Source organism: Punica granatum, chromosome 7 (assembly GCF_007655135.1).
Source record: "Punica granatum isolate Tunisia-2019 chromosome 7, ASM765513v2, whole genome shotgun sequence".
NCBI lineage: Eukaryota > Viridiplantae > Streptophyta > Magnoliopsida > Myrtales > Lythraceae > Punica > Punica granatum.
In genome coordinates this window covers 9,002,361-9,146,539 of record NC_045133.1, presented here as the reverse complement: position 1 = coordinate 9,146,539, position 144,179 = coordinate 9,002,361, and the positions used below count along the sequence as shown (strand labels likewise).

The 144,179-nt window shown below is 36.0% G+C and overlaps 10 protein-coding genes and 2 long non-coding RNA genes across 15 annotated transcripts; 7 read left to right on the top strand and 5 right to left on the bottom strand.

Annotated features, from left to right (window-relative positions):
• Positions 1 to 17,102: 17,102 nt before the first annotated feature.
• Positions 17,103 to 20,381, top strand: LOC116212855 (gibberellin 2-beta-dioxygenase-like). The gene is made up of 3 exons (XM_031547576.1): positions 17,103 to 17,673; positions 18,379 to 18,757; positions 19,481 to 20,381. The coding sequence occupies exons 1-3, from the start codon at positions 17,264 to 17,266 to the stop codon at positions 19,730 to 19,732; spliced, it is 1,041 nt and encodes a 346-aa protein (XP_031403436.1). The 5' UTR covers positions 17,103 to 17,263; the 3' UTR covers positions 19,733 to 20,381.
• Positions 20,382 to 37,088: 16,707 nt separating this feature from the next.
• Positions 37,089 to 40,825, top strand: LOC116215324 (la-related protein 6A). Its single transcript, XM_031550985.1, has 11 exons — positions 37,089 to 37,417; positions 37,665 to 37,746; positions 38,520 to 38,614; positions 38,699 to 38,770; positions 38,878 to 38,957; positions 39,073 to 39,151; positions 39,481 to 39,528; positions 39,643 to 39,708; positions 39,778 to 39,918; positions 40,171 to 40,273; positions 40,376 to 40,825. Exons 1-11 carry the CDS (start codon positions 37,184 to 37,186, stop codon positions 40,501 to 40,503), a joined length of 1,128 nt encoding a protein of 375 aa, XP_031406845.1. The 5' UTR covers positions 37,089 to 37,183; the 3' UTR covers positions 40,504 to 40,825.
• Positions 40,826 to 41,840: 1,015 nt separating this feature from the next.
• LOC116214865 (phospho-N-acetylmuramoyl-pentapeptide-transferase homolog) lies at positions 41,841 to 46,382 on the top strand. Of its 2 annotated transcripts, XM_031550345.1 has the most exons (9): positions 41,841 to 42,152; positions 42,541 to 42,603; positions 42,914 to 43,131; positions 43,258 to 43,708; positions 43,785 to 43,849; positions 44,400 to 44,593; positions 45,084 to 45,292; positions 45,613 to 45,836; positions 46,243 to 46,382. In XM_031550345.1, the coding sequence occupies exons 1-8, from the start codon at positions 42,027 to 42,029 to the stop codon at positions 45,793 to 45,795; spliced, it is 1,509 nt and encodes a 502-aa protein (XP_031406205.1). In that variant the 5' UTR covers positions 41,841 to 42,026; the 3' UTR covers positions 45,796 to 45,836; positions 46,243 to 46,382. The 2 variants fall into 2 exon arrangements, with proteins under 2 accessions (XP_031406205.1, XP_031406204.1); XM_031550344.1 differs by lacking the exon at positions 46,243 to 46,382 and having other exon boundaries at positions 41,842 to 42,152; positions 45,613 to 46,112.
• Positions 46,383 to 61,095: 14,713 nt separating this feature from the next.
• On the top strand, positions 61,096 to 64,167 carry LOC116213088 (cytochrome P450 710A11-like). The gene is made up of 2 exons (XM_031547899.1): positions 61,096 to 62,335; positions 62,964 to 64,167. Exons 1-2 carry the CDS (start codon positions 61,343 to 61,345, stop codon positions 63,519 to 63,521), a joined length of 1,551 nt encoding a protein of 516 aa, XP_031403759.1. The 5' UTR covers positions 61,096 to 61,342; the 3' UTR covers positions 63,522 to 64,167.
• Positions 64,168 to 86,001: 21,834 nt separating this feature from the next.
• LOC116213959 (uncharacterized protein At4g18257-like) lies at positions 86,002 to 89,017 on the top strand. Its single transcript, XM_031549127.1, has 3 exons — positions 86,002 to 86,330; positions 87,131 to 87,448; positions 88,576 to 89,017. The coding sequence occupies exons 1-3, from the start codon at positions 86,053 to 86,055 to the stop codon at positions 88,736 to 88,738; spliced, it is 759 nt and encodes a 252-aa protein (XP_031404987.1). The 5' UTR covers positions 86,002 to 86,052; the 3' UTR covers positions 88,739 to 89,017.
• Positions 89,018 to 89,212: 195 nt separating this feature from the next.
• Positions 89,213 to 92,929, bottom strand: LOC116213958 (3-oxoacyl-[acyl-carrier-protein] synthase I, chloroplastic). The gene is given in 8 exon segments (XM_031549126.1): positions 89,213 to 89,577; positions 89,754 to 89,820; positions 89,912 to 90,013; positions 90,096 to 90,209; positions 90,637 to 90,810; positions 91,204 to 91,635; positions 92,382 to 92,803; positions 92,806 to 92,929. Coding segments are annotated over 8 exon segments (1,416 nt in total). The 5' UTR covers positions 92,843 to 92,929; the 3' UTR covers positions 89,213 to 89,509.
• A 4,802-nt stretch (positions 92,930 to 97,731) lies between these two features.
• LOC116213256 lies at positions 97,732 to 98,870 on the top strand. The gene is made up of 2 exons (XR_004158031.1): positions 97,732 to 98,173; positions 98,247 to 98,870. It is a non-coding gene; the product is annotated as an uncharacterized LOC116213256 (long non-coding RNA).
• A 2,314-nt stretch (positions 98,871 to 101,184) lies between these two features.
• On the bottom strand, positions 101,185 to 103,929 carry LOC116215554 (uncharacterized protein ycf23-like). The gene is made up of 9 exons (XM_031551301.1): positions 103,603 to 103,929; positions 103,439 to 103,504; positions 103,241 to 103,315; positions 103,074 to 103,136; positions 102,903 to 102,962; positions 102,687 to 102,776; positions 102,320 to 102,427; positions 101,930 to 102,052; positions 101,185 to 101,550 (listed from the first exon to the last, which is right to left on the bottom strand). Exons 1-9 carry the CDS (start codon positions 103,822 to 103,824, stop codon positions 101,407 to 101,409), a joined length of 951 nt encoding a protein of 316 aa, XP_031407161.1. The 5' UTR covers positions 103,825 to 103,929; the 3' UTR covers positions 101,185 to 101,406.
• A 3,697-nt stretch (positions 103,930 to 107,626) lies between these two features.
• LOC116215555 lies at positions 107,627 to 108,329 on the bottom strand. Its single transcript, XM_031551302.1, has one exon. It carries the CDS (start codon positions 108,216 to 108,218, stop codon positions 107,994 to 107,996), a length of 225 nt encoding a protein of 74 aa, XP_031407162.1. The 5' UTR covers positions 108,219 to 108,329; the 3' UTR covers positions 107,627 to 107,993.
• A 9,662-nt stretch (positions 108,330 to 117,991) lies between these two features.
• On the bottom strand, positions 117,992 to 118,531 carry LOC116214377 (agamous-like MADS-box protein AGL29). The gene has a single exon (XM_031549793.1). The coding sequence runs from the start codon at positions 118,529 to 118,531 to the stop codon at positions 117,992 to 117,994; it is 540 nt and encodes a 179-aa protein (XP_031405653.1).
• A 4,258-nt stretch (positions 118,532 to 122,789) lies between these two features.
• LOC116213311 lies at positions 122,790 to 127,552 on the top strand. Of its 3 annotated transcripts, XR_004158040.1 has the most exons (6): positions 122,790 to 123,054; positions 125,446 to 125,550; positions 126,287 to 126,366; positions 126,666 to 126,700; positions 126,796 to 126,935; positions 127,292 to 127,552. It is a non-coding gene; the product is annotated as an uncharacterized LOC116213311 (long non-coding RNA). The 3 variants fall into 3 exon arrangements; XR_004158038.1 differs by lacking the exon at positions 126,796 to 126,935; XR_004158039.1 differs by lacking the exons at positions 126,666 to 126,700; positions 126,796 to 126,935.
• Positions 127,553 to 136,506: 8,954 nt separating this feature from the next.
• LOC116212986 (protein ECERIFERUM 26-like) lies at positions 136,507 to 138,639 on the bottom strand. The gene is made up of 2 exons (XM_031547766.1): positions 138,130 to 138,639; positions 136,507 to 137,658 (listed from the first exon to the last, which is right to left on the bottom strand). Exons 1-2 carry the CDS (start codon positions 138,553 to 138,555, stop codon positions 136,753 to 136,755), a joined length of 1,332 nt encoding a protein of 443 aa, XP_031403626.1. The 5' UTR covers positions 138,556 to 138,639; the 3' UTR covers positions 136,507 to 136,752.
• Positions 138,640 to 144,179: the final 5,540 nt, after the last annotated feature.

Genomic DNA, 144,179 nt, shown 5'->3' with positions numbered 1-144,179 from the left:
ATAAAATGGTGATTCGTGCTAGATCTTGACAACTTTTAAAATATTGTTAGGAAGTGAAAATAAGGTAAAAATTGTACTATATGCGGCTATTTTTCCAAAAAAATAACATGAAGCTATATAAAAATTTAATTTGTTTTCTATATACCATCCAGTATCCAAGTTTGGTCAGTTCACTGAAAGTTAAAAATCTCCCATTCGTAAATTTTATTCATTTTCGCAAAAAGTCAAATCTGAGGCAGTAATTAAGAGGAATAGGCACCGAACCATTAAAACCAATAAATGCTAGTAATGATATTTGGCTTCTCAAAATTAAATTAGTTTGCAAAATATATACGGAATAAAAAAAAGAATATGATTCAACTTTTTTTTATAGGTAAAATATGATCAGTATCCTACCGAAAAAAAATATGATTCAAATAAAGAAAGATCGAAAGACCTTAATCAAAGAAATAAAAGGTTTAAAAAATTGAAAATTAAAAAGGAAAAATTAAAATCGCATGAAAAGTAAAAAGTGAAACAGACATGCCAAAGTGGTCTTGGTAAATCTATTAATGAATAAATTATATAAATATAGAGATATAAATATAAGTACAAATATAGAATAGTTACAGCTACAAATAATAATATATATTCGATGTTTGTTCTTTCTAAATAAGATTTAAGGCTCGAGTCTTGTGAAAAAAAAAATTAATCAGTAGAAATTTATCCCTAAGTGGGCAATCTGACTTGAACTAATTTAATAGATCCTATTGGATTTCTGAATATCAGAATATACAAAAAAAATACATATATATTTACACCTCACTTCCTGAAATATGTGCCACATTAATAAGATCATTTTTTTGGGCACCCAAGAAGTGCAGGTAGTTTCACCGGTATTTCTATACCTTTTTCATTTCGCAGAATCCATGTAGTCTACAATACAACGGGCTGAAAAGTAATGCTATGCTCTATCTAGGTAAATTATTTGAATTATTTCAAGTAAATTATTTGACATCAAATAAATAATTTACATATATTTTATTTGAAGTTATTTAAAGTTATTCTTTTGAAAAAATTGGGCATGTATCATTCATTTGTTGGTTCACTGGTAGAGGTATATCAATATACCTCATTTTAAACAATTATATTCGCAATTCACCAACAAAAAAAAAATACTATGCAATTTAAGTGAAACAAAATTCATCAACCATATGAAGTCGCTTTTCCATATTGAATATGGTCTCTTGCAAATTCAATGAATCTTTGACAACATGACGTGATTCCTTACATTAGCAAATCTAATGGATTGAACTCTCCACTTCTCCATATGTTACTTTTACTATGAACCACGTAAAGTAAAATGGTTTTGCAATGTCATACCATACATAATATAATATATATTTGCATTATGTTCAACTTTCTATCAACACTTCTCCATCCATTTGGGTCACGGTGGACCAATAAAAATTTTTCTTAATAGGAAAGACACCAGTCACTTTAACCCCCTTTTCTTGAGATAATTGTGCGAAAATATTAGGGTCTCGTGGCGAATTGAAAATATATCCCAACATTGGAACTCTTGCGAGAAAAGGCCCAGGTATGTTATAATCTTCCCGAACACCCCCCCGGCCCCCCTCCCTTCCGAGTTGCACAGAAGGATCGTGTTATATTAGTAACAATGTGAAAGTTACGAGTATTTCATAAAACGTTTATATATATTGCACCGGTATATGCAATAAAGATATGGAGTTATGTTATGTGGCTATTGATCAACGACCATTAATCATATTGCCAAGATAATCTCATATTAAGAAATCATTGAAAACACGTCTCTATTTTTACAACGATTAATCCGTTGAGAATTCTTTTTCCGAAACGTTCAGAGTACTTCACACAATTATACATTTTTCCCCTTATCATAAGCTGGTTGAAATATTATTTAATTCCTCTTAGATATAAGTCAAACCCGCGATCAATTATTCCTATTACGTTAGTCGCACCTTTCACCGGCAAATCTTTGAGAAAATGCAATTCTAGAAAGTGGAAATGGGCACTTTCAGCAGAATTTGCTGACTTTTTTGGCTGGCCCATATCTAATCAAAGGGATATTAAGTTGCCATCGGGAAGCAGTTGTGATTCTCTATCAGTTAAAATTCAACAATCCAAGGAATCATCTCAAAGGAAGGAAATTTTTTTTTTTCTTCTAATGAAAGGAAGATTTATCTATCTATCTATTTCGGATTCAAATTCATATATGGGAACTGGATTAGATAAAAATATAATTTCTTTTTTCCTTGGAAGATAAAAATAGAATTTCACTGAATCAGAAATGATATGACTGTATATCATATTAGCACAATAATTTTTTTATTTTAAGGTGTGTTTGACTTAATAAAATAAGTCATTTTTCATTTATTATTACTCTCTTCCTCTCACAAAAGTTTTTTTTTATCTTTATTGTCCATCCCCACCTCCTATACATTTCATCCTTTAACTAATTAAATACTTAATTTATCAACACCACCTTAGTTTCACCGGAGACAGATGAATCTAGTGGAGGATAAGAGAAGATGGAAGTAAAGAGATATCAGAAATCTCATTACAGTATTGAGAATCAAAATTGACAATTCTATAAGGAGTTTTTATTTAAAATGGTCCATGGTTTGTCCGTTTTATCAAATCTATCATATGCTTTTTTTTTATCAAATCTATCACATGGTTTACTTTTTGCATCAAATCTATCCCGGCGTTATCTTTTCCGTCGACATCTAACGACCGTGCTGACGTGGCACGTGGAGAGATAGTGGGCCACACTTGTCACGTAGGCGCCACGTCAGCACGGCCGTTAAAAGATAACGCCAAGATAGATTTGATACAAAAAGTAAACCATGAGATAGATTTAACAAAAAAAAGCATATGATAGATTTGACAAAACGAGCAAACCACGAGCCATTTTAGATAAATACCCCATTCTATAATGGTGCGCTAAAAAATGTACCACGATAATACATTCAATTTCTTAATCACATATAGGTATGTGGAATATTAAAAATATACTTAACTCACAGATATTTCAGTCGGATTCCATATTCATTGGATCGCATCCAATGTTGATTAAATTTTGGGGTTGGATAACATGCTCTTAGGAGAAGTCATCACATATCTTGAAAGCTGAACCAATTTAATGGGCTTGTCCTACCAATTGAACTGGCCAGCAAAAATATTATATATATATATATATATATGTATATGTATATATAAAGAAAACAGTCTGCTTGGGGGCAGCTCATTCTGGCGATAATACGGCTTGCGTCGGAACCAAAACTGTTCGGATCTTCCAAACTCTCTTCGCCTGAGGTGGTGGTGGCCAGCTCCAGAGGCCCCCACCCAAGCACCTCCACACACAGCCGCACACATCTTCTTACTACGAAGGAGACTCTTTTTTTGAAAAAAAAATTAAAATTTTATTTTCAAGTTCGTAATTTATGAAACCTTAAATAGATAAATTGTGTTATTATGAACCGGTTTGTTGGTTTGGTAATGAGTGTCATGGCACAATATTATTGGGACACGTATCATGATGAATTCGGGAATAACTTTATAATATATTGGGCTGAACATGCAAAAGCAAAATATAGGCTTATAAAAAATCCAAAAGTTAAATATTATGGACGGAAAAAACTAAATAATGAGAAATTTAATGGCCAAATAAACGTGAAAATTCTAAAACTAAGTAAAAAGTTAAACTAAAGTTCTAAATGTATGAATTTGGCCCAACTAATCCTAAACGTTTAGTCCGTTAAATATTTTAGGTCCGAAACAGTTAATTCGAAACTACTGACCACCTTTCTCCCGGCGATGTCTCCTGAGGCTTTGTGGTGGGTGAGGGAGGGAGCCCCCATAGACACCTGGCGACCTTGTCGGGGGGAAGGTGGTTGGCGGGGGAGCCCCTAACGGTGGGACTCCCACTCTCCCTTTAAAAAAAATTGTCTTTTTTACCAGATTTTTTAATGATTTTAATTAACAAAAATATTATTGACAAATCAAGTGGCACCACATGAACCGATTTAACAGCGTTAACGGTTTCGGGCCGAAAATGTCTCACAGTCTAAACATTTAGAACTAGTTGAGCTAAACTCATACATGTAGAACTTCACTTTAACTTTTTGCATAGTTTTAGAACTTCTGCGTTTATTTAGCCGAAATTTAATGACTGAGAATTGTGCTCTACCATGATGCACTTTTAGCGAAATGTTGTAGAGTGGAAATTTTAACATCTTTTTTCAACATGAGAATGTTTGGACATTTCCTTTATACGCCCACATAGATTAAACCAGGTCTATGAGTGAAGCTCTCTAGAGGGCCACGAGGGACTTTGCATTTTATTTTTTATTTTAAACCATATATATTATATATATTATAATTTAAATTTTAAAGTCTTAAGAGAATTATACAGAAAATCTTGAAATAGCTGAAAGAGTATTACTTATAATCCACCAAAAATTTTCTCAAGCTTTTTTTAACAAGGAATTGCACATTCGTCGGAGGCAGTGGCAATGTATGAGCTGGTGCATGTTTTTAGGGTGAATCGAATTCGAGTCCTTTTCCAAGAAAAAAATTGCACTGAGGCGGCCAACCCTATTGAACCCTTTTCATCTGCTCGTGAGTTACAGTCATTAGCTTTTTCGACTTTTCTAAATATCTTCGTCCAAACAATCTTTGAAACATATATTGGACTGGAAGTAAAAATAGTGGTGCAGGTCAAAGATGAACATATATTTACATGAGTATTGTTCACGTTTACGGTTTCCTTTTATAATTTATGAATATATTCATATGAGTATTGTAATATTTATGGTTGACTGATCGCTTGTTAATATTTATGATATCCTTTTATAATTTATGAATATATTTATGTGAATATTACTAATAATATTCACAGATGGATTATTCTCCACAAATTGAAAATAAGTAACTGTGACAATCGAGTTTCTAATTGAATTTAAAGCCATACTATATATATTAGTAGATGGGGTCCCTGTAGATAATACGAACTCGTATTATCGTTCTGTATGTTCTTATATAAACATATGTGGACATGTAAAATTGTAAATATAATATTCTCAAATTGCATGAGAATGATAGTTATATCCTTTATTAAGAGAATAATTAATTATAAAATAATCATCTTAAATGCAATTCACCAGTAACTTCAAACTAAGGATATGAAATTTCCTTTCGTATATGAATGCATAAATTTCTGACACAACTTCGGATCTGCTTTTTAATTTATTTATAGAGAATATCTATTAACGATGAGCTCATTTAATGAATATTATATGCTTTTAAAAAGACGCTTTTTTTCCTTTGAATATTAGTCTTGATTACAATGTTTTATTTACTGTTTATTTATTGTGGACTTTGCCGGGTTCCCATTGTGTGAACAATGAAAGGATATGATGTCACGTCAAAAAAATCTTTCGTGGTCCTCCCTCGTGATATGATGATGAAATACGAATTGTATTCCTGCAAACAATTGAATGTCCTTATTATCATATAGGTAACAGAACATGAATTTGTATAATGAATAATTTAATTGATTATTTCTCATCATGTTACTATAATAAAGAATCATTTAAGATTTTCTCATCAGTCAGACAAATAGAAGGCCATCATTTTCGACTGGAATGAGATTCCTCAACATAATGAATGTTAGCGAACTAATTAATTCTCAAATCAAACAATGTTGGATAAGTGAAGATCTTTGTCACAAGAAATCTAGGATACATCGCTTTCGTTTCTGACCATTTTGTCTACATTAAATATGACATTTCATGCTACCCTTCTTTCGATGTCCCCATTCTTGGAAAGGTCAGCCACCCTCTAATGCCCAACTAATAAATAATTTAAATGAAAATCGGCCTTGAAAATTTTGATTAATTGGCACTAACCGAGATATATTTGTCTCTTTCTTGCCTAACAAAGAGATTTCTCGATCACTTTTCTATGTTACAACTAATAATTTACAGCTTTTATGCAAATCCAGAAGGTTGAAGATATGGTCTAATTTAAGATGTTCTTTTTTTAGTTTTTTTTCTTTTGGTTCGTGAAATCTGATTCATTGAAGGCTTTACCCACTTGTAACAAAGAAAAAGGAGAAGCTTCCTACATAATATCACGTTTAAATATAGAGGTTTTACACAAGTTGACAAGTAATACCCAATAAATTGTAATTTCAATATTGTTTTTGCCAAAATTTCAATGAGCGCTTCTAGCATGGGACAATAAATAATGTCTTACGGTGGGACACTAATCCTATTTATTAGATATTTTAACATGAAATCTTGGTCACTAATAATTTATATATTTTACCCCTCAAATTATAGTCCTTCAACTAATCATTTAGCGGTTTTTGCCCAAAATAATTTGTACTCGTCCCTCACTCATCCAACATGTGGCCTAATCACAGGCAACATGTGTCCCCACGAGAGACAAAATGTAATCGGGTAATGGGCCAGACCCGACCCTAATTAATTGGACCAATACCGAACTAATAGTCTGGTTTTTTGCCTCCGATTTGGTCTTATTTATTCAACCGATTTGTTTGGTTTTTCATTGGTTCATTCTATCATTTTTTAACCAATTTCTACGATTTTTCATTGGTTCATTCTATCATTTTCAATTCCGATCAGCACGTTCGATCATCATCTGGAAATTGATATGGAGGTTTCGGCCATTTCGATCATCAAATTGTTTCCATAAACACGGTTTTCACATTTCTTTGTATCTAGTTGAAAATTTTGTTCAACAAAATTGAAGCTCCCTCATCGATTTCGCGATGCTTTCAATATGAAAAGAGTCTTGTGCTGGACGTCCCGCCATTGTGATCGGAAACTAGTGTGGATTACGATGGCCAATTCCTATTAACACGTTTTGTTTCACTTCGTTAAACCGCGCCGTGGCTCAAGGCTTCCCGTAGTATCCTCGAAGAGTTCTTCAAAGGTCGGCCATGTTAATCTTTCTCATTTTTTCCCGAACTCCAATCATTTTTTCTTTTGGACAACGGTAATTTTCTTTTGTTATTCCCTAATATTGAGGGATATTTTGCAACTTTTGTCCGATAAGTTGATATTTTCCAAGGATATTTCATTCATTAATTGAGTTAATTTTTATTTCTAAAACTGTTTTATATCATTGGTTCAAGCTAATTGTCTTGTCTGCTATAGCTTATTTGTGCTATAAGCCTATAAATGGTCTTAGGAATATAAATTTCTTTAGGAGGAAAAATAAAAGTATCAGTGAAGAGGAACCGATAAAAAAAATAATTAGTTCATATATTTATATATTGGCCTAAGCCAATTTTATAATTCAATTAAGCTAATCTAATTAAAGGGGTAACAGCGAGTAATTGTTAAAAACTTCAAGCGATAATGATTTCGGTCGATTGAATGAGTTGTCAAGCCCGACCTTCATATTCTATTCTTATTTATAGTCTCGGTTGTTGATGAATGCAGCAATAATGACAACCATTTGATTTAGACAAATATTTGGAATATAGCTAACTTTTATTTTGTTTATTTATATTGGTACAAGTTAATTATACTGTCTGTCAGAGCTCATTTGTGCTACAAATAGTTTTGGGGATATAAATTTCTTTAGGAGAAAAAATAAAAGTATCAGTGAATAGGATCATGATGAAAAACTAATAAGTTTGTATATTTATATATTGGCATAGACCAATTTTACAATCTAGTTAAGCAAATCAACTAAAGGAATAACATCGAGTAATTGTTAAAAACTTCGAGCAATATTGATTTTGGTTGATTGAATGACTTGCCATACAAACAAATATTTGGAACAAAACTAACTTTTATTTTGTTTCTTTATATTGGCTCAAGCTAGTTATCATGTCTGTGAGAGCTCCTTTGTGCTATAAATAATCTTTAAAATATAAATTTCTTTAGGAATGAAAGCAAAAGTATTAGTGAAGAGGACCCTAATGAAAAACTAATAAGTTTCTATATTTATATATTGGCCTTGGCCAATTTTGTAATCCGCTTAAGCAAATCTAACTAAAATGATAACAATGAGTTATTGTACGGTTAGAGGAATCGTGTTTTTCATATTTTTTTACCTATTTTCCTAAATTTAATTTACTTTTTTAATTCCATAATTTTTGGGATAGTGATCCCCATATAACCTAACATTCCATTTTTAGGAAGTTAAATTAGGGAAGTTATATTTTTTTCGGATTTTTTTTCGGATAACTGAAAAGAAAAGGCATCCATTCGTTCACTGGAAGTCGCCATCGACGACGGCATTCATCGTCTTTAAAATATGTGGAACCTTATTGCAATAATCTCCTTTCCTTTCCACAATCTCATTGTCGTTTCATAAATTTGCGTTCCGCCATGGTGTTTTCGTGCAACTCCGATCTTCGTCCAACTGCACAACAAGACAATCACCAACGGTCAACTTTAGCACGTAGGAGCATGGCCGGACATAAATCGTTCATGAAACTTAATGATAAGTTTACTAAATTCATTCGTTTGGTTCTCTTGATTATGTATTATTTCATTTGGTTATAATTCTTCAAATGAAAACTTAAGTTCGCCTTTCTATTCTCCAGTGATGATGGATGCCATGGCCGACAATGTTGTTTTAGAAGAATAACTAAATGCTTAAATCGAGTCTACAAATCAAACCGATATACCCAAGCTGATTTAATTATGAACGGCTTTGTGTTAAACCAATTTTCTTGAAAGACCGTTTGGTTCGAAAAAGTCGGGTCAGGTTTATCGTGGTTCGGATATGAATAGTTAAAGGGTCAGGTATTAATTGTGACACGTGTCGACGTCTACATGTGATATATCATTAATCCAACATATTTGATTGTATTGGAATGTGATAAGATGATATTGTAACAAGATTAAAAAACTAAGTGTTAAAATGTAAGTTTTAATACTTAAATGGTAAAAAAAGTACATGTCCCACCATGGGATACTGTGGTGGGACATTATTTAGTGTCGCATGCCAGAATTTTCCAATTTCAATTAGGTAAGACTAACTTTTTTAGAATAGTTGATATTGACTATTCAAGGTCATTGATCGTGTGGTAAGATCAAAGCTGAATTTGAATCTATGTGCTTGCCGATACCTCCTATCACATTGGTCCAGTACATTGAGCATTATCAGTATTTAGGCCTAAATGCAATACAGTGTGTTAAATGATAAATGAGAATTGTCGCTTTGATATAATAAGCCTAAATCTATTATTTGGACAGGTACGGGACCAATCAAGGCATGCGCAAGTTTATCATCTTATATTACTCATAATAAAATAAAAAAAGTTCATCTTCTTAGATCATATCTCACTGCTCTTGTAGAAATTCACGGACATATATCCGACTGAACATCGAGGAAAAGTGGAGTGTATTTAGCATATACGATTTTTATATCGCTAAGTGTGTATAATTATTAATTAGAAGATCACCATAAAAGCTAACCGCTTAATTTTTATTTTGTTCTCCACAAACATTTACCATTTTTCATCTAAATGTCGGATTTGGCGTCTTTCAAATAATAAAGAATAATTATCCGCCGAAAAAAAGAATAATTTAATTCGTCTCTCTCAGGCCTATAATCAGAAAGATAGATACTAAAAATGAACATATTCGAATGCTGCACGAAGTCATATGCGTAAAACTTCCATCTGATATATATTTACAAAACCGAAAACGGGATAATGTAATGCAATGCAAATGTCTATATATATATATATATATATATATGAGAAAATATAAGAAATTCTTTCGTAATCCCACTTTATCATACTGTATGAAAAAGTATCAATAAATATGTAAAAGCCACATAAATGGTGGGTCCACTAGCATATGGATAATGATATGTAAACTATATGATCACGGGCCGACCATATATATAAAAATTAAATTTCATTCGAAAACTATATAATTAATTATATAACATCATTAATAATCTTATTGATTGGTTTAAAGATACCATATCAATGATAATCAAATTACTTAATATCGTTAATGTATATTGATAATTTTTATTTATATAAAACACAACTGATATAATAAAAAATTATAAATAATTAATTCAGTTTTTTTGCGAAAATTAAGTCATTTTACTTTAAGAAATTAAGGTTAATATAAGAAGTGAAGGAATAATCTTTTAATATTGCACATCACCAAACTATATATATTTATTGAACTTTTGAAGTAGCTACGAAATAAAAGAAAAAAAATTTCAAGTTTAATGTTTAATAAAAAGAAATCATAATAAATATCATGTTAAGTACATTAGTAATTTAATATTCTTATTGTATTGCACATATAATAAGTTATAAAATAAGGAAAAAAAAAGAGCAATAAATTAATTAGTATAAAAAAGCCTTAGCAAAAAGCATGATTAAAATCATGATAATCAAGAGCAAAAAAAGTGAAAGCTTTTTAAGAAAAATGAGAGAAAACCAAACTAACAAAAAAAATCATCTAATACTTATAATTCAAATTCTTTGTAAACAATTATCTCGAAAGTAATAAATAATTATTGCTAATATTTTTTTGTGTGCAAATCACATATTTTAATTTCTTCTCAATTTTCATTTGGGATAAGTACTAAAAAAGATAAAAACATTTAAAATTGAAAGTCAATGAACTACGTCGTGAATTTTTTTAAGACTTCTTAACGAACAATCTATGGGAAAAATTTTAGAGGGATAAGGAAGTTGAAATAATTTTCATGTGTCTATTTGAGGACTGAAAGTTATATACAGTAGAAATAAATACAGCTTTTTGAATAGTCGCATCCTTTTAGCAATCACATCCTTTCACTAGAAAATCATATTTTACCAAATATTAAATAGTATTTGATGATTAAATTTATATATACTAATTTAACCGTTAAATTTTCTTCTTACTAAATTATAACTCTCTTTATTTTTTGATCGAACCTTTAATTTTTAGTTTTTACTAAAGAAGATATAATTTTCAAATAAAAATAAAAAATTAAGTGATGTAAGAATTTTATTTAGAAGGGCCTCTTCAAATATTGTTTGAAAAGTTATTTCGCTTTTATTGTTTCAATGAGTGGGGCATTTAAGAAAAGGTACAATGATTTCAAGAGTTAATTTGGTTTTATTAATTATAAAACGCGACAAATTTGTAATATCATTAATTAACTAAAGGAAAAATGGGAAGAAAAGTTGAAAAAATACCTCATACTTTATTTTTACTATTGAAAGTGTGAAAGTGTGCATAAGACAAAGACTGTGTGAAATCGATAAGCGACAGACATAGATGCAGTGAAGTTTTGAAATCATAGATCGATATGAAAAATAGGACAAACGTATTTGCGATACAATTGATTGGGTTGAGATGGATACAAGGGAAAAAGTGTCAAAAATTAATGATAAAGAGAGAATCTAAATATAAGTATTATGAAAGCATGCTATCGAAAGTAACGAACTTGAAAGGATGCAAAGAAAAGTCATGAGAAGACTATGGTATCTTCAGAATAATAAAAATTGCAGAAGCACCTCATATATTTTTCATATATATATATATATATATATATATATATAAAATCATGGTTATGACAGAAAGTGGACTCAACAACAAAGTCCTTGAGTTTAATACTCACAAGTATTTTCTTTGCATTTTCTATCATTATACTATATCTTAGATCTCCCTTATAAAAGAAATAAAAAAAACATTTATATCACTAAAGGGGTTTTATTCCTTTTTTTTTCCCGCCGGGTGTTTCTACAGTAGTTTCTAAAGAAGTGTGCTACAGTACTGCGTACGATGTGATCCATTAGATTTATAGAATTAAATTTCAATCTTCATTTTTTATTAAATGTAAAAGATTTAGTTTTGATGATTTAAAAGCTGTCATTTGTAACCCAAAAAAAGCTGTCATTCATTATCCTTGCCACCATACTTTTACATATATATATATATATATATATATATATATATATTTCCGTTCTAGGATAATAGGGGCGTCGATGCTGCGTCATACCCCATCGCCGAGGTCACTGGAGATGTCTGAGGGCTCCGGTGACCTCAGCCAGGGGTCAGTCACCGGCAGCAAGGGCACCCACTGCAGCAAATCAGAGTTTCTTTTATTTTTTTTTCCCCCTTCTTTTGCACTCTTTTCACGTTCACACCGCCGGCCAGCAACCCAAGTCATGAGCAACATATTGAATTTCAGCGCTTCCAGGCAAATTAATTCCCTTCAAATGAACCTGCATCACAACCAGGAAAAGAGACAAAATCTCCCTCATAATCATAACATCAATTCTCCAAAGCTTCCATCAAACTCAGTTGAGATATATATAAGTTACTGGTAGGAAAAAGATATATGCGAATCAGAGACAATAGGATTGAGAGTTTCAGATAAACCAACATGTTTTTGAATGATTTGATAATCTCTTAAATGGATTCAACGAGAGGGAGCATTAAGGAATGAGAGCAGGTGAATGCATCGAGCTGGCCACCACAGCTGAGGTTGACAGCCTTGTTTGATGGCTTCGGCGACCTTGGACGAGTGATGGCCTGCGGTAAGGCTCCCGCCCTTGATCGCAAAAAAAATATATGGAAAAGAAAAATCTCTAATATGGGTAAGTGGAATCACCAAGCCTCACAACTAGCTAGCTAGTGCCCGCCAGCCGAGGTCATCGGAGTCCTCGAACATCATCGAGTATCTTGGCTGTGGCAGTGGGCGGCGCTGAGGCCCCTATTTTCCTTCAATTGAAAATATGATTATATTTTAACAGAATGGGGACAAATGAAAAATAAAGACTTTAAATGTTCAAAGCTAATTTTTCTTATATTTAATAAGGACTAACAATCCAAATTTAACTATATAAATCTAATTGCAAGTCGCATTGCATGTACTACTTATTCAATAATAAATAAATAAAGCACATTATATCTAAGAAAATTAATTTTTTAGATTAGATGGTTGTAATATCTTAAAATTTCACACTATTACAGTATGCATTACAATCAAAAAAAATTACACTACAGTAGTACATACTACAATTTTGAGAGTGATACTAAAGAATCAATTTCTTTTTTAAAAAAAGACTATTTAAATATTTCTTGGAAAACAGAAATCTCAAGGTTTATTTGATATACGTATCTCTAAAGAGTGATACAGCTTCTTGTGTTGCAATCAATCTCTTTCTCTTTTTTGATGGGGGAAAAACATATGTTGTTATCAATCATTGTCACTTCTTTTCCTTCTTCTTGATATCTCCCCTAGAAATGCAAAGTCATGATCATCATGATATGGACGGAGGACTTCTCCATCATTCTGTGGGCGAACGGTGGCAATGGCAGCTCATTTACATAAGTTGTGAGACCAAAAAACATAATCATTTTTCATTTTTCGTGATACAAGTTATAATAATTTGATGGGTAGGATGATTATGTATATATCCCAAAAAAGGAAATTTACAATGTTTCAAAAGTTGAATTTGATGTCACATAGAGCTTTAAGCTGTAAAATTGACACATGGAGTTTCGTGTAGTGGTAAGTCAACTCAGCACCAAAAGAGCTCGGATTCGATCCTCACTGGTTGAACTTTCCGTGTCTCTTGATTTCACTTTTCTTATTCTTTTATCAAATTTATGAATATCTCTTATTTGGAGAAAAAAACATTGATAATGATATTCTTAAAATATATATATTACCTACTGCATAAAAGTTGCGTAGATCTATTTCAATTCTTTTTCATTAAATTCTCTCTTTTGATACTTGTTCCACATTTTAGGAATCAATTGATCACTTTACATGTAATTTTAAGTTGTCAGCATTTTTTTTTATGAATGCATGGTTTATATATTATATTACGTACCTCTCTCTCACGTTTGGGCTAGAATGATATTGAAGGTTTTGCTTTGAATTAATTAAATAAGAGGCATACATACTAGTAGAGTTTTAATCTATAAAACCTTTTAATGGCCACCGCCGTGTGAGGTTAAATTTAGCAAGTGAAAACGCAATTTATTATTGAATACACTTAGCATGACGAAAGCCGTAATGCCACATTGGAAATTATAGAGGAATCTGGGTATATCGGAAGGGCGAAGATTAGATTGTTCCAATTATAAGATTTAGCACCTTTGAATTTAACATAGATTCCATCAATTTGTGCACTTAGTTGCAAATAACAACTCATACTGACTCAAATCATCCGCGCAAGCCATTTAAAGCTCGAACTATGGTTTCGTCTTAGCATGTCCAAGAGTGAAGAGAGTTAATATATCCATCTCATAATCAATCGCTGATGGCGGGCTTTAATTTTAATCAACATGTTTAACATGACAAGAGTGCGCTAAGATTCAAGATTATCAGGGTGTATGAGACAAATGAATTCCACGATTTCTTTGGTCTAATATGATAATTTCACCAGTTATAATATAGATAGACTATAAACTACTTCAAACTTGATAAAATTAGTATTTTAGAATAGACAGTTACATAATTTCACATTTTCACATGGTATAGGAGTAGGAGTAGGTTTGAAAACACCGTCCTCGTATATAGCTCCCACTTAATTAACTTCACGCTATTGAACACGTGAGGAATGTTAATTGATAGATAAACAAGCCATTACTTATCTATGGATAAATTACACCATACAATATGTTTTTTTTTAACTCTTTTCACGAGATAACATAATTTACTTCAATTTTTTCAAATAACACGAAAATTTTGAATTAATCTACCATATAACGCAACATCAACTTTCTGAAAAAGGGAAAAAAAAATAGTGACAGAAGGCCGCCATTGGCACCCAAGTGTGCAAGAGGCGACTAACTGCGAATGCCACGTCTATAAAGAGTTACGCAAGATAGCATGTGTTTTAAGCCTTTTTTTGCATGTCGTAGCACAATTTTCGAAAAATTGACATCATTTAACATAATTTTACGCCTTCCACATGCAAGGATGTAAAAAAAAAAATAGTGCCATGTTCGCTTTTGACATATTTTCTACAGAAAATTGATAGTATGCTATATGATTAAAAAAGTTCAAAATTTCTGTGCTATTTGGTGAAATATGAAGCAAAATATGTTGTTTGGTGAAAAAAAAAACTTATAATATGATATAATTTATCCTCATCTAATTATGTAGTTTTTAAGTTAGATATACTTATTAAAAGGAAAGCTTTTAAGTTGGACATGGACTACACTACTACTCAATCTGCAGAGAGAGGGAATTTACGAAACAAAAAGGAAATAGAATTTCGTTTTCTCTTGACTTGCAATGGTCATAGATGAACAAGAGGAAAACATCAAATAATGCACGCAAAGGTGGCATCATATATGGAGCATTCCTACCTCTACTTTTTTCGACGTGAAGTCATTGATGTTTAATTATATTATATATATATGTGTATGTATATATACAGGTGTATGTATTACCTAATTATAGAGACAATGTGAGCCTCTTGATGAAGACAGAGTATAACTGGTTACTTCACTGAAATGGTCCATAATTTCAATGGATGAGTAATGGGGTCGTCTCTCTCTTAAATGGTCACTATGGAGGACCTCAAGAATATGGCATGAGACCCCACAGCACCAAACACACAACACGCATGAAACAAAAATGAAATTATGCCATCAAAGCATATAATGTGGTCTCGTTTCTGAAATGTTCTTTCCTCTCTTTTCTTTGTCCTCTTTATTCTGTTTAAACTATAAAAAGAGAAAAGAGAGAGAAAAAAAAAGCAAATAGCATTTGAAAAGATATAAATAATAGTTAAAGAATAATTAGATGGGAGTCAATCTTGCCATAACGGCAAAGGTTGCACCTCCTTGTGCATTGAATTGCCAATTTCGTAGAAAGCAAAATGAGTGGGACAGGACCAACATGGTTTTAATTTATTCAGATCATTCGGTGTTTGTCATTTATAAGTAAATTTTCAAATTCTAATATATTATGAATGGAGAAAAAAGGTTTATAATTGGGAGAATTTTACCACTTAATGAACCATCCAGCTCAAACTTGGATTGATCGGGGCTTTTTTATCTTTCAGATATCATGTGACGCATAATAGAAAAATGAGAGGAAGAGAGAGGAATCAAAGAGAAACAATGTTACGAAATGCAATTCCACCTAAAGAAAGAATTATTCAAATTACAAAAATTTTATGGTGAGGGGCACAATAATTATAAAAAATAAAAATAACTAAATGTAAACCCAGTCACGGTGATAAAGGGTTACCATAGAAAATCTGTATTTGTTTAAAAGCATAATTTATAACATTGGTCAAAATTATAATTTTTTTTTTAAAAAAAACCATAAAGTTGAGGGCTGGAGTGGGACCAGAATAGATTCATAAGAAGCTGTATGTAAATTGCCGACGTCGAGCAATTTCCTCAGATTGCATTCGTGAAAGAAGTTCTTACAATGTATAAATAATTCAATAAATTATCCCAAAAGAGAAAAGTCTGCAAGTTGCGTAAAACCGTCCTAAGAATCGAGCTTAAATGATAAATACAAAATAAATGCAAGAAAATATGGCAACATACCATTAATATACGACTAGTACTGCGTACATATGTGTTCCACGTAAATATCGATGCTGTTACTATTGACGAAAAAAAGAATTAAGTGGTTGTCACGCATCAAAGGTGGCATAAGCTACTTACATTGAACTGTCCCATGAAAATAAAAATTATAATATTTACGGGGTCCACAGGATATTGTGTTAGATTATGATTGAAATTGCATGTTGAAACTGACGAATCACATATAAAATTTTGTTGCTGATTGACCATTTCTTGGGTAACATTATGCCAATATTATTCACTGCGTGCGGTGACGAGAATATTTAATTAGGACTTTAATTAAATAAATATCCTCGTAAACTTAATGTGTTTGAAAATTAGTAAGAAAAAAGAAGAAGAGGAAATGGAATTGAAAATTCTATTATTTAGTACAAGAAATAAATCCATTTAGTTTTGATTAATTTTCGAATTATTTAATATTTCTGTGATTGATTATAATAAATTTTAAAAAATAATTATTGACGGAAATTTGTAAAGAACAATGTTTTCCCTCTATAAATAGGGAAGTAACGTCCTCATCCTCCCTCCCTCCTCCCCTCCTTCCCTTCTCATGCATTAGCTTCTTGTGTCAATCGATCATATTCCTCTCTTACTGGGAACCAATCTAGGAAACCCGTCAGCACCGCCGCTACCGCCTCCTCTTCCACGGTGCCTGCCACCTTCGAACCATGGTGGTCCTATCTCAGGCAGTACTCGACCACTTCACCCCGATCAAAACCTACAAGTCCACCACTAATGTGTTCACTGGGGTCCCAACCATCAACCTGTCCAACCCCGATGCAGGTGCCCACCTCGTGAGAGCCTGCGGGGAATTTGGGTTCTTCAAGGTGGTCAATCACGCGGTCCCCCTCGAACTGATAAACAGGTTGCTGGCCCAGTCACTAAAGTTTTTCCACCAGCCACAATCCGAGAAGAACCAAGCCGGACCTCCTGACCCGTTCGGGTATGGGAGCAAGAGGATCGGACCGAATGGGGATGTCGGGTGGGTTGAGTACTTAATTCTCTCCGCCAGTCCCGACACCAATGCTATCTCTCAGAGGTTGCTCTCCTTCTTACAAGAAAACCAGCCGTTGTTCCGGTAAAATAACTCCGAATCCTTTCACAAGATAAATATAAATAAATACATAAATAAAATCACAATCCTTATATACTTCCTATAGAGCCGAGTATCCTTGCATATTTCTATCACAAAATTCAGTAATTAAAAACAACGGCTTGCGAGGTCTCAGTGAGCAGACTTTATTGAAATTCATTATAAGTATAGCAAGGCCAAATTGTCGTCAAAACCTGGATTAAGTTTAATCAATAGGTCGAGTACACATCGTAATCTCACCAAAAAATCATTCTTGCTGTTCCAAAAGCAATTGGACCAATTGAAAATAATGAGTTATTTTAAAATTTGTTAAATATGATTGAAATACACCTAATATAATTACGAAATAACTGCACAGCTGCTTTTTGATTTTGAGCTGTACCGACTTCCCAGGCCACTTTTATGAAAATTGTTCCGACTTTAGCAACTATTCCACCTATAATTTCCCACTTTTTGGACCTATTTTTATCCGAATATACATACGCATATGTCGTTATCAGTCTGAAAATTTTCTTTTTATCTTTTATTAAGATTTATTTATAAATATTTAAATTAAAAAATGGACTCTTACAGCTTTATGTCTTCCTCTGGAAGTGAATATGCATTACGTCCAATGTCGGCTCTAAAAAATAATTTTCAAAATTTATTTTCATTTTCTAAAATAATAAATACGCTTAATTAAAACTGCAGAGCCGCGGTGGATGATTACGTGAGAGAAGTGAAGACGCTGGCCGTCGAAGTCGTTGAACTGATAGAGAAAGGCTTGGGCTTAACAATGACAGATCAGGAAGGTCGTAACAACGAGGGTCCGACGAGCAGGCTGCTGAGGAACGAGAAGAGCGACTCGTGCTTCAGAGTGAACCACTACCCTCCATGCCCGGACCACTGGGAGGTGGCAGCGAGTGGACGGAATTTGATAGGGTTCGGAGAGCACACTGACCCTCAAATCATCTCCGTGCTCCAATCCAACAATACCTCCGGCCTTGAGATCTGCCTCAAGAATGGGTCATGGGTCACGATCCCCCCTGATCAATCGTCCTTCTTCATCATTGTCGGCGACTCGCTCCAGGTACACACATATAAATCACATATAAGTTTCCGATTATGTGTAACAATATAAATGTTTATAACTTGAGCTCTTCTTAGGAACCGTTTATTGGAAGTTATAATTACATAGACTTCGATATCTATATTTGAGCATATGCCTGTTTTCCGGGGATGCCGGACAAAGTCTTCTTGCACGATTGGTGTATGTGAAATGGCCACATATTCCACCATTGCAAGGAACCCGCTGGGGGGACCCGGTCAAGGTGCATATAATATTATAAATTTCGAAATTGATTGTAACCGTTCGTGGGGAAAAGAAAAAACAAAAGGAATTGGATTATCTTGTATTCGCATTGAGAGGATGCTCTTTTCATATTATTGTATTCGGCATCTAATTATTATTATTATTATTATTATTATTATATCTCACATCAATGGATGTTCAAACCTAATAACTTCAAAGGATGTGAATAGATCATAACTAGATACTATCTAATTAAGGTTGTACTTAATTTCCTAGGATTCTGCAACGAAGCTTCTTTAGAGGCTCTGCTTTAGGTGGACCTTTTGATTAAATTAGACTCCTCTTTGATTTACGATGATGACTTTTTTTTTCTAATATATATATATTCCCTTTATGTTTTCCTTTATGATTAGATACACTCATTACCTAATTTTTGTACTTTTAATTGAAGAAAGACTGATTCCACATATGTTGGCTCGGTATATATTATATATTCTTCAGGTGTTGACAAATGGGAGATTCAAAAGCGTGAAGCACAGGGTGTTAGCCGATCACACGAAATCGAGGGTCTCGATGATCTTCTTCGGGGGGCCACCTCTTGACGAGAGCATCACACCAATACCGTCCTTGATGGAGGAAGGAGAAGAGAGCCATTACAAAGAATTCACATGGTTTGAATATAAGAAGTCTGCATACAAGTCAAGGTTGGCTGATTATAGGCTTGGGTTGTTTGAGAAAACACCAGCCCAATGATTTTGTGGTCAAAAAGAAGGGGGGAAAGAAAAATCTATAAATCCTAGAGAGTTTTGTCAAAAAGTTGAAGCTAGATCTTCGATTGCGTCATCGTAGGTGGAAAACAAATAATAAAAAAAAAGATGGAAAACATATAGGTTTGCTGCATTGTTTCTGTTTTTTTTAATCGATTAGACCCCCGAGTATCTTGAACTTACTGGTTGTGCCTAATATTTATTTGGAAGTAGACTTAGCTATAGCCACAAAGTGCTTCTAGTAGGTGTCCGAGCCTTACACTGTTGTTAAAATTCTATCTACCTTAACAGTGTAATTCGCCAATTGTAGTGCTAGGCGCTTTTATTTTCTTTTTTTTTTTTATCCTTTTGTGATTCGGGCTTCTCTTTTCTTTTGTCGTGATTAATCTATTCTCCCGCCTCGTGTATATAGCCTACCTTTTTTGCCGTCCGAGTTTCACCATTGGGTCATCACTTTCCTGATAGACTAGAAGAAATCATGATGCTCGTGTTATTTTTTTCGGTTATAAAAAAGGTCTTTAAATCTAATACAACAAAATAAAATTTTAATTTTAATAGTTAATTAATAAAGGGGTATGGGCACAGTCCTATGATGTGTATACCGAAATGTAAAATCTTTTAATTACCAGGTAAAAGCGTGCGTTATTGTGTTATACCCTCTTTACTTAAAACTTTACCTATTGCACCTGGACAATGTGAAATTACCAAATGGGGCTTCGACATTCCAAGACTTGTAATCTGATACATTGGTAGATAAAATTATTCCATATTGAGAAACAAAGGTAAATGAGGAAGAGAGATGATTGAATGAATGGATGATTGTCTATTGTATTGATTGATATGAACGTCCTTATATGGACTGATGTGCATCAGCATAAAAGAAATATCCCATAAATCTAGCTAACCAACTAGGAAAGATAAGATACTATCCTAAGAAGTAGATAATATACATAAATACATAATGTACATAATATTCTAGACCGTAACCAAAAAAAAATGACCATAATGCGTGTGTTCAAATACTCGAAAAAAAAAATCAGTTAGACCAATTCCTCTTGAAACTTCTCACGAGAGAGGGAATAGCGAAACTCCTACTGCACCAAAAGGTCACTGGCAATGATTTAAGCAATGACACCACATCATTAAAGCTGCAATGAAACTGCGTCTCTTTTCTTTTCGTTTTCTTGGTCTAACATGCTAAGTGCATGGGCATAAAACTATAATATTTCAGTGACCAATCCCCATATCTACAATCACATAGTTGGACTTAGCTCACTCGTATTCACTTTTATCTCATACCAAGAAAATCTTTTTTTTTTTAATAATATCGTACCGAGAAAATTTGTTATGGCTTTTTCCCTCATTTGATGCCTTATTCTCTCGAGCACTTATTCCTCATTCTAAACCGGTCCGATCCTCTCTTTCCCCCAGAAATCTTTCCCTTTCACTTTTTTGGGGGCAGCACATATATGGGGCACTCCCCCCCGGGCCCTTATTGTCTCAAAAGTTTATATATTAGAATAGGGATTGAAAGCGAGATATATAATATACTCACGGGCTAAATACGAACTGAGTCATACAAGATAATCGTAGAGCGCTATAATTAAGTCGACGCTCGAGCTCGCTAAACATCGAGATGAGAAGCTGGTCATATGCCAAACATAAATTTCTTCTATGTTGTATACTGCTCATGAGCTACTATGTAAATCAAACCGATAGCTCGATCGGAGCTTGGTGCTTGAGTCAGCTGAGTTCGGGCACATCGACATCAATATGAACAGAAGGGTCATGTACCTAATTATTGAAATACTTCTCGAATGTTGTTGAACTACATGTTCTTTCAGCTTTATATTAGCAGGACAAAGAAACATGAAGATGAAAAACTGCATGTTCTTTAAACTACAAAATATATACCTCATCTCCAAGTTAGTTTAAATAGTATACTAATTAAACTTGATGAGAGCTTGATTTCGATCTCCAATCTCGAGCTTTGTTAGGTTCGAATCTCTCATTTATTACCAGCGATGGACATCGAGTTGACCAAAAAGCTGAGCTAGCTCCACTTCTCTAGAGGAAATATACGTACTAACTCAAGCTTTGGTATTGCAAGTTCAGCCGATAGAGCTAAAGCTTTGGCTAAGCTAAGTTGCCTTCTCAACTAGAAAGAAGTGTAGAGTAGTGACACGTGTCTTCACCTGTCAATCAAGAGGTTGCAAATTTTATTCTCGTGATAGGACTATTCATACTTATTTATTAGTTATTAGACATACAAGAGACTCATGAACCTCATTTGTAATAATAATAAAAAAAGTTGCCTCCTCGATCCAATTCAATGGTCCATCCTCTTATATATATACCGGTGGGTGTTTCATACATATTCTCCATGTATTCCGCACACAAATAATGAAGAAGATTTATATGGAGAAAGAGAGAGGATGGGTGAGAAGATTCTGAAAAGGAGAGGTGAAGTCTTGGAGGACCTCAGCAGTCACATCAGAAAAAGAGATTTTGCATATTGACTGTGCCATTAAAGTGCACTACCCTTTCTTTGACCCCTTGAATCTTCCCTCTCCTTTTCTTTTCCAGCCAAGCGAAAGCCACTGATTTTGGCAACTCTTTTCCTATAAGAAAATTTAACAAAATAAAAACAAATGATCATAATAACCAATTATTGACTCATCATGTAAAGGATTTCTCTGATTTGCGGAGAATTCTAGGAAAATTAAAGAGAAATTTATATGTAGATTAATAAGATAATTTATCTCATCATTTTATATCAGTTTAAATCTTTAAGTAGAATACCGATTTAATCATTTATAGATATAATGCAAATTTTACAATTTATTACGTAATGTTGGCAAATATGATAGTCAGAGTATATTAACACGAAAGTATTTGTCACATCATCTTCATTATCAACTTGAACGGCTATTGACTCTAGGCTCATTCACAAAAGCAAGAGTCTGCAATCACAGATACCGCGGGTGATATGATGTACCTGGTCACAAGTCATAAAAGCAGAAAAGTTTATGGCTGAGAAGGAGAGAAAAAGAAATTACACTTATAGGAAAAAGTAAATTTTTTTTTTCCCAATTAAGATTCATGGGTCTCGAAGGAGAGAAATAGAAGAGGAAAATTAAAGGGACGCGGTAGTCTTGCTAGTGAGAGTTGAATCCAGATACTCTTGATCTTAAGTTAAGAACGATGTCATTACAACGGACTACATTCTCAAAGAATAATTTTTTTGATGTGTATCACAGTATCCATAAGTCCAATGGATCTCCAACTAACCAAGTCGAGTTGATTTGGTTTACTAAGGGGTAAAACTCTTTTAACATGAATTTTTTTCATTCGCAAGATCCAAACCAAAGACCTTGCTTAAGGCAAATCCTAAAACCCTAAAATTTAATAAGGAAAAAAAAAGTGAAAGGAGGGAGAGATCAAAAAAATATGAGAAAAGTGGTTAATTAGATAGACGGGGGAGATCAGACGATATTAACTTGACATTAATGCATACCTAATTAATTTTCTTGGTCTTGCATGCGATTGCTTTGTTGTTGAAAAACGACATGATTTTGTAGTGTGAACTCTGATATTCGGAATTCCAACAGAAAAATTGGACCCGATTTCAAATTGTAATTGTTTTATCTATGTCAAAATGTTATAATCATAAATTACTTCTTTCCGTATGTTGATAAGTTTCCGTTCTACTTTAGGCTTTTATATCTAAACAAAGACCCAATATAAGAAATGGAGTCGATGTGCATTATATATTATTTCAATTGGTAACAATGAAAATATCCTAGACTTAAAGTTGTGGATACTCATTATGCGGAACTAACTTATAAGCCTCCTATCGCCACTTTTCTAATTGGAAACAATCATGCATATCCATTCATGTGTCAATGGCTCGGTAATTAATCATGATCGTTCTTCTTTAACAAAAATCGCGATCCTAGCAAACTAGCAGTAATGGAACTGCAAAACATCAAGAGAAGAGAACCTAGAGAGGTTGAATCGAGGTCTACAACGCTCTTGCGGCATATTTTTTTGGTGTGAACCCTGATATCCGGAATTCCAGCAGAAAAATTGGACCCGATTTCAAATTGCAATTGTTTTATCTATGTCAAAATCTTATAATCATAAATCACTTCTTCCCTTATGTTGATAAGTTTCCGTTCTACTTTAGGCTTTCATATTTAAACAAAGGCACAATATAAGAAATGGAGTCGATGTGCATTATATATTATTTCAATTGATAAAAATGAAAATATCCTAGACGTAAAGTTGTGGATACTCATTATGCGGAACTAACTTATGAGCTTCCTATCGCCACTTATCTAGTTGGAAACAATCATGCGTATCCATTCATGTGTCGATGGCTCGGTAATTAATCATGATCGTTCTTCTTTAACAAAATCCGCGATCCTTGCAAACTAGTAGTAATGGAACCGCGAAACATCAAGAGAAGAGAACCTAGAGAGGTCGAATCAAGGTCTACAGCTCTCTTGCGGCAAGATCATTACACGATTTGGTTGTATCCATGGAAGTCATTTCTGTCTAAATTGGATGGGAAGACGTGGAAATCTGAGTTACATTCCCTTGGGGGGGGGGGGGGGGGGGGGTACTCTGTACGGACGTTTGGTGTCCTCACGGAAAAGGAGACGCGAAGTACGGCAGACATAGATAGCAAGAAAAAACAAGAAAGGGGAGAATCAAACTTATCTTCAGCGGTGGGAGTGTTTTCTGTTCTTTGCAGTCTTTCTGATGAACGTTTCTTGTAGTCTTATCTTATCACACCACCCACTCATCATTTCAAAGCTTTAGAGGGGACTCCTCTATGTGCGGTGCATCATTGGTGCATGTCGTGGAATCTTTGCTCCATATTATTGAATGCAACGGAGGGCCGCTGAAGAGAGTTGGAGGCATAAAAGTCAATATTTAATTCGAGACTTTCATTTTGTTTGGAAATTTTTACTTAAAATGGCTTATGATTTGTCCGCTTTGTCAAATCTATCATATATTTTTTTTTGTCAAATCTATCCCATGGTTTACTTTTTGCATCAAATATATTCCGGCATTATCTTTTCCGTCGACATCTAACGGCCGTGCTGACGTGGCACGTGGAGAGATAGTGGGCCACACTTTCCACGTAGGCGCCACGTCAGCACGGCCGTTAGATGTCGACGGAAAAGATGACGCCGAGATAGATTTGATACAAAAAGTAAACCATGGAATAGATTTGACCAAAAAAAACATATGATAGATTTGACAAAACGAGCAAACCATGTGCCATTTTAGATAAATATCCCTTTTATTTAATCAAACTTAGAGAATAATTTAATGTTTTTTTCTTTTTTTAATGCTAAATGACTAATTAAAATTTTTCTAGTTGACTTTTTCAAGTCCTTGAAAATAACAAAATTACGTACTTGCTCCTAATCAAATATATATATATATTTATATATATTAAGTTCTTGAAAAATAACAGAAAATACATACTCGCTATGGATTAGCAATGGCTTATAAAAAATTATAAGGGTAGAACTAGAAGAATTGGCAAACGGAACTTGGAAGTTGATTTTACAAGAAAACAAGGAAAAAATTTATATATATATATATATATATATATATATATATATTGCAAGCTTGGAGCAAAATGAGAATTAAAGAGGATCACTGAGAGGAGAAAGGAGAGTTAGGAAGAAAAGCGTGGTTGGCAATGACGAAAATATATAAGGAGTTGGGATTATGGACAAAAGTGAAAAATTCGACTGTGGGCGACTGATCATAGGCGTGGTTTAGCAATCAGTGCAAACAGGGAGAATGAGATTTTAGGAATTAATATAGAAAAGTAAATATTTAGGATTTTTATTTATTATTAAATAATAGAATAGTTATATTATAATTATAAATTATAAAGATCATAAGTTTAATTTTATTGAATATGGGGTCTTAAATTGTCGGAGGCCTCAAGAAAAGGCTTGAGTAGCCCGCCCTGCAACTCAGCCTGCCTATGTTTGCATGCATGTTCTTGTTCGGTTCCATATGTGTACGGTTCGAATCATGTGCAAGGATGGACTCGGGAATCTATTCCAAGGGGGTAATATTCAAGTGGAGCAAAAATGGGAAATGCTGTCTGCGTCCAAAGAGAGTGGAATGAGATAATTTCATGGAAGTATAGATGAATTTGGTATGATACGTGAGATATTTTACAGTTTTTTTCAGACTTCAAGGACTTAGAAGTTGGCTCAAACATAGCGCTGCTCTATATTTTTGTTTAGAAGTTGAAACTTTGCATATGATTCTCATTATTGAGATTTCCTATGCCACAGGTCTTTCCCCTCCCAATCCCAGACATTCTACTGTTGCTTATGTTGAGAGTGTCCCCCCACCGAAAAATATATATCCATACATAAATTCTAAGTATATATAAGATGATCGGGGCGAACTCACCGTTCTATCATCTCGAATTTTCAAGTCAGATTGGAGATGTGTTCAACTACTTGTAGGGTAATTTTACATGGTATCGAGTGGGTTATGCACTCATTTGAGCTTGAACCACATCAGGCTTAGTGTTGATAGCATTTAAAGTGCATTTCATGTTAGTCCAACTTGAAGATGGAGTATGTTTGCCTCGTGGTCTTTTTGTTTCCCCTACGCATAAGCACAGAAGAAGAAGAAGTGGGGCTCATGAACTGTTATTGAGAACATGTATGTCGAGTTTTAGAGTCGGAAATGAGTCCAATCACTCATAACTCAGTAATAATTTTACAGCTTGCAGCCTCGCAGAGTAAACTGTATGTCATAAATACGGGTTTGAAATACTAATGATGATGTTATGCGCATCCTTGCATATGTGCATATACATATAAACATATATACATATATTTTCTGGATATATATATATATATATGTGTGTGTGTGCATATATAATTGTGCATTGTTGTTGAAAGAGGCCATTACAAAGTAATCTGAAAAGCCCATACTTGTGAATGATGTCCGAATTATTATCCATTAGTAAAAAATGCTACACGGCAGCATGAGAAATTTGTTCAATAAAAGTTGCAGGCAAGTTCTTAAACAGTCGATCAGGCACATGCTTCAGAAGAAGACACTTTGTGTCAGTAAATTGACTAGATCAATTTCGGCCCAGCCCAATGGACCCTTTATGGACTGTTAAAGCCCAGGACGAAGAGGAACAGAGAGAGCCGTTGCTTCCTTTGCCATCTGTATCTATAATAATCTATAATAATTATTATGCGAATATGGTGTCCGACGTGCTCGATCAAATGTCTCCCACGGCCATCCCCTCCTACAAAGCACCAATTAAACGAGTTTTGCCGTAAGAAGTTAGGGGTGTGCTGGTCGAGGTAGCTTTTTTTTTTTTTACGCAATACTCGAACCTTACACTGTGAGGGACATGTTCTAAGATTTTGAATCCTACTCTATTTTTAATACCAGCTATCTGGATTCTACCTTAACAGATAGGTTCTGACTGATTCCGAGTATATCCAGTGTCCGTGCACATCCCTACTAAAAAGTTCAGCTTTCGCCTCCATCCCACTGCTTGACCACTTGCTTTGTTATTGCCTTTTCTTTGGTTCTGCCTTTATTGCAATTTTTCAAGCGTTCCCCCATCGTGTACTGGTTCTGTTAATTGGCCAATTTTACTGTGGAGCTTGTTTTATATGTGCCAGATCGAATGTGACACTGCACCGATTTCTATCTTTGGACATTCTAGCCACCCTTTTGCCATGTGCCATTTCCTTGATTATTGCTGCTCCTTTGGCTCAAATAGGGCCACAAGTGACGCCCTTTTCCGTTGATGGATGTGTGCACAAATCAGAGCGTAGCCACTTTTTGGGTGTAGTAAGACTTATCTAAGCATTTGCTGTATCAATTCGTGCACTTTTTGATATGTTTTTTTGCCATGCATGTATGATTCACGTCATAGTCCCAACCATGTTTGGACTTACATTTTAAAAGGTATCATGTTATGTCTAAAATTTTATTTGGACTTTACCACAATACATTCGTGCACTCAAAAACTCGATATCAGGAGGTGATATAGACCAAAGTCTTTTCTTCCGTCTCTTCTAATGGGGTAGAACATTATCACTCTCATTATATATGGCGTTTAATGATTTGTTTTTGTCACTCACACCTAGGTGATATGCTTTCTTACGCACTAAAATATATATATATATATATATTCGTATATGTATACGTAAACTATACAATTGACTCCTTTTGTATTGCAGTGAAACGGACATTGAACCATTGAATTAGGAGATAAGGTGCATGATTATTTCAGGCACAATGGATGAATTGGCTCAATTCCATGAGTTGGATAAATTTTTAAATAAAAGTATGCTTAAATTTAGACTCGAGCTCATATGCAACCCAAAATCTTAAGCCAATGGGTTACTGAGCCTTTGTCTTTTATAAACTTTTCCCATATTTTCTTTTCAACCGATGTAAGACATTGTGTCCTCTCACATCACCACTTTTTCTCCAACATCCCGCCCTCACGTGGTATCGTGTCGTCTTACACGAGCCACGTGACCTTAATCAATCGACGAGACCACAAGACTTAATCACACTCGCCCTCACTTCGATGTCCTGACATCGAACACAACGGGTGCCTGCTCGAGGCGCACGTTACGCTTACACTCGAGCCTACGAGTCACACGGACCCGCGCATACATGCGCGTTATGCGCACCTCACGGCACGAAACCGTCCTACACACCCAGGATTATAACCATGGGCTCTGATACCAGTTGGATAAATTTTTAAATAAAAGTATGCTTAAATTTAGACTCGAGCCCATATGCAACCCAAAAGCTTAAGCCAATGGGTTACTGGGCCTTTGTCTTTTATAAACTTTTCCCATATTTTCTTTTCAACCGATGTGGGACATTGTGTCCTCTCACATCACCACTTTTTCTTCAACACCATGAGGGCTCGAGCTTATGGATCACACAAAGACATTGAACTCAGCAAGGTTTTGCTTGATGACGAGTTCACACCGAAAATTATTATGGACTTAACAAATATATCTCGAAGATAAAAATCGCGTATCCACGGCAATTGGCTGAACAAGCGCTGCAAGTCCTGTGGAGCATTGTAAGTAAAAAATTTATCTTTCCTGCATCATTATTTACTTGGAACACAATTATTACGAGCAAAATTTATCTCAATTTTCGCAGGTAGTACATGGCTTTAGAATGTCATCCATGGCAAGTTGACCGAGAAGGCACATGCGTATGCGAAGTTCTCATGATTGAAGAACATTCCGAGCATCTCTTCGATGGTGATACCATTCCTACTTTCATTGATACCATATTGCCGTCGAAGTGTGTCACAGAGGTTGCTAAATATGTACGGTTTCATTCTGAAATTCTCGTAGCATCTAACATTGTTTCCCAAAACTTCAAATGTGTACTCTCTTCCTAGTAATTGGAAATTTCTATACGGGATGTTCCCTCTAACCTGTTCTTCGGCCGTCGCAACTTGCATTATCAAAATGAAGAACCATCGTTGCCTAATTTATATCTCTTCGTCAGTAGAGCTATCTTCATATCGCGAAGAAGTGCTTTTCCTAAGCATATTGTCTTTCCACTATGCGGCTATAACAGTGGGAGGAAGTTCATGAACATGTCGTTAACGGTAAAACACAATAATTCATAAACAGACAACATAAAAAATTCAAAGCACACATAAAACATAATCAAGTCGAGATATCCAAACACACATAACAAACATAGCAGTATGAGTAATGTGATAACTAAGAGAAAGAAATGAGATTATCGAAAAAGTTTCACCAAACATAAAGCGGGATCCCTAGCTCATTTAAGAGCCAGAAAGCTGTTGTAGCCATGGCCTTCGTGCGTCTTCCGCGTAGTACATGAAAAACCTCCTCATTTTGTCATCAAGGAGAGCTAAGCTGCCTGTTGTATACCATTCAATCGGGATTGTGGATTTCAATTTATTTAACTCCACCATAGCTTCCTCGATGCTATTCCTCTTAGGCTTCTCAGGACTTGAAACAGACTTGCTTCTCTTTGACGATGGCGGGGTGATCTTAGGCTTGGGTTTAAAACTGGCCTTGAACAAGTCCATGTACTCTTGCAATTGTGAGCTTGTCGATGAACGTATTTTGCACACTTGACGTCGGGACTCGGATATAATAGGCTCTTGAACATGGACGGGGTAGTCACTCCCGTCAGCCTTCTTTAAGGTGGACATGTTATTTCTGCTTTTTCTTGGATGTTGATAGGAATTCCTCAAGCACCTTTCATTCCTCCTCTGAAGTCCTCGGTCGATTGGTCGAGGAGATGCAGAGAGCATCGGTAGGAGTTGAAGTACTGAAAAGCTCATTTAGCAAGCAATAGTGCTTGCAACCTCTGGTTCGGAATGTCTTGAAGGCTCCGTTCTTCTGCAGGATGCAAAAGGGATCATTGAACGAGACACTTCATTAAATACGAAGCAACCATACAAAGATAACGTATAAACAAAGAATATGCACATATGTATTAAAATGAAGCTGTATTATATTCAGCATTTTACCTTGAAAGAATTGTCGTATTTGTCAACTAATATTATTTCAAATTCAAGCTCAAAAGATAAGGAAAAGATTGATATGCTGTTATGCGAAGTCGTCAAACGAAGATTATACCTTGATAAACATATCCCATACATCAGGACTCGCTTGATAGTGTTGGTGTTTTCATCCCATCCGACTCTAGTATGGTTAAGCAGTTCAGTGAATTGCTTGTGTATGGTTTTCAGTCTCATCACATTTTGCTGGATCTTCTGGGAGCCCAGTTGCTTATTAGGAAATTGCTTTTCCATCTCTACATTCATCTCATCCAAATCCCTTTGCTTCCAAGATGTGGTGTGTGTCCTTTTGAACTTGCCAAGCATGATATGAATGAAAATAAACTCCATCTGATCAGTCCACTCGAGGATACTCTCACCCTTAGGAGCCATGATGGATGCACTTGTCCGAGCAGAACTTCCACATATAGCAGGCAAACAACATGAATAACACAACACAAACAAGTTGCAGCAAAACAGAAGAGCTTTTACAAGTACAAAATAAATAGATGGAAAGCTCATAAAGCAGCCTATTTGCAAGTACCCGCAACCATATCAATTTCAATTCTATCAACCATATCAATTTCATTTTTTTATGGAAAGCTCATAAAGCAGCTCACAAATGTATAATCAATATAACTAACTACTCACATCTTCAATTTCAATTCTATCAAGCTCAATTTTTTGAAGGATCGTAATCAGTATAACTAACTACTCAAATGTACAAGTGATTCCATCTATTACATTATTCACAATATTATCGCAGAGAATGACTAGTACATAAAAAAACCTTTAATAAGTGAGTCCTACTTCTCATCCTGTAAAAGTGACCGATGTTCTTTCAATTACAAAGAAACTATTGTTGCTTATCTACACAACATGAATTTCTGCTATTGAAGAAACACTGTGAAGTGCTTGTTTAACATGAGACATAGAAATAGTTGTGGGGTTGTGGTTTGTTGGGCAAAGATAACAAGACTAAGGTGGAAGACTTTTCCGGGCATACGTGTTACTGCAATCAACTGTAGGCCATCAATTCCTCATATCTTCAATCAGACGAACTCATTGCAAGGCATATGCAATAACAAGGATAAGCACCACTTCAAGTGGCAAAGATCGAACCCGCTCTTCAACTCTTAGTGACAATACCAATACAAACGGTTAAGTGAGGCACTTCACAGATACAGAGAGTGGGCAGAGAAGCCAAAGCATCAACGACATTATGCAACCAAGAAAGAGAAGCCGTGAAAATGAAATCGAGAGAGAGGGCAAAGGAAGCAATACCTCGACTAGAGATGGGTCTCGGAAGCGCAGGTCGACCCCGTCCTAAAAAAAACGATGAGCTTAGTAGAGTTATGGAGATGGGGGCCCTCGACAAAGACCTTAGTCAGGAATCTCTGAGCTCTGTAAAGCTCTGTAACTCCGCGACTCTCTTGACAAAGGCAAGCTTCCTCAAGGGTTCCGAACTTGCCTTTGCCCCCTCTTCCTCACACCTCAAGACTCCACAAATCACTGCCGAGCCTCCATTGCTTTGTCAAATGGCGTGCTTCTTGTCACAAATTGGCCGTTTCGGAGCTCAATCCACTGATTGATCTTCTTAATTTGGGAGGAAAATACGACTACTTCAACTGTGAAGAAGAACAAAAAGGAAAGATTGGAGAAATGAGAAGGTTGTTGAACGCATCTGGGTATGGAAGCAAAGTCGGCCCCTGCCCAACGGTAATAATTGGGCAAGGAGAAAACAAAAAATAATAATAATAATTCAAGGTAGCGTAGACCAGTGGCTGTCGCCCGATGCTTTTTCAAACACATGGGGCCCACAAAAAAAAACAACGGGGAGCTTGTCTTTTGCTAGTAAGAATCAAGTAGAGTTAAAAATATTTTTGTTCCCAAACAGGCCTTATATTTTGACTTCTCAACATTATAGAGCTTGGGTACCATTACTTAATAGCTTAAACTTTTGGGTTGAAAATGGATCTAAATCCGCACAAGGTTGGTTAAAATTTAAGATGATATCAAAGAACGAAAGACGAGTCTAGCTCAAGGTCAATTGTTGATGACGGATATTTAAGGGCACGTGATAACACGTAAGTAAGTGAAAATGAAAAAGACTACACATTGCATGCAAGGTGGGTATCGAGAATGAAATTAAAAATGGATCGTTCCACACCGGCCAAGCAAAATAAATTAGAATGGCTAATATTGGGCTTGTGTAACACAACTCAACAGGGTTTTTAGGTCGGAGATGATCCAAGTCCGTACAAGCCTGGTTAAAATTTAAGATCATGAAAGAAAAAAGTGCCTTTAATGGTTTTCGTCCATTTCATAATTTCAGTGCAACGAAATCATCTATTCATTAAGTTGCTCAAAGATCGAGCTGATGTATAAGTAGGGGTGTTCGAGTCCGGATACCCTGTTTTTTCACGATACCCGGACCCTATCATGCAAGGAGCAAGTTCCAAAATTTTGGAATCGGACCTAATATGTTGAGTCTTGGAACTGGAACCTACTCGAAACTTGTATCATACCACAGGTTCCGAGTACCCTATTGGAACTTGTAAATTTTTTTGTCCCGCTAAATAAAATCGAAAATATCTCATTCATAATCAGTAATAACGCAAAACAAAATTTCGGCATAGATTTAGATTAATTCACAATACATTTACAACAAAAAGTAATATGTCTCATCAATCCATCTATAAAACTAAACATCCATAATACGATTAAGTCTCACCGAGGTCGTTGAATCAAAGCTACCGACGATAAGGAATGCGAGACTTCTACCGAGAGAGACAGACAGACAAGAGGGGGAGAGGATAAAGTAAAAATGAGAAATATATCTGAATATAACTAGAAAAAATTATTATCCGGTCCTGATACCGGTTCCTATTTCGGTTATAGGTATCCTATTTGTACGAACCGGAATAGGAACCTGTTTTCATCGGTTCATTATTTTAATATCCGGGCCCTACCTTATTTTCAATACGAGCTACCTAGACCCTACCCTAACGGGTAAGTTCCAACTGATTCTGGATATACTCGGTATTCGTGTACACCTCTTTGTATAAGATGGGTCAAGGACCAACAATGTCAGGAATCAAGTTGATGAAATTCTTTTATCATATCATACCACGTGATACAGGAAAATACAAACTAAATTGTAACAAACAATTAAATGAGTGTTGATTATTTAAATTATTGTCATATATATTTTAAGTGATGCGATTTTATTATTCCTTTTCGTCATATCACTATTAGGGATCAGACTGATGTTATGTAGAAAAATATTATTAATAATTCAATTGACATAGAAATTGAAATATATCTCTGAAATTGTTAATCTTATTACTCTGGTTTAAAACTGTTTTAGATTATCTGTGCCCCTTTATCAACTATTAAAAATTATATTTCTTTATACTAAAGCCATAGGCATGGGCGGATCTAAGACTGGAGAACTAATGGCAACAAACTTCAATATGTTTTTGTATTATAGAATATTATCGAGGTAATTTAACTATTAGAATTTATATTTGTTTATACTAAATCTATAGGCAGGAGCGGATCTAAGACCGGAGAACTAATGGCTACAAACTTCAATATGTTTTTGTATTATAGAATATTGTCCAGGTAATTTATCATAATAATAGTAGTTATCGCAAATAACAAAAATTTAAATATATTAAAATATCTTACCACTACATTTTCTTCCAAGTCTGTTGCATGGACTTACTACACATACTCATGTACTCATGAGTCATGATGTAAAATGAAATCATGATAATATTAGACAAGATTTAAATAAATTAATTTTCAAAAAGAAAACTGAATCAAATGCATAAAAGGTAATTTAATTTTTATTAGTGAATAACAAAAAAAAAGCACAATTTTTTCACATTTTAACAATTCTAACACGAACTTTTTTCCTTAACCTAAAAATGCATAAACTTTTGATTTGATACAATTCTAGCGAGATGTCAAATTTTTCGGTAATTTGGACGGAATCGAGATCACGGAGGGCATTGGTGATCCCAATGTGAGGGAGGGCATCGGCGACCCTAATGGGGGGAGATGGTCGGGATCGTGACGCCACCCGTCGGAATCAGGAGAATCCCCATTTTGAGGGTTCTCCCAATTCTAGGGGGTGGGGCTTAGATTTCGGCCACCACCCCCTCGATTGGGGTTGTCGGCACCCTCCCCCGATTGAGGTCATCAACGTTCTCTGTCGCCTTGATTCTGCCTAATTTAATGGAAAATTTGATGCCGTGCTAGAATTGTTATCAAATCGAAAGTTTATGCATTTTAATGTTAAGAAAAAAAAAGTTCATGTTAGAATTGTTAAATGCGAAATGTGTTTTTTTTCCTTTTATTATTAATCATTTTTTTCGATTACGAAGGAAGCTCGAGACCCAGTATAATAAAAGAAAAATTATAAATAACTAATAAAGAGGTACGAAAAATCTCACTAGATATTGAACGTGCGATTTCTAAGTCTACAAGGGAGAGCGTGTGCCCATATATTACACTATCTTTTTATTAGAGTATACAAACTCATAGATCAATTTCATATGTTAGAATTCTAAGGGGCCGTTTGGATTCAGAGTTAAAGTTACTTTGATTTTGATTTTGATTTTGATTGTGGAAAAAGACAAATGAGATGTGATAATAAATTTGACTTGGGAAACGTGTGTTTTTGTTGTGTAGTGTGTTGAGTTAAAGTTAAAGTTGAAATTTTTGAATTGGAAAATGTGTATTTTTGTTGTGTAGTGTGTTGAATTAAAGTTAAAATTAAAGTTAAAATCAAGTAACCCTCAATCCAAACGGGGCATAAATCTTTTGTATTTTTGCTAGTGATTGTGTGTCACGTTAGTTGATTCCTCTAATTAACTATAATTGAAACAATTGACTAACCTTTTCAATTCTTGATAAAATTCCTTCGCATGATTTGCTGTCATTTAGTTTAGTGAATTATGGTAATTTTTACTGCATTAATGTAGAAATTTCCCAGTATATTTTAATTATTATTAGTTTGATTCCAACTACAAAAAATCCATTGTTTCGATTATATTATCATTTCTATTCCTTAATGGTACTTATTTAGTGCATCTATTGCTACCGGTAGGCAATTTTAATATATTTAATAATGAATGCCATATTCGAGATAGTGATCTATGGAATTGACCCTATATATTTACTATTGTCCATAATTTTTGAAGTTTTTCAAGTACTTATTAAAGTGGAAAAGATACTTGCAAATATATAGGTATTCTAATAAAAATTTTAAACGTAGATTCGCCCATGCCCATAGTTTTCTCTTCTAATCGAGAACCGTGTTTATTTTAGGGGGGAAAAAGAAAATCTAGAAATAAGAGATTCCCATTAAATTGTGGGCTTAGGCTTCTTAAATCCTAACCCGACCAATTGTCAGGGTGGCTTGAAATGACCAAACTGACCCTACCGCTTCTACCGGCCAATTTTGTGAAAACGTCGCTGGCAGACCCAGACACGGGAGAGCGGAAGAGGAGGAGAAGAAAGAAATAATAAGGGAAAATGTAGTTTTAAGTGTTTTCTATTTTTGTCATTTTCTTAATTTTTTTCCATCTTCATTTTTTACCTACATATACTTTTCTATTTCAATCATTCCGTTACAAAAATTTGTTAAATAATACTTTATTAGAGTCACATTAACTGCCTGAATTGATACTCATTCCACATCATCCTTAAACAAAAAAAATAAATAAATAAGTCAATGGAGGGGAAATTCATTGACTTCTTCCTACTCAAGAATTTAATAAAAGGGTTTCGTGTGCTCAGCAACTCTCTGAGCCCAAACACCAATAGTAGAGTGATCTTCATCATCTTTTTTTTCTTCTTCGAGTTTGGAACAAGAACAATGAACATTGGAGATGAAAGAGGATCAATTGCTCTTATCCTAATTTCAACCCCGTCAGTTCTCGATAAACCATCAATTGCTCTGCACCCCAACGATAGCAAAACCAAGAAAAACCAAAACCCTGCAGAAAGGAAGTGGTCAGGGGGCTAAATCTGAGTAGGTAAATTGGAGGGTAGTATGAGAACACCTCTTTACAACCCTATAACAACGTCGACACCTGGACAAAACCTACACCCTCACCCGACGACACCCTATTATAATAGGCGATTATTGGATCCTCTGCATTAACAACATGCTCTCATCAGCTAGCTCCACAAGCAGTGTTCCTGGGTGTTTCGTATCTTGTCTTCATTTGTCAATTCTTATTAATATTTGTTTCATTGAGATTTCATTTTGTTGATGATGAGCGCTTGCAGTTTAGTTCTTGTTAAATCAAAGGTTGTTCTTTTATTGTGAAATATTTTCTTGTGTTGTGTGAGTTCGATTGAAGTGGATTGAGAAAAAAAGTGGGAATAAACATGGCTTAGATAGAAAATAATGAATTTATGGAATGAGAGATAATATGACTCTTTTGATGGTGTTTAGGCTCTTGCATTACTCAAGAAGTGTCGGATTTTTGTTTTGTTTTCTCATAGGGGTGGTGAAGCCAATCAATTTTTCGTTTATCTACTTCTTTTTTTATTTATTTTTTGAATGTTGATGTGGAATGGTTATCAATACGTTGCTGCTGATATGGCTCCACTTAGTAGGATATATGGGTTTTCTTAACATAAGGACTGAAACAGGAAAATGTCTAAAATTAAAGAATAAAAATAACAAAAAATTATAAAAAGGACGAAAATAGAACGACCAAAACTATAGTTTCCCCAAAAATAAAGAGACGAGGCGGGAAGCTTCTCCCCCGGCGTCTCCCCTCCTCTCCTCGGTCCTCCCGTCCCGTCGACATGGAAGGCGAAGTGGTCACCGCCGCCGCCGCCTTATACCCAGGGGACGCCATGTCAGCGGCTGACACAGATCTCGGATCGCCGGAGGAAAGGTCGCCGCCGGAGCCCCGTCTCCAGTCCGACGAGGATGATCGGGACCCGGAGCAGGAGCCCAACCATGGTCAGGACGTCGATCCCGACTCTGGAACCGCTGTTCTGACCGGTGATGATCTCAAACAACGCATCATTAAGCAGGCACGATCCCTTTCTCTCTCTCTCTCTATGCTTCTCTTTTTCAATTTGGTAAGAATTCGAAAACGAGGAACACGAGCATTATACTTCTCTGCCCCGTCGCATCAGAAACGGGACAATTCAGAACTGTGTGTACCTAGTATGTCGTTCTGCTTGTCGTGGATGGATTTTGATCTGTGTTTCGAGAATTGCTAGGTTGAAGGAAAGAGATCGCTACTTCGTTTGATCAGGCATTTCTCTGCTTCTGTAGGTGGAGTATTACTTCAGCGATGAGAACTTGCCCACTGACAAGTACATGCTTAATTTAATGAAAAAGACCAAGGAAGGGTTCGGTAAGTACCAAGATTTCGAATCATAATTTAATGAAAAAGGGCAAGTATACTATTTCGTCTTTGCGCCAGCTAGGGCTGGTTTTTTTTGCCCTGCCAAAATCACGGTATTGATCAGGTTGCCTAATCTATCTCAATTCTGTAGGCGCAAAAGCTAGAGTTTTTAATAGTCTGTTACGATACCAGAGTATCCTTAATATAGACGTAGTTGGTAGGCTTAGTTAAACCGAGTTGAGGGGAAGAATATCTTACAGCCCAGAAAAAGTAAACTGAGTTGATGCCTAAACATCCAAATACTAGAGTCAATTACCCTGTCATACATTCTTTCATCAAGAAGCTCTGAGATTATGATGACTTAAACGGACCCTGCAGATATGAAGGCTTACAAAAACTGTGGGTTTGGTAGTTCCTATAGGCGTATGCTGGGGAGTTGTCTCGAGGCTCTATGCCATTTTTGTAAAACTTCAGTTACCCTCTTGCACACATGCAAGTTCATATCTCCTAGAAAATCAATATTTGTATTGGGAGGGAGTTGGGGTTAGAGGTGAGTTTAAAGGTCTTAATCTTATATAAATAGAGGGGATGAGCTGAATCTTTATGCATGTTGTCATCTTCCAATTTTGTCAAAGTATGAACTATTACTTGTATTAATATTGAAGCACCGTTTGATGTTTTTCTGGTCCAAGTTAGCTACTTTTCCCTGATATAGATACAAATATACATAATCAGATGACTATTTTGGGCTTTGGAGTGTAATACAAGTTTTCTTCTTGCAGTACCCATTGGGGTCATTGGTTCTTTCAGGAAAATGAAGAAGTTGTCACGAGACCATGCTTTCATATCGGCTGCACTCAAGGAATCCACATTTCTTGTTAGTTGATCCTGATTGTTAACAAGCTTTTAATGGACAATAGATGCTATCTTAAGTAAGAAACTAATCTTGTGGCATATACAGGTTGTTAGTCCAGACGGGAAGAAGGTGAGGCGACTAAATCCTCTTCCAGTTGTTGAGGTCCGAGATCATAAGGTACTTATTCGAGGAAACTGATCCTATCTCCATCATCATCCCTAGGAGTTATATATGTTTTATGTTTATCATTGGGCTTCTTTCTGTGTCTACTTTCTGGATTCCAGTTATTCACTGTGTTGGTCGAGAACTTACCCGAGGATCATTCAGTTGAAAACCTTAAGAAAATATTTGGTGAAGTTGGAAAGTACGTTATCCCTTTTCCTATACTTTTCTTTTTACTACACTTTGTCCTCTAGTGATGATTTCTTCATGTATTTTGTTTCTTTTTAGAATGATGCCCGTTGCTCTTGAATATTCAGGGTAAAGAAAATATCCATTCATGACGCAAATGCTACAGAAGAGACGAAAAAGGGCAACAGGGCACTTTATAGAAGTAAGGTATGGATGGATTGTTTGTGCAGATTTTTTATATGCTCTGGCTCTAGATTGTGTTGAATGGAAGTAGCTATGGAATCATATTGTCTTAATTAGTCTTGCATATATTAATTGTACATTTATATCTTGGTGGATGGTTGATGGTGTTGCAAAGCTGCAATTTTCAATCCCCTGGCGCTGCTTCTAAGCATAAACTTATTTCCTTTTACTGCTTATTGATCTTGTGGCCCTGAAAATGTTGGTATGGGAAACTATTAGGCTTGAGTTTGTGTATTCTTTCCCCTTCTGATCAGTTATCCAACTATTTGATTTGATTCGTTCTCTTTGTGTAGCTGCATGCTCTAGTGGAATATGAAGCTACCGAAGCTGCTGAGAAAGCAGTGAGTTTCTCTGTCTTGCTTTGAAGTTTTTGCTTGTGATCTCGTATTATATTGGAGATTCCTCAGTGACTGATTCGGAGGGGCTCAACATTTTCTGGCTACTTCTTTTATCAGGCAAATACTTTGAACAATGAAGAGGACTGGAGAAATGGCATGCGTGTCAAGCTTCTTAAGCGACTGGTAATTCGTACTCTAGACTTTCCTCTTGGACAGAGCTATTACATGAGATTAATATTTGATGTGTTTCAGGGGAAGTATGGGCAGAGAAAAGCTTGGTCTGGATCTGAATCTGACAAGAAAACTGTCAGCCGTTCTCCTGATCATGCTGGAGATGGGGAAAACAACTCAAAGGAGAATCATGAACATCATGAAGAAACACCTGATGAAGAGGTTAGTCAGCTTTAAGATCTTAAAGTAGACTGGGTCAAGCACATCTATTGATTTCAACGGACACCTATTGTGATCATCATAATTCAGCAGTCCACGGCTTTGATCGACTCATTCTACGAGTCTCCCCAGATGTGTCCACATTAGAAAATTCTACAAAGTAATCTTGTTTTCTTACTCTGGTAACTTTTCTTGGGTTTAAGAGGCAAGTACTATCATTAATTTATGCTTTTGTCCCCTTTTTTTCCTTGTTAGGATGGAGATCATGTTGGGAAGGATAAGAGTGGGGAAAGAGGAAAAAACCATGGAAATCATGGACGAGGAAGGAGGCACAAACATCGGGGACTCAACGGTCATGGTAACATGCACTCCTCGATTATAAATGTTTTTTCCTGGTTCCATCTTGTCGAGAGATCTTTGGTCAGTGTTTTTTTTCACTCGTATCCTCTGATATTCTTAGGCCATGGAAACATAGCTGCTCCCCAGGTGATAGAGGCCTCGAAACCACCTCCTGGCCCAAAAATGCCTGACGGGACTCGCGGTTTTGCCATGGGGCGTGGTAGGCCGCTGAGCTCTGACCGTAGCTAGCTGTTGGATCGAGCGAGCTAATCTCGATCTGTAAAAATCCAAAGCTTGAAGCTACACATGTTGATGCTTTTGTTTGCGGCATCTCAGTTTTTGTCATTTGCATGCCTTTATTTGATATTGTCTTGTGTGCTCTTGTAGAAACCATCAGTTTTGCATCGTATCAATGACTCCATAAGAGTGGATAGTCTGTCTTGTATGGCGAGTCCAATTTCGACTTTTGTCCTGTAGTTTGTTACATAAAATTCGAGACTTAGCACCCATGGAAAAAGACTAACCTAATAAGTGAAACGTGCAGGAGGAGAACCGCGTTGATGTAAATAAATCAGCCTCTTTTAGGGCTCTTTTTTCTTTTTTTTTAGAATTGCATGGTTCGAGATCCTATTGTTTCTTTCCGTTGGAAATTTGTCATGGGTCGCAGTCGGTTAAGCTCGGCCATTAAATACGACATGGCAGCAATCCAACATTTCAACTAGGGGTGTGCACGGGTACTGGGTATACTCGGAATCGGTTGGAATCTACTTATTAAGGTAGGGTCCGGGTAGCTCATATTGAAAATAGGGTAGATTCTGGGTATTAAAATTAGAACCGGTGAAAATCGGTTTTGGTTTCGATTCCTGCTTACAGGGTATCTGGAATCGGTTATTTATTTAAAAAAAAATAAAGAGTAAAGTTATCGTCTCCTCTAATGAATCAGAACAGAGGCATTTTGTTGTGTGAGATCGTATTATGGATGTTTAATTTTGTCGATGGATTGATGAGATATTTTTTTTTGGTTGTGGATTAATCTAAATTTTATTGATATTCTATTTGGCGTGATTACTGATTATGTAGTGTGATATTTTCGATTTTATTTAACGAGAGAAAAAAATTTACAGGTTCCACAAGAGTAAGCGGAACATGTGTTCAAAATCTTGGAACCTGTCCCTTACAGGATCGGGTCCGGATATTATAAAAAATATAGGATATTCGAAATCGATTACCTCTAATGACAGCATCTTAAATATTCAGAACGCAAAAATATTAACTTAGAACTATATTGGAATGTTCCTGCACCAAGTAATCCACAACATGTGGCTGAATTGAGATATTCTGCGGGCTGGCGAGTGCTCACATGAGGCGAGAATTGAAGCCTCTCGTTATGAAATAAATAATAAATAAATAAGGTAAAATGAAAAAAATAGCACCAGCAATTGGTATCGCATAAAACCAACCAGAGGAACTCGATCGGACGTTGGAATAGAAACCCAACCACCGGCTCCCTCTTTTTTTATTTATTTATTTTTTTTCCATATTTTTTTGAAAAGGAAAAAAAATCAGCGAAAATTCCGAAGCATATGAAATGTTTGTTTGGTTTGGTCTCTCTCTCTCTCTCTACAGACATTCCCTCCTGTTCCCTTCCTCCCCCGAGTTGCATTTCGGAACAAACCGGCCGTTCAATCGAATATCCCTTCTCTCTCTCTCCCACCCCTCTCTCTCTCTAGATTTTTCCCCTGGTTCCGCCATTAGAGCTGTCGCTATCAGCAATGCGATCTCATTCCTTCCACCTGAAGTCCTCTCACCTACCTCTCCTGGAGCTCCCCCGCCGCTCCTCTCGTTCGCTTTGCCCTCCGCAGCTCCGTCGTTTCCGCGGAGCCTCCTACGGTCTTCAGGTGCCGCTCGCTCGCTCTGCCTGTTTCTCTTTCCGCTTTCTCCCTGTAATCGAGCAATCGCGAGATTGAGTGTCGTTCAAACATGACCGGTTGGAGTTCTATTGGCATCCTAATGACTCGTAGCGCGTTAAGCAAGTCAATCAATCCTAATAGACATGTGAGTGGCAAAAAGATTGAGATCGTAGCTTTCGTAGATTATGTGAATTTTTAGTAGAATTTGGATTGGTTTGCTACTTTGGGGGATGAGCTGCTGTGAGTGTTCTCGCTTTGTGGTATTTAAGACCCTTTTTTGGTTTCTTTTTCATTCGAATCAGAAGTTAGAACTGTTTGATTGCGTAATATTAAAACAATGATCGTAATTGCTTCTTTCTGTTACTTACGTGAGCAGATACCCGGTTCGGTTGTTCAGAGACATCGGCGCCACTTGCAGCAGAGTCAGGCCTTTGATGATGTAAATTTTTGCTTCGAAAGTAGTAGCTTCCGATCATTTAGAAAGTTTTACTTCAGTTTTTGTACTAGCATCTTGCTTCTGAAGCCAAATCATGTAATGTTTAAATGCCTGACCATGCTTCAACTTTCATGTTTCATCAGTTGCACCTGAACCACCTCAGAAGAAGCTGAAGTATTTTTTATGTTATTCTCCTCTCTCCCCATAAAACTCAGTTTGCAAAATAGAGTTGCCAATGTTATGAATCCAGTTATTTTTAATTCGTTCTCACGTATATGAAAAAAGAAGCTTACATGTTTCAGTTGTTTCACAGGGCTCATTTGATATTCCATCACTTGATGGTTGGAGTGACAATGAGGGCACAAGCAGTTACATGATTTCATCCAGTGATGGTGAAGACAGTGATGGAGAAGTATTAATAAATCCAGTCTCTGACGTGGAACTGCCTAGGGTTAAAGTATCAACTAATGATGCTTTAACAATGACTGCTCACCGATTTGCGATGATTGGTAGACGACGTAAGAGACACAGGTGTGTAGAACTGTTCAGGACTTACTGGGATCTTTTCAGATTTGGTCTCTCATGATAGTAACTGTAACAGGGAAGAGTCATTGGGTTGATATACTAACAGGTATCTCCCTAACATCAACATTGCAGGATCAAATATGGGGCTTTCATCAATATGGGTCTGATAGTTTTCTTGACAATATGTCTTTTACTTATAGATTGGTGTGCTTGGCGGATAGTTAGGTTACCCTTGGAACCATTTTACTTGACCCGCCCTTTTTTCATATCAGCAATTATAGTTTCCTGTGTAGGATATGTATGTGTACCCTTACTTCATGGTTTACAAATTTACCAAATTATCCGGAAGGAAGGACCTTGTAGACACTCCTTGAAGAAGAGAACCCCCACAATGGGTGGATTATTTTTTGTTCCTATTGGTGTAGCTGTAGCACAATATATAGCTGGTTTCTCTTGTATTGAAGTTACTGGAGTGGCAGCAGTAACCCTGGCTTATGCGGCAATTGGATTATTTGATGATACTCTGAGCCTGTACAAGAATCACAACTATGGTTTATCTTCATGGTTAAGAATTTTGTTAGAGGTAAGCATCCTTTCCGTCCCATTTTGGTTGGTTATAATAAATCTTGTGAATGACTTCATTTTTGAATTGTGCACAGGTAGCTGTTGGGATACTTTTTTCACTGTGGCTGGATTGCGCTAGTATATCGTCACCTTATGGCATGTATATCTTCTTATATCTAATCTGATCAATATGTGAAGGCACCTCAAATGACTGAGCTTCTCCTGAGAAACATGAAGGACCATGACTATTCTTGTTGTGCTGAACTGAGATAATAATTATGGCTTTGGTATAGTATAATACGAAGCGTAGTGCCAGTTCTTGCATTATTGATGCTTAGGCCCTTATGGGATCTTCTATTTACAGACCCTTTTCTGCCTGACTTCATCTTCTATTAGACGTCTTCTTTTTCTATATATATATATATATATATATATATCAAATGGATGTCTGAAGACGCGGATCCTGTATTACTCATGAACCTGTTCCACTAGCTTGCTTTTTAAAAAAAAAAAAAAACTGCTCGCTCATATCTCAAAGATTGTAGGGAGCTGGAACTGATCTCTTAAAAGATTTGATTTTTTTGATAAACAGAAACTGCAGAAGTGCTTTGCATTTTGAAGAATATAGTGGTTCTTCATGTTTGTTGATAAATATTTACTAAGCTAAATGAGGCTTTCTAAGTGATCCAGTTTTGACTCTTGTAATGCAGGAAGGAATTGGTCCTTCTACCTTCTCCAGTAGGCATCATTTGCCTGGGAAAATTTTACATGCTGTTGACTTCATTTTGCTTTGTTTCCATGGGAAATGGGGTGAACTTGACAGATGGTCTTGATGGACTGGCTGGTGGCACTGCTGCTTTGGCTTTCATAGCAATGTCGATTGCTGTGCTTCCTATATGTGCTGGTAAGTAAAATTTTATCTCAAATTACGTGAAGATTTTCTTGGTATTTTGCAATGTCAATTATAGTTATCATCATTCTATTACTTTTCAGTGCTTTCAGTTTAATTTCCAGCACTTGAAGACAGATTGGGCTATGTTGCGTAAGAATATTCAGTCATTGACATGTGCATGCAGGGTAGAATGCTGCAATTTGTGGAACTACTTTTACTAAACCGTGTCTGCAACTGAAAACATTTGAAAGGAAGGGACTGATGCTGTGGCATTTTGTCAGTAATATCATAGAACTTTATCTCAAATGTTTAGCCTGCATTGCCAATTGTCCACAGCTTCAGTGCACAGCAGCCAAGGATCTGAACTGACTCTGGTCAAGAACTAAAGTCTGCATTGATTGTCAATTTGTTATCAGAACACGCAATAGATGATTCAGTAACTTCCCCGTTGGTTTTTCCTCACGTTTCTTACTAATGACTGTCTTTGATGCATTGTACGTAGATCTCGCTATATTTGGGGCGTCCATGGCCGGAGCATGCGTTGGTTTTCTGTTGCACAATCGATACAGAGCTTCCATATTCATGGGGGACACAGGATCTCTTGCCCTCGGCGGAGCACTTGCTGCAATGGCTTCTTGTACCGGAATGTTCTTTCCACTTTTCATCTCATCGGGTGTTTTCGTCCTAGAAGCACTTTCTGTAATCCTACAGGTGAGTTGATGTCAATTATATCTTTTGCTCCACTGTAATTGACGATTCCACTAGGCAGATGGCTGCGCTGTGCTAATAAGTTGGTATGCGTGTTGGTGTGAGTGTTACCGTTTTGCTTGGTAATTTATATATTACTAATATGTAATGATTCTTCTCTTTTTTTTTATGATTTTATTTGTTTTATTTTTTCCTAATCTCCTTTTGTTTTTATTCTCTACTTTCTTTTTCTAAAAATGAAATCCTTGGAGGTTCTACTGAGAATGATTGACTGTGTGCAGCAAAAATTTGAAATAAACGTATTTGTTTCCTTTTCCTCTTAGGTATTGTACTTCAGGGCTACGAAACGGCTATGGGGGTTGGGGCGTCGCTTCTTCCGGATGGCACCCTTTCATCACCATCTTGAACTATGTGGCCTGAAGGAACCGATCATAGTTGCTGGCGCATATGTAGTATCAGCCTTCTTGTCCCTATTTGCAGCTTACGTGGGCCTCATATCTGCATAGCTCTTCCTTCCAGCATCTTCTATCTTCTTTCCTTCAATCCGGTAATTCCGTATTCTTCCCTCTCCTGATAGAATCACTCATTGTCTAGAGTTTGAAACCTGAAGATTCTCTAGCACATAGATACTTCAGAATAATGTGAGGAACAATATTATAATTAATGGATCGGCTCTGAGCTTAATTATGAGTTTTTTGCTTCAGAAGAAGTGAAAATTGAAATAACCAATTCTTTAGTTACGTTATCAGTTGCCTTGCTACTGTAACTGCATATAAGGATGTTCCGATTAATTTTTCAATACAAAATACTAGAAAATATCCCAGATTCGTACATTAATGAAAAATCAGTAAATGTTGTTGAGATGTTCCCAGGCTTTTTTTCCCTCCAAAAGACGGACACCTAGAATATGACAATAACTATCAGTAGTTAATGCCTCTAACCTGCCTGAACAGTTTGAAGGTTGATCTCACAAGTCATCAGGGGCATAAGGAATAGGAGCCCTAATGCACACATGGACATGAGACGTTATATAAGGTAAGTTCTGTCCATAGGAGGAGGGGGTAAAAATGAAGAATTTTTTTTTTTTTTTTTTAAAAAGGACCGGCTATAGAGGGATGGGGTGGGGTTCCTCATCGGCCATTGGACGGCCTCCCACCTGGACAAGTTCACCAGAGCCCGTGTGGGTTTGGGTGGCAGGGGGTGGGGGATGGGGGATGGGGGTGCCAAGGGGAGCCTCCTCCCCAGTTTGCTCTGCTTGGTCTCCAGCAACCTCGTCTGGGTGGGGTCAGCCGATATCCAACAACGAACCGCACCAACTTTTCATGTATGCGGAGGTGGCCTATCATGAAGCGAAAGGCAACTCAACTTTTCCTCTAGTAACAACATGCTAAATTTGACTAAAAAATTCGACTTTGTATTATGGGGTACTAAGTTCAAAAAGCATGCTAAAATGTGAAAATGCCCGAAAAACTGTGGTACATAATGTAATTTTCCGTAACACTTGTTGTATAATTTTTTAAACGAAAATAGCTTCTTAAAAGTCGGCTACACACTGCAGCACGCTGATAATTCATTTGGTTCGGTGCAAATAAATCAAAGCATATGCAGAGCATCGACCACGAAATTGTCAAAGCCGACCGCATTTTTCTTTTTTTTCTTTGCCACAAAGCCGACACTAATTGAAGCGTCCACTCATGCCACATCAAGGTTATGTTCGTTTGTACTTAAAATTAACTGCTGAAAATTTAATTGCTTAAGAGAATAAGTGCTTAATTGATTAAGTCAACACAGTTTGATAAAGTTAAGTGTTGAAAACTTATAATTTTTTAGGGTTATATTTATATTCTGCTCAATATTTACCTTTTTTTACGGTTTGGCCCCATATCTTTTAATTCCATTACTGAAAAAAGAAAAGAGAAGAGAAAACAGTATTGAAGAGGGTGGAGAGGGAAGGGGGCAGTGATGGCCTCGATTCTGGCCACCACCATCCTAATCGAGGTCGCTAGCGACGTCACGGGTCGCCGGTGATCTCTCTTGAGCTGTGGTGGCTGGGATCGGGGACACCACCGGCCCCAATTGCCCCTCTCTCTTTGAGAGAATTATTTAATGATTCAACACTTTTTTGACTGAATCATTAAGTTAAGTTAAACTTTATGTTATGTTATCAACAAGCTTAATTCCATTAAGTGCTGAAAAATTAATTTCAGCACTTAATTGAAGTTATCAAACATAACCTAAGATAATGCATCTATAAGTGTGGACGGAAACAGTCATGATGACCCGGTGATTGGAAATCTGATGCTAATATTTTCTCACCTGATCAAGTTATATTTTCGAAAAGATCTACCGTGCTAGAAGAGCGTGGGAAAAAGTCACTTCTCTTAGCATTTGCATAGGTATCATTTTGATGACTACTACATTAGTCTGACGCTTATAAGCGTCGGGGAAGTTTAAATCGCAATGTCTACAATGTGCAAACACAATGTTAGGTCGCACTAACATTGTGTAAAGATAATCTCTGCCGACATTGTATTTGATATCAAGAAATTCATGGTTTAGCCAAACTTTGGCAAGGCTTATGAAAAGTTTGGTTAAACAATCGTCATGAATGATAAGTTTTGTCGTTTTTTTTTTTTTTCCTTAACCAAATAAGCAATATGTAGGGTATGATTTGCACATGGATGACACACCATTAGTCTCGTCTAGAATGTTTAATGTAGCTGCGGATATAGGACACTTCCATGGTCATAAGGTATAAATTAAATAGAGACACTAGGCCAGAACACCTCAGTTCGACAGTTGATCACGCCTTCATCCAACGTATGCTGCCTTCTTGCCGGGGAAAAGCTCGCGGAACCAATACTTCGAATATTTAAGTTACACGTAGACTATAACCTTAACTCCATCGAATCATGTCCAGGGTGTATATGTAATGCAAAGCATGTGCATCCACAACCCAAATACAAAATTAGAAGAAATCCCAATCATTCTATTTTTTTTTTCTTTTTTTTGATGAATTCCAATCATTCTATTTTTAATGGTCCATTCTATGGATAGTCTACCATTAGAAGACTATTTTTTTCGAGAACAGAGAAGATTAATTAATCCTAAAGCAGAAGACACATATGAGACAACTAAAATACAGCCGAAGGTTCCTTAGGAAAGCTACGGCTACATTATTGAATTTTAATTATTAAAGTTTTAGAATCATAGGCTGATTCAGAAATTTCGTGAAGGAGGCAAAATTATGAGGCGAGATAAAAGAAGAGTGTAATTCGTAAAGTCGAGTGGAACGGAATAAGATAACTTCATGGGAAAAAAGAAAAGAGAGGTAAGGTCGTTATGATGTATATGATTGCGCCTCATAAATTCAAACTCTCCTTGCTTATAATGCTGTCTAATTAATTAAGGACATGTCATAAGAGAAAGCAGAAGCAACTTGGAGGTGAAACTCAAGGAGCTAAATGCAAGCAAATGGCATGTTATAGTTGCACATGGACAAAATTATGTTGACAAATCCAAGTGGCGTGTTATAAGTTTATGACAATTAATGACCTGGGAAAAACAATGGCTGGATTGCAGATGTTATTGGTGGAGTTAATATTCGGTCAGTATTATTCAATCACGTGATTACGTAACACCTAATTATAATGCTTGAAAATAAGAAACTTACCCAATAAATGGGCCCACAAATTCTAATTTATAGACATCCGAATTCGTGGGATGAGTAACACTCAATTTTTTTTTTCGGATTACTTGACAATTACATTTTGTTCGTACCCATTTAGGACTTCGAGTTATACGCGAGGAAAAAAAAATTGAAAATTAAGCAAGTAATCTGATCGAAGGGCGCGGTCCATTGAATTTCAAGCTTCCGTGAGTCCTCACTCTTCCTTATCTATACAGCTATGAAGCTATACATGCAATCAATATATCTATATATAATATATAATTGCTGGAGGTTTATCACTGTACGCTACTTGTTCAAAAATTCGAAATGAAGGCCTTCTTATTCACCGACTCTTCATATGCTTAGTGTTTTCACAACTTCCACTAAAATTATTATTATTTGTATTATTATTGTTGTTATTATTATTGTTATTTTTATCATCGTCAAATCTATATATATGAATATAATTAACATTAAGCCAAATCTGAATATAATATATTAAAACATATGAATCAATCTAACAAAAAAAAAGTAGTTTTGGTTTTGGGAATTTCTTAAATAAAGAGACAATAATATTAAAATCATATAGAAAAATACTCCTTATTAGTTCGTCTACGCGACTTGTATGGCGGGCTTCTAGGTTGCTTATATGTATTATGGGGATTTATTGGACGAGATCATATCAAAACACCTCTTATTATTATAAAAGATGTTAACATTAAAAAATATAGTCAAAGATAAACAAGTGACGTTCATTTAGATGGTAATGGAAGAATTTGTCACCTTTAAAAACTCCGGAGTTTGAATTATGTCGGGAAGGCGCATGGGAAGCGTACCCCATATGCCCTTCCTGCATTATGATTTTCTAGTTCCTTTCAACGCTTTATAGCAATATTAAATTTCATTGCAAGAATTTTGTAATCGGGACAGAAATTTTCCAATGAAAGAATTTTCTCGTAAATATTATCGAAATTCTGATGAAGATTCCACGGACAATTCTTTAGAAATTACTGTCAGAAAATTTTTCAATCGAATATTCTGTCCAAAGTTTTATTGAAAAACATTTAATTTCTGATAAATAATTCTGTTGAAAAAAACAATAATTTATGGTGGAAATTTTCGTGAGTAAAATTCAAGGGAATTTTTAAAAATATATATATATATGTTATTATGTTGAAATTTCTGATTCAAATCATTCAAATCCCGTGGAAAAATTTTAAATAGGAAATTACTAAAATGGAAATAAAAATTTTAATTTTAAAGTAACAGTTTGTCATAATTAAATATTAAACTTGCAACTATGAACAAGCAAAAGAAATTTACCACGGGGGCATCCACAGCGGATAGGCGGGTCTAAGTCCCTCCTCGAGCAGGAATTATTTGGGAGTTCAGTCAGTCAGTCTATTTATCATGGGGTTAGGGTCCGGTTTTGGGTGTGTGGTCCAATTCCGAGTGAAGCGACTTGGTTTATTAAAAAAAAAAAAATACTAAGTTCAAACGAGGTACGTGTGAGGACGTCCTCCCAGCGGTCAATAAAGAGGAAGTTCCATCTCGTAGTCACTTGTTGAAGATGAGCTGCATTCAAGGTATGTGGAGAGTACGACAGGCACACATTATATCGTGCAAACAAGCATAAAGCGGAGAATTTCATACAGGAGAACCTGCAGATGATTAAGTTCCACCACTTACACATTTATGTGTTATGGTTTGGACATAAAGCTAGCTCATCTACTTGAACGTCCAAATGAAAATTAATAATATACGATTGAGAAACAAATGAGTACGTACCAACAGTGGCGTTGATGATTATTTATCCAACTCAACCCTCCTCTGTAATTGCTAAGGAATGCTGATATTAATTGCCAACCAATAGAATGACTCCTCATCTCAAACTTTCAGAAGGTTCAATAACGACATGCATTGGCCAAAAGTAATTTGGTCCTCATCGACTGTAACTGATCAACGTGTTGGGAAGAGGAATTCCTCCTGTTTCTCGGTGAGCGGACAATTTATAATGGTCTTGTATGTTTTCAGGTACAACATACAGATGCGTTTGTTTGAAAACGAGACCATTCTCCGTATCAAAGAAAGTGTGATACAGTAGCACGTGCTATCACTTATAATCAAGAGTTTTCAGATTTTATACTCGCAGCATGTCCATCCAGTTCCTTTCATTAAATATTAATAATTTATATTTCATTGTACTAAATTTATGGATCTCCCTTATATCCTAAAATAAATATATTTTTTTGTAAAATTTTCACTCAACCTACCTCCTAAAATCTCAAACTAATAAAATGGCGAAGTTAGTAGTCTTATATATCCATGATTTTCTTTTTATTCATCTGGTGTAAAATACAACTCTCAAAATCAACCCTCATGTTGTATTATCACTATTATATGATTTTGATACTTTACCTACACATGTCACGTATACTCTCAAACAATGCCTCACAGGACATACTTTTTCCCCCCCTAGTTTCTCTAGTTTTTACCATATCACGAGTGGAACTTCCTATTTAGTGCTTGCACTTATAGCCACGAGGTGGCATCGTCCTCCATGCTGGGGCAAGGGGAGACAAACTGAGCTTGAGGCTACTGGCTACTCTTCCACACACGAGTTTATTGACCACAAGTTTTACATTCGAGTTGGACTGATATGATGGGTGGTTTTCAAGGGCACATAGCAAGTTCAGGTCAAGTGTGAAAAAGACTAAATGATGTTACGTGAGGGCGGGTGTTAAATGGCAATTTATTTCACAAGTGAAAAAATTGAGAAAAATGTCTGAGTGCATATAGAAGATTTGGTTTCTACCACCTAATAGTTTTCAGCTTTTTCAGCTGAAGATAGATCTACCATTTATATACCCAGTAAAGATGGCAAAGAAACTGAAAAAAGTCTAAACGGAATCCGTCCTATATATGATAGTTCGTGTAAAAAGATTTCCAAGTCTGAAGTACAAAAATCTACGGTAGAGGGGCAAAAAAGAATAGTAGTACTCACATAAACAAGAAGATAGTCTGAGATGCTACTTTTTTTTGGGGGGGGGGATAACTACATTCCAGGCATTTACTAGATTACATAGTACTCCCTGGCATTAGATTTCGGGCGATGATATGGCCAAGGAGTGGTCGTCTGATAGGCCGAACTGGCCGATTGGGCATCAACGAAGTCGTGGCTGATATATAGAACCATTTTTCAGTCATGATTTTCAGAGGGAAATTACCTGCCCTGAAATTGGGTTCTTAAGCCCCCATTTCTCTTACTGTCTTTGTTATGCGGTGATGTTGATAGTAGTATTAGGTGTTCTGTATATGATGATGATGTACTTGACAGTGCTTGATTACAATTAAGAGGGGAATATCTAAGGTACAATCATTTGTAAAAATGGTTGTACCATACATGCAAAAATATCACTCAAAATTATAATAAAATAATTAATTTTTAATAAACTACAGGTATTTCGAGTAAATTATATGTATTTTGATAAATTAATTGGGGTAAATTACTTAACTTTTTAGGAAATTACTTATATGTAAAGTAAATTATACGAATTTCAAAGAGTTTTTATTTATATTGTTAATAAATTACGTGGATTTCAAAGGATTCTTTTTACTTAAACATTTCATAAAATATTGAGTGTGCCATACCATCAATTTTGGTGATTGCATTATAGAATTTACCCAAAAAAAAAAGAGTTGAGAGAGAGAGATATTATAACAAGAAATAGAGATTTGAGAAAATATAATTTTTGTTTTCTTCTTTTTGGTAGATACTTTTTTTTTACTTTATCTGCTTATATTTTAATCTAATTATTTTATTTTTGCCTTCTTTAATTTTATATTTGAACATATTTTTAATTTAAAGCGGTTTGATTTGGTAAATGTAGCCAACTGAATTGGAGGCCATAAGTTTACTAGCCAGACCACTTCTTGATCATATAAAACCACATTTACAATATAGCGGGTTTGAGCAATATATTCGCATTTCACGGTCAATTCTATTCAATTCAATTGCATAATTCAGTCAGGGTTTGGTTTTCTTGTCCAGCTCCAGCCTACCTAGTAGTAGTAGGAGATATAGGAAAGATAAAAAAAAAACATAACAAATTTCACTAATAAAATCAATTTCAAAGGTTAGAAATTCCAAGACGAGAACCAGTCTCCCCCCTTTAGGTAATTGAGTTTTCTTCTCTCTCTTTTTTTTTTCCCCTTTTCCCCTTTTAGGTAATTGAGTTTTCTTTTTTGCTAGATAAAATGATAGGTAGCAGTGATGGCAACTTTACCGCTCCGCTATGCAATGTTCGGATTATCGTGTTCAACTGCGAAAATATTAAGTGAACTAAGTAACCAGCCTAGCACTGTCCTCATCAGCGTAATTGAGTTTTCTTTCTTCAATAAGCAAAAGCTCAAAGCAACTGAGCAAAGCACAAACAACAGGCAGAAAACCACAAAACATTTTCACAAGAAAACACAAAATTTGCAGAACTATCTTTAAATTCTCAACTTGGACATTGCTGCAACTCGATAGCTAGATTAAAGAAAGAAACGAACATTGGCTTACGAGAGCGTACTCTTGAAGAAGCAACGAGAGTTGCAGGGCTCTCATTTGATTAGGGATGTTCATGGGTTTCATAAACAGATTTTAACCCTGTTCGCACTCTAATAATAAAAAGGTTTTGCCCATTGATTCATGGGCAAGATTTAGTAATTTTTCGTCAAAACCCTATAGGGTTTAGGAAGGGTTTGGTTTTTGGCATGGAAACCCGTCCCAAACCTGTTAAGTTTAAAATTACTAAAATACCCCGTTGATTTGTGAATTTCACAAAATACCTTTGAAGGGTTCATGCGCGCATAGTATCACCATCGTTGCTTCATATGTGACTCTATCCTCACTCCTCTCCACCTGTCTCTAATACCCTTGAATGAGTTCAGTTCTTTTAATGGAGTGAATTGTTCGAATTTATTATGGATTGTGTTGGAGAAATTTGCAATTTGTTTGGTAAAGCAGTTGATTCAATTTAATTGTAAATCTTTTAAAATTTGAAAAATGACCCACAATTTTTTTATTTTTTTCAAAAAATGCCCCATTCCTCTCTCCCCACTAAATTCTTTCTTTCTCCCCGACTTTGTCTGCTGCTCTTCGTCTTCCCCACATCCGTCCATCCAGCTCGATCCATCGATCTTCCCTTTCCCATCTCCTTCCTTCCTCAATCCATCCATCTTTCTCCATGAAAGCTAGGGTCGAGCCCTAAACCGTGAAAGCCAAGACAGCAACGGTGACATAGAGTTTAGTCGGGGAAACCTGGTGAACCTGCTCAAGCAATTAACCCAAAAACTGGTTCAATTGATTGGTCTAGTTCCCCCCTTGAACCTTCCACTGCTCTATGCCCTCCATCCTCACCCTCCAAGCTACGAATTTTCAGCAAAAGGAACCCTAAGTCTGCAACAAGAACAGCGATTCGGAGATGGATCTTCCGAGGGAGGGAGATTTGAAGAGGGATTTTGTAAGCCCTAATGATGAACTTGACAATGGAGGTGATATCCTTGGTAGAAGGGATAGTGGTCTTGATGAGAAAAGGGAATGAGTGAAGACGATGAGGGCTGAGGTGAGAAGAGAAGAAGGAAGCTCGGGTTGAGTGAAGGAGGAAGAAGATGAATAGTGAAAAGAGAGGAGGAAAATATCTCAAAAAATTTGGGTCTTTTTAAAATTTTAAAAAGTTTGTAGCGAAATAAAGTGGAGTTTGACTTTGTAACCAAATAAGGTCTTGATTTCTTGAAGCTCGTCTTATTTAATCGATTTTTTTTATTCAATAAACTAGTGTGCTTCGTTTGCTGTGGCTGCTGTTTAGGTTATGTTCATTTTTTTTATGATGGATATGAGTGTCTTAATGGTAAGGTGGTTTCCAGCAAAAACATGTTAAGTTATAGGAAAAGGTTTGTGATATTTCCAAAAAAATTTAGGGATTAGGACGGATTTAGGGGCAGACTCTCCCTAATGGGTTCAGATTTAGGAAGGATCAATCCGTCCCAAACCCTACCCAAGAACATCCCTACTTTTGATCATCCTTTCTTTGATTGACTTAGTATGAGTTGCCAACCGACTTTTTCATTTTTGATTTCCCCTTTTCATCTTATTTTTCCTAGTATAAAACTTTAGTTCATGTTAATATCCCAATCACACTGTGACGTCCCAACTTGGGTGCTCAATACCCAGCAAGGCGTTCACAATATGAGGTAGGAGAGGATTCGTCGACAGACATGATTTCTAAGGTTGAAAGTTCTATTCATGGTGGTCTCCTCCCCGGCGCCCACTTGTTGTCTACAGACAAAAAAACAAAGAAAAAAGTGAACAATAATTGTGCGGACTCGAATTTCATCTCGTCGGGATCCGCATGCATGCTCATGATAGCACGGCTAGGGAGTGTCCACCTTCCCGAGTGACACATAATGGACACGCGTGAGAAGGGATCGCCACTACATGTTTACGACCCGGAGGTTGAAGGCCAATGAGTTGCCCGGGCTTAGGGATAAGGATACACCCAGTTTACTAAGGCATATGATATTGCGGAACCAGGAGTTCCAAGATCGAAGGTTCTATTACGTACGGGCCTATATCCCGCACGTCCTATCCGTACTCTAGTTTGTCTAAGGCTTATCGTTTTTAATTTATTTACCGCTTGATTAGGTTTCGCTTGTCTTACTCGGTTTGACACCGTAAATTCATAGAAATAATCGATTTAGGCTAAGAGCCCGAGAGAGGAGTGGATCCTCGCGTCAAAGGATTGGTCCACCGTCCTCGCGTCTTGACTAACCGGACCACGATGGCCAGTCAACCGCGTGGACCAGGCTCGTGACTCGCGTAGTCCCGCTCGTCTCAAGGACTCGTAAACCAACTCAATTAGTTTCGACTCTCAGACCTCTCGCTCACCGAATGAGATTGTTACATGAATAAATATACAAATAAATGCCTCGTAATGTGCTCTCAAATAATTAATACAAATTACAACAAATGGATCTCAGTCAGTTCGCGTTCGACAAATATTCCGCTCAGGCTCACCATGAGGTTGGAAAGATCGGAATTGAAATTAATGTGACATGGGCTCATGAGAGCCGCAGGTCGAGTCCGACCAAACCAACGAATCCAGGAGGACTGAATGGTTCTTGAGATAACCGTAAGATTGGTCGAGCTCTCATATGATTGTCTAACCTCGTTTCGCGCATCCCGACCCAAGTGACCCTCCACTTGGATACTACTTGAGTCGAAATGGTGACTCAAGGCTAGACCCCACCCCATGCTCAGTTCGCGCACACTCAATGTTAGTGAGGGCATTGGACCTCGAGATCGATGATTGAGGTATTGGACCCCATGTGAACCGTATCCTATGGAGTCAGGCTCGACCTGCAAGAAAGCTGACAATAACAGACGAAAATAGCTAAAACAGACAAGTGGTGTGTTACTTGTCAAATTTACGTGATTATCATGTTATAAATCGAAGTTGCTTAACAAACATGTCTCTGTCCTAGACAAACAAAAACAAAAATGATATACATTATGAAAATCGGCCATGTGCCACCCTGGAAAGGCATGTAGCATTCGGCTTTGCTTAAGAAAGGACTTGACAAATATGATGTATGTTGTCAAGCCTTGAATATGTGAGTTTGTTTTAAGTTTGTCTGTTTTATGATACTAACAGATCAATGTGTTATGACAGAGCTGTATTTTGCCATAATTCTAAAACTTAGAGTTTTGTCCCGCCTGTTTCCCTATGGTTCGGTATGTGATTAGTTTAGTTTTGTGTTTTATGATGAATAAACCCGGTCTAAATACAAACATAGGAAAATGGGAACACGAAATATCATGGGATGCCAAGGTCTTTGCTCATGCCTAAGAAGGATCGGATAACCTTTTATGGGCCTTTTCCTCTCGCGCCTCATTCCTAAGCGCCCGAGACTATGTCAAAATGATAAAAACACTTCAGTCAAGTAAAGAAGGCTATGCAGATAAGACCTGCACCTGCACGGGCTGCCCGTCTTTACCCGTGGCTTAGAGTGTCTCAACCACTCTAACCCTAGGTTGTTAGTAAATCACAAACTGATCGTCATGCCCTTGGTTTGGAAAATGTGTTTGTTTGGAGGTAAATGAAGACTGTATGAGATGGACCATCGAGGTTAGTAGTCGGTGTCGACTAATCCCTTTGACCTATCGGGGCCGTGTGAACCCTGAAGAAGCCGAGAGACCGGTCGCTCCGCCCGAAAATGGTCTAAGAAGAACTCCCTTATTCAGACTCGAGCCGCCTCAAATCGGGCTCAGACTCGAGTCTGGATACGTGACTCCTTCCTAGATGTCCATGATCCGCATGTCAAATGTTTCGGTATTTTATTAAAAATTGTGGGTTTTGAAAAGGGCATGTCTATCGGCTCATGATTTATCAACTCGATTACCAGTTATTACCCGATTCGTACAATTTATTAGAATTGCCGTATGGATTAATTAACCGATTCAAGCGTCCAATCTTTCAAAGAGTTTTGTTATTTCGTCCGATTTAACTCTTTCAAATCAGAGAGAGGTGGCACGGCAATGATTATTCTTGAATACAAGTAATGGATAGTACAAAATTTAGTTCTTCAGTCTAATCACTGAGACTTTCTTCTTCTCCTACTCATTTTGGACTTCTTTTTCCTTTCTTTTTCTTTTTTTTTGGCCTATCTCTTTCTCAATGGCTTGAAAAATACCTTGCGAACCGGCACTAAATTTCGTTAACTTATCCCAAAGGTAGGTCAATTCCCAAATCTCAATATCTTCGTTAGCAACATTATCTAGTTTCTAGTTTATAGCAAAAACTTGCTCCATTTTCCACATCAATCTCAGATACCTCCTCTTCTATAGGTAATAAGAGAGGAAAACGGCGTGATAGAGTAAAACGAGGGAATTAGCCTTTACAAAACTAGATATATGTACTCTTAGGGAATTTCTTGGGTTCATCAACTGAATATTCAGTCGTTGCGCTCCGTACGAAATGTTTTCGTATTTGGATAATAACGTTTCGTACATGGATAATAAAATTTCGTATAAAACATCAGTCGACTGCATGTACGAATCAATTGACTGATATTTCATACGAAATATTTCCATACTTGAAGAATAACGTTTCGTACACGGAGAATAACGTTTGGCACTAGGGCCCCGGCCGAATATTCAGCCATCGAACCCAAGAATTGCCCATACTCTCAACAATTTTGAAAGCAGAGAAAAGCTTCTAAAATGTCTCTTTCAAAAAGTTAATGTTATTTGGTCCGATTCAGCTCTTTCAAATCAGAGGAAAGTGGCACGGCCGTGATTATTCTTGAATACAAGCAATGGATAAATGACTCTCTCACGAACGAGGTCCTCCAATGACTCGAGATTATGTAATTTAAATGACTGAATATCAGTAGATTGTGTAATTTAAATATAAGGGAGCTGCATCAGAACTTTAAAAATTTGTTCATTTTAAGTAGTCTTTATTTTCCACAAATAAAAAATAAATAAAGAGAGTATTCCTTCATTATGTACATCTTGCAAGCTCTTAGAGGCTCGATTCATGCTTACTTTTCAATTAGGATGCTCCGTTCTTTCTCTCTGTGTTTTTTTTCCTCAAATAAAAGTATCAATAAAGTCATTATTGCTCTATGAAATGAGAGGCTTTATTCTTTCTTATTTTCTTCACACGCATACTCAAAAGATTTCCCAAGGTCACATGCAATCAATCCGAAAGAAAATAGGGGCTCCCAAGAAATTTTAGTCTTTATATATGCTTCTGGATGTTTCATGTGAATAGAAAATTTAGTCATAGAATTTAGTTTGAGGTACTTTTATGAGCAATATAACGAAACATTGGGAACTTTTATGGTACCAATTAGATACCCGTAACTTTGAGCTTTCTTCGTGTTGGATGGGTAAGTCAGTTTTAGTAAGAGCGCTCATAGTAGCGTAGCTATGATCGGAAGGCCGACAACGAAGGGAGAAGACATACCTTAAGACGTAGGGATTGCTCTATTCCTCGGTCCCCTATCCCTCCCAGTAAACTAATTAACTAGCCTTAAGAAGTTCATAAAAGGACATTGAAAACCCCTATTCAATCGCAATCTTCCCCTAGGCCAATGCCCAATTGTGGGGTGCCCTAGGATATAGTAGCCGAGCGATATCGTAGAATACTTTCGCCAAAGAATAAGTCCAATAAAAGAAAATTTTACTGATACATTTTAGGTGAAAAAAGAACATATTTTATCCGATTTATTCAACTCAGAACAACACATTTTTTCCATAATAGTTTTCATAGTGGTTTGCAACTTCCACCCATCCCAAAAAAGTTATCAACAATTTTTAGTAAATTTAAATAAATAAAAATATTCTTTTCGGTGTGTGTCACTTAATATTCGAAAATCCACTATGTCCGATTAATTTATGTTCGGACAAGGTATGCTATTAGAAAATACTATGAGTTCCCATATTTTCTTTCATTTGATTTTTGATAAAAATATGCACTTTCATAATTTTGAAGATTGACCTCCTTATTTGTTCCTCTTAAGAACTCGCCCGATCCTAACCCAAATTTTGTGTGTCCCTGTTTACAATGTATTTTTTTTTATTTTTCACATTTATAGTATTTTCTCTCTTTTATTTTATTTGACATTATAGTGATTGGTTTTAAAAAAAATTTCTGATAACAAACGAGACTTATATGCTTAATTCTATAAAATGAAAATCCTAATAGCTAATAAAGGAATATAGTACTCTAACAATCATTATCGAATTAAAACCTTTTGATTATCAAGTGAGTGTTACTGCACTATATTTCATTGATTGAATTTTCCTTTTTCTTTTTTTCTTTTTTGAGTTAGAGCATAAATTTTAGTCTTTAAAGTTTAAATGCTTCGAGACGTATCATGTAAAAAGAAAATCTAGTCATAAAACTTTGTTTGAGGTAATATTTTTTGACCAAATATAATAACATTTGGGATATTTTATTGTAATTTAAAGACATACATAATTAAAATGTAGGGAATGCTCTCTTCCACAGTGCCCTATGCTATGGCTATCCCTCCATGTCAAGTTAACCAGCCTTATGCTCTCTATGTTTGTTTTAATTTTTTTATTGCTAACCTAGGTTATTCGGACTTCGGTCGATAATCTTCGAGACCCCATGATTCTCCGACAGTGCTCCAGTGATTTCAAGGGGTTTTGAACCCGAGATCAGATGGATATATGAGTTCCTCCTTAACCATTAGATCAGTCCTAACAAGTTTGTAGAAGGAAATCCAAGATAACTTTTACTCGATTGTAATCTTCCGATTCTTCCCAAAGCCAATGATGGGAGAGCCCCAAAATATGTTTGAAGCGCCATCGATTAATTTTTCGCTAAAGCAATAATTTCAAAAAAGAAATGGTAAACTTTCTTTTCTTAAAATGATGAGAAACATTACTCTCCCAATTATAAGAAATTAAGCAATAAAAGTTATATACCCTCTCAACAAATGCGCTTTATGAAACTCGAACTTGTGTTTTCTTCCTTATCGAATTAAAGTTGTTTATCTTTCCACCATTACTTTGGTAGTTCAGTAAAAAAATATCAGTAATACATTTTAGGAGAGAAAGGAATATAATTGCATCCGATTTATTCAACTTAACTCAAGAAGACAATTTCTTTTTCGACAATAATCTTCATAATGGTGTTTTCTATGAATGACGGTTTATTTGTATAGTTGCATTGTTGCAATATATATATATATATATATATATTAGTTTGTAATTTGATCCCAAAGCCTAACAAGCTACGCCTAATCTAGCTAAAGGCAAGTTGGCCTATTAATTAAGGAATCAAGCTCTCTCAAATTTTTTCCATTCACAAAACTGAAATATAAACTTTGCTTCAGAGAAATCGTCGAATCATTTGAAACAATGGTCGCCATTGTTGCAATAATTTTTTTTCCCTCTAAAAGAGTGGATTTTCGCTTTTTGTCTTAAACGAAAAATGATAAATCCGCCACGTCATCGCCTCCCTCCCCGTCTGCTCAGACCCAGACCTCCTCCCTCCTCCGCCGTCCTATTTATCCCCATCTATTCCTCCATCTCCGCCCCCCCAACCAACCAGACCTCACCCCCCTCCTCTCTCTAGACATTTCCTTCTCCCCTTCACACCCTCTCTCTCTCTCTCTCTCTCTCTTCCTCCATGAAAATGGCGGCAGTGCCGGCGCTGCCATTGAAATTCAACCCACCCTCCACCACCTCCCCCCGCTCCTGACCCAAATTCCTCGCTGTCAGCCCACTAAAAAGAGCACTGAGAACAGGGGAGTGTTGGTAGGAGACGGTCGGAAAGCTCGCAAGCCGACCACTCACCATAATGATCTCAGTCCTCAACTCTCTCCCCCCTCTTGCCCCTTACCTGGTCACCCTCCTCGCGCTCCTCGTCCTCCTCGAGCAGATCTCCTACCTCCGCAAGCGCCGCCACGTCCCGGGCCCCCTCGCCGTCTTCCCCTTTCTCGGCAACGCCGTCCCCCTCGTCACCGACCCCACCCGCTTCTGGGACCAGCAGTCCCGCCTCGCCTCGTCCTCCCCCCACGGCTTCTCCGCCAACTACCTCGTCGGCCGCTTCATACTCTTCATCCGCGACACCGAGCTCTCCCACAAGATCTTCGCCAATGTGCGCCCCGACGGGTTCCACCTCGTCGGCCACCCCTTCGGCAAGAAGCTCTTCGGCGAGCACAATCTGATCTACATGTTCGGCCAGGAGCACAAAGACCTCCGCCGCCGGATCGCCCCCAACTTCACCCTGCGGGCGCTGTCCACGTACACTGCCCTACAGCAGATCATCGTCGTGAAGCACCTCCAGAGGTGGCTCGAGCTCTCGTCGAAGGCCGCCCCGGGGCCGATCGCGCTCCGGCTGCTCGCGAGGGACATGAACCTCGAGACCTCCCAGACCGTTTTCGCAGGGCCGTACCTGGGCCCCGCCGCCCGGGAGCGGTTCAACACGGACTACAACCTCTTCAACGTTGGCCTCATGACGCTCCCTTTCGACTTCCCGGGGTTCGCCTTCCGGAAGGCCCGGTTCGCCGTTGACCGGCTGGTGGACACGCTGACGGGATGCGTGGAGCAGAGCAAGGCGAGGATGGAACTGGGCGAGGAGCCGTCCTGCCTGATCGATTTCTGGATGCAGGAGACCGTCAGGGAGGTCGCCGCTGCCAAGCAGACCGGCGAAGCCGCGCCGCTGCACCCCGGCGACAGAGAGATCGGCGGGCACCTCTTTGACTTCTTGTTCGCCGCCCAGGACGCCTCCACGTCGTCACTGCTGTGGGCGGTCACTCTGCTCGACTCCCACCCCGTCGTTCTGGCAAAGGTCAGTTCGCTCTCTCCCAGCAGAACATTCTCCCAAAAAAAAAAAACTTGTTTTGAATTTTCTACTTTATCTTTTGTCCTTTTATTCCTTCCTAAACATAATTGGAATTAATTTAACTTATCATAAACAAGAAAATTAATTTCAAATAGATTGTCCACCTATAATTGGAAGCAAATATCCTTTTCTTTTTTTTCCTTTTATCTCAGACAAACTTTACATGCAATATAGAGATTATTCAAGATGCATCTCCCGGTAAAGACAGAGGATGAAGATGTGTTTTGAATACCAGGTAGATGATAGAAGCACCTCGTAATAAAGATTAAGAAGATTTTTAAATGAGGATTAGTGTTCACTGTCGTACTGAGGACACCTGTTGATTTCAGGAAAAAAAAAATGGCAATGAAACAGGGCAACATATATGAAATATTTGTAATTCTCACTAATTAGATGTCTTTTACCTAAAATGTAAAAGATTTTTGGTGGGACAAAAGAGATTCGAAAGTACAGTGGAAAAAGGAAATAGTGCCAAACCTCGTCAAAAATACTGAAGTTGACTTTCCGGTCAAAAACATGATTGCCCTTTTACGGTTGGTGCTGTGATGCTGATGGGTTGGAATCTTCTCCTTAGGTGCGCGAGGAGGTCGCTAGAATATGGTCGCCGGAGTCCAACACGCTGATCACCGGCGAGCAGCTGAGGGAGATGAAGTACACCGAGGCGGTAGCACGTGAAGTCATCCGTTTCCGAGCTCCGGCGACAATGGTCCCGCACATCGCCGGGGCGGACTTCCCGTTAACCAAGGACTACACCATCCCCAAGGGCACAATCGTGTTCCCATCAGTCTATGAGTCGTCTTTCCAGGGGTTCACTGAGCCAGACCGGTTTGACCCGGACCGGTTCAGCGAGCCCCGGCACGAGGACAAGCTCTACAAGTGGAACTTCCTGGCCTTTGGGGCTGGAGCCCACCAGTGCGTGGGCCAGCGTTATGCATTGAACCACCTCATGCTCTTCATTGCGATGTTCTCCAGCCTAATAGACTTCAAACGCCACCGGACGGACGGCTGTGATGACCTCATGTACGTTCCCACTATCTGCCCCAAGGACGACTGCAAGGTCTTCTTGTCACGGCGCTGCACACAATTCCCCTCCTTGTCGCTCAGCTCAGCACTCTCTTCCAGAAGTGGATAACGTCATTATTTGAAATAATTATCAGGTGCTTCCGGCTAAAATGACATCGTAATTTCACAACAACGAATCCCCCAAAAATTAAAAGCGAGAGGACACTTGTGAATGACAAACTTTAAACATTGGGATTGATGATAAGATGTTTTTAATAATTGTTAAAATGTTTTAAATCATTTACATTTCCAAACAATTGTTTCATCAATCCCAACCTTAAAAATAATTTTCTACAATTATTCAGAAAATCTTCAAGTGACTTTCAGCAAGTGTCCTTGGGAATCATTTTTCATTTTGAACCTAAAATGAGGTAAGAATCAATTTCACTTACTTGGTAAACAGATGATGGAAAAGGCCGGATAGAATCTGATGGTGCTCCAGTGACATATGTGGTGGCACTGGCATTCTTGTGATTATGGGATGTGTTATTGGGGTATGATGGTCAAATCACGTTCTTCGCGTGTAATTTATTTCTTCATTTTCTTTACTTTATTTTTTCCTTTTGCCCTTTGATTTCTGTATTTTCTGTGGGCGCTGTATAGGGATCAAATGATGAAGATTCTTTGGCAAAATGTGGGTCTGATTGATTGGTGGATTATTGGTTTGGTGCTGGGGAGAGACAATTAAATAAAATGCGATTGCCATTGGATTGCTACATTTACGTCTTTTATTTCATTATATTTTTTGGTATCTGAAAGTGCAATAAATTTCGATTAATTTAATTCGACCGAGATCAAGTCATTAGAAAGCAAAACTCTATTAGTATGAATCTTTTCAACTTATAAGACTCAAATTCAAAATATAGAAGCAGACGATCAATTATTATAAGAATTAGAAAAAGTCAACTCTTAAAAAAAATGACTAAGTTGCAGCTTTTCACTATTATGATAGGCTGTCCGTGCGACAGGGCCGGCTGTTAAGTCCACGAGAAAATGGTCTAAAATTGAACTGTCATATTATTTTCAAGAATGTTGACAATGAAATCTATGTGGATGTCTGGGATACCGTTGGATAAAATTCGATAATACTAGACGAAGACCCTTCATGTAAAGAATTGAAAAAACTTAATTTGTTTCATCATGTGATAGTAGAAAATGTATATTCACATGGGCAATTAGTTGAAATATTGCATCTAGCCGTTTGATTAATCGGGGGCTCACCACGTCGATCTAACACCTCCGGAAGAGTCGAGAGCAGTCCCTTTCGGCATCAGGGGCGTCGGGGACAAATCATGATCCTATAGGACAGTTGATTTATCGAGAGGCCTATCGCTTACGTTAATTTGCAGTTAGAAAGAGCCAGTAACAATCATCTTCAGCTTCGGAAGTGGGGACAATATCTTTGAATTTATTTATTTTTTCCCTTTCGATCCTTTTCCACTATTTCCCATAATATATTTCCTAAACTGTTCCCCCGATTTTGATAGATTCCTCTAGTGATTCCTCGTATTGGAGAAAATCTTAGCTCATTTCACATCACAATAATGTAATAAAAATAACTAATTATATTGTTATAATTAAGAATATTTATGTAAATTGTTCGAGTGATTAATACTTATTCCTTTATTTGATGTAATCAAATCGATAATTATTCGTGTCACGGATGAATTAGAATGACCAAGCAATTTCTACTGAGATGGACATGTGATGGAAGAAGTATTCTAATTCTGGGTTTGTATCTCCTAGTTTGACTATTAGGAACTAAATTAGTTGACAAACATTTTCTTTCATAGACGTTTAATTTATTGTCTTTCTTCTTTTTCAATGAGTGCTCTTTCACTCTTTACTGTTCTCTCTACCCAACTTTTACCATTAGAAACACCTTCTCCATTTATGCTTGGTTTGGGAGTGTTGTTGCTCATGAAAAAGTACTAAAACATAATTGTTAAAAAATAAGTGCTGATTTTAGAATAAGTTAAAGTGTTTAGAAGAAATTACTTTAAAATTGTTTAAAGTAAATAAATCATGTTTACAGCTGCAATTTTGACCTAAATTTTGATTTTAAAAATTCTTACTAAATACAAAATTTGCTTAAAATTATAAGGAAAAGTGATTATGGAACCTCCCACCGCACTCACAAACGAACTCTTAATCACGAGGATGAGGTTTATAGCATTAGACAAACTTCACCTCCAATGAAGAGATACAGACTTACTAGAAATAACTCGTGGTCGAAGTTAAGTCGACGACAAATAAAAACTAGACCAATCAATAGGCTGACAACATTTCATGGATTATTTAAGAAAATACCTTTCCATATCTCTCACGTAATTACTTAATTTCGTATATACTATGAAAACAAATGAAAGTGAAAATATACGTGGGTGGTTGGTAGGCCAAACTCATGGGAATAGAATATACTCTCTGCACTCATTAATACCTTCACCAACCTCACTTGTCAAGACCAGTAATTATGGAGGTGATATCTCAAATTGCCAAAATGAGTAACTATGTTCCGAGTTTGGCAAACTTGACTGAATTTATACACACACATACATCTAATTTTTCTTAAAATAATAATCTCATTTGGTGCATGCTTTAAAATTATGGATACAAATTTTAAGTGTGAAAAATAATCACCTTTCGTGCAAATTAGACCCACTTTTCTAGCAAAGGGATTGGTGATCCGCACATTTCCTTTTCTTTCAATATTTTTTCCCTATTTGCACCACTTAATATCATAATCATTTAAGTTTTGAATTTATAATTAAAAGATGTTGGTCCACTTAATTATTTTTTTTTATAAGAGAGACTCATAAACCTAATATAATGAAATAGAAATAATATATAATTAATAAAGGGGCATGGATAATCTCACTAAGTATCAAACCTGAAATCTCTTGATTACTAAGCGAGAACGTACGTCACTATATGACACCCTCTTTTGATAAACTATGTTCATCTAATAACAAATTATGTTCTTTATAAGTAAGCAAAAGGGGATGTAAAAAGAGGGAAAAGGATCAGTTTCCTTTTGATGTGAGTCATATCAGGAATTTTCCTTCCATAGATTATGCTTTATCGAATTAAGTTCATGACTCACATTTTTCATGCTAAAAGTGCAAAAGGCACCTTAAGTACAAACTTTTACTCGATGTGTCCCATCCGAATAATTAAAGTTGTCTTTTTATGATGTATTTTGCACTTTTAATTTAAAGGAAAAATAGCATATGACCCACCTTTCATCGCCTAAGCATGTTTTTGAAACTTGCCACGCCATAGTATAAACCACGATTTCTCTGCAAATTTAGCACACCGTTAAAAATGGATGGAAAGCTTAGTTGACTTTAACGGTGGACCCTCCTTGCACACGTGAAAAAAATAACACTAAAATATAAAAATTAAAGAATAAAAATAAGAATTTTTTTTTAAAAAAAAGAAAGAGACTGGAGACAGATCAAGGGTGCCTCCCAAAAAACAAAAAAAAAAAACAAGAAAGGTTGTCGAAGATATTTCGCGCCTTCAGCTAGCTCGCCTAAAGGGGGCAGCCGATGGAGGGGAGCCCTCTCAATCGATATGCCCATCTTCTCTATCTCTAATAGATAGAGAGGAGGAGCAGATCAAGGGAAGAGCTCCCCTCTGTCGACCGTCACCCCTTAGTCAAGCTCAGTGGAGGCCCAAGAGGTCATCGACGACTTCATCTGGGTGGAGGGTCGATCGGTGGCAAACCGGAAGCCCTCATCCCCTTCCTCCTACGCCCTAGGCAATTGCTTCTTTTTTAATATTATTTTAATGTTATTTTGTCCACGTGTGCAAAGTTAGGGCCCACCGTGAAAGACAATTCAACTTTCCATCCTTTTTTTTCTAACCTTGTTAAACAACATGCTAGATTTGACAGAAAAATCATGATCTGTGCTATGTCGTGGCAAGTTTTAAAAATTTGGTAGGTGCTGAAATTGCTAAATTGTGCTGCTTTTCCTAATCTAAATGTCTTATAGAAAGTATGTTTGGTAAAATGGTATCACCCTTAACATGGATCACTACAAGAAAAACTCTTTTTAGAGACAATGATATTTGCTTTAAAAGTTATTTATTTACCTCTAAAGGTATTAGAGATAATAGAGTAAATTGCCTCATTTATCCTGTTGTTTTAGATATATAGAGGCGAATCAACAGCAATAAATAAAAGCCACTAATTAGTACTGTTAGTGTTAATTCAATTTGTCTCCAATAAGGAGATATAACGACAATTTTTTTTCAAAATAAATTATGCTAATTACATTTGATTATTATATCGCTCATATTTTATATTGTGCCTTGAACCTGACTTGAATCTTTGACCTCTAGCATAGTATTTTTAGTCTCATGTCTTTACCATTTCACCACCAATGCATTTTGAATTGAATTACATTTAATTTATATTTAATATTTCTTTTCAAACCTCAATAAACCTGTAAAAATTTTATTTATATAATTATTTAAAATTAAGAAAATAATTAATATACATATAATATTAAATCAAAATTTGTGCATATATATATCGTTAAGTTCTCGGGTGGTAAGTTGAAGATTGTTAAATTATCCAAAAATTTATGTAATAAATCATATATAAACACAATAGATGAAGTAAAATACACAAAAAGAATACTAGTTTACTATTATATTTAATCAAAAATCCACATAACGTAATTTACATATATAAATAGATAAAATATATTTTCTACATATGTTGAGAGTAATTTGAATATCCTTTAATTCATGTTGAGTAAATTATTTATATTTAGGTAAAAATAATCGATCAAACTTTCAAATTTTATCTACTTACTATGTAGGTAAAATTTTGTAAGTTAGAGGCAATTGTGTTTAACATCTAAAAGAATACATTGGGGACAAATAAGAATCAATTAATACTTTTGCTTTCTAAAAAGAATATTTAGTGACAAATTTTCTTTATGTCTCTACTAATATGTTTCTAAAAATTATTCTTTTGAGGCAAAAGACTTATTTGTTGCTAATAATTGTGATATAGATTTATAATTTAGTGAAGTATTAACTTTAGGTTCATTCCGAGAAAATAAATCCACATAAGAGGCATATATTATATTTGTCTCAAAATGAGAATTTTAGAGACTAATATTATAATTGCCTCTCATTATTTGTCTCTAATCAAGGCGTTTGTTTTAGTGGATCAAGATTGAAAATTTGGAAGCACAAAATATTTAAAATAGGCACAACGTTCACTAGACAAAATATGTCTTGTAGGATCTGAATGAGAAAAAAGTTATCGACTAATCTTACAGTACGTAAAGATTGAAAATTTATTTATTTTTAACGGGTATATATACGTGATTTGAAAATCGATCTGAAACTTCTTCTGAGGAGGCATGGGCAGCAAGGGTAGGATTTGTGCTTATCTCGTGGTTTAGGTGCTCCCAATTTCCTTCTTATACAAATGTTACCCTGAGCTCCATATGCCTCGTATATAAATGTCAGTTATTCAAAATACGAGAAGAGATAATAGAGAAAATAAATTGAACACTAGATAGTGTGGTATATCCCCTAAAATAAAGAAAAATATCCACGGATAAAACATGAGTATCTACTAGAATAATAAATCGGAGATTACAACTCTTAGGAATGTCTCTCAATCTCAACCCCCACTACAAGACCCAACTCTCAGAAGAGTTTAACTATATCTCTCAAATCTCTCCATCTTTCCATTCTAAACTGAGATTTCAAGAACTGAAAAGAGTCAAACTCGATCGCTCAATTCTCTTCATCCTCTCACTCTAAACTAAGACTTCAAGAAGATAATCCATATCAGATTTTTTTGAGAAGATCACACCATCATCGACCTATAATTACATACTCTATCTTACCGGCCCTAGGGGCCCATGGCTTCGCGGCACCGAAGAACCTTTTATGACTCGTACCAGACCCTATATATAGGCCTTCAAGAGAATATCTCCTAATATCTCTCCTAAAATATTTCCTACATATTTCTTCTTACGAATATATTCTGAGATTACAAGAAATTCCGAAATCTTAGGAAATAATGTTTTCTCTGATTTCCTCCTCGCTCTGAGTCTTCAAGTTTCAGCAATCTAGACTTACTGCAAGACATTCTCCAACGATGTACTCTATCAAACTTGACACTATAGCCACACCAAAAACCCAACTAATGGGGAAGGAAGATGTGCATAATGGTACATGATCTTGCTTAGAAACTAAGAGGCTCCTTATTCAATTATCGTTGTAAGACTACCCATTTGCTTTTATTATTAGTTATTAATTTGAATTTTATTTGTACTAGGCCATCAACCTCATTTATAATTTTAAAAAAAAAACAATGGGCATGCATTATATAAGGATGGGAGAAAATATTTTATGAGTACTAAGGATTATGTGACTGTGTAAACTAAATCAACAAATGACACATGTGAATAGAGAAACTTCATGGATTATGGTTGTATCTCATACACGTGTCAATTATTAGTTAAATTTTAATACATCCCATAATTGTGTGGTACTAAATAAGTAAATTTTCCTTTCTTTTCTCTTCCTCTCATCGATTAACTCTCCATTGCCTACACGCAAAGATCTCGTCCGTTACTTAAAGATCTCCATTTGATCCGTCTTTGTTTGCATATATTTGAAAGTTGATAACCATGATAAAGAATGCAGTAATTAATTGATTCTCACTCAAAATGCAGCGAGACTCTCGATTTCTATTTGAAATGGAAAAATTATATATTTAATCTTTTAGGTTTGGAGAATTTTTTATTTTAGTCTTTTTTCTCTTTTTTTATTATTTAGATCCTATACTTTTGAATAATTTTCTGTTTCAACCATTTTCCTTCTTCTTGGTTTGTTTTCATCCAATATCTTTGGTTACTTTTCTATTTTCACCCCTTTATCAATTTTTTTTATTAGTAAAGATTTTAACTTTGATTCTCAACCTTTTAAAGTTATTCTTTTATCCTAATTATTTTTTGTTCAATTTTTTTCTTAATATCAAACATTTTGTTTCTTATACTTCTACCCCCAAATTCCCATGAAAATGCTCACAAGGCATTGTTGAAATTTCTTATACTTCTATCCTAATTCTCATGAAAGTTATTATTCTAAATTTAAAAATAAAACAAATTCTATCAAAATATATTTTGAAAGGGAGGATGGTAAATTGTAAGGGAGAGGCGGCTATAGCCAGTAGGGGACAACGTCGAGCACCACCACCCTAGGGGAGGTCACCTTAGGCCTATACCTCCATCCACGATTACACTTTGCAACATCATTCCTTGCATCAAGGTTTACCATGGCCCTACTTAGTATGTCACTACCAACCTCATAGATGCGGTTGGTGACTATCAAACCACAATCACTTTTATTTTTTCTATGTTTTTTCATTTCTTTACTTCTAAATTTGAGTACCGATTCTTCCAACGCAAATCGCCATTGCCTCTGTCAAGATTGCTTGTGTCATAAATGCTCGCCTTGCTCATTCTCTCAAGTATAGGCTCATGATTTTCTTTTATTATTTTGATGTATTTTGTTTTTTTTAAATTAAAATAATAAACTTTTTATATTTCAAAAATGCCTTGAGGGCATTTTTTTGGGAATTTGAGGAGCAGAAGTATAAGAAACAAAATGTTTAGTATTAAGAAAAATTGAACCAGAAAAAGAATTAGGATAAATTAATAACTTTGAAAGGTTAAGGATCAAAGTTAAAATCTTTTCTAATTAAAAAATTGATAAAATGATGAAAATAGAAAATTAATCAAAGGTATCGAATGAAAACAAACTAAGAAATAGGAAAAGGACTGGAATAGAAAAGTATTCAAAGATATGAGATCTAAACGATAAAAAAAATAGAAATAAAAGACTAAAATAGAAAAGCATCCAAACCTAAGGGTCTAAATATATAGTTTTCCCATTTGAAATAGAATGGCTTGAGTTCAATTATTAGGAAAGTACTTTCAATTTTTATTTCCACTTTTCTTATCACATACTATGCCCATAGAACTCTAATTAAAAAAAGTTCGTTTTGTACATTATTTCTGTGTGAAGAGACAGGGCCAAAGAAAAAGAAAATGCCCATAAAACAAAAGATATAAAAAGATAAGAAGGTGGGGTTTAAGTCCCAACCATATCGATAAATTAAATGCTGCTAGATGAGGCGGTCCATAATACAGTCCCAAAAACAACTCCAGAAAACTCTTCGCGATTCATTCTGCAAAGGAGCGACCTTGCAATAAATGTGAACAATGTAGAAAGCCTGAAAATGTTTTGTACGTCTGCTTCAGGTTAAAATCTTGTATTGGCTTTGAGAAAAGGAGTGTGATGCAGGCTAGAGGATCTCAATTGAATAAAACATGCAACCTCTTTAGTTGATCCATGAGGGCATGGACCATTGCGTTACTCCATCATTCTCTAACAAAGAACTTTTTACTATCTTATTCTGTGCACATAAATATTTTTTTGTAATTGTAAAGGATTTTGTATTGGCCTATGTTTGAGGAGAAATAATACTAATACATCAAAGCGGCACATGTTAGTTCCAATTAAAAGTCAAGAAAAATATGAAAGAATAAGTGCTATGGATGTTACAGGATAACGTGCTAGACAATAGGGTGTGCGCAGGTAGATCAAGAACCTATTGGAACCTGCCCTTTAGATTATGGTCTGAGTAGATCAAACTAAAAATAGAGTAGGGTTCCGAAAGTAATTTAAAAAATCAATGAAAACAAATTCCGATTCTACTGTACAGATGCCCAGAACCTGAATTGAAACCTGTACTTGGACCTTGTTTCTTTTATTATGATATGTTATAATAATTTGTATTTCATATTCGATAAATATAATAAAGTTAGATTAAAAAATTAATGTTTAGTCTGTCTAAACCATGACTCTCTAATCGTCCGCCTCTACCTCTTCTTCCTATTCCCCTTCAGCCTTCCCCCACTCGTCGAAACTAGTTTTATCATGGATGTTCAGTTTTATTTTGTTATTGTAGATGATGTGGATGAGATATTTTCGTTTTTTTTATATTTTAATTATTGTGATTGAAGAGAAAATATATTTATAGGTTTCTACAGGAATTCTGGAACTTGTAGTATAATACATACTTAGGATAGTATCTAATTTCATATTTTCATAGGGTATGGTTTGGTTTCAAAATTTTAAAACTGATTACTGACAAATTATGATCTAAATACAATGAAAATACAAGGTATTTGCACATCCCTATTATGTATATTAATTCCTCCTAATATTTTCTGAAGTCCGAGAAGGAGGATCTCACCGTCCAAAATGTAGAGCCGTAGATTGAATGGATCAGACCTCCTGTATTTAATGGCAACGAATGACTTACCATCAAGGAAAAAATAATAAATAATAAAAAAGAGGCAAACGAATGATTTAATGATGGCATCGAATCTCTGGGAATTAGTTGAATTGGGAGCAGCTTTCCGTACTGGTGCATGTTCGACACGTGCCTTTAACGAAACCTCCAGGAGTAGGGTCTTAATTGGGAAATCCATCGAGGAAGTTTGTCAGCCAATGGGAATTCAAAGCTGTGCCAGCCTTTGAGGAACCTTTGACCGTTGGAGGCGACAGCAACAAACTGAAAGCTGCTCCCAGGGGTGCACTACAGACCTTTCCATGCACTGGTCCCTATAGGATCTGACAGCTCATTAGTCATTAGTTATTGCAAAGCAGCTAAGTGAATCAAAACTTTTTTCGATAGAGATCGTTTATAGTGGGTTTGATTTTAGAGTTAAAGTAAATTTAATTTTGGTCGTAGAAAATGACAAATAATTATGTAGTGTGTTAAGTTAAAGTTAAAGTTAAAATTTTTAATTTGAAAGATGTGTATTTTTGTTGTATGGTGTGTTAAATTAAAGTTAAAGTTAAAATTTTTGTAATTTTAATTGTGAAACCAAACGGATCTTTAAATTCTCGACTTAATCATAAGGAAAATTAATTTTCTTCGATTATTTTCGTATCCAACTCACTCTCATGCATTAAATATGTCGTGCAATCCCCTCTAGAGTGTTAGACTCTTCCGAATTCGGATGATCTAGTATTACTCTAATTATTAAGTTTAGGCGTTTAGAATCAATAAGGTATAGGTCAATTGGTAATTTGCTAGTGTTTCAAGTGCTAGGTTACGAGTCTAGTTTCCTTGTAGACTTCAGAAAGCTAAAGAGAGGGTTCTCCTAGTTGTTGTTGAAACCGCTTGCGGTATTAGTATTCTAACTATAAACTTGTGGTTGTGGATGTGTGGTATTTCTCTAAAATCTCATTAATATCACGGTGACGAGTCTAGACCATTGGGTCCTAGTATAAATATAACTCAAATCGGACATTCCGCTGCGAGATTTAGACTTATATAGTTATGCCATGTAGACGTTGCTACCCCCGTCCCCTCCCACCGGCCCTTTCAACCATCAAACAAAAGTTTTGGCGTTTAGATTATAGAGTCAAGTCAACCCAATGAAATCATGGAAAATCTTCTAATAAAATTTTAAAATCTCTATTTGTCCACTTTTATCTGACTCATTCTTTTGTTTTCTCCATCTCTTATCCATGTAAGACTTCTGATTTCTACTTTCTTCTTTGATTTTGATCATGAATTTGATGTGTATTTGATTTGAGATCTAGTTTTTACGATATTTTCTTTGATTATGAGTATAAATATAATAACTAGTTTTTTTTTACCATATGTCATTTTTGAAGATAATAAAAATTTGTAATATTCTCACACTTTTTTGGGTCTTATTAGGAGAGATTACTTTTTATTGAACTATATTAATTGATTTACAACAAGTAATATATGAGACATAAACTCTACGAGTTTATAATACAACTTTTATGTTTCGAATTTATGAAGTCTCAACCGAGTTTACATAAATCTCAAATTTGACAACCTTGTTCCCAACCAATGCCTAGCGGCATGCTTCAGTGGACAGAGCACCAAAAGTAGTGGCACATTCAAATCATTTCTTATAAAAATTTATTGCAAACATGGGTATTCTTGGGAATCCCATGTATATTCTTATCAGATTTGCTATGGTTACATGATATTTTCATCACTATAACACAAATGAGTTATTCAAACAATTATATACGTCTCTATAAGATAATTATATACCTCTAAAACCTAGATATATAGATTAATTACCCCATTTCTCCATCTCTATAGGTCTTTAGAGACAAACTGGAAATAGATTTTTATTAGCTTCTAACTAATTCAATTAGAAATAAATGAAATTGACTCTAAAAGTAAGCAAAAGTATTCTATAAAATTGTCGTTATATACTTTTAGAAGCAAACTTAATTGTCTTAATATGCTTTTGTGCCTATATATAAAGCTTTACAAAAAAAAAATGTTATGGACGGAACCAAGTAGTGACTCCCGTGTAAGCCAAACCGACTTAATCTTTTGATTATTTCCCATCCATCTAGCAATATTCAACCTCTACTACTTAATCAATATAATATATGAATATATATATATATATATGTATGTATTAATATTATTATTTGAACCAAAAAACTAATTTTGTAAATACTAGCTAAATGAGATATGGTTGAAATGTCGAAAATGTCCATTTTTCTTAGTTTAACTATGATACAATTCAAAATAAAATAAAATAAAAAGGAATTGAAAATCAATATTTATTTCTTCCGACATGTGTCAGGTTTTCCTAATTTTATTTTCTCCTGTCTTAATATATGAATATATCTATATACATGGGCACATTTAATGTTAATTTTCAAGTGATCAATTAATCCAATACAACCAATTTAAAATGAAGCCGCCCGATTATGAAAAAATACGATTTGGTGTGATAGGGACGATATATACATATATATATATATATATATATAACAATTGGATAATCATGACAATAAAGAACAATGAGATAGATGCATTATTGAAGTACATGTTGAGGAGGTTTAGTTATAAAACTAAGTACAGAAAAATAAATATATTCAGAATCCTTTGGAGGCGTATGGCAGATGCAATTGATGACACAATCGATGATATCATTCTTATTTTCAGTCTCTTATTTTATTTTTTTTATTAATTATTAGTGTAGAATATATAAATTAAGCGGGAGGATAATGTGGAGAATAAATTAATGGGCAGTGTCATCACTTGATCTCTTTGATCCTCAGTTTTGAGTATTTTTCACGTGCCTGCGTATAGGTGAATGAGTTTATTTAATTCATTAAGTGAAACGACACGGTATCCCTAATAACACATGTATGAAATTACATATTTAAGATGAACATAACTCTTCATTTCTGATATAATCTTTCAGCTTCAGCAACCTTTAGTTTTTAAAGAATCATTCATCTTATATAAAAAAAAACCATTGGTTTATGATTTCGTCAGTGATGATCATATAGTCTCTTTAATTAGTTCCAGTAATCAAGGAATTTAAGTTTCTATCAAAAGAGGGTGTAGCGCAGTGGCGCACGTCCTCCCCTGCTGACCTAGATATCGCAGGTTTGATACCTAGAGGGACTATCATGCCCCTTTATTAATTATTTATGATTTCTCTTTCATTATACTATATCTCGAACCTCTTTTTGTATTCGAAAAATTTCTTTTTAATGTCCCATGATAATCCTACAAGGTCTGGTTTTCCAAGTCAAAAGAGAAAGGGGTCTGTGTTGACATTCGTCCTCGATTCCGAAAAAGATAACACAGTGATATACGTTTTCGTCTGATAAGTAAGAGATTTTATGTTTGATATTCATCGTAGTACTACTAACATCGCTTTATTAGCTATTCAAATTTTTATTTTATTATATTAGATCTACAAACTCTCTGGTATAACAAAAAAAGCGAACTCAAAATCTTTGGAATATATATTTGAGAATATTTTATGTATTTATATATAACTTAAGAAATATATATATATGTATAATTTCTTTGTTGGATGTGATCGATTGAAATATAACATAGATTTTTCGGTAGATTTAAAATGAGCTTTATATAATTCTTATTACGTATTATTACTTTATGTGTTGCGGACGTCAATAATAAATCATTTTTACGTATTCTAATTCCCCGAGTTGCATAAAAATACGACAGCCAACTGTCCAGAATTAAATATCTAATTAATTTTATGGTGTCACCTATCAAAAAAAAAATTATGGCGTCTTGAGACTTCCATCGGATTGACGCCAACATATTTGACCGCTTAAACTAAATCCGCAGGTCTTGCTATTTCTGAATCCAAATTGACTTGTTTAGGCATCACCTAATCTATATCTATGTATCTATGTATATAATGAATGAAAAGACTTCACCAGATTTCACCATGTGTCATTTTTAAGTTTTGTAAACTGTATTATGTGTCCAATTCTCGCTATGCCCATGTGTCCAGATTTCGACATATGTGATCGTGTTTCAAGCGTTCGCCCTACCAATATGCGATCTCCTTGAAGTCTGTGTATGACAAAATTAAATGAATATTTAATTTTCCCTCTCTTTTTGAAAAACCACTTAAATCTACTTTTATTTTTATTGAATTTACCTAAAACTGACTTTTATTTTTATTTCTATGAGCAATTTATTATTATATAAAAGATGTAAATTCAAATATTTTCTATAATTTTAATAATATTGAAAATTAAATTTTCTTTTTAAAATTAAAAGGCTTTAATTAATTGCTTTAATTTTAATTAAAATAATTTTATTCATATAATTTTACTAATTTTATTTATAAATTATAATTATTGCTTTCTAAGTGAATAATGTAGTATTTAAAGTAAATAAAGTATTTAATAAAGCGAATCTAATATGACGAATATAATATTTTCCGTTCGTCATTATTTTGACAATTATTAAAGAGTTAATTCTACAACTGTAAACTAATTTATATTTTTAAAAACTTTGTACAAAAAATATGCAAATTTATATTAGGATAGCTACCTTGAGCAACGCCCTAATGATATGGCTAATAGTATATGATTTCTAAGTACTACTTATTTAACTAGTCAAGTCGAGAGGTTCCGTATCTTTCACTTTAGGGCTTCTTTACATTTGGCTCTTGCAACTAATTTTCCAAAGAAAGGGCGTACTGTTATTTTTAGCTCGAAATCAAGCAAGAATGGCCCCCTAATTAAGGGGAGGGCGAAACAAAGTCCCAAGTTTAAATTTACAAAATGTTGGGCATCTTTAGGGTTGGTAATTTTACTGAATAACACTATCGATTCACGATCGAGCACTAGGACAAGCCCAGGGGCGGCCCCAATGCGGTCCATGGTGAAATTTGCTTGGATGAGGCTGACATCCGAGTCATGGAAATAATTAAAAGGTTAGATATTATTTAAAGAAAGACGTGTTTACCAAGTGAATTGATTAAGGTGGTTCGACGCTCTTTTCCTTAAACACAACCTTGAATTTGAGTCTGATGAAGGAAGAATATCCAAAATTACAAGAGTTTTACTCCTAAAACAAAGTAAATTAGAAGGGTTTATATGAGACTTGAGTCTTACCATCTAATAACTTGAGATTTAAGGTTTGCAATGAGCTTAAATCCGTATAAATTCAATGAAAATTTAATATGGGATCAGAAATGGTTATGCTTGATCCGCACATGTACTCTCACCACGCCAGGTCCTAGTGTGGAACTCGTGGCCATTAAGTCCAAGTCCGAATTGATCAATTGTCCCCTCACCCGAGTGTGGAAGAGGAAGCCCACCTCGGAGTAGTTCCACTTTGTTGAATACAGGGGTTAAAGGACATGTGGCATGGGCAAGCAAGAAAAGAAATGACCATATATTGCTACTTGAGGGAGGATGTTGAGAAGGAAAAATGAATTGTATCCTACATCAACCAAATAAAATAAATTGGAAGGATTAAATGATGTTTGAGTTTTATCACCTAACAATTTAACCTTTAAAATTGGAGATAAACCTAAATCCGTGTAAGTTTAATGAAAATTTATCAGCGAATGGAATAAATTAGCGAACGATCTATAACATAAAAGTAACAAGCCTCTAGAAATTATTTTCTAAAACATTTTTGGAAACACGGTTCCAAAGAAGTTTTAAAATTACTTTTCTTTTCAGAAGAAAAACTCATTTTAATTAAAATCACTTCAAATGCATATGGTGGCATCCCCATTTTTACCAGAAATATGTAAATGGGGAAATTACATCCGGGGCAGAATAAAGTGATTGAATACATGTATGAAATAGTTTTATTTCAGGCTTTTAACTGAAAGGCCACGACAGAAGTAAATAAAGAAGAGAAACAGGCGAAGTAGGGGGAACAAAGCATTGAAAACGGACAAAAATGACTAAAAGCAGATGAATAAAAGATCATGCAATCGCAATCAATCCAATCATAAATGTATCCCTCAGGAATACAAGATATGGCGTTGACAACGCAATTTTAACTTTTACGTGATGTTTGGTTCATGAAAATCCATTGGAATCGGAATTCCCATTCCGGACCGGTTCCATTCCCATGTTCCTCGGTGCAAATGGAGTGAGAATCGAAATTCTGTCGCACTCCAATTCGGTAAAAACAGAGAATTGCGACTCCCTCCATTTTGAATTAGATTTGTAATTCTAAGCTCTGAAGAATGGTTTTTGTTTTATTTACACTTATTGCCACCTCCCATCGCCGTCGCCGGTCGCCGCCCTATGTCCACCCTTGACCGTCAAACCGACATCTCCCAACCGGTCTAGGTAAGGCAAGGCTAGATCTGGCCTCACCGTGGTCAAATCTCACCGGCAAGGGTAAGTTTCGCGAGTCAGCCCGAACCCCCAACCTCTATTACAGACCAAGGCGATCGAGAGTGAGTTTCGACCGGGACTACCACGTCTGGGTCCGCCGACCATGGCTCCCGATCCTTGATTCGCCCCAATCGAGGCCTCGCGACCCCTGGGCTCGGCTCGGAGTTCACGGCGGACCAGACGCGGTGGTCCCGGTTGAAACCGTTCATCTTCCTTGGAGCTTTCCGTCCATGGGCGTCTGCTACGTTACTGTTCATCTTCTTTGAGAGGAAGAAAATGAACATTAGGCCCTTTTTTTTTACTTTACATTATTTTAATATTTTACTTTGGTTATTAATTTTATTATTCTCTTCAATCAAACAAACAAAACTTTTTTTTAGAATTTCAATTTTATTCTCCTCAAATTTTATTCTCTATTAATTTTAATCTCCTTCTATTCCTTTACAGCGAACCAAACGTCACGTTAAAGCCCAATTATATGTGCTCGCTGATTTCTATTATACGAAATTAATGCGATGTATGTGATACATATTATGAGTAATACTAATTTTTTTGTCTCATGCTTTGCTCGGATTCATTTTCATATATCTCTATATCATTTATTATTGTAATTATTTACATTTTAAAACATTAATTTCTCTTAATAAAAATAATCATAATTTTAATTATTACTTTTATTTTTCAAATAATAATCTTCAATATTTTTTGTTATAAATTAGAGTATGTTAATTATTATAATAATAATTTAAAATTAATTATTTCAGTTAATAAGTTTCATTTTTAAAACAAATTTGTAATATAGATCTATCGCATATATTAAGTTTTGTAATTAAGATAAAAATTCGTTTCGTCCTTTTTAAAACATTCTTTCAGATATTCGTATTTTTAAGTTTTATTTTATTTTATTTGTGAGCTTAAATTCATAATGCTAGGTGATAAATTTTTTTTCTTTTTATAGGATCATATATTTTCTATAAGTTCTATATATAATTAATTATTTTTTGTTAGTTTTATATAATTTACATTGTGTATATATATATTCATTTTAAAATATACCCAAACACATATATATACATATAATTTTTTATAATCATTAGTCCTATTTTTGAAAAATATATTTACTTTTTAACACAATAAAATATTTTTAGTGCTAATTTTATGTTTCATAGGATAATAAATTAATAAAGTTAGACTAATTTTAAATGATTTGATAAATATTTTCAATAACTGACTCAATTACTGTGCATTGTATATTTATTTAATCGTTATATACTACATGTTTACAAAAAATTGAATACATATTTTTCAAATGTATAGTTTTATGACATTCTTATTTCAAATATTTAATATTTATTTTTATATAACAATAAGTTCATATATTATAATAAGAAATGATGGCTCGATACGTGGTATCTTCTCCTCACGTAAAAAAGCTTACGTGACAGTCACACGAATAGGAAACTCTTATGAGAATAGTCAAAATTAAATAATATTTAATATATATAGATAGATTGCCAACGGTGATACTAACTTAGATATTATATTCTTCATACGGTGTAAATTTCTATCATGGTTGGCAGCCTCCAAAGCCGCAGAAAGTCATCCTGGAATGTCCATGATGTACAGATATTTTGCTGGAAGTGACCAGACCAGATATCGATCAATTGCAATAAGCCCATGATGCCCTAATCCCCATGGGAAAAATAAAAAATTTCCCCACTCTCGGGGGTTCTCCGTTCTGCCCTTTTCTTTTTTTTCTTTTTTTAATTAGTTTTAATTTCAATTTTTTTTAAAATAATTTCTTCCTTTTCTTGGGTCTCTTTAAACCGGCGGGGACAATGTAGCAGTAATTTGATTGATCCGTCCGCTCAATGAACCCTATCTTTATGACCCCGAACCAATTATCCCGAGAGTTTTTCCCTTTTTTATTTTCAAATTTAGATTCATGTTGCAAATTGATCTTGTATAAAGATAATTCTTTAAAATTAGAATTTTAATTATTCATATGCCAATACTCTCAACCTTATTTGTTAGTTATGATATATTCTTTTATAATCTCTATACCAACAGTCATGTAACTACCGTTCTCAAATTCAAATGCAAATCGTAATAGATGACTTTATTAATGAGTCTAAATTTAAATTAAATAATCCTAAAATTCCTTATAATTTATTAAAATAAAAATAAAAATAGTCAAACTGGTGGTTGAACTAATTGTGTTTTACTTTTAATATTTTCTCTTTTCTCTTTTCAATAATTGTTAATAAATTGATGTTTAAGGTTCGTCTCGAAGCATTGGCATCTTTCGGGATTGTCCCAAAACGAAATATTGGAACATATGCTCTGATAATTCTAAACAAATTAGTCGATATTTTATATAAGTGCAATGTATAAAGACTATTAAATGAGAAATTGCAAGTACTTATGTATGTTACACAATTAAAAAAAAACTCTAAAATGTATCACTCAATTTTCTCTTCACTTTTTTCTTTCCATTTCTTATTTTAACATCCCAATTTTAATTAAATAAGAGGACAAACTTTTACATACTTCTAATACGCAAGTTTGTCGACTGTTATATATACAAAATCCTTTCCTACTACTTATAAGAACTTTCCTCTTAAGAATATATTCTATCATTTCATATTTATTTATATATACCATTTTTTTCTGTGTGAGCCCTGATATCCAGAATCTCAATGGCCTGACTAATTCAGTTCGAATCGGGTCGCTAAGGCATAAAACAATCCCGGCATGATTTTTTTTTTCATTCATAAGACTCAAACATAATACCTTTCTTAAAGGAAAAAAGCGTCGTACCACTTGAACCAACCCACATTAATCATATGTCTCAATATTTTGATTTACTTTTCATTGTTAATTGTAAGTTTAAATTGGATATAAAAATTATTAAATGGAATACTTTCAAATCCCAAAAAAAAGTATTTAGAAATATATTTTCATTTGAAAAATAGAAAATATATGACATATATTTTAATTTATATAAAAACTAATTTTTTATTTTAAAATGATGTAAAATAGTTATGAACAACAAAATTTTTTGACCTCCGCGGCATCGCGCGGGCAATTCCTTATTATACTTTATTTCTAAGTTATTTTTTGTACTTTTTATTTATACACCCAATATGTTGAAATATATCAGTCTTTCACAAACAATATAAAGTAACTGAATATACTAATTAAATAACATTTTTACCCCTTCAATCAAAAATTAAATTTCTATTTTATAGATTTATAAATTTTAAAAATCGCACTTACAAAATTAGATCGCTTAATAATGTAATGTAACTTATAATTACAAATTATTTTGTATCACATTGTATATTATATCATAAAACACAAATACTTTCAAGGTATTCAACAATGAATTATAAGGAAAAGATACAATTAACGAACTTAATTAAGATCTAGCAATGTCGTTATTACTAAATTCTATATTACATATATGTTTATCTTTAAAATTTTCTATTATTATGTCGGACAAACAAAAATCTTTATTTATTTTAGATCCTCTCGCATGTCAAAGTGAATGATTTCTTTTTGAAGAAACTTATTTAAGCTGGATAAAAAGGTTTTAATATGTTTTCCATAAGGGATTTTTACTAAATATTGTTTGGCTAAAAATCGAAGGACGCGAAGGACAGATATACAAGGCAAATCAAATTTAAGGTTTAACCTGTTCAAAAAATAGAACCAATATATAGCCATTTCTTCTGTCATTATCCTCTCTTCCTTCTCTTCTCCTTCTCCCTTTCCATACCTCGGAGGAGAAGGGTAAACAAAATTCATTCTTGCCAATAACATTTTTGAACTAGTGATAATACTACAAAAAGAGAAAATTTACAACACAATCTTTCCAAACTATCCGATCCACAGGGAAGGTATGTCCTAAAATGAAAAAGATAAATTGGCCTTTGCAGGCCTCTCAAAGTTTAAAGGGTTGTATGAAATGGCTAAAACCGTTTCAATGGAAATATAAATGAAACTAAAAAAATTGCCTGAATTTTGCAAAACGTTAAAACAAGATAGGCCGGCCTTTTCTTGCGAATATTCAAAAATTTTGATAATAAATTAGCCCCACTTTTTTAATTTCTCAGAATTCTTTGATAATTGCATTTATCATTGTATAGATATACCTTCCACCAAAATGCTTGCGATTATATTCCTCAGTCCTGATTTCACATGGGGAAGGTGATAACACTCTTCTTGAGAAGGAAAATGAGGGGGGAGAATCTGATGAAGAATATGCATGAGTTATATATATATGTATACGTATACGTATATATATATATATCTAATAAAAATGATAATAAAATTAGAAAAAAGGAACAACAATTAGGAAAATCACAATTTAATTTGTTTTATTTGTTTTCTCTTATGTCTATTTAAGGTTTGTGGTGGGATTTTTCTTCGGTGGCATCCCATGGTATGTAGGGACTTTTCTTCTATTTTTCTCGCAATTGGACATAAGAGAAAAGCCCGGATACATCGCTTGTGCAGTAGCTGTAAGTACTTTTAACCCTCCATATATATAATTCCTTCTGCTATGCTTCCGAAATGAAATTTGGGCTAATTAACAACATATTTTGTTGTCTTAATTCATTTTCCTCAATCCACCATCACTCCATGGGCAATCTTTGCATATTTCGAGGAGGGCTAAATGGTGAAAATTTATCATTAATATAAATTCTCAAATTTCTGACAAATAACATTATCACCTTTTTATTTTACTTAATTAGTAATTGAATTAAAGACTGAGAAAATTGTATGATTTTTTGACGAAAATTGAAATGCTTTAATATCTCCAAATATTTATATTTTATTGACCTCCTTCTTTTGCATTTTGATTTGGCAGTCCGTGCTTGCTTTTGTGGCTATGACCTTCGGTGTAACAAAGGGAGCTCATTACTGGTGGAGTTGAAGTAGTTAATTCCCCTGTACATTATTTTTGTTTGAAATTAAAGATTGGGAAGTTGTGTTAAGCTATGTATTATTTATTTTCCTTATCTTCTTCGGTAATTGATCGATTAAATCATCGATCCAAAACTTCTTACCTTGCTGACTTACTTCTGAATTTAGTTTATTTACATGTGACTCAATCCTGTGATCCTGTATATCTCACTACTAGTAGATTAATTTTCATGTTTTCCCAAATTAGTTAACTTGCTCTGCATCATATCTTTTCACATTTACTAGTGAAAGGGGAGAATTCAGGACGTATGTAGATGTCTAGTTCAAAGAAGGCAAACTTCTAGGAAAGGCAAATGAGTAGTAAAATTGTAAAGTCAAAAGAGGCAAAACACGACAATTTCATGAAAAAATGATAATTTTGACAACACATGCTGCAAACTTTTGGAAATTTTTCGAGTCCAAGTGGCACGAGCGTCTCCCGTGCCCCTCTATATTAATCCCTGAAGGGAGTCGTGTTTGGTCAATATATATAAGGCTAATAGTTGGAGCAAAGTACAAAAAAATATCACGAATCTGACGGACCATGTGAGTGTATTTCCATAGTACAATATGCGGACTACTATTGTAACCCCTTGAAGTTAATAAAATTAAAGATATGTTTGATCACTTAGCATGTATTTATTTTGAGTTAATTAAATAAGTGTTTAAAAACTAGTTACAAATTAATTATAAGGGAAAATAAATGGAAGAAAGAAGGAAAAATGAGAGATGAGAGTCTAAATTACATAATTATTAAACCAAAAATCACTTAATGAGTAAATAAAAATATTTTGAATAAATCATTTTTCGCTTATTATTGTCCATAATTGCTCACAAAATATCTTCTCATCATTTTCATTTCTCCTATCTTCCTACATTCTTTTAGATTCGTTGAAATCTATAACTAGTTTGGCCTTTCTTTTATATTTATTATTAATTTTTCTCATTCTGTTTAGCGAATTAATCTACAAAGTATTCATTGGATGCTTTTGTTTTTCAATAACAATTTTATTCCTCCAAATATACCTACTTTTTCGTTGCCAAAAACATATAGATTTTATGTAAGGCGACTACTACGCCTTATAAATTCTATGCAAGGTGACTACTACGTCTCAACGTACTTCATTTATGTTCTCCTTGCATCAGCAAATATTTAGTAGTTCATGAAGTATCTCTACTTCTGAATTATTCGTAAGGTTTGCCTATACAAGTCCATCTTCTCATCATCGGCAATATCGTCAAAAACTAGATTTTGACTGTTAGAAACTTACCATTTCAAGTTTTTTTTTAAATTTTTCATAGCTAATAAACTCCACGAAGTTTGATTAACATTAAAAAAAAAAAGAGAATAGATTCTCTGCGAATTAATTTATAACTTATTGTAACCTCGCTTTTTTATGCAAAGTCGACATTTGGAAACTGTAACGAGGAGAAAATTTGTACTTTGATTTGTACGATTTTAGTAGGAACGAAATTTGATACTTGATTATATATCACACATAGTGTTATTATTCACAAAAAAAAAATGTATATGAAATTATTTTCGAAACACTACATTTTAATTTCTATAAAAACTTACAATTTTACGATCCAATTCCGCATTATGATTTTGTGGACCTAGAAATTCAATTTTGATAGCCTTGCTTTTCGGTGAGCGGTCCGTCATTTTCAATTTGAACCGATTTTGGGTTTGGGCTCCCACCGACATCCTGGACCGACTCTGTCATCAGTGAGGCCCAGCCCAAAGAGGCCCGGCCCACGATGAGCGTACAATAGTCTTCCCGTTCCCGCATGTCCTCCTCCATACCCTCCGGCAATCGATCAATCAACGGAGACGAGCAAAAGCAAAGACTTGCAGAAGAATAATGGCGGAAGAGGAAGGGAAGAAGAAGCGGGTGGCGGTGGAGTCGCTGGGATGGCTGACGGAGTCCTCCATCATGCCGAAGAAGCACCGGGAGATCGCCGGTGTGGGCGCCACCTCCATCCTGGAGCTCAAGGCCCAGCTCTACCGCTCCCAGGAGGACGTCAAGAAGTCCAAGGAATTGGGCGCCCCCGACGCGGAGTTCCACCGCGCCAGGAAGATCCTCCCCGCCCCTAACCTCTTCTCCGCCAAGAACTCCGGCGTCGAAGCCCGCGCTCTCAAGTAATTCCACATATTCAACTCCCTTCCTCCTCCTCTCTTTGTCCCCTCCCTCGAATTCTCATTTTTTATCATTAGGAAGCAAGCTCTGCTTCTTCGATTCCGTGCCGCGAGAGTAACTATGCGAGACGCACTTGTTCAAAAGTTTCATTAATCGATCGATAAACCAGTGGAGTTCTGCGTCATCTGAAATGTTCTTTCGAATCAGATTGTTAGGGTTTGCTATAATAGGCTTTCCTCATAACTGCGCCGAATGAACTCGGAGAACGAGGCCATAACTGCCATTATAGTTGGGATGCATTTGCCAGTCTTTTGTCAGTGTAATGTGGACATTGGTCTGTGTATCTTGATCTCGAGGAAGAGGAGATATAACTGCAGTGAATGAACTCGGAGAATGTTGTTCGGATAATGAATCTGTCTTGTTGATAGTGGCAAAAGGCCTATGCTCAGTTAGCTCGCATTTTAGATGAGAACGTGCGAACAGAGGCTAGCTAAATAACATTTTCCAAGTTTTATTTATGATCGGTTGCGGCAGTCTTGAATTGTTCGAGTGCTAGAATGAGATCCCTTGGTTTTGGGATTTGTTCTTATATTCGAGGTACTTGTAGTCTTAAGGGCGGAATTAAGTTGGCGTTTTAAAAAATCAAATTGTGTCCGTGTCGTTCTGCATCTCACAGAAGCTTACGGAACTTATGCAGAAGTTTAATTTATTCGGTGTGTGAACTTGGGGATGGAGTCCTTTCAAGACCTTATCATGACTGACTTCGCATATTAGATCATTAATGTTCTTGCTGATATTGCAGAGACAAGCTTGAGCTGAAAGCGGTAAAGGATGGCACGAATAGCTATGAAGCATTAGAGAGGAAAGCTCAGTTATATGAGAAGCTAGTTAGAGGCGAGCTGTCCGACGAAGAAGATAAGGAGAAGTATTGTGTAGACTTCTTCCAGAAGAACCTTGAGCACAGTGAGGAACCACAGTCACGGGGCCATGAAAACCCTGCAGCGGAATCGTCGGAAAATGATGATGATAATGATGCTCCAGAGCTATTTAACACAAAAGTAGAGGGTCCAGGGAGAACATCTCGGGTCCTGGATAATGATGAACACAGGCGCTTTGTTCGGTTAGTATTTCACATCTGAAATATGCTTTTCCTAAAGTAGGTTGTCTTGTTTAGTAGTTGTTAGAAATTGGACAATTGGCAAGAGAAATCCCTAGCTGTAGGCAAACTACTGAACATACATTGTACGGTCTAGTGGTTCAGTGCCTGACTGGTGACAAATGAGAATGGGCCGTTATAAACTAGCTGACCTTGTCCCAGCTTGGCATTTTCTTTTTGTAAGGTATATCTCACTTGGGTGTTAACTGTCGTTGTTCTTGTTCTGACGTGGTTCTGATAGATTAATGTGGTCTGTCATAGTTCTCATTTAGCTCGAGTTTATCAGTTTTTCTGAACTTGAGTGAGGGAGATAAACAGTTCTGCTTGAGCAGTGGTCTGTATAATGCAAAGTTCTCATTGAGTATTGTGTAGACTTCTTCCAGAAGAACCTTGAGCACAGTGAGGAACCACAGTCACGGGGCCATGAAAACCCTGCAGCGGAATCGTCGGAAATGATGATGATAATGATGCTCCAGAGCTATTTAACACAAAAGTAGAGGGTCCAGGGAGAACATCTCGGGTCCTGGATAATGATGAACACAGGCGCTTTGTTCGGTTAGTATTTCACATCTGAAATATGCTTTTCCTAAAGTAGGTTGTCTTGTTAGTAGTTGTTAGAAATTGGACAATTGGCAAGAGAAATCCCTAGCTGTAGGCAAACTACTGAACATACATTGTACGGTCTAGTGGTTCAGTGCCTGACTGGTGACAAATGAGAATGGGCCGTTATAAACTAGCTGACCTTGTCCCAGCTTGGCATTTTCTTTTTGTAAGGTATATCTCACTTGGGTGTTAACTGTCGTTGTTCTTGTTCTGACGTGGTTCTGATAGATTAATGTGGTCTGTCATAGTTCTCATTTAGCTCGAGTTTATCAGTTTTTCTGAACTTGAGTGAGGGAGATAAACAGTTCTGCTTGAGCAGTGGTCTGTATAATGCAAAGTTCTCATTGAGCGTTAACTGTCAAATGCATGTAACTAGAATAAGTGGAAACCCAACTAGATACCACTTGTTACTCTCCAATCCCAAGAGATTGCTGGTGTGATATGGATGCTGATGGGGGACATCTTTTTCCATTATTGTTTTGCTTCAGGGAAGTTCATGCAGAAGTGAATCAAGCACGAGAGAAGGCCTCGGAGCTCAAACAGCGGAGGCAAGAGCAAGCGACGGCACGTCGTGAGAAACTTCGGCAGGCTTATCTCAAGAAACAGCTGGAAAAATTGAGAGCTGGTTCCACCACTACAGAAAAGACGTGATTGTCGACAAACACTAAATCGTAGGGCGGTCATGTTTCTTTCATATCTCTATTGCAGCATGGGACATGCTTCCTCTTAATTAGTGCCCAGGGGTATCTTCGATTTAATCCGATTAAGGGGATTGTCATGTTGGCAGATCATTGTAAGTTTCATTGTTCATATATTCTGCTCCCTTCTGTTATAGCATTGTTTGTAAGTCAATTTTGCGAGTTCTAAGGCAACTGGCTTCGCATATATTCTCATGGCAATGATCAGATATATCGATTGCATATTTTATTAGGATTTTGTAAGCTGATTGCAAGAGAAACAAAATGATTTTCAGTGAATCAAAGATGTGTCCTAAATCACAGCAAGATGAAATTGTCCCATAAAATGATGGATGGCGGTTAACATGCCGATTCATTTTCAATTTTACTTTGCCCTCGGTGCAATCAAAAGAAACTGCACGGTCTAGATAGGGGGGAAAAAAAAGACTTGCACTTGCAGAGAGCCAACATGTAGATTGAGGAGGTACTTGCTTCGCAAATACAAAAGGATTACAAACTCGAAACAAAATCTTTTTGCCTTTCTAATAAACAGATTAGCACACTCATGAATTGGAGACTAGATCAGAGGTTCGACGCAATAGATCTTAGTTTATTACATTAGAACAAGAACCTAAATGGCTTCAGGGAACTATCCCGGCATATTACTCTATGCAAATAAGCATTGAAAAATTACTCGCAAGGCGAATGCACATCCTCAGTGATGATGCACAGGCGACCTGAACAATCAGGGCTTGAATGCTGAGAAAGCCACGACGGAGTTGTGGCCTCCAAATCCAAACGAATTCGAAATTGCTGCATCAAATTTGATGTTAATATGAGTAAAACATTATCGATAAGGAAAATTTTCAACTAGAGAACTTATCTGAATAAAAAAGAAGATTGTTTTAAGTCAGATCAATAAAAAATCCTCTAATATTGTGTACGATGTTCACATGTCATGGGGCCGTAGTAAGGAATTGAAGCATTACCAACGTTCACTTCATGTTGCTGCTTCTTGTTGGCAACGGTGTCGAACTCCACTGATGGCTCTGGATTCTATGGTAAATTTACAAGGGATGAAGCCACAAAGAAAGCTCTTGCATAAATATACCACAGAGTAAACAGTATGAAATTTAACAATGCTTACAAATTGGTTAATACTGGGATGGAGCCACCCTGTGTTTATTCCCTTAATAGTCGCAATAGCTTCCAGACCCCCAGCAGCTCCAAGACAATGTCCGATCATCGACTGAAAATTATGATATGCAAGATCAAAGATATCAACAAACTTCATATTCCAGAGAGAGAAAGAGAGAGAGAGAGATAATAACCTTAGTCGCATTGATTTTAATATCCTTGGTGTTCTTAAAAACCTTCTTGATGGCATTTATCTCGGCAAGATCCCCGGCAAGAGTTGAAGTTGCATGAGCATTTATGTAATTGACCTGAAGATTTTCAAGAGCAAAAGAATAGCATCTTTAATTTACATGTCAACCACCACAATTCACCTTCACAGCAAAAGTGAACATGTACAAATGGTGGCCCCTCTTCGTGCTGGCTAAAGAGTTTTCAACCCAAGTTGCCCAGTTTTTCTTCAGGTATGTCGACCTGTGTTTCCTAGACTCATGAATGTTTAAAGTTATTAACCACGTAAGCATGTCCCTTTCAAAGTTGTCAATCAAAAGATAATCCGCACTTGATGGGATATTAAGAAGGTAAATAAATGGTACAAAGGAGATATATCAGTTCTTCAGAAAAAAATTGCACCCCTAACAAGTGATTGGAAATTCTCTAAAAGGTAAGAAATGATACCAAAGCAACAGCAATGCAATGGAACGATAGCAAATGGAAACCATCAGAAGCCAAAATTACCTCTTCAGGAGAGACGCCTGCATCTTCAAGGCTCCTCTCAATGCAAGAGGAGACCCCAAGTCCATCAGCCCTTGGATCAGTCATGTGATAAGCATCGCAGTTCACTGCACCTCCCAAGTACTCGGCAATAATAGGTGCTCCTCGTCTCATTGCATGCTCCAAGCTCTCCATCACCTGAAAAATCAGAAGGGAATCAAATTCTTGCCACCACAAGTTCAAAATCTGAAGTAAGTGTGTCTGTGTTTTTGTGTGTGTGTGTGTGTGTGTGTGTGTGTGTGTGTGTGTGTGTGAGAGAGAGAGAGAGAGAGAGAGAGAATCTATTAGATAGTCATACACAGGAAACTAATTAGGTATACAGAAGGTAACACAGCAAATTGTTAAGATGAGGACAGAGCTACTCAAAAGTATAGCTGATCTAAGCCTATTCGTAATTGCACTTAAGATGGAGAATGAGCAGAATTAGCCGTGGCCACACATGTACTTCATGAAGAGGCAGAAACTTATTTGAAACCATTTAGTGAGTCTGGGATTGAATAGAAAAGAAAGTATAGATAAATACAAACTTACCAATACTCCGGCGCCTTCACCCATTACGAAACCATCACGGTCTTTATCCCATGGCCTCGAAGCAGTTTGTGGGTCATCGTTCCTTTGAGACAAAGCCCTGCAAGCAACGAAGCCTCCCAAGCCTATTGGAATGATTGCGGCCTCAGTTCCTCCAGCAATCATAAGATCAGCCTCGCCGCGGCGGATATGATTGGCAGCAGCATAGAAGCAGTAGTTGGAAGTGGCGCATGCAGTAGATATTGAATAGTTTGGGCCCATCAGGCCCAGTTCAATAGCGAGCAGAGCAGAACCCATATTTGTTATGGCATAGGGGATGAAGAAAGGGGTGATCTTCCGGTGACCTTTCTCGATCAGAGCCTGAACCCCATCGGAGAAGACTGTTAGGCCACCCATACCTGTTCCGACGAGTACTCCAGCTTTAATCTTGTCAATCTGCAGAGACAATGAAAAAGCATTGTGATATAGCAATCAATACCATAAATCTTGTACCCAAGCAAAGAATCAAGTGGCAAATGAAAACCGGAATTCAAATCAATTACAGCTGAGATCAGGATAGATTACTACGCAAAAAGTGAAGACTCTCAACACATACACTTGCGCAAAATTTGTGTTTGCTTCACTAACACTGACAAGAAATATTGCCAACCAAAAGATACCATCTCTGGAGTTGGCAAACATTTGACATGTCGAGATAACACCAGCTTGAATCCAGAATGAGGTTACTGAGACAAAGCTCAACTACGGAAGACATAAACGCATTTCTCAAAATCGACATGGACTGACCCGTTTCATGTAGAAAAGAAAAAATAAACAAATTTGGCACGTTTCACGTAACCTGCCAACCGGACATGGCAACGCATGAAAGCGACATGATCCCGACATTCTAGAGATTCAACACTTTCTGCATCTACAAGTGACAATGTAGCTAATGTTGCTTAAAACATCAAATGCGAGTTATCAGGAGAAGGGCACGACATTGCTGCGGACAAAATCCATGATTGTCTGCATTTACTGTTTCAGTTCGCATCAATGATTGCATAGTAGAATTGACGAGATTCAAGCATCCCGAATCAAAATCAGATTGCGAGGACATGCCATGAGGCGCAATTAATCGTGGTAGCAGAAACAAGTGAGGATCTAAAGGGCGAAAATTGATCCATTTGGACAGCAAACAGCACCTTGGAGAGGCGATCGTCACCGAGATCAGCGTCCTCGAGGGCCTTCTTCCCGGCGACAATGCAGTACCGGAGGCAATCGTCGAGCCTCCTGTCGTTCTTCCCATCGATGTAGCCCATTGAGGTGAAGCCATGGATCTGCCCAGCGAACCTCGTGGGGAACTTGGAGGCGTCGAACCGGTCGATTGGGCCGATCCCGCTCTCGCCAGCTAGGAGCTTCTCGTAGTACGTATCGACGTCAGAGCCGAAGACGGAGACGAGGCCCATGCCGGTAATTACGACGCGCTTCTTGGGGTCGGTCTCGCGCTTGGGGGCGGAGACGGTGGAGGAGACGGCAGCCCTGATGAGGGGAAGGGTCCGGCGGGGGGGTCTGAGGGCGGTGGTGGAGGGGGCATTGGTGGCGGTTTTGGGACGGAGGGGGTCGAGGGGGAGGCGCGGAGGGGCGGAGATTGGAGGGATTGCATGGTGGCGGAGGGGCAGAGGAGGGGCGGAGGAGTGGCGGAGATAACGAGGGGAGGGAGGGACAAGGAAGAGGACAGAGGAGATGTGGCGAAGGGGACAGAGTGAGGGAGAGAGAGCGGAACGAGTCTCCTTTTGTAATGTTTTGTTTATTTTTAGGCAATTTTTATTTATTCATTTATTCATTTTATTTAATTATAAAAATAAATGTAATAAATAGGAGGAAATGGATGGGTGAGTGAAGTGGGAAATTGGTGCCAAAGCGATGACAGGTTGGGGATTGTTAGATCAAGGAGGGAAAAGAACAACAAAATCCAAATGGAAGAAGCCCCATATCATCCTCAACCATGTGTTTCTTTTCCAATTTAGTCCTAAACCTTTTTCTTCATTCAATTATGTCCTTAACATAAAGGGGATAGAGGGCGTTTGCTATGGCTATAAAGGGCACCGACGACCTCGAAGGGTAACAAGTGACTAGCGAGTCCCCTAACCTAGGAATCAGAAGGTCCCCTCAAGGAGGAAGGATGGTTGTCAAGGGACTTCTATCCCCCCGAAATTGAGAGATTCCACTTGAAAACTGAGATCATTCAATTCTAAAGGTAAAGACAAAGAACACCAGCAACCTCGAATGATAAGGGACTTACTGACATAACCCCCTTATCACAAGAATCAAGAGACCCCCATTTCGATTGGGATCTCGTGATCGTGAGTGGAAGGGGCCTTGCCTCGCTGGTGGGCACCATTCCCCCTCTGAGTTATCTTGTAGTCCAAGAAGACACGACAACCTCATTAGGGCTGTTATGGCTACCAACGAGGCCTTTACTAGCCCCTACCCTTTCTCCTCCCCTCCTTTGCTCTGTTATTCTTCTTCTTCCTTCTTTTATTTTTTAAAAATTATAAAATAATTTTTCTAAACATTTTTTTGATGGAAGAGTATTTTTTGAATGAAAAAATTCACGGTATGACTAAAATGAAAAAGATATGTAACATTAAAGGCAAAGTTGAACAAAAATAGATTTAGCACTATAGTGAAAAAGCAGCACAAGGTTGCCCTATGACTTTTCCCAAATCCAAAAATGAACGAGAAAAAAAAATACGTTTCTTTCTCAACTTTATGCACTTTTACCATTTTCGTTTTAAATCTTTATTTTTTGTTATTTTGTTCTCAACATTTCTCCTTTTAGCCACTGTAATCAAAACGTCCATTTTTCCATTAACGAAATGTAATGTGGATTTTAAAACAAAGTAACAAATAGAAAATTAACTTCATTATCATAAATCAAGTTATTGAATATTTCGAGCAAATCCCGAAATTCAAAACTACCCATTATCCAATAAAGACCTAGAATACTGGAATAGTTTAATCCAATAGAAATTAATAGATCAAAATATTAATAAAGGCTTGCCATGTGTCCTTTATTTTTTGAAAAAAAAATCTATTCTTTATTAAAAATTATTTACGAAAATTAAAAAAAAATTTGAGATCGAAGCTGCAAACCACTATTGCTATCATGAGGTGCTGATGGCCTCAGAGGTTGCCGGTGAGTTTTTTAACTTTTATTTTTCTTCTATTTTTTTCTATAAATTTTTATTAAAAATTCAACCGGCCCACGGGTCAATTTGTGTACCACGTGACACTGCTGGGTGCTACATCAGCAAATTCCATCAAAATTGATAGAAGAAATGATGTTACGTTAGATGCGCAAATAAATCGATAGTTTGTATTTTCTTATATAATTTTTAAAACGTCGTGCCATAATTAAAAATTTGAGTAAGGTTATACTTTCTTTTATGTAATTAACCTTTTAGCTTTTAGTATAAAGAAGAGTCTGCGAATTGCAAAAACAGGATAAAAGGCGCGCGCACAAAAGCATGATCCTAAACATGTGCCTACTATCCCAAATGAATAAAAATTGGACGAAAATCTGATGTTCCTGGGACATCGGATCCCATTGGTCAAAGGCATCACTCATAGATTGGACGGATCCCATGAAGGAAGAGGTAAATTTCCGTGTGGAAATTAAGTTGGGATTTCTTGCCAAATTGTCAAGGTCTTTCGTCCATCTTATAGCTTATTGAGGAAGGATACTCAGCAAGATTTGGAGTAGTGGAGACGGACTCCTACCAAAGTCGATTCATCGTGCAAGAAAAATGCATCATGCATCCTGACCGAGAATACCTTCTTCTTTTTTTCATAGTAAAAACTCAATTGATTCTCGACTAATCCAGTTCGAGTAGAGTCGACCCACTAAGGGGTAAAACTTTCTCAGAGTGAATTTTCTCTATTCACAAAAAATCAGAGACGAAAACAAACGATGAATTACTTCAGCTAACTCACATTGGTGAATGAAAATACCAATTGGGTCAACCAAAAGATTGCAAATATTGTTGCATCAAGTTTATCAATAAAGGATTGGTTGGATGGTAATCAACTCAAACTCCTATGAGGACTAGAGCACAAGTTCGAGCACTGAAAAAAGCCCTTATTGCTAGGAGAAATAATTTTTGATACTTGATCTCCCAAATTGGGAGGGCAATATCTCTCAAAATATTTATTTACTCAAAAAAGGTTTAGGCAATTTTTCAAGGGAAAAAAAAAATAGAAAAATAACTACAGTGAGTATTGTATTTTGTAAATTTGAGTTTTTGAGATTGTCGTTTGCGTCATACTCCTAAACTAAAATTAGAGATGGTCATAGTTTCTTTAGGTTTTCCATAATTGTATAGCCTCTAATTAGTTTGGTTTCGCTAGATTATTAAATTGTTCCCATGTTCCTACCAGTTTTTTCATGTGACATTTTTTGGGGTAGAATGGAGGCCATAGGCTTGGAGAGTACAATACAAATTGGGTAAGGAAGTCCCCACAATATTATCAAAGAGAAGGGTCCTAGATGAATTTCCACGTGTCATTTCAATTTTGCAGAATTGGTAAGGGAAAATAATGTTAAATGTGGCTTCTTCTTCTTCTTTTTTTAAAATTATTGGCTATAATAAGGGAGCCCTATCAGAGAGAATAGGCAAAAATAATATCGAGAGATGAAAATTGACTCAAATTAATCTTGATTCATTTTTACATCAAACTGAACCCGACAGTTAAAAGTTATATCAAAGCTGTCATGTCGACCACATTTCGTAAAAAATGAGACGGAATCGTCTAACGTGACTTTTTAATATCATTCTGTAAACTCTGAGTCATGTCTTCCAATGAACCGTATTAGAAGATTGGGAATGAGATTCTTCATTGAACTTCCAGGAAGAAGTCATGGATATTCTAATTTGGGGTGTTTTCCGCAGCCCAAATGGAACAATGCTCTTCTGGAGATGTTCCGAATCGACTATGTTGGGAGAAAGTGGAGAAGGGAGAGAGGGGAGAGAGGGGAATATTCTGAAAAATCATAAACATTTGGGTTGTTTGGAAATTTTTAAACACATTAGAAAGACACATCAAACGAGAAAACAATGTAAAATGTTACGTCAAATGATTCTGTCTGATTTTTCACGGAACGTGGACGGAAAGGCAGCTCTGATGTAACTTTGATGTAAAAAATGAGTTAAGGTTACTTTGAGCCAATTTTCATCTCTCAATATTATTTTTACCTAGTCTCTCAGCCCTATAAGCATATTAAAATATTAGAGAAACTGAAATAAAAGAACACGGATGAACGTCCCATTAATAAGGAATGAGAATTGAATCAGAACCTCTTAACATCCCCGGAAGTCTTAAGTCTAGGATTTTCTTATGGGTCCACAAATAGGTATTAATAATTTCGCAGAGTGAGTGTGAATGGTGTTGACAACATTGTAATATACACTAATTAGTCTTTTCCATATCATTATATTGAGAGTGTTTTCCTTACCTAAATTATCTTTACCCTTATTAGTAATATACACTAATTAGTCCTATGAACCCGCGCGTTACGTAAGATTTATATTTAGTTTTTCTTAAAAAATCTTTATTTGATAATTTCTTAAAATATTATCAAGCATTACCCGTTTATAATGCTATATGTTTCAATCCAGTCATGATTTTTTATTCAACCGCCTTATTTTTTTATACCTTATTTTTTTTCTCTCGGTGGAAAATCTCAATTAATTCCCAACTAATTCAACTCGAGTGGAGTCGACCCACTAAGGGACAAAACTCTTGTAAAGTGAATTTTCTCTATTCACAAAAAACCGGAGACGAAAACAAACGACGAATTACTTCAGCCAACTCACATTGGTGATCGAGAATACCAATTCAGCCAACCAAAAGGTTGCAAATATTGTTGCATCAAGTTTTAGATAAGTTTATCCATAAAGTATTGGTTGAATGGTAATTAACTCCAACTCCCGTGAGAATTAGAGCACAAGTTCGAACCCTGAAAAACGCCCTTGTTGCGAGGAGAAATAATTTTTAATACTTGATTTTCCAAATTGCGAGAGTGATATCTCCCAAAATATTTGTTTACTCAAAAAAAGGTTTAGGCAATTTTTCAAGGGAAAAAAACAGAAAAATAAATACAGTGAGTATTGGATTTTGTAAATTTGAGTTTTTGAGACTGTCATTTGCGTCATACTCCTTAACTAAAATTAGAGATGGTCATAGTTTCTTTAGGTTTTCTATAATTGTATTGCCTCTAATTAGTTTGGTTTCGCTAGGTTATTAAATTGTTCCCATGTTCCTACCAGTTTTTTCATGGGACATTTTTTTGGGTAGAATGGAGGCCATAGGCTTGGAGAGTACAATAGAAATTGGGTAAGGAAGTCCCCCACAATATTATCAAAGAGAAGTGTCCTAGATGAATTTCCATGTGTCATTTCAATTTTGCAGAATTGGTAAAGGGAAAGAATGTTAAATGTGGCTCTTTTTTTTTAATTATCGGCTATAATAAGGGAGCCCTATCAAAGAGAATAGATAAAAATAATATCAAGAGATAAAAATTGACTTAAATTAATCTTAATTCATTTTTATATCAAGTTGAACACTGAAGTTAAAAATTACATCAGAGCTGCATTTCGTTCACATTCTATAAAAAATCAGACGAAATCGTCTAACGTTATTTTTTAATATTATTTTCTCCCTTAAACATTTTAAGCATTATTTGACAAAGATCCAAACTTTTATTTTTAAAATGCGTTCCACCCGATTATGTTCATCATCTTTCTCTTTCCATCCCTCATCCGGATACTGTTTATCGTCTTCCTCTCTGCGGCCCCACGATCTTCTCTGAATCAAACTTTGCTTCATCTTCTTGATCAACCCGGGTACTGGGAGATTGTTCATCGTCTTGAACAGGGAGAGAGGGAGGGGAAAGAGCCGAACCTCGGAGCACAGCCCCACAGCCGAGGCACTGGTAAACAGAGTAGTTCTCGACTCGCACTTAGGGCACCGGACCAGCCTCACCTTGCCTGTCTCCACCATTGCAGGGAGGGGAAGCGAGCTCAGTTCAAACAAGGACAAAAAGGGGTCCCCTTTCCAGCGATAGGGGAAGTATAGAAGAGAGTCAAATCACGGGTGAGCATTCCTCATCAGAGGCCCAAAAGAAACGTGCAGCTGCTACTGAAAAGGGAACAATCAGAGAGAGCTTATATGGAAAAATCTGAGCTTTGGGGGTTTTCTTTCGTTGACGGGTGGAGGGGCTCTGCAGAGGAGAGGGAAAGTGTGTGAAAGGAAGAGTAGGAGACGATGACGACATTCTCATTATTGACGCGTGAAGGGCGGCTCCTTTAAAGTCACCAGAGCCTTCGGTGTTGGGTTTCTAAAGAAGGTAGAATTACATTTTCAGTGCCGTCCTCTACCCAATTTCATGAATAATGGATTGATGCAGTGAAAGAGCATTTATTCGTAGTCAGAAAGTAGAATTTAATCAGCTCTAATGGAGAAATTCCAGAACATGTTATGGTTGTAGAAGTTTTGATCAGTAGGCTTACTACTATAACTTGTAATTCGACCTTGGATTGGCTTGGTGCAAGCCTACGAAAACTCTGAGTCATTGTCTTCCAATGAACCGTATTAGAAGATTGGGAATGAGATTCTTCATTGAACTTCCAGGAAGAAGTCATGGATATTCTGATTTGGTGTGTTTTCCGCAGCCCAAATGGAACAATGCTCTTCTGGAGATGTTCCGAATCAACTATGTTAGGAGAAAGGGCAGAAGGGAGAGAGAGGGGGAACATTTTAAAAAATCATAAAAAGTTGGGTCGTTTGGAAATTTTTAAACACGTTAGAAAAACACATCAGACAAGAAAACAATATAAAAAGCCACGTCAAACGATTCCATCTGATTTTTTCACGGAACGTGGACGGAAGGCAGTTCTGATGTAACTTTGATGTAAAAAATGAGTTAAAATTAATTTGAGTCATTTTTCATCTCTCGATGTTATTTTTTGCCTATTCTCTCAGCCCTATAAGCATATTTAAAGAATAGAGAAATTGAAATAAAAGAGCACGGATGAACGTCCCATTAATAAGGAATGAGAATTGAATTAGAACCTCTTAACATCCTTGAAAGTCTTTAGTCTAGGATTTTCTTATTGTCCACAAATAGGTACTAATAATTTCGCAGAGTGAGTATGAATGGTGTTGACAACATTGTAATATACACTAATTAGTCTTTTCCATATTATTATATTGGGAGTGTTTTTCTTACGTAAATTATCTTTACCCTTATTGTTTACTAGCTCATGAACCCACGCGTTACGCAAGATTTATATTTAGTTTTTCTTAAAAAATCTCTTATTTAATAATTTCTTAAAATATTATCAAGCATTACCGGTTTATAGTGCCATATGTTACCATCTAGTCATGATTTTTTATTCAACCGCCTTATTTTTTTAAAAGTAAGGATAATATAGCATCATAACGAAAATAAAGATACATCCATTGCAGGATAACCAAAACTAATTTGAGGCCATATTGGACTCAATGGGCGAGAGGTTATTGGAACATGATATCCTTGTACATTTTCAATCCAAAAAAAGAAAAGCAAAGAATTAATTATGTCTGAGACAATACTCCTAAATTCCCAATGGGAAGACAGTTTATGGATCATCTTCAACCAGCAAAAGGGCATCAATGCGTATCCAAATTTTCTCCCTATTCAACCGCATGTGCTCCAATAGCTGTATAATTAATGAAGAAAGAATAAAAAATATCTCAAAAGCACATGATTATTGTGATATCATATCTCAACCATAAATGAAAATAACTAAATAACAAAACAAAAGAAAATTATGTTGAGAGAGTTTTACTCCTTAGTTAGCCGGCTCGGCTCGGCTCGATTCGATTAGATTAGTTAGAGTCTCATTGGACTTCTAGAAAATGGTATTATAAGAGATTAATCCTCTGCATTATAGACTTTGCTAGAATCTTCTAAAACTTAAATCATGTTGATGCATCTTTGTTGATCACGTGGTTCATGTCCAATGGGCATCCACGAATTTGCTTGAATCCAAACCTCTTGAATCAGGCCGTTAAATTTATCTTTAAACTTCTTTGCTCGTGCTCGCGTAACCGGTCCGATTGGACCTTGAACTGGATCCCTTGAAGTCGTGCTATTATTTGCATCAGGTTCATACCAAAAAAATGTAAAATATGTTATTCAATCATAAATCAGAATAACTAAATCAATAATTATCACCGAGTTATTAATATGCCCATCAAATCTAGCATGTGTATAGCACGGGCTTTTTGTCTAGTTCTTAATAAATAGCCAATATTTCATATAAATACGTTATATAACAATTATTAAATAAGAAATTATAAATATTTATAAATGTTACGCGAATAAAACTATCTTCATAATATGATACTCAATTTTTCAACTCTTTTTAGTTCTTCTTTAACCAATAAAAAGAAATAGGTTGTTTCTCGACTTTTAATTATGCCAATTTTTCCCCTTTTATAGATTGATCTAAAGGTCCATCTCAAACCATTATCATCAATTAGAGTTATCCTTATCGGAATGCTGCAACTTGCTTCAATAACTATTTTTAATAAAATAATTAATGCTAGCTGTTCGTATCCAACCGTTGTCATTTATTTCGAGTTACCTGAAACTGAATATCCAAATTTTCTCGGTAGTCATCTCAATAAATTAGTCGATATTTTGTAAAAACGAGATGTATAACGACAATTAAATGAAATACTATAAATATTTGTTTATGTTGAAAAAAAAAGAGCTTCGCAACAGGAAGTTCAATTCCTTACCTAATTTGTGAAAAACATTAAAATATTGTTGAATCAAATGATATCTTATTTTTGTTTTTCAGTTGCAAGGACTGCTCATGAACTTACTAGGATAGGAGATGAGAAGTTAAAGGTGCGCATGTCAACTCCATTGATGAGATTTGGGCCAATATCTCCTAATTCCGAAGCTGAGGTCGAATACCATGGATATATGAACCGTATTTCTCTGCCCTATTTGTGTTCTCATGATATGAAATCATAGGGGCTTTGATGCTCTACGTATACAGTGTCCCATTTGAAGCCTATTTCATGCTTAAAAACTCATTTAAATGTCATTGGACTACAGGATACATGCATATTCAGTAATGCATATCCTAGAATTTCGACGAAACTAATAACCTACAAAATTTGATTACACATTAAGGACTTATCCTTATGCGCTGCCTTGCTTGTGCCCGACACGTTTAGCGAGTCGGCTATATTCCTGACCTCAGCAATCATTGCGACCACGTCGTTGAGCTTGTTCACTGCTGAGCCAACTCCCTGCATTTTGACATGGTTCAGTTCATTAGGCGCAGACATGGATAGAGCAAAGACAGAACCTCCGATAAAAAAAAAAAAAAAAACCGTCTTCCAGACCGGACCTTCATCCAGCTGATCGTTCAAATAAAACAGAAATCTACTCTCACAAACAACAGGTACAAAAGAAAACAGGGAAAAGTTCACAGGTTGGGAAATCATCTTTACGGAAACATAGAAAACAGAACACGTGCATTCATACTGGGCGAATGAATAATCGAATATGATCTGATTGCTTAATGTTTATCAGACCAAAACAACTTGCAAAAGATATATTTTTTATATGGACTCAAAGCAGGAGGATGATAAAGATAAATCAACAGGGCATGGGTGAGAGACATACCACGCCAGCCGCCCCGGCTGTGATGGCCATTGGAGCTGTCACCGAGCTTATCCCAGATGAACACAATACAGGAATCTTCACTGCCCCTGAAATCGAATATGCCGCCGCTAATGTAGGTGTTGCCTGAAATTACGACAGCAGCAGGAGAGTCACCAGACTAATACCTTAGGATTCATACTCGATCATTATGGAAACTAATGGATTTGCATTTCTCGTCACTTGGAGTTTTCACCTAAAATAGTCGTATTTTCAGCTGCTTCCCGGGTAAGAAGCAGATGCACGAAGGACAACACAACGACAAACAAAAACTGAAATTGCTCTCCAAAAGAACAATGCCTTAAGGCACCTGAACCCAAGTGTCACGACCACAAGGGGATTTTTTTAGCTTACCTTTTCAATCAATCCGAGGACTCCTGACCCAATAGGATTGGAGCACTTCCCTCCTTCAGTTTGGATGATGTCGGCCCCTTCTTGTTCGAGCAGCTCAGCAAGCTTAACCTGTCAGATTTAATGATCGAACACGAGTTACATACCCTTCAATCAAAACCGACCACAAATTTTTTTAGCTTACTTTTCAATCAATACTCTGACCCAATAGGATTGGAAGCACTTCCCTCCCAGAGTTTGATGAATGTCGGCCAACTTCGACAGCTCAGAAACCTGTCAAGATTAATGATCGAACACGACACATACCCTCTTGGTCAATCAAGACAAAGTCAGAGTGAGTCAAGAAAGAAAACATAGTCTTTCTCTTCACCTGATCGGGCAGGCTTAGCGTGTGAGGAACGGTAACGGACAGAGGAACAGATGGAAGGATCCTCTTAGTCTCTCTAGTGAGATTTAATATCTGAACACAAACGCAATTGGGATTGAGATAACTTGTAATGATCTCCGATATTGACTTTTCTCGACACTGCGAAATATTAGACATCGATGTTTGAGGAACATAACTGGTGACATAATTTCTTTATACCTGCTCGGGAGAGAAAACCACGCCCAATTCATAAAATGAATCATAATTCCCGATTTCCACCTGAAAACTTTCCAGCTGTTACTATAATGTTGTATTATCCTACACAGCTGCCAAAGCTTTACAACAGAAAATTCCGAATTTGCGATGGTGATGGAGGATAAACTATCAAACCATTAGTGCTCCGGCTTCGACTGCAGGTGAAAATTCCGACGGATCCACCGAAGAGACACAAACCTGGCATGACATCACAGAAACAATTCAATAAAAACCGCAGTAATTTTCTTCACCCCCAATACTCTATAGGGAGGAATGATATCTTCCGATGAGAATGAACTTACAGGAAGGGATGTCAAGCTGATCGCCAGCCTCACTAGCTCTGGGTCGCAAGCAATATCGACGTGAGTCGCTCCTCCCTACAGTCGGTCCATCAGTTACCTATCCATGGAATGCAATAACTACTCCAAAACAAACTGTATGCATGTCCTGTAACATGTCTGATGATACCACCAACATGAATAGAACAGACCCCAACCAACCTTGTCTGCAGCAGTAACAACCGAAGCAACGTTGTGTCTGTCAAGATTCCGCAGACCCGAGATAATCTACATGAGGCAAGACAGCATCTAAATATATCACTTCAACTACACTTACATTCATTATCCCAAGATCAACATACAGAGAAGATAAGGCAGACATTCACCTTGAGGGCTCTTCGTTCCTGGAAATCCTTCAGGACGAGCTCTCTGGAAGTAGACAGGATTGCTCTTGTAGTTGTTAAGCAATGGCCTCTCCTCTTAACAGGACAAGACAGCAATGGCTTCAAAGGGACGAGCGAAACGCCCAGAAGTGAGCTGCGGTTTGGTTTTAGAAGGGAGTGCGATGAAGAAGGAGAGGTTGGCATGCAAATGCTTGATGGGTTCATCTTTCTTTGTTTCTTATCAACTCAGACTGTTAAGAAGAGAAGTTATGCTGTGGGGAGGTTTGGGAGATAAGGGGGAGAGAGAAAAGCAATGCGACGTTTCTTAAACTCTCTATTTGGGGATAGATATTTTTGGTGGGGGCAAAAGATTAGTTTAGCAGCTCCCCATTCGCTCTTCGGGTCGGTTCTGAATCTCTCTGGACCGGTCGGACCGGCCGGTCTTGGAATCTTTAGAAATGGGACCAGGCCGAGCAACTCCAAAAGGTGTCCAGGGAATATGAGATAGTAGAACGGAAAATAAAGGAACATGAGAGAATTCATTTGGGAAAAAGTATAAAAACTCTTATTGTGATTTGAATTTGAGATAAATTAGACCTTATGATTTTTCGAAAAATAACTAATACTCTGTGATTTACTTTGTGAGATATAAGGGACCTCACTATTAATTTTTTTTATCACTTTTTGTCCTCAAATTTTTTATTTTGCCATTATTATCCTTAAACTTTCAACTTTATTTTTGATTTGATCCTAAAATTCGAAAAAAGAGGGGAAGGGGTTGGGGCCTCTGGTCGGCAACATAGGGTGTTAGTGATGGAGGTGAGGTCGGGGTTGCCGATCGAGAGTCCTAGGCCCCGAATCGATTAAGATCTTGAGTTTGAGATCATGGTCGATTCGGGAACTGGGGCCACCAATCGGCAACCCGACTTCATCGTCAAGGTTTTTGGAATCCTCTGTGAGTGTTAGGGGCCTCGGTGGTGGGGTCGGAGTCACCGAATGGGCCCCAACCTCTTCCCCTTTCCTCTTTCGAATTTGAGGTCCAAATTGAAAAAAAGTAAATTTTGAGGGTGATAATGGTAAAAAAAAGCTTAAGACCAAACGTAACAAAAAAACTAATTGAGGTCCCTTATGTTTCACAAAGTAAATCACAGGGTGTTAGTTGTCATTCGAAAAATTAGAGGATCCAATTTGTTTCAAACTCAAACTACAATGGGGTTATAGTATATTTGTTATAATTTATCATTTTTTTATTAATATAAATATTCATTCGATTTTTAACTATCGGACGTTGGAATCGATTCTAATAGTCTCACGAGTCTAATATAATTTTTTAAAAAAAAATTAACAAAAGTTTCCGCCGAGATTACTCGGTTAAAGTTTCCAAGAAAATTTCCTCTGGAAATCCCATTAAAAATTAAACAAAAGTTTCCGATTGGGTTTTGACCGCATCAAACTAATTTTTACCTTTTCTAATTATAAGTTTCCGAAAAGATTTCCCGGGTGAAAATTTCATAAAAGATTTTGTATATTTTAGTCTTTTCAGCAAGTGTTTCAGGCAGAATTTCCTAATGGGATTTTCTGCCACAGGCTCAACGCTTACCAAATCATTCCATTTTTCTTGCGAACTCCGATCGACATTCTAATTTTCATCGATGTACATCAATAATTTCAACCGAATAAAATCCGTCAGAGAAATCCTGTTTAAAAATAGTATGTTTTCTCGCTGCGAAGTGACTTAACAACATTAGAGTATGAATTCGACACGCATGGGTTCGATCCTTGTCGTAAACCTATCATCAGGAAATATGGACCTACCTTACAGCTTCCATTATTCTCCATTATGTGAAGATACAAAGTAGAGGGTCCTTGTGCTCCCAGAAACGTGTGAAATTGCTCCCTTGATATCATACAGTCATACTAGATTCTTTTTCTCTCTTTCTACACGAAGTTTTATTCGGCCAGTCCTCATTGGATCCCATCACAACGCATAGGACTGATAGTGTCTTTGTTTTTCGGCTCGACGAGTTCTTTCAGAAGGCGATCATACTTGTGGGTGTCTTTCCAGAGGTGTTTGCCCAGTTGGTAGGAAGTCGAACTTACAACAACTAGCCGGGTGAAAAATCTCATATGATATACAATTTGATGAATCACTTCGACGAACCCTCGGAGGTTTACTAGTTTTGTTATGAAGATAATCATAATCATGGTGCTAATTATCTAACGAAGAATGAAAGAAATTCGTTAACCCAAAAAGAATGTAAAAAAATTTAAATAAAAAAAGATGGAGATTATTATAATTAGTAAGCAAGCTATGCGATAGGCTGCTCTCAGTTGTCTGGCTTTTCCTTGACTTGTCTCTTTAATCAAGGCACTCTTGTCTCTTTGAACAATCATTCCACTCCCCCGGCGTTCATTCTATATGCAGTTAGGATATGATCTAAGGAGCCCAAAGTAGCACACTACCAAAATACTAAACTAAATAAAGCACGATTTCCAATCCTTGTACTAGTGAGAAACAGATTTTAGTACGATCGTATGAGGGGTTGGGTCGATTTGAAATTAATTAGTCTCGAACTCGATGATCACTACTATGACTTATTCATTCCTTTATTTCGATTTGTTAAATATTTTTATATTAGGTCACCGACCTTCTCTATAATCGAAAAGATAAAGCAAGATTTTAATTCATTAGAACTATTTCTTGACATGATAAAATAATACCAAAATGAAACCAATTTAAGTAAATGGATCTAAAACATTTTATAGGTTAAAACCGGTGTAGAGCGCTATGTAATATGTATTTATCAATTGGAAGCTAATTTTTCATGATCATCACCTACCCATATGTATCATGACTGCAAGAGTTTGTACGGGGCAAGCCAAAAAAGTCTACAAGGAAACATGGTCCTCACTTAGGGACTCAAGGGCTCTAAGATCATAGTACTAGGCTAAGTGTTCGATCTCGAACATTGTAATGAACTTCCATATGAAACCCTGAGGATCTCCCGAGAGGGGAAATTCATGGGTAGTACGTTGCCAAAAATTTGTGCGGGATGATAATTCCCTCCAAGGAGATATTTAGACGTTTATTGAGGATGCAGGACCAGGCGTAGAATTCGATTACGGCCTTACGTAATATACAAAATGTACTTGACTAGAAAAGAAAAGGCAAAGCATGAAACATCTTCCACAGAAGGCACGGAGAAAGAAATTTTAATGTAACAACGGATTGAGTGGTTAATTCATGTGAATTGAATATGCTTACGCCTCATGGGTAGTTCATGAGGCGAAATCGTATTATTTTCATGCTACCATATCATTATAGCTTGCCATATATTGACAGCATATATCGACGCGAAATCGTACTAAAACATTTATGTTTTACCAAATTATAGATCGTGCAATCCGGGAAATGAGGGAAGCGCCATACATTCCGAACAAGAGCAATCGGGCAATATCATCGGGCAGCATCGGCTGACCAGACCAGGAGCCAGCTGTCTTCAAACATGAACTGGCGATTTCATGACTCGATGGCTTTGATCTTCTTCGTTATGAAGGAAGTATTACTATTTGCAAAGTCAAAATTAAACTTTGACCAATCTTTCTCAGAATCGGTCGTGGGCAACACGCCTCCGATCGTTTTACGACATTGCGCTCACGCGACCACCTCCAAACTCTACTGTCATGTACTGTTGTTCGGTTCCTTTCTTGTTTTCATAAGCAAAACAAAAGAAAAGGCGGAGGGAAAACTGAAAAGAACGATGGCAGAACAGAGGAATCGCGAGCATCAAAAGGTATATGTAAATGTAACCGAAACGTTCATCACACAGGGGGAGAGAGAGAGAGAGAGAGAGAGAGATGATATGGAAGCTGTTCGGCTATGGAAGATAAAAGGTGAAAGCTTTGAGGAAGTTCGCGCGCTGGTTGTCCGTCTACGGACAGAGAGATCATCTTCCCCCATCCTTGTAGGACAATGGAGAAGGAGAAATTGAAACCAACGGACCAAATCTAACTCAACTGCCAAGGCTGACGGAAACCCAATTGAACTGAGCTGAGCTGAGATAATATGAAAATCAGATGCCAATGTCGCGTGAAATTCCCTAAATTGATTAAAAAAAGAGCGATCTTTTGCCCAGAATGACTGAGATTACATCACAACAAGAGCAATTAGTTAACCCAACAAAAAGAAAAAGAAGAAGAAGAAGAAGAAGAAGAAGAAGAAGAAGAAGAAGAAGAAGAAGAAGAAGAAACTGCGTTAGCTCCAACGGTGGAGGAAACCAACGAGAGCGGAATCAGCAAAATGGGGCTACACAGACTCGGGGGGTTATGGTAGATCGTCGGTCATGTACAAACAGGGCACGGCGAAAGGGGGCGTAGTTTGAATCAGCTGCGTTTCAAAAATGGCAGCCGAAGCAGAGGTAGAAGCAGCAGACGGTGGAGACGAGGACGATGGCCTCGAAGACGGAGAGGATCTTGAACAGGACGTTGTCGAATAAGGACACCCTTATGCTGCTGGTCATCCTCTTCCACCTGAACGCCCCCAGCAGCTTCCACTTCATCGCCGTCTCCTTCCTCAGCCTCTTCAGCAGCGCCCACCTCTTCCATCTCCCCATCATCATCTCTCTCGAGCAAGCTCTCTCTCAAGCTCTGTCAATCTTCCTGTTTGATTTGGTGGGGGAGAAGTGATGGTTATCTGGGGTTTAATATACGAGTGGAGTGGAAGGTTCGGTTTTGTCCAGCCTGCTCTGTTCTGCTCTTCCTTAAAGAGCACGAATCGCCAAAAAGGTCGATTAAAGTGGAACGGACACGGAGGAAATATTGGGAATTGTTTGAGGGTGTTTTGGTGATTTCGCCAGGGAATAACTGAACCGGACCGCGTCTGCCCGGTGCGGGGGACCGTAGTGGCGGAACGTGGGGGAAAGCCGATGAGGTGTCCGGGCACCCCAATAGTAAAACGACAGGTAGGACTAGTCCTGCCGCCTGATCCCGGGGTACATGACTTCTACGCCCAACAGGTGGGGCCCGGAGTTCATTATTGTTCCTGAAGGCGCATGCACCGGGTGCACACAATCCAGGCCACTGTTATCAAGGCTGAGAATATTTGCTATAGCCACTCCATCCGGGTGCTCCGGAGAGTGGAGGGAGTGAAACGGGAGGGTGCTCCGTGATGATCTTTCTGAGAAGCTGCGTGGGGGCGAGAACTTAGAGGTTGTTTTCGGTCAAATTCAGTTGACTTGCTACTTTTTTTTTTTTTTCTTTTTTCATATTTCTGATCAATTCTTTTTCTTTTTAGCAGTATTTTTCTGAACAATTCGTTTGCGTAGTTGAAATCGAAAGCTGCTCTATTATAAACACCGCAGAGTTCAGTAATTTTTACTTTTTAATTCTATTTATAAAATAACAATTACAGTAAACGAGTGTTCAATGAAACTATTTGACATATAAAAAGCGTTCATATCGAGTCTATAAACGTGTAGAGCATAACATCGACAGTTAGCCTTTCCAGGGCATTCTTTCATATATTCTGTCCGTTAATCTGTTAATTAAGAACAATCTGACCAGGCCTAGGGTATCTATGTTGGGCTTATGTTAATGTTTGACCAATAACAAGACATGGCTAAAAGTAAAAGTTGATTGACCCTTTCACTAGGTGAGTGAATATTCTCAGGTCAAAATCACGTAAAAATAGGCTTGTTGAGCTAATGAAGTGGTGCATATAATAATCAAAATGCTGGATTGATAGTTTTTTTTTTGGTCTAATGATGGATAATAAAGATTATGTTTGTGTTTTCTTCTTCCCCAAGTTACACCGAGCCTCCTCGCATTTAAGAAACTCCTAATTTTGAGCTAACAACTCCAATTCAATTATTTGAGTCCAGAAAAATACCAATAATATCGCCATAGATTATTTTTCTTTATTCGAGCTCTTATTAGAGATGAGTTTCATAAGAAATTTACTTCGTAATAATATGGTATGGAATGATCCACAACAGTTTACTTACAATGTAAAGGAAAAAATTGCTACTCAATTAGCAACATCTATGACTCATGTATTCGCTTGATTTACACTTATTTATCCATTTGCTACTATTGTCTTCTTCTTTTTTTTTTTTCCTGAGATGCCACAATTATCTAATTAGTTATCATCAAGTATCTGGCAAAGTCACATTACAGGAGAATTCCTCCTAATCAACATTGACCCCAATTTGGCATTGTATATTTTTCAACAATATACAAGCTGATTTTGATGAGATAAACTTTTTCTTGGATTACAAGAAAGGTTTATAAACTTGTTATATATAAATAGAATTCTAATAAAGAGACATGAGTAGTTTAACCACGAGAATCGAATATAAAATTTTTAGGTTATCAAGTGATGTCACTTACAACTACACTATAATCCTTTCTCCAAACTAATTATTAATTTAATAGGGTGTATATATGTTAGATAAATCTCTTTAAACGTTTTTCTTAACTACTTGAATTATGTCAATTCATTTCCTCCTTTTACCTTTATTCCTAGAGAATATTGTGCCAAGTGATTGGCCCAACTGTATGAAGATTCTGACGACAAAAAATAGCGAACCCAATCAGCAGCTAAAGAGTTTGGACAGGACGACGAAATTGCATCATCACACATACCAAGCCGTGGGCACATTTAGACAGATCAAAAGGGTCCAAAGTATTCAAAAAATTAAAATTCCTTTCACAAAAAATAAAAATTAGATTCTTTTGTCTCTCTTTGCTTTCACCCATACAGTTGTATCTCATGACAAACGAAAAAAGAATGTGAAAGGTTTCGGGGAATGGCATGCTGGGGGAGGTAGGGAATATCGTGTGAAATATGCATCGCGATATAATGAATCGGGGTATCAATTGTTCTCCTCCACCGGATTTAACCGAAAGATGTTACAAAGGAGAATGAAAGCAACCTATGCTTTAAAAGAATTTTGTGCCGACCATACCATACTCAAATTCTGCATGTATGACATGACTTTGAAATAGTTGATACGTCCATGTGAGCATGGTAAGTAGTGGCCGTTAGAAGGTTTGGACTCAAATTGTGTTTTGATATTTACCCAAAAAAAAAGTATAGCGTAATAATGTATGCTCTCGCCTAGTAACTAATAAATTTTAAATTTGATTCTCGTGGTGGCCGAGACTACTTGTATCACTTTACTTATTTATTTATTTATTAATTCTATTCATATCCTTTTACTAGTTATTAGTATTTTTATTTTATTTTATTATGTCATGAATTTCCCTTGCAATGAAAAAAAATGAAGTATTTAATTTTGAAATGCTTAATTTGGTCAAAGAGATGCATTAACTGATCTGTGAAACTACACCAAGGCCAGCTATTGGAAAATTTAAAACTAAGCAATGTTAAATTTTAAAATTATACTAGCTCGCCAAAAAAATTTTACAAATATATTATCTGGTGCAATTTTTCCAGAATAAATAAATAAATAAATAAAACCTCTACCATCTCCCTCTCTCACCTTGGGTCAACTGTGTGAGCATCGAGCGATGAATTTTTCATTTTTTTCGGTGAACTACAGCCGAAGCCAATAAAATTAAAAGTAACTTTTCATCTTAAGTTCTGCAAAAGTGACTAACTTTAAAATCTTTTATAATACATAATATTTTTGCAGAAAATTAAACAAAAAGACGAATCAAAATGTATATAGTTGTAGTAGTGACAGCTTTAGCAAAACGAATCTACATTATGAAACTAATAGAAATTATCAACCGTATATACACAAGTAAATTGGCCTACCACGATGCAAATTAACCAACCCCCAGAGACACATGGAAAGAAGAATTTCAAACAAATCATTCTCTCTTTTCTTTAACTTTTCTGTTATTTTATATTTGAATTGAAAGAAGGGCTTTTAAGAAAAGAAAAAGTTTTTTTTTTTTTGCCACAACAAAAGAAAACGTTAAACTATCAAAAAGGTTCCTATCCGTGCATAATATACAACAGAGCTTGCATCTGCAGTGCGTGCAATATCTCATGCGAACCTAATAGGATTACTATGGTGGTCGGAGAGTGCGAATCTCATCCGTAGAAACTCAAATCAAGTCACCCTAAAGAAACCACTCCCTATGTATTTGGCCATCCATGATCATGTCAGCTAGATTTATTTGTCCTATGAGCTTGTAGAGCATTCAAATAGGGAATGTAAAAATTCTCTATGTTTAAGTAGTAAAGATAAAAGAGAGAGAATGTAGCGCATTGATGTATGCTCTGGTTTGTCAACCAAAAGATTGAAGGTTTGATTCTCGTTATGGGACTACATGTGCCCATTTATTAGATAATTTACAGTATCTATTTTCTTATACTAGGTCTGTGAGTCTCCCTTGTGACTGAAAAAAAATGTAGTGAAAATAAATTCCACGATCATGTTTTCCTTGGAAAAATGAAATTTATTTTAGAATGGCTTAAGATTTTAGTCGGCTAGCTAGGATATACTTTAGCAAAGATTGGAGAGCTACTCCCATTGAGACTTGAAGAATAAAATCTTTTGATTTTTTTTATGAGCAGAATAGAAGAAATATATTTTGACTTATGATGACATAAAAGCTTGAGAATAATTTTATTCTTCTTAATTCCTTCAGTACTTAATGGAGTATCAGAATAAATGGAAAATCGTCTAGATAGCATGCTTATGAATTTCTGTGGCTTCAATATCTCTTTCTGGGGGTCATAAGTGGCGGACTACTAGTATCGTACATTGTAGTTTAAAAGGAATCTGGTTTAATGAGGGGGCAGGTCATAGGAATCTAATTTAATGAGGGGACAGGTCATAGGAATATAATTTATTAAAATTATATATATATAAATATTTACGAAGTTGGTATATTTTCAATCGTGTAGCTCACGAATCAGCAGTTTTTAGAGGAAATACTGAGCTGAAAGGTGACAGCAACAGAGCAGAACAGAGTTGCACAGCAAAAGAAAAATTCTGCAGAAACGATCAGGAAGAGAAGGTGCTTTGCGAGTTGATCGGAAAACGAGTTGTAATCCATTCTCTGTGAAACTTCAGAGGGTGATTCCCGGCAGTATAAACTTCATCTTGATACAATTTGATCGTCAAGACTCGCTCATTTGGCTGCCTGGATCTTTTTTGATCCCTCTAAGTGGGAAGATCCTATGATACATACACTTGAAACGCATGTATACATATATGTATTTACCACTCGAAAAGACTTCAAGTAATTTACTTATAACTCCAGTAAATTATGCAAAACTTAAGTAAATTACTTGAGGTCAAGTAATTACTCGAAAAAATACAAGTAATTTACTTGCATGTACCGTACATATATTTTTAATCCTATGTATTGTAGACCAATCCCTTTTAGGAGATTGTTCCCGTTATCCACATTTTGTTTTGGCGAAGAATCTCTGGGTTATCCTAGAATTATTTCTTGGTGATTATAGGCATTGTATCATTGATTATATCGGAGGAGAAACTATCTGTCCTGCCATTTGTTCTTAGTGCAAGTTCTCGGTCCCATTGTTTTTTTTTCATACCCTGAGGGATTTTCCACGTTAAAAATATTGGTGTGTTTGGGCTGAATTTCTTTACTTTTATTTTGAATTGACTATTTAATTTATGCACTCAGATTGTGATTTCTGGGAGTTTGGATAGCCTTTTCTTTACATGAGTCTATCTCAAACAGCATTTTCTCCTGTCTACTTCTTCACGTAAGATTGACTGCTAAATTGTAGCAAAACCATCAAGCACCAGAACTAATTCACCTCTTAACCTTTTTCCAAATCCTCCAACTAATTATCTGCAGTGTTCTTGCCACAACACCTATTCCTGCTTCAGATGTTTGTCGATTAAATGCTACATTAAATTAAACTCGATCGACTGCCGGTTTTTGCTATTCTCCGGTGGTCTTTTAATAGATTTACTATTTGTAGAGAACTCTTTCTTGCTCTTGATCGTTCAATCTAGTTTAACGAATTCCCCAGTGACTTTCTTATCTTTTGTAGTGTGCATAAAAATTGTGGGTTTCTATTCTTGTAAACTACTGAGCAACTCTCCTTTCGAACATGCCATACTTGGATACTAGTCTTCGCATCAGCTCTCTTTATTATCAAGCCTGTTCAGCAAAGTGTCGTTCATAGTTTCCTTAAGCCATGCGTCAATTTTGTTGATCTTATCCGAACCAATCATGCCATACATACTTGCTAACGGAACGCCTTCGCTTGACTGACAATGTAACAAGGCATGCTTTGTAGTTTACTCTTCACCACAGAATTGACAGCTACTTAAAAACAACTCTCTTTCTACTAAAGTTCTAGAAAGTTGGTAAAATATAACAACACATCTTTCACACAAAAGTCCCTTTTTTTGGGAGACAATCCAAATTTCACATATGATTCAAAAGCTATTGGTCTACTACGTTGCCGGTCATCATTTCTTTACTAATCTGATAAAGCCATAAGGATTCTTATCACCTGACCATATCAATTAATTAGGTATATCTCTGGGTAGTATGAGAATCCTATTAGGGATATATATGTAATACTCTCACACCTTGGGGACCTTATTGTAATTTTGTACAGTCAGTCTATTACACACACATATATATATATATATGGCCATCTACTTTGGGTAATGCCTCAACATTACACATGGTATCAGAGCCACAATACCTTAAATTCGCTCCAACTCTCTCGCTGCCATCATTCCCTGCAAGCCCTAACTCTCATTCCCCGCAAACCAAATTCACCCTTCTTCCAACCTTTTCTCACAAATTGTTTGATCTCCACCTCAATGGATCCCACAAATTCCTCTTAATCCCCCCACAAAGTACCGAGGATGTGAGAATATCACATATGATATCCCTAATAAATCCTTTGAATGACTTTCACTATGTCAATTGACATCCCCTTTTGACTCATAAGGGAGCCCATGGGGTCTATGCCCTCTTGTGCCAAGGATCCATGCATTACTCTGAATGTCCACTAATCTTCCATTTCCTATTTTCCGAATTACTCCCTTTATCAGTGTTTCTTTTCCTTCATATAGATGCTACTCCAACACTAGAGACACAACTCCCTCTATTGGTCTTCAAAAATATCATATGGAGATATAGCCTTTGAGGATCCTATCCTAATAAGCTCATAGTGAATCATCTATGACATTTTGGTCAGGTGAGCAGTTTTGTAATTAGAGAGGTCCTCAAAGCCTATTCCACATCGACTTTAAAGATCAATCATAGTATTCCAGCGCAGCTTGTGTTCACATCGACTTTTGTTTTCACTATCATGCTGCCCCCACCAGAACTTAGATATGGCACTATTAACTCCATCGCACCACTTCTTGAAGAGTTTAAAACAACTTGTCGCACATGTGGGCACACCAGTTGCCACAACTTTGATTAGTTTCTCCGTCCCTGCTTGAGTTAATAGGGATTGCTTCCATTCTTGTAGCGTGGCTAGAATCTTATGCTTTACGTACCCCAATACTTCATTATTTGACTTCCCTCAATCAGTTGATAGACCCAATTACTTCCCTGACCCACTCAGTGGATCAACATCTAGCAATGTACACATCGCTTCCTTTATTCCAAACCTACAAATGTTGATGAAAAATAAGGATGGTTTGCTCATATTGACCCTTGACTAATAACTTTGATTATATATCCAAAATCCTCTTTAACTTCTTTGTACTCTACTTTGTGGCCCCCATATATGAAATCATATGCAATGAGCAAATCTGACACCACACGATATTCATCTAAATTTCTATCAATAATCACCATGTAATTGCGTGTGAAATTATTCTGGAAAGAGCATCAACAACTAAATGAACGAATAAAGGGACAACGGATCCCCTTGCCAGATTCCCCTGGAAGCGGAAACTCTTCTAGTGCTTTTGCCATTTACATAAAATGATTTTTATGGATTCTACATAGCTCATGGTCCGTTGCACCCATTTCACATTAAAACCTATTTTCAGCATAATTTTCCTCAAAAAACCTATTATACTCTATCATAAGTTTTCATCATGTCAATTTTTAAAGCACATTCTTCTCTTATCCCTCTTTTCTTTCTTGTCAAACAGTGAAAAATTTCATGAGCAACCATATAACTATCATGCATTTGCCTTCTTGTCATTATTGCGCTTTATTGAGGGTATCTAAGAGAATAAATGATGGGCTTCAACATATTAACCATAATTTTTGTGAATGATTTTATACAAAAAGTTGCATAAGCTAATTAATAGGTCCATATCGGAAATGTTTTCATGACCATACTTGGGAATGAGGACAATAATATCATTAAAATTAAGAGCAGGTGGCATGTTGCATGATTCAAAGAACTGCAGAATAACCTTAGTGATATCTGGATTTTGGACTAATGATATTCCAACAATTTCATAGAAAGTTCCAAAAAAACCAAATGGATTAGGGGCTTTAGTAGCTCCTAATTGGAAAATAACATTTGTCACCTCTCCTACTAGGTCTCTGTTGAATTCCTAATATGTGCTAATAACTCCTCTTCAGCTTCTCTATACTCTCTGGATGAAATTAGATCATGATAAAACTATGAAAAACCCCCATATTATTATATTCATTTGTAAGGAATTTAGCAATTTAATTCATAGCTCTCCACTAAAAGGTGGACTGATTAAAAAAAAAAATCAGGTGTTCCCATCTCAACAATTGGTTGTTGTCCTCTCATGCCAGTACATATGTTTCTTAGCATAGAGGTCAGCAATTTCACCAATAATTTCATCCTCAATTTCTTGACTGTCTATGTCAGTCTTTGTTATGTTACTGGGCAAGTTTAGCCTTCAGCTAATCTAATTTTATAGCATCATTAGGGACGAATTAAGTAAAGCAAATCTGGACGAGAACACAATCAATTACAAAATTAAGAAAAACCCACTACTGGAGACCAAACAAAGCAAATAAAGCCAACTAAGCGGAATTAACAGACCTAATCCTAAAGATATAGGAATTTCTTACTTGATTAGGTGATCCTCCTTGTCAGAATGAATGATCGAATGATCAAACACTTAGATGCGAAGATCCCAGAATCAGATGCAAAAAATTAGCCTTCCTCTCTCACTAAAGTTAGAGTAATGAGTCATGCATGAAAGATTAAAATAGTTTTAAATTATTTCAAGATCCTTCCTAATTGCATATATGGAAGGAAATATGGAGGAGACAATAATTGCAAAGTTGTTTTGGAATTATTATTATTAGGCTACAATGGCATGTAACACTAGAATTCCATTATATCTATGGGAAAAAGAATACACATTCCAATTCCATTACTAGAATTTACAAACTATATGCTTAAATTGTTTCCATATACGGTGGGATCCACAACCTCTCTTAAGGGTTAAGTCTACCCATAACATCTTATACATTTTCCATTCATTATGATAGACATCTAAGAGGCAGATTACTAATGAATAGCAAAGATGAACACATTCTCTTTAAAAATGCAAGTTTATTAAAAAGAAAATTTTCAAACCTCACAAGCAATAGAGTGATGGACTTAAAATCACCTTTTTAAGAACAAAAGATATATTTTCAATGTCTCAAATCGAAAGCCATTTGTTTGATGCATTTTCTTATTCACAAATTCTTCGATTCTTTTGGGAAAATGGTTGAATTGGCATACCGTGAACTCAAGCCTACTGGAATGTCCGCTTATTGTATTCTAAAGAAACTTTATTGAATTTTAATGAACGTATAATGATGATAGTGAAAACTTATCCAAAGAGAGAAAAATATAAGACATGAGTATTTCCCTTATAATGCAAGAATTTTGAATTGTACTAAAAAAGAAGATTCATGGGAGCGTTTGTCAAATACTTCCCTTAATTTTCAGGTAAAAAATATATTGTATTGAATTTTTTTCCTTAAACTGAAATAAAAGGATTCAAAACAAGTAAAAAAATCCAAATGTAGCAAAATAAATTAGAAAGTTCTAAGTGAGGCATACAGTGAAAATTTATCGACATTCATATGAGATTCATTATATTCAAAGGAGATTTTAAAAAATCATCAAATTCAAGGAAATTGATGGTTAGATCCAACATAAATCCAATGTTATTTTCAAGACAGCAGTATATTTTTTCTCCTTTTATTAAATAAATGAAAGTTATGCCATTTGCATTTTGAAGAATATTGAATCACTTTTTCCATTACAGGAGAACCGAACAACTTTAATATTTGTCTTTACAAGATAACTCTAATATCTCAAAACATACCGCAAATAGGAAAAAGATATCTAGAGGATTTTCAAAGAGAGACAATATAATAAATTTGAGAAATTAACCTTAAAACCTATTTCATTTCAGAGAAGGACAATCAAACCATAAAATTTTCCTGACATTCTCTATAATTCATGTAATTAGTCATTTATTTTCTCATTGAGACCTTCTGCCAAGAGCAATAGAGAACTTGATGCCTCAATCTCGTTAATTCGATTTTTCAACTTATCTCTAAGCACCTCCAGCGACCTCTTTGACTTACCAAACTTTTGACTCACAATTGCTTTCCCCTTCTGCAATTTCATTCTCATCATCTTTACGAGGGTTTTCCCACGCTTCCTCTGAGCGTGAAATTTCTTCAAGAGATTGATGACCTTGTCTGTGTTGCTATTGGGATTACTTTGCCCTATCGCTTCAAGATTGGAATTTGCTCTCTGATCAAAATACTCCTCATTTGATTTTCTCGAATTCAGAAATCGATGAATAATGGACTCCACGTTCGGATGACCAAAGGAGTAGGGCTTGCCCCCTGGAGAGAAAACAAGTATAGCGACTTGGGCAGCACATAGGGTGGAGAGCTCATTAGCTTTCTTGAAAAGACCGTTCCTACGCTTTGAGAACGTGACTTGCCTGGTACCGCTATCTGTCACCATTTTCATCTCAATCTTGCGCCGACCCATGATTGAACCCTCCTCCTTTGTTAGAATAGGACTTTGTATTTGTTTCTAAGAAAAATCTAGGGTAGAAATGAAAGAGCTATTTGTTTCTAAGAACAAATGAGGGTAATTATATAAGAGAACAAGGTAGATAAGTTTTGAAGGTTAACAACCCTAGGAGGGTTTTGAGTGTTTCTAAATATTGGGTTTAGCACCATGTTTCCATAAGTGGTTTTGTCCTCGTAAAATATGGAAAGTTCATAAAGTTGATTTCTTGATTTTATTGAGAATATCAATTATGGACAATTAACCACATTTATTGATGAAACAGAATCATAGATTTCCAGACCCCGCGACGGTGATATGTTATTTCACTCCTAGTTCATTGACTATTAATCTACATTCCATTCAAATAAGTTGATTTTCACATTCTTAAGCAATCCTACAAAAATATTGACATGATAGTACATGTATATAAATTCTTTAAATATATTGGTAATTTCCCACATCCCCCAATTTTATGCTTGCATCTTCTGTGAAAGGATAAAGCGAAATAAGAGCTCATGCTCCTCCCATTTTCTTCACCTCTTAGTCATTAACATCATATCAAAATTCCGGAATCTAACTATTTTGAATTTTTATTTTCTTGTTGGATCAAAGAGAACAACTACGGTATAAGTTTAGCAAGGAGTTTGATCGACTCATCAAGTTCCCACTGAAATAGGTTCATGATTTAAAATTTTTAACTATAGATGCAAGTGAAAGGAATTAAACATGAAAAATTATGTAGAAAACAAACATGAATAAACAAATATATTTTTTCTCGAAAGTATATCGTAAGAAAAAACCCTCATGCAAAACATTTGATCAATGATAAACTTCTTTATAACTAAGCATATATTACAAGGATTTCAGATAAGATGCGTATTAAAAATGTAGGAGATTATATCAAAACCTTGGAACTCTAATTAGCAGGCTAAAGAGAATACGTCTTTGTATGATATTAATTGTTATTTAATTTAATTTACAATTTTTTCTTATATATGACTTTCCTTGTAAGCTTTGTGGTCTCGTATTGGGTGATTTCTTCTAATTATTCTTTTTTATTTTCTATCATTTGCTTAATTTTATTTTGGATAGTATTGTATTATGAGAATTAAAACCATTATTTATCATGCCAGCTAACATGAATAGAATTTATGGTACAGCAATTCATTTTGTATGGCTCTAATACGGTAATATGAGTAATCTACGCGAGCTAGACATTTTAAATTCAATTATGTTTTATGTCACATACTTCGAGAAATATATTCGGTAATTCAAATTTACTTATTTTTGTATCAATAACATCCGGTGTTTTGGCATTTCATTTCAAGTAAAATATATTATGAAAGATGTCGACAATCCTGGAAAGCATCTTTTGAAAATGTTCTATTCTTTTCAAATATAGTAAAAAACGCTTCTAACTAGACATGCTAATAATAACGCATATGGAGCAAACTGGGGACGAAACCATCTCTCTTCTCCGATGGTTTTTCGAGGAGATCCCTTATGGAATCTCTGTGTTGGAAATCCAACAAATACAGAGAGAGTAGCATATCCCTCTTTGAGTGCCATCAAAACTACATATATTTGATTAAATAATAGGGCAAAATACATAACACATCACGACCTCTGCACTTTGTATCAAATTTGGCATAACCTTTAGAAATTGTCTAAAAAACCAATATTTCATTTTTATAAATATACGTTATATTTTTGTAAAAAAAATGACAGTGTTGCTGACATAGTGCACTTATTTGGCATAAGGAGCACTCGTGGACAGAGCACATGTAGCTTGAAAATGAAAGGATGTGCTAAATTTAACACATTGTTTAAAGATCGTACCATATAGCGCTATTAACCCTATGACATATATATATATACACGCGCGCTAGATATGTATTTGTAATTCGTCTTTTCTCTAAACTCGTGTACATTTCTTAAATTACAAACACTGTACGCTTGCATATATGTGTATATATATATATATATATAATATTTAATATGATAAATAACATTTAATGGCACGACCTTTGACTATTGTATCAAATTGGGCACATCCTTTATTTTGGCGTCAAATTTAGCACGTCCTTCTAATTCATGTCACGTGTGCTTTGTTCACACGTGCTCCGTCTGCTAGGTAGACGCACTACGTCAGCGAAACCATCAGTTTTGAATGAAAATATATTCCAAATTTAACACAAAAATAAAAATGTTGTGCTTTTCTCAAAGCTTTTGGACATTGTTTCAGACGAGGGCAGAATCATATTCCATCCACGATGTAAGTCTATCAAGCTGACCCATCTTTGCTTCACTGATGATCTATTTTTGTTCACAAATGGGTCCAAAGAGTCTCTTGTTGCCATTCTGGACGTGTTGAACACCTTCTACAACTAGTCTGGGCTCAAACTGAATCCTAAGAAATCTGAAATTTTCATGGGAGGCATTAATGAGGAAGGCATCTTTATACTGGTGAATAGCTCTGGTTTTAAGAAAGGTACCCTTCCAGTGCAATACTTGGGGCTCCCTCTTGTCTCCAGAAAGCTTTCCTCGAAGAACTTTGAGGCTCTTACTAAGAGAATCCTAAAGCGAATCAGGAGCTGGTCTGTGAAACACTTGTCCTATGCGGGTCGAGTACAATTGATCAATTTTGTACTCTTCAGTATGGCCAGCTACTGGTGTACCCACTTCATTCTTCCCAAGAAAGTCATCAAATTGGTGCAACAGAAGTGCAGATCCTTCCTCTGGAAAGGCCTTGAGCAGCATACAGTTGGAGGAAAGGTCAGCTAGGAAACTATTTGTCTCCCAAAGTCTGACGGAGGACTCGGCATCAAGATCTAACTCTGTGGAATAAGGTATGCGTATCAAAAAACCTTTGGTCTCTCCTCGTGCGTTCAAGTTCTCTTTGGGTGGCTTGGGCTGCTAAATATCTAATCAAAGGCTGAAGTATATGGTCTTTAAGGATACCTAGTGATTGTTCTTGGAACTAGAGAAAACTATTGCAGCTGAGGACTTTGATGTCTCCCTATATCTGTTATCGTGTTGGCTCTGGCGCGAATGTGTCTTTCTAGTATGACACGTGGTTACCGATCGGATCCTTGATTAACTACTGCACTAAGGGGTTCCAGTGCTTTCCGTCGCTCAAAGAACACACAATAGTTAGTTTGATTCTAGTTGATGGTTGCTGGCATTGGCCTAGAAGCTCGGACCCGCAAGCTGCTCTAATCTGTGACTTCGCAACAACAATCCGACCCTCCAACCATGATAGGGTCACATGGACGGCTCACAAATCCGAGTCATTTTCTATTGCAAATGCGTGGAACTGCTTAAGACCTAGGAGTCTAAAGATGGAATGGAGGAATGCAATCTGGTTTGAGGGGCAGTTCCCTTGATCATCTTTCATTAGCTGACTTTGTGTACATAATAGATTTAGTACAAAAGACAGGCTTATGAGTTGGAGAATCTTGATTGCTGCAGTCAAATGTGAATTTTGTAGTTTGGAGTTGGAGACCCGAAATCACCTCTTTTTTTAATGCTCGATCACTTAAGGGATTTGGAGAAGTTTATTAGCCCTGGTTGGATTGAACAAACCCAATGTCGACTGGAATATGGAACTTTGTTGGGTCTCCTCTCTTCGTGGAAAGAAGCTTGATATTATTTGCCTCAAACTTCTTTGGACTCACTACATTTATTGCATTTGCAGAGAGAGGAACGCCAGGATCTACCGAAAGCAAGTCTCATCCCCAACAGTTATTATACGAAGGATCCTCTCGGATGTGTAAGCGAAGTTGTCCATACTTTCCAGATTCTCATGCAAAATTGTACACTCTATCATTGTGAGGCATATGTTTTACCATTTTGATACTGTACTTAGCTGATTTGGGGGGTAGATTTTGGGTATTTTCAGTTATTTCTACTCTGTACAGGGGTAAATGGTACTGGTTTTTTTTTTATGTAAATTCATTTTGTTATCAATGATGTTTCACCATTTACCCAAAAAAAATGTTCTGCTTTTCTAGACAATTTTTAAAAGTTGTGCTAAATTTAATGCAAAATTTAAAGGTTGTGTCATTTGATGTATTTTGCCCTAAATAAAATATAGAAAAGAAAAATCTACATCGGTACTTCTATATTAAAATACACTATAAACTAAAGGAGTTTCACAAGATATAACTCTTCCTTAGTTGCAAGTGGCCTAATGACGGATTTCGTTGTCCTTTTCAGATTAACTAGACGACGGCCCGGGCTTATACCTAGAGGTACTGAGGATAAAAAAATTTATTTTTAATGGTACTATAGTTTAAATTTGCAAATATGCATTCTACTGAATGAAAAAAGTTACATATATCTATTCTCCATATAAAAAAATGCAAAATCGCCTAGTATGTCCCCTGCCTGACAACCTCACCAAATCGAATATGTCTGTTCTCGCTTCTGGACGCCCTCAACCTGTGATCCGCCGCTTGTCATCCACATGGACATGATATGCCTCCGGCCTGTTGCAGGTTCTCTTCCGACCCCTTCAGCTTCATCTGCATTCATCGATGCTTACTGCATACGTCAAGCATTTCATGCCTTTGCGACGCTCGTCGAGATTGTTTCCATCATCTGCCTCCCCATGCCTGCTGCATGGCTGACAAAATGCTTGTGTGACCGCTCATTCAGCCAGGCTATTCTCCCATCTTCGTCCAACGGTTCCACCTTTTTCCTCTCTTTGTACTATGGCTGCCTTTCATACCTCGTGAAAGATTAAACCTTTTCACCACCCGTTGCCTTCAGTTAGAACAAACCTCCTTGCTTTGTTACTCATTTCCATCGGCTGATGCTTTGTATGGCAGTGAGCTATCAATTGACTGGTTATGTTTTTTTCCATATTTCTGTGCCTACCACATGTTTGACAAAGTGCTCATTCATGCTTTAAATGTGCATATGACTGAATCCAGCAGGCTTGTGACTGTGCACCATTACTTATAAAATAAATAAATAAATAAATAAAGACTTTACACAATATTGCAACTTAATAATTATAGAGAGAAGGTCAGTATAGTTCTTGCCAAACTATTCTTCGTTTTTGAAATGAACATTCTCAGCAGTCATTTTCATAGGATGTTATTATCTCTGTTCATATTGTAAATTCCAAAGAGGAAAATAAAATATATGATCCATACCCTTTAAAAGTTCCCAATTTTTATTTTATTTTATTTCTTCTAGAGATAAAAGAAGACATTAGAGATTAAATGCTTGACAATCTTTCTGTATATTCACTTCCTTAAAAAATTTTAGTAGAAATAGATTGCTCCTTTGTCTTGCCCATTTCACTTATATATTAATTGTTGCTAACAAGGATACCTGGTACTATCGGTTATTTGATGGTTTCTTGCAATGCACACTTAATCAAGTGAAAGTAACAGTGAGTACTGTCAATATGTTTTTAAATGCTTGAATTTTCTTTTCTGTATTATAACTGGTCAGATCAGATAGTTTGGTCTTCCGGTCTTCGAAGTTTGTTTATTGAGAAAACTCTAATTTAGTGAACTGGCCGATGCGGCAGAAGAAGTGACAAATCGGTACCTCAAGAAAAGTAGGTTCTGATGGGTTCTGATGGGTCTATCTCAAGAGAAACGACCTCTAGAGAACAACTCACGGCCTTTGGCCGTAAAAAGACGAATTTAGGCCGAATTCCATCATTTAGGGTCTCAAACGGGTATTTTTATGTTATTTGGGCGTTTTTGCAATTTTAGAAAAAGTTTATGTCATTAATGTAATTTAAGCATTTTAAATCCTATTTAAGCAATGTAAAACCCTAGGTTTAACAGTTGTCTTTTTGATCATTCAATAAAGTTTGGAGCTACCGTGCTCTTTGCCTATTTTCGGAATTCGATTCGAGTTGGATGCCAATTTCCTAGGAATTCGAAGAATCAATAGGAATTGAAGGTCGTAGTTCCGGTATTCTGTGGAATTAACGGGTCTGTAACAGGTTGTTTGCGTTTACGTTGCATTACTAGCTAATGATGCATTTGTCTTAAAGCCAATAAAGAGAATGCATTTTCTTCATTTTTGTGGTTTGTTGTGAAGAGAAGGCATAAAGCTAATAGGTCTTGTCATTCGATTATTGATTAACCTATGATCCTTTCTATTTTTGTGGTTTAACTGCGATTTCTATCTAACTATTTCATTCAGAAATGGCACAAAAAATATTCTTCTTACAAATTTTGTTGGCTATTAGCATCATTTGGACGTGTATTTGCCATTCCTATTAATTTCAATTCTCATTACAATTGTTTTCCTCTTGTTTCATACATGTCCCCGTTTTGTAATATTGAAGATGTTTTGTGATGTCTAAAATCATGACTTCGATCATGGTTAACTCGTGCCTGTAGGTTCAAAGATATTTCCCGTTCCTTTTTTATTTTGTTCGTATTTTTTTTTTGGTGCATTGTCTTTTTCCGCCATATGCAGTACTCATATGGATGTGCATGCTTATTGGAAAATTCTATGTAATCCTTGGAGTTAATACTCTTTAGAAAATGGCCCTAACACGATGGATTCTATTTCATGAGAGTAGGAACACCTGGAGAGAAAAATAACAGAGCTCTTAAGAGGGAAATAAGTTGAATCTTCAATGGACTAATTTGTGGATCATATAAGACAAGGTGGCTTATCATCACTATTTATCAGATAACGTGCAAATATGCAAGTTCATTATTTGATTTTTCTTTTTCTTGATTAATCTTGAGCAAGGTTAGTTGTGATTTTGTAAAGTCCGCATGATGTACATATCTGGTGTTTTGGATTTTTTAATTTGAGCTATTTGATTAATATAAGTACTCATTAGACCACAAAGGAGAGGGAAACATTGATCGTTTAGTACCAAATCCATCTCTATGTCCTTGCAGTGCTTTGGCTTTTTAAGTGCATTCTGCGAGTTCTTTCTTCTCCAACATCACTTGGCCTCATCAAGAACATTATTTCCTCCTGTTTCCTGTCATTCAGAGACTAAGGTACCTTATTTCTTTTGCTCTTCTGTTCCCTAATTAATGATATTTATGTGTGACATAATTAGAAGTTATTTTGGAAGACATGATTTTTTTGTAGGAGTTGCAAGCTCTTAAGCCTATACAAAGACAGTTCTTTGTCCCATGTAATGCATCCTTACTTTCAGCTAAGGTGTTCCTAACCATGAGCACTTCTACCTCATCACAATCAATTGCAATTTTGAAAACTTTTTACATACCAATTTCCTTAGTAAGATAGGTGTTTCTGCTGCTTTTTGGTAATTGGTGGAGCTTCCTGAGGCACCTGCTTCTATTAGGAGGAACCTTCTTTTTCATTATAATGTGGTAGGAAATTGAACATTTGGAAATTTACGTTATGAGTTGTCCAATGGTGATATTCCTTTTATCTGTCATTAATTCCTAATGATCATCTTTGCCAACAGTAATTTAACTGAGTCTTCCGTTGTTTTGGTGTCTGGACTTCACTTCCTTTTATCCTTCCTCTTTTTCCCTTTTTGTTTCTGTCCTCAACAAGTGAAAAAGTTGTTTGTGCCTTTCTAGTTTTATTTATGCTACTTACATTTGCAATGCTCTCCTCTGTTCTGTTGAGGCTACCAATTGTATCCTTTTGTTTTTTTAATTTCTTAATTGCGAATCTCACCGGCTTTGCACTCTTTTATGATATTAAATTTCATGATATATTCCTTTTTTTTTTCTTTTTTTTCTTTTTTCCCATCCTCAGGTCGGTGAGCATGCTCTAGTTGTGGAATGAATTATCAAATTCAACGTTCCTACTTTGAGAATTCCAGCAAAGGACTGCTGGTGAGCATTATAATGTCATATATAGTATGGAAAAATCAAATAAGTGAAATAGAATTTTTTTTACATATTCAGGGTTAACTTCCGTGATGATGTGAATTGCATTCTATTATTGGACAAGCACTCAATTCATGTTTTGTGTGATGAGCGAACCACATCCAGTTTCTAATGTTTACATATCCTCGCACACAACATAGAAATATGGAGATAATGTGCAACATGGTTCATTGGAATTAGATTTCTTAAGCAATCAAATTTTCAATCTGTTTGATGATATCAGCTTTTCTCTTTTAATGTAACAGGAATAATTTCTTGCGTAATTAGACTCATGTAGGAGGTAAGGAACCTATAGATGGTACTCTTTAACTTTTTGAGACTAATCTCTGTGTTAATGATTAAAGAACTCGAGCTTTATCACTTTTTTCTCTGTAGGAACAGTTTTGCCTCAGAGGAACAGTGGCCACAATTGATGGCTATTGCAAATATACTATATGCATGTGTGTTATTCTCAATGATCTTTATCATTTGTTAGGTTCATTGGTCCTTTTCATGTTCTCTCTTCACCTCATGTGGTATGTCACGCTTCTTCTTAAAAAATTGCACCATTTATCTTAATTTAAATCAAGCTGCAACATATTTTCTGCTTTATAGTACAACAAGATTACCTCCTAGGTGTTGGCCATGGTGTAGTGTTGGTTTTTCAATTCTTGCTTCCAAAATATTCTCTTTTCTTTTTTATTTGTTTTCATGAGGATGGTAAGGTATATAAATAGTCCATTTTGGAAAAAACATTGCGAGAATATGAACAAAATTATTTGGAAAGTGCAAGCGGAAAAAATCATTTCCTATTTTCTCCATGAGTGAATGGTAAAACTGAGAATAGGTTTCTAGAGGAAAACGAATCATGATCTCTTATTGAATTTTATAGGTGAGGACTTTCCATGAAGAGAAGTGCTCGGAGGAATCATGGATCGGGATATCAAAGGCATTTGCCATGCTCTAGAGCTTGAGAAATTGGTCAAACTAGCTCTCCAGCGTACTCAATCGCATCCCAACCTCAGGCCAAGGATGTCAGAGATCCTAATGTTGTGTTTGATTTTAGATTGGAGTTTTGATTTTAATTAGTTTGTAATGATTGTGTTGTTGAATTATGAGAAAAAACGTAAAAAAAAATAATGAATAATTGAAAGAAAGTAATGATTGTATTATTGAATTGTGAAAAAAGTAATGAATAGTTGAGAAAATTTAGTATTAAAAATTGAATTTAATGATTAAAAAATGGAAAAGTAATAATTGTGTTGTTGAATTGAAGATAAGTAGAGTTGAGTGGAGTAGAGTTAAAAATAGAATTAAAATTGGTTTGTAAAACCAAACAAAATCTTGGAGAGACTGCAAGAGTGTGACAATTCGCAAACTTGCAACAATTGCAAACGCTGTCAAATACAAGGACGCCTACGAAGTATCTTAATTCATCATCAAGGGATTAGAGCTTTTAGGACTTAAGTGACAATTTCTAAAACTACAATCATGCCATGCATTTCCAAAACCATTGTGGAAAGTCTTACAAGAAAATGCAAATGTGAACACAAAATCAATGAAATTTTTTTTGATTTATGAAATAGTGTCTGACTGTCCAGGTGAATGTTAGTCAATACTATTATCATAAATAACTCGGCCAGTTAGTTCATGGCTCATGTCCACACTGTTTATTAGAGTTTAAAATTCAGTTTGTCTATAGGGATGCAAAACCACTTGCAATGCACGTGGCTTTCCGACTAGTAATCATTAAAATGTTCTATACAAAGGTGGAGATTTCTTTAATAAAGAATACAGTGAGACATTAAGGTTCAAGAATATAAACAATAGACGGTATTTCACTTTCCGTTTGAAAATCAGAATTAAAATTAACATTCTTTCTGAATCCTATCTTAAGCACCTGAAAAGCTCACTTCTTTTTTTTTTATAGGTAAAATTTCAAGGTTGGGACTTGTTTTTTATATTTTCTTATCCTAAAGAACTCATATCATATGTAAAGCAAGAAATCTATAAATTAAAATTAAGAAAAATTCATAGTAAGTCATACCTCTAGCCATCGCATGATCTTTTATCATCTTTTCTTCGAGCACGTATGACCCCAAATTACATAGATTGATTATGCTTTCCAAATAAAGTTACTCCCGACCAACATGATCACAAAAAGTTATGAAATCACTTCAGCCATCTCTTCATTAGAAAACATAAGCTTTTTTTTTTTTTCAACTTTATGATCTCGTAGACCAGTCAATTCAAGGACCGAATATTAACCATTCCTCTACAATTGAAAGGACTAATACAGCCCCAATCTTCGAAGGCTGAAGTTCTTCCCATGATCCTGAGGAATAACTCCTACATTTAGAATTATAATGCGATCCCAACCTCAAGAATGATTCTCACTCTCAACATGACAATATCAGTCTTTGAATTTATTTAGCTCGTTACTTGCTATGTAACTCAATGCAGTAATTCATTATATAATGGTCTTTTTGTCTTTTATGAGAGCATAGACCTTTCAATTTTCAGAAGTGAGGTGGCAACATAACATTCACTACTTGTCACATTTTTATTAGCAGTTAGATGAAAAGTCACGCTACGAAAGACTTCATCCAACCTACACAGCGTATTTGATGCAAATCGTAACACGACTTCAAGGGATCCAATTCAAGTTTCAATTGGACCGATTACGCGGGCACGAGTAAAGAAATTTAAAAATGAACTCAACGACCTGATTCAAGAGGTTTGGGCTCAAGCAAATTTGTGGAGGCCCATTGGACATGAACCACGTGATCAATAAAGATCCATTAACATGATTCAAGTTATAGAAGATTCCAGACAAGGCTAAATTCAGCAAGTGTTTGAGGAAGCTTCTAGAATATTTGATGATCAATAGAAGATATCATCAGATTTATTTAAAGTTTAAATCTCATGGAGATATTCTCGGGATATTTAGATTTCATATCTTTATAGATTATGTCATATCTCTATCAATATTTTAGGTTTTATTTTCCTTATCTATAGGAGGAGATATGGCCAAATTATGATTAGTCTATGTCTATATGTATTTATCTTAGTGAATTTTTAATAAAAATGAATATTCAGAAAATTGTGAAAGTATTCTCTTTGGTTCTTGAAGAACTAATTCGAACTTATCGAAAATTTCCGTGGCGTTCATCATCGACTTATCAAACGGCTTTCCACCACTATTTGTAGCGTCTTCATCGATTTATCAAGCGGTTTTTCACCACCGTTTGTGGCGTCTTCCTATACCAAGGTTCTTGTTTCGCAATAAACAACGGGTTGAGGTCAGTTATACTAAGGTTCTTGTTTATGTTGTAAACAACGGGTCAACGGTTTGTCAATCAAATATGATCGTGAACGATCTTGGATTCCTTTGGTTGTCAGGTCTCGTCATTCCCGGCGGGAATCGCATCATTTGGTATGAGAGCATCAGGCTCCAAATCAGATTTATCCTATCCTTTGCGTTTCATCTTTGCTGGATTTCATTCTATCTGGTTCGTGCTTTTTGGATTGTTAGCAGCAAAAAAAAAAAAAAAGAACGAAAGAAAAGATCGTAGTCAATTTGATCCCAATTCTTTGCATCAGACCATTCTAAAGTTATTATTTCCCTTTCTTTGTGATCTACATTGATTTTGTTCCCAAAATTACATATAACATTCTGATATATTTAATCATTCATAGTAGTTGTCTTCTCTCTTGTTTCCTTTCTTCTTAAATTGCTGCTGGAAATTTTGGAGAATTGTTCGTTTAGTTTTAAAAGAACTGAAAGAGAATTATCGAGTGGAAAAAGGCAAAAGTGGTGAGAACATTAGAGGGTTAAAAGTCACGTTTGTTTAAGTGAAAACACGAGTGTAGAGTAATTCACATTCTTGAGAGTAAACACGTGAGGGAGAGAATTGTGAGGTCCTTTCTTTCTAACTTTATTTTGCAGCAATCATGTCTCACAACAATGTTAAGAGTATTCCCGAAAGTGCTATGGAATTAGCTGAATCGAAAGTACTTATGAAGGTCATGATGAGTGAGATGAGGCGTGTGATGAGGTTGGAGTTTGAGCAGGTTCATGAACGGATAGATCAGATGGAGAATACATGTGTGGAGCAGCCACGAAACGCTCCTAATGCACGTAGGAGGGAAAGAGTTTAACCGAGGGAAGTAAGGGTTGAAGATGAAGAGAATTATGGGGCTGGTTTTGATGAAGAAGATGATCGAGATTCGGTTATTAGTAATAGGAGACATGGAGGGCGGTTTAGAGAAGTTAGGAATCGGAAAGACAATAACTTGGGTAGTATTAAGATGAAAATCCAATCGTTCCAAGTAAAGAGTGATCCCGAAGCATACCTTGAATGGGAGAAAAAGGTGGAGTTTGTATTTGATTGTTATAGTTATTCCGAGCTGAAGAAAGTCAAATTGACAGCAATTGAATTCTCAGATTATGCAATTGTCTGGTGGGATCAATTGGTGATAAACGGGCGAAGAAATAGAGAGCCACCTATAGATACGTGGGAGGAAATGAAAAAGGTGATGATGAAGCGATTTGTTCCTAGTTATTACTACTGGGAGTTGTATAATAAGTTACAAAGTCTTAGGCAAGGTAACTAGAGTGTAGAGGAATATTTGAAGGAGATGAAAGTGGCCATGGTTAGAGCAAATATAGAGGAGGATCGGGAGGCTACTATGGAAAGATTTTTGGCTGGATTGAACCGAGAAATTCAAAATGCTGTAGAATTACAGCATTATGTGGAGTTGGAGGATATGGTGCACGTGGCCATCAAGATTGAGAACCAGTTCAAGAGGAGAGGCAATACACGTGCAAGCCAAAGTCCAAGCACATTCACTTGGAAACCGAATCAGTGGAAGAAAGATGAGAAGCAATCCATGTCGAAGTCGAAAACCGAGCAAAAGCAAGATGCAACCAGCTACGTTTCTCTAGGTAAAACCGACATTTCTACCTCCAAGAATCGTGACATTAAGTGTTTTAAATGCCAAGGCAGGGGACATATGGCAAATCAATGCCCGAATAAGCGGGTCATTATAATGCAAGACAATGGTGACATTGTGACCGACACCGATGACATGCCCCCATTGGAGGACGTTCCCGAGGAGGAATATTTAGCTCCAGAAGCATTGACATTGGTGACAATGAGAGTATTGAGCTTGCAAACAAAAGGAGTCGAAGAATTAAAAATATTCAGTGTGAATAAATTCAATAGGATACTTTTTTTAATGATCCATAATAATTCTTATTTATGGAGAACCACATAATACATGTTCCTATAGATAATACTATTATTAGTTAACTTTTTTGTACCCTATTGCACTGTTTTTACTCAGTTATCAGTTTCTAACTAATTGAATATAAAATCTATTTTCATTATTATTTTACTATTTATAACAGATGAGTATGTGATAATTGAATAAAAATTGCAGCTATCCCACGAAATTAAGAATATAAAAATATTGAAAAATTATAACATTGTAATTTAATTGTGAATTCAAGCCTTAATTCTTTTTTGTAATCAATCCACAAAAACGAGAAGTTTAATTTTGCTAATTCTTAAAATAAATTAAAGGATATTGCCAAGGTAAACTCTCATTTACTTAACGCTAGTCAATTCACCTGCGCTTTACAGAGAATTTTTATTTGTGATAGATTTTAGTATATTTTATCATTTAATTTGATTATAAAATTTTAAATAGTTTATAATTACATAGAATTTATTTCTTGATAACTTTAAAACTAACAATGAATATTAAATACTTATTAAATACAACGTATCGAACCAATTTTATTAAAATGCTTAAATAAATAAGATTATATATTTTAAATAAATTAATAAATTTATATAGTTTCTTTTTAATTGTAATCTTGAATATTTTTGTTTATTGAGTTTAATTCAAATTTGTATATTGTTTCACTCTAATATACTAAACTAAAATTCAATATATTTTTACGTGCATATGATAGTATAGTATAGTATAGTATAGTATATAACTTTATTTTAAAATTCACAACTTTTGAATAATTAGTTTTTTAAAAATATCAAATGAATATTTATGTTTATTTTGAGTTTCAACTTAAATTTTTGATTACTTCACTTTAATATACTAATATAAAAATCGACATACTTTTACTTACATAAGATAGTAAGTATATAACTTTATATATATCAAAACTCACGATTTTTGAATAATTAGTTTCTTTTTATTATAATATTGAATATTCAAGTTTATTTTGAGTTTAACTTAAATTTATAAATCATTTCACTCTAATATACTCCATTAAAATTCAATATATTTTTACATACATAAGATAGTAAAATATTTAACTAAATTATTTTAAAATCATGATTTTTGAATAACCAGTTTATATTTAATTATAATATTGAGTATGTTTGTTTATTTTGAGTTGATTTGAATTTGTAAATTATTTCACTCGAATATACTAAGTTAAAATTCTTTTTACATGCAAACAATAGTAAAGTATATCAATTTGAATTATTTCAAAACTCACGATTTTTGAATAATTAGTTTCTTTTTAATTATATATAATATGACTATTTATGTTTGTTTTGAATTTTCAATTAAATTTACATGACTTTATATTATCTCAAAATTTACGATTTTTGAATAATTAGTTTCCTTTATTTTGGAATATTGAGTGTTTGTGTTTATTTTGGGTTTTAACTTAAAACTGCAATTATTTTACTATAATATATTAAATATAATTTTTAAATTATTTTACATATACAAGATAGTAAATATGTGAATTTAAAATTATTTCAAAATTCATAATTTTTTTATTATAATATTGATATTTAATTATGTCATTCATACTAGACAATAAGAGCATATTATTAATTAATATGAACAGGTAAAAACGCATGAGAAGCTTCTATTTTGTCAAATGGCGGCCTCCGGCAATTGCCCCATGCCTTATATATAGATATATAGAGATAGATGTTGCAATGAATTATCGATTAGTTAAATTTTTCTTTTTGCCTTTTCAAATATTTCCTGATATTATTTTCCTTATTCATATAAATCCGAACTTTCTTGCAAATGTTTTTTTTCCAAAAGTTTTCTGTAGCTTTATTTACATATCAAAAGAATATATAAAAATATTTTGTTCAATTGTTATTATAGTTTGCAACAAGCACGATTTATATTAATTTAAATGCTCTATTTTTCATATTTCTTCAAATTTCAAACTATTTTTATAAATATTGTTTAATTCATTCGACTATATTTATACCTCAAATACCATAATATAGTCCACATGTTCGATCATTTGAATTATATATAAAGGCATAGTCGCAATGATCATAAAAGAAATAGTAATAACATATTTTAGAAAGTTAAAATAAATACAAATCAATTATAATGTATAAAAGTCGGAGAGCAATATGATGAAATGCCATAATAATTTTTTGAAAACCTTAAATTGTGGTTGATTGACTTTTCAGTTGCTCAAAGAGGTTAAATATCTTTAATGAAATTATGATCATTTGTAACTATCATATTGAAAAATGAAAAAAGCAAAACAACTTTCTAGATTTGGAAGAAACATGACATTTTTTTACCAATTCATGAATAAATATTAAAAGTAATTTTAAAAAAGGCTCTCAATTAATTATAAAGTTTTTCCATAAATGTCAAATAAATTAAATTTTGTTAATTTTTCAAGTACATGCGCGACTCGTGGCGCTGCATCTAATTTAATAAAATCTAAGTGGGTTCAAAATATAAATTTATCATGAAAATAACCCACAATTTCATAATATAATTTATCATGAAAGTAACCCATGATAACAAGCCAACATTTTTTTTCTAGTAGTTGCTGAAAGTAAGTTTTGAAATTAGTGAGCTAGCCTAGATTATTCGAGTTTTAGTCTCATCTGTATGAAGCATTCTCATATATGTCTCATCTTACGAGGGAGGTCGCTCCCTTGAGATGGAATAGAAAATGATCCATAAAATACGATAAATTAGTAATTAAAGGGATAATTGTGTAAAAAGTTCCAAAGTTTGGTCTCAATTGAAAATATATCTTAATGTTTCAATTGTTGCGATAAAGACCTATTATTCCAGAACTTTTCGAATATGGGACTGTGTTAATTTTTCATCAAATTTTTACTACTTCTATTAATATTTTAGCTACTAAGGACCAAGTATATATAAAACGAATTAACACAGAAATTGATTATATAGCGAATTAACGATGACTCATATTTGTAAAATAGGAGTCTGAAGATATAGTAGACTTTGACAGTGACTTCCATGGACCTCAGGGTACTCAGATGATCCATCTTGGCTAGTGAAATATCTGAATTTGACATATAGGGGTCAATGGAAACAAATAATATGTGTGCTCATTTTGACAAAGTATTGAAATCACAGGTATTTTTCACAATGATTAAAAGGTTAGTAAGGTATCGGGTTCGAGTATTGTGAATGAAGAAAATCCACGCTGTGAGAGTTTTACCCCTTAGTGAACCGACCCAGTTCGACTGGATTAATCGGAGTCCATTGGACTTCTGATATTGGGAAGCATACCGAACAAAAAAAGGTTAGCAAATATTTTTAATTTATTGAAAACTTTGGGGAATTGTTCTTTATGTTGCCTGAATAGTCTTCATGGAAAAAGGATATCTCGGAAAAGGAAATAAATTTTCTGGAAAAAAGTAGTTCATTCTCTTGTTTGGTACTCCAAGCAGAAAAATTGTTTTAAAATATGCAATGTTAAGATTGAGACTACCTGATGGCTTGGTGGTTTTGCTCATCATGTTGGTTTTACTACATCATGGCTGCTGAACTGTGGGCCGTCAAGACTGGCCTCGATCTGGAATAGGATTTGGGAATCAGGAAACTGATGCTTGAAATGAGGCGTTGCGACAAGATATTAGAGCATTATTTCATTGTGACTGGTCCATAGCGACGGAGCATATGTACCAGGACTGGAATATGTGCGCGGACTGGCAGGCGAATAATGCATTACGTTGTTACTTGGGGTTCATAGATTGGATAGTTGTCCTCATGGTCTTGAAAACTTTATTTGGTTTTGTTTGATGGTGTTATTGGGGTCACCATGCCCTATCGTTGTATCGCTTAGTGTTGGGCTTCGGCCTCGAATTCAACCAAAAAAAAAAAAATTAAGACTACCTTGTCAAAGCGCTGGCAAATTGCTGATGACATCTTATGAGATCTCCAGTCGGCCACTGGCAACCTTATCAGAGCTATGCTGGCCTAAACAGAGGTCCAGCCGGCTCCAGTGCCAGCTGCCGATAACTTGCTAGAGATTTGGTTGGCAACGATAGCAACGGAAGATCGGACGCTAGTTTTGGTACGAGAGCCTGTGACAATGAAAACGACTTTCGGAAACTTAGAGCATAGATTATTTTTCCAAGGTTAATCTATACTTGGATAAATTACTTTGATATCTAATGTGGCCCCAAAATTCCAAACAAGTGAGTTTTAGAGTGAACTTGGGCCAATGTCGACATTATCCAAGGCAAAGGATGACCCATGATGATATATTGATCTGGTGCAAATTAAGACGATTAAGAATTGCAGGTCAGGTTATGTAGACAGCAGGCTCGTCATCATAATTCAACGAAGATGGAATACAATTAATTAACTGTTCATCGATCGGGCTAGCAAAATCTTGAGGTAGGGATGGAAATCTATGCCCATCCCCACCTGAGCAATTTGGGCTGGGTTAATCTCGGCTCACGACGAATCCGACTCTGATATGAACTCTAATTGAGCAGTCAGAGCACACTATAATAATATATATTGAACGGGCATCCCATGGAGGAGAAGACCTCGATCATACGGCTGAGGCTACTGCCATACAAATGATGCTTTTCGGCCGCCACAGAGACCAGAACATCACACAACCACCATAGATTTTCAGACAGAAAATTTCCAGATTGTTTACCATGCGATGGCGTTGTAATGTCGTCTGAAGCATTGTGTTGACGTACGATAAAGAAAGAAAATCAACTGTGTCGGAGATGCTATTGTCGTCTGTTGGAGCAACGGTGCATCCAGTGCGGATTTCAGAGTGCAATATTTGTCAGAGAGCCTTCAAATGCGAATAAGAAACTGTCAATGGTATTATCGGAGATGAAAAGTAGACACAACTGTGCCGGGAGACCTAATGGTCGCCATCGGCCCCTGATAGGATCATAGAATCCTTGCAATGAGACATACAATAATGTATATTTTCCATGTCCATGTAGCAATAGACCATAGAGGAACCAGTTGAACAACAATTCATGTCTAAAATACAACATTATAGATCGTCCAACAAAGCAATTGTCATAAAACCTGCCTCTATTTCCTTTGTCTGAGAATGAATATTGGCTCCAATTGTAATATCTCCTGGTCTTCACACAACTTGTCCATCTCCTCCTCTGGCAATGCCACCATGACAGTCCTAGCAAAGCTCCCTCCCTCGCGCGAAGGCATCACGACGATCAGCCCCTCCCCTTCGATATTACCAATATTACATGAGACATGCACTGGCCTCGACCCGTCCTGAAACATCATCTCGTACACAGACAGATGCTCCATGTTTACGCATGTCAGCTCAGGCCCGTACATCCTAAAGGGCGATCCTGACTTCCTCAACATGAGCCACTCCCAAGCAGACCAAAATTCCTCCTCTCGGAGGTTTGTGACATGGTCGTGAATCTGGCGTGTAACTTCTGCCACCCCGCTGCAACACATATCTTCTTTGGGTAGCGACAGCTGTGAAAAGTGCAATGCATTCCCGAAGTACCTAAAAGGCAAAGGAGGCTTAACAAACTTTCTAGAGTCCACACAGACCGAAAGTGAGCTCTTAGGGAAGTTCTTCGTGTTCTTTAGCCTCTCTATGCAAATCCAGAATAGGGCGGCAAGGAAGTCGAACGAGGTGGTCCCTGGGCATCTATCCTGCGACTCCAAGACGCCCTTCTTAAGAGCTGAATCAGAGAACAAGAAGGTGGCAGTGGCCATCTTGACAGAGGGAGATGAAGCAGTAGATTTGGTCTCGTAATACTGGATTAAGGGCGACTTTGCAATTTCTGGTTTTGGTCGACCTGTGAGAATCGGTTTCTGAAAGATGGGCTGGTGCTCAATGGCTTTGCTGCGGTGAACTTCGCTCCACGACTTGAAGAGTGCGGCGAGGGAGGTGAAGTCGGCATGTAAATGGGTGCAGCTCACTCCAATGGCCATTCCGCCTCCTTCAAATTCATTTATCTGCACCATTAATGATCATATGGTCATTTCGAACGAAAATTCAGATACGAGCTCAAAAGGTGCAGCTGATCGATCTCGTAAAACAGAATCAGAATATACAAATGTTATTTGTAAGCACTGTGATCATCTTTGATTCATAAAATTGTCTCCCTATGATTGATTTATATGGAATCTAAACCAGTTCCGGTGGTTGACAAACTTGTTTATCATTCCACCACGGTGGATAAAACCGAGAAAGCTATATAACGGCAACAAAGCTACAATATTACTAACGCTTTTGTGTGGTGTAATTGACGAACTAAGCTGCAAGTAGGTAGACTTTATTTGCAATATAAGAGTTCGAGACTCACTGGAATCATCTGGTGACCACGATCAACCCAAAACTCGAGTAGGAAGTAGTCTCAAGTAATACGTCCGGCTACATACCTCGTATTTTACCAGTAAAAAAGCACTTGACTTTGTTGTTCATACCTGGATACGGAATGGTGACCAAATGCTGGGGTCCCCAGGGAGGTCCTCCCACAGAGTCAGATCACTCTCCTCCAACCCGTCAGCGGTCCTCAGCCACTCGTCGATGGTACAAGCCACTTTTCTGCTCAGGAGCCTCACCCCAGCATCGTTGCACTTCACCTCCCATCTCTCGTCCCTCCCTCGGGTCAACCGACCCGTTACAGGCGGGTAACTACAGAGAACTTCCGACAGGGAGACCCGCAGAAACTCCAAGTCCTGGGAGCCAAACGTGCTCTCCGGGTAGTAGAAAATCAGGTGAAGAGAATGGAGGGCCATTGAGTGGTCCATCGGGGAGAGGGAATGGGTTGTGCCCGGGTTCACGGGCTTGGCGGAGACCGCAGTTAGTTTGGTTATGCTCGTTGTCCGGGTCGGACAATCAGCTTCCATTGTTTCCTATAATCTATAGAAGCAAACGCTTCCAAATAGAGAAACGAGAGTTGTTTGTGCCAAAATATGTGAGCTTAAGGGCATAAAGGTGGGCATGGAATCACCTAAAAATATGTTTATATAATAATGGGGGAAAAAACAAAAAACCCACTTGTGGTTTGGAGTCGGGACAAATTGCACCATGTTCTTTTGTTTGGAACAATTAGTCTCATGTGGTTTGCTCCGTTAGACATACAAGGTTACGACGTTAATTTTTTTCCATTTTTAGTCCTTAATCTTTAGCCTTTTAATCATTTTGATCTTAAATCTTTTTCTTTTATCATTCCTATCCTCAGCTTTCCATTTCGTTTCATTTTAGTCTTATAAAGAAAAATCAAAAGGGGAAGGGGGAAGGGGCTGCCAATCAGCGACCCCGAACTCTCCACTGAGGGCGCCGGCACCCACAGAGGATGCCGACGCCCTCGGTGGAGGGGTTGAGGTTGCCAATTGGCGGCCCCAACTCCAAATCGACCGGGGACTTCGACTCAGGGTCCTCGGTCGATTCGGGGTCGGGGCCGCCAATCGGTGAGGGTGCCGCCACCCTCGGTGGAGGGGTTGGAGTCTCCGATTGGAGACCCCGACCCCAAATCGTGGGGACTCTGACTCGAGGTCGGGGCCGCCAATTGACAATCCCGACCCCTCCATCGAGGTCGCCGGCGTCCTCTGTGGGTGCCGGCGCCCTCGGTGGATGGTTCGGAGTTGCCGATTGGCGGCCCCGACTTCCTCCCCCTTTGATTTTTCTTTATAGGATTAAAATGAAACAAAATGAAAAGTTGAGGATATGAATGATAAAAGAAAAAGATTTAGGATTTAAATGATTAAAAGGTTAAAGATTGAGGATTGAAAATGAAAAAATTAACATCGTAACCCCCTATGTCTAATGGAGCAAACGGCAAGGGGCTAATCATCCCAAATAAAAGAACATGGTGCGATTTGTCCCGACCCCAAACTACAATGGGATTTTTATCTTTTTCCCTATAATAATTTGGAACAACAAAAAGAATTTGTAATTCCTACCAAAAAAAAAGAATTTGTAATTCGAATATACCCTTTCAAGGCTTGCATTAATTGTGCTTGTAAAGAAAAAATATATTACCGATGGGGCTTCACGCCGATGTCCAACACCACCTAGAGGCATTTATAATATGTTGATTTCTCGAGATCTTGGTGGGGTTTCCCTATCCCCTCTTGTAGCTAATTCAATTTCTTTCTTTTTTTTCTTTTTTAATTTACATTTTCCTTCGGGAAATTCTATTTTTTTAAGTGAAATTACGGGTGTACTTAGCTTGTTGACTAAGATTATTTTCATCGGCATGTTGATTTTACCTGACCACAAGATACCCCAAGTGAGTTTCACACAATTTTATATTGTAATTATTAATAAAAATGATAGTATAATGCAATGAAGTAAATCACATAAGGTCTAAAGGGAAACTCTTTAAATCCTGTAAATTCACCTCAAAATTATATATCATTTACTTCATCTATCAATAACTCACTTTCAAATAATTTTCTTAAAATGTGATATGTTCAAAATATTCTAGATTACTTAATATTAAGATATTTTACTAATTGAAGTAATTTATTTTAAAGATCCATCTACCATGACATCTTGTAACGATAACACATTTGATACTTTCGGTTCTAATGCTTAATATTTCAATTTAAGTGTTTAGTAATTATTTTCCTGATTACAGGGGAGGTCCATGACTCTACTATAATGAAATGAAAATCTTAATAGTTAATAAAGAAGTAGGGGTAATCCCACTGAGTGTTGTACTTAGAATCTTTTCGTTACCAGGGAGAGCATGTGCCAACATGTTACACCATCTTTTCATTAAGTGTTTAATGCTTTGTACCGTCCCTTATTAATAAAGGTTCTAAAAATTTGAATTGAATTATTAACTAATTAAAATAAAGTATCAAATGTATCGTCTTAAGCAGTCATGGAATTTCCTCAATTAAACCTTTCCATTTTCTTCGTGATACAACCTTGTCTATCTAGTAATATTTATATAAAAACATATATATACTAGACATGTCAATATTTTTATTTATTTATTGATTTATACATGAATTGTATAAATTTAATTATTGATTTATTGTAAGTTGAATTTAATTACCATCAATAAAAAAAAGATGTAATTTTTTGTGAAAATAAGTATAATACCTTTAATAAGTTACATTTTTATAATATAATTTAAATAAATAATTAATTAAATAGAAAAAGTTTGAAGAAAGTGACGTTACCAAGAGAGAGAAGGGTGAGAGTGAAGAGAAAATAGGGGAGGAGAGATGGGTGAAAAAAAGTACTGGGTAATTATTTGTATAATTTTACCATTTTATCTCTCATCCAATGATTATAATAATTTCAAACATATGCAATAAGGGTAAAATTGGAAAGAAAAAAAATAGACGAAGAACTTTCTTCTCACGTATAGTTTAAATATATATATATATATGTATGTATGGATGGATTCATGGTAAATCCACAAATCATATCTATCATTTCATAATAAGATAATGAGACCAGTCTGTAGCAAAATATCACTTTAGGATTGTTTACTTGACTTGGGAGACATTGACAGGCAAATTACGAAATGTGTCCACACAAACCAATGTGAAGAAAATTCATGGATATATACGAGGCTTAAATTTTATCATTTAATAACTTAAATTTTTATGTTGAAAATGTGCAACTATATGGCCCAATTGAAAATTAAGATGGTATCTAGCAACGCGCTTTTATGGTAGGCTCATATTTAAGAATAGTCAAAGGTGTGTTTCATATTAGTCCCATAAAACTGAGTATCAAAGAGGTAGCCAATATCGTGGTAGATTAACCCGTGTAGAGAAGAGAACCCGACTCGTGGTTAAGTGAGGACAAGTGTAAGAAAACTTGGCTCGTCCAAATAAGTTTAAAAAAGATCATACATTGCCATGTAAGGGCAAGTGTTGAGAGGCAAAGTACAAATGCATCCCACACCACATTATAAGGAGAATCCTTGTGTATGTATGGTCTGGGCATGCGCCTCATTATGATTTTACCACCAAAACTTTTAGATTGGAGATGAAGGATCCCTGTGTTCAATGTCCATTATCAACATAGAATCATGTTTATGGATGAATTAACTGAACCCCCATTAATCCTAACTCTCTTTTTTTAACCAGGCAAAAAAAAAAAGATTGTAATGTCTCGTAGATTTAAAAAAGAGTTTTGTTATATGCTCTTATTCATTCTTCTAAAAAATTCTCGTGATCAATAATATTGATATGTGTTGTAATTATGTCAACTTTTAAAGATATATATTAATGTGAGTATTATTTATGTTGCATAGTTTTGGAAGGATTTAACATTTTCGTTTAAAAGAGTACAATAACATTCCACCGAAAAAAAAAAGTGCATTAACCATCTCTATTTCGTAAAATGGCAGCTGGTTGGGCTGCTCATTGTGTGACATGGCACTCTTAGACTATGTCCAGCCATAATTTCTGAATTGAGTCTCTGGAGTGACTCATTCATTGTCATATGATCGTCACATTATTCAGAGACACACTTAATAAAAAGAGAGACTCACCACTCTAGTCATAATCCCTATTTTTGAGTATTTAAAGTAGATTGCACAATTTGAATTTTAAAAGAAAAATAAAAAAGGAGCAAAAACTATAGCGTGGGACCCGGGCTGCAACGCGGCAACCGCCTGTTGGTCTCTGGTTTGAGAGATCGGCCTCTCAAACGAGAGAAGCATCTTGTTGAGAGACGTGCTCTAGCAGCAGAGATGCTGCCACGCGTCTCTCTTTTATGCCAGTGGGCATGAGAGACACTGGAGAGACTGTCATTAGAGGTAACCTTATATATACTATTTTTAATTTAAAAAAAATCTTTAAAAGAAAATTATAGAGTCTGAAATAAGAAAAAAAGAGTTCAAAGATTGGAAAACAAATAGCAAAATCGGTGATAGGGACTCCTGGGCAGCCACCATTGCTGGAAAAATTTATCCCCTGATAATGAATGCTGTTGCACATTCATGTGCATTAATATAAAGAGAACAGAAACTAATGGGAGTTGAGGGGATGCATATTAATTCAAAGAAGATATAGTTGGGGATCTCAGGGTTGAGACGTCTCGTCATCCCATTAAAGTTTTTCCATGTACATCACATGAGTTTATGAATTTTTTCGATTAGAAGAAAATTTGTGATTTTAGCACAAAGAAATGAAAGGGAATCAGCGAGAATCGAATATGAGCGTTTGGTATGTGGGAATCTATCCACGTTCCTATGAATGCGAGTTTAAATTCCCAAAACCTACAAGATTGACATATTTGGTTGGATTGTGATAGTCCGCAATTCCACCCCTACATTCCCCCTAAGGGGGCGTTTGGTCCGAGTATTGTTAGATTATATGAAATGTGAAGATTAGAGAAAATTTAAATATGTAATTTTTTTTCCTAGGTTAAAAGTTGTACTGTGAGATTGTTGTGTTTGGTAAACTATATTGAATTACGCGGAATGATAATATAATATAAGGAAAATAGCACGGTACAGCTCGATTTTTTGAATTTTTTCATGATGCAACAGAAATTCAAATCATTTCTTTGTACAATACGAAAAAAAAAATTCACCGCACAGCATGTCGACCATATTCCGTCAAGAAATGGACGGAATGCTAACGTCGCAGCTTATTTGGAGGGAGTTTTGCAATGCACAACAATTTAGGAGCATAAACAAATAAAATATAAGTTAAAAAAACACGCCGGCGACCCTAATTGATGGGTGGGTGACCGGCAGGGCCGCCCCAATCGCCTGCTCCTATCCCAAATGAAGTTTTTTTTTTAACTTATATTTTATTTATTTATACCCCTAAGTTGTTGTTTGTCACAAAACTCATCCCAAATAAGCTGGAGTGTGGAAAAAGTCAAAAAATCGTGTTGTACGGTGTTATTTTTCCTATAATATATGATTTATTTTTGTAGAGACCCACATAATCTCCTTTGTAATCTAATAATTCTACATGTTTTGCATGCAAAGTCTTTACCGACCACAGATGTAAAGTTCTAATTCAAACAAATGATTATAATTGTTAACTTTTACAATCTCTACAAACAAACACCGTAAAATACTATGTAAAATTTGAACATTACATCCAACCAAACGCCCCTAAGTGATAATGTAGATTACCACCACCAGGGCGAGAAAGTGGATTCCCACTTTGATAATTGGTAATATATTCTGAAATTAAATATTAAAAAAAATATTGCCAGCAACCTTAATATAGATACCAAATATGACAATGTAAATTATTGTGAAAGTGACAAACGCCACCTGGTTTTTATGAGAAAGCATGTGCCATTGTATCACGGGCTAGCTATTTTATCTAGCGTTTCCTACCCGTGCGGCCCTAGAATTGCTATTCTAGGCAGCCTTTCCCTTCACAGAACTTCTAGAGAGAGAAACTAGAGAGAGAAGCTCTGGAGAAGGATATTTGTATTCCTTTTTTAAGTGTATCTACAAATAAGAATGTGAGGCCATTATATAAGCACTCAGTATTTAATGTACATCCAACTACTTCTACCTTTTACCGGT

Coding starts and splice junctions, on each gene's coding strand:
- LOC116215324 (XM_031550985.1), top strand. CDS start 37,184: ATGGAAGGCGAAGTGGTCACCGCCGCCGCCGCCTTATACCCAGGGGAC. Junction 39,709..39,777: donor TCAAGCTTCTTAAGCGACTG/GTAATTCGTACT, acceptor GATGTGTTTCAG/GGGAAGTATGGGCAGAGAAA. Junction 40,274..40,375: donor TCGGGGACTCAACGGTCATG/GTAACATGCACT, acceptor TGATATTCTTAG/GCCATGGAAACATAGCTGCT.
- LOC116214865 (XM_031550345.1), top strand. CDS start 42,027: ATGCGATCTCATTCCTTCCACCTGAAGTCCTCTCACCTACCTCTCCTG. Junction 42,604..42,913: donor AGAGTCAGGCCTTTGATGAT/GTAAATTTTTGC, acceptor GTTGTTTCACAG/GGCTCATTTGATATTCCATC. Junction 44,594..45,083: donor TGTGCTTCCTATATGTGCTG/GTAAGTAAAATT, acceptor CATTGTACGTAG/ATCTCGCTATATTTGGGGCG.
- LOC116212986 (XM_031547766.1), bottom strand. CDS start 138,555: ATGGAAGCTGATTGTCCGACCCGGACAACGAGCATAACCAAACTAACT. Junction 137,659..138,129: donor GGTCACCATTCCGTATCCAG/GTATGAACAACA, acceptor TTAATGGTGCAG/ATAAATGAATTTGAAGGAGG.
- LOC116212855 (XM_031547576.1), top strand. CDS start 17,264: ATGGTGGTCCTATCTCAGGCAGTACTCGACCACTTCACCCCGATCAAA. Junction 17,674..18,378: donor GAAAACCAGCCGTTGTTCCG/GTAAAATAACTC, acceptor TTAAAACTGCAG/AGCCGCGGTGGATGATTACG. Junction 18,758..19,480: donor TTGTCGGCGACTCGCTCCAG/GTACACACATAT, acceptor TATATTCTTCAG/GTGTTGACAAATGGGAGATT.
- LOC116215554 (XM_031551301.1), bottom strand. CDS start 103,824: ATGAACCCATCAAGCATTTGCATGCCAACCTCTCCTTCTTCATCGCAC. Junction 102,777..102,902: donor TGGTTTTCTCTCCCGAGCAG/GTATAAAGAAAT, acceptor GTTTGTGTTCAG/ATATTAAATCTCACTAGAGA. Junction 102,428..102,686: donor CGCTAAGCCTGCCCGATCAG/GTGAAGAGAAAG, acceptor TAAATCTGACAG/GTTAAGCTTGCTGAGCTGCT.
- LOC116215555 (XM_031551302.1), bottom strand. CDS start 108,218: ATGATGATGGGGAGATGGAAGAGGTGGGCGCTGCTGAAGAGGCTGAGG.
- LOC116213088 (XM_031547899.1), top strand. CDS start 61,343: ATGATCTCAGTCCTCAACTCTCTCCCCCCTCTTGCCCCTTACCTGGTC. Junction 62,336..62,963: donor ACCCCGTCGTTCTGGCAAAG/GTCAGTTCGCTC, acceptor TCTTCTCCTTAG/GTGCGCGAGGAGGTCGCTAG.
- LOC116214377 (XM_031549793.1), bottom strand. CDS start 118,531: ATGGGTCGGCGCAAGATTGAGATGAAAATGGTGACAGATAGCGGTACC.
- LOC116213959 (XM_031549127.1), top strand. CDS start 86,053: ATGGCGGAAGAGGAAGGGAAGAAGAAGCGGGTGGCGGTGGAGTCGCTG. Junction 86,331..87,130: donor GTCGAAGCCCGCGCTCTCAA/GTAATTCCACAT, acceptor CTGATATTGCAG/AGACAAGCTTGAGCTGAAAG. Junction 87,449..88,575: donor GAACACAGGCGCTTTGTTCG/GTTAGTATTTCA, acceptor GTTTTGCTTCAG/GGAAGTTCATGCAGAAGTGA.